This window comes from Chiloscyllium plagiosum, unplaced genomic scaffold (genome assembly GCF_037043375.1).
Source record: "Chiloscyllium plagiosum isolate Xiang-an unplaced genomic scaffold, Cpla_swu_hap1 HiC_scaffold_51, whole genome shotgun sequence".
Classification (NCBI taxonomy): domain Eukaryota; kingdom Metazoa; phylum Chordata; class Chondrichthyes; order Orectolobiformes; family Hemiscylliidae; genus Chiloscyllium; species Chiloscyllium plagiosum.
This window is the reverse complement of record NW_028270189.1, coordinates 38,612,133-38,733,666: the sequence shown is the minus strand read 5'-3', so window position 1 is coordinate 38,733,666 and position 121,534 is coordinate 38,612,133. Positions and strand designations below refer to the sequence as shown.

The 121,534-nt window shown below is 45.6% G+C and overlaps 3 long non-coding RNA genes across 5 annotated transcripts; 2 read left to right on the top strand and 1 right to left on the bottom strand.

The window, feature by feature from the left end:
• The first annotated feature begins 5,449 nt into the window (after positions 1–5,449).
• Positions 5,450–26,279, top strand: LOC148135183 (uncharacterized). Its single transcript, XR_015755553.1, has 3 exons — positions 5,450–5,569; positions 12,887–12,946; positions 25,903–26,279. It is a non-coding gene; the product is annotated as an uncharacterized LOC148135183 (long non-coding RNA).
• Positions 26,280–28,050: 1,771 nt separating this feature from the next.
• Positions 28,051–56,115, bottom strand: LOC148135182 (uncharacterized). Of its 2 annotated transcripts, XR_015755491.1 has the most exons (8): positions 56,079–56,097; positions 55,133–55,239; positions 51,973–52,055; positions 50,164–50,261; positions 46,678–46,801; positions 38,047–38,175; positions 33,831–33,949; positions 28,051–28,844 (listed from the first exon to the last, which is right to left on the bottom strand). It is a non-coding gene; the product is annotated as an uncharacterized LOC148135182 (long non-coding RNA). The 2 variants fall into 2 exon arrangements; XR_015755490.1 differs by lacking the exon at positions 51,973–52,055 and having other exon boundaries at positions 56,079–56,115.
• A 15,511-nt stretch (positions 56,116–71,626) lies between these two features.
• On the top strand, positions 71,627–108,456 carry LOC148135181 (uncharacterized). Of its 2 annotated transcripts, XR_015755459.1 has the most exons (5): positions 71,627–71,760; positions 72,752–72,867; positions 79,046–80,437; positions 100,256–100,390; positions 106,033–108,455. It is a non-coding gene; the product is annotated as an uncharacterized LOC148135181 (long non-coding RNA). The 2 variants fall into 2 exon arrangements; XR_015755458.1 differs by having other exon boundaries at positions 100,256–108,456.
• Positions 108,457–121,534: the final 13,078 nt, after the last annotated feature.

Sequence of the window (121,534 nt, the reverse complement as noted above, 5' to 3'; positions counted from 1 at the left end):
ATATCAGACAAGGGGAGATTGGTGTCAGTGTCTGAGGGGCTGGTTTATATCAGACATGGGGCGATTGGTGTCACTGACTGTTTGGCAGGTTTATATCAGACAGGGGGAGATTGGTGTCAGTGGCTGAGGGGCTGGTTTATATCAGACAAGGAGAGATTAGTGTCAGTCTCTGTGGGGCTGGTTTATATCAGACAGGGGCAGATTGGTGTCAGTGTCTCTGGGGCTGATTTATATCAGACAGGGGGAGATTGGTGTCAGTGTCTGTGGGGCTGGTTTATATCAGACAGGGGGAGATTGGTGTCAGTGTCTGTGGGGCTGATTTATATCAGACAGGGGGAGATTGGTGTCAGTGACTGTGGGGCTGGCTTATATCAAACAGGGCGAGATTGGTGTCAGTGACTGTGGGTCTGGTTTATATCATACCGGGGGAGATTGGTGTCAGTGACTGTGGGGCTGATTTATATCAGACAGGGGAAGATTGGTGTCAGTGACTGTGGGGCACATTTATGTCAGACAGGGGGTGATTGGTGTCAGTGACTGTAAAGCTGGTTTATATCAGACAGGGGGAGATTGGTGTCAGTGACTGTAGGGCAGGTTTATATCAGACAGGTGTAGCTGAGCGGCTGGTTTATATCAGACAACGGGATATTGGTGTCAGTGTTGTGTGGCTGATTTATATCAGACAGGGGGAGATTGGTGTCAGAATCTGTGGTGATGGTTTATATCAGACAGTGGGAGATTGGTGTCAGTGACTGTTGTGCTGGTTTATATCAGACAGTGGGAGATTGTTGTCAGTGTCTGAGTGGCTGGTTTATATCAGACAAGGGGAGATTGGTGTCAGAGAATGTGGAGCTGATTTATATCAGACAGGGGGAGATTGGTGTCAGTGTCTGTGGTGATGGTTTATGTTAGAAACGAAAATCGCTTCTCAATAATCGCTCTAGACAAATTCAGGAAAGCAAAGTTTTATTAACAAGTCAAGTCTGCAGAGTTGGGCACCCTTGAAGAAAAGGCGCGCTGAGGCTTACAAAGTCTCCCATTATATACAGTACAAATCCCTCCTCTCCTTGGCTCTAACAAGCCATGAGGTTCACATTCTTAAAAACATCATTATTCTTATCACAAAGTCTGCAACAAATGGCTCCAGAGTCTCTAAAGTTGTTGTTTTTCTCACCCTGTAGTCTTATCAGTCAAAGACTTATTCTTCTCTGTCTGTGCAATCTGTAACAGATGTCTCTCGAGTCGTTTCCCTGTCCTGGAGTCTTATCAGTCAAGGACTCATCCTTCCCTGCCTGTGTTAATGGTTTCATCAATGAAGGGCCTGTTTGTTTTTACTCTGCTCACAAATTGTCAGCATTCTGCACAATTTAAACTATTCTACTTTTGAGTATATAAAATGTTGTAGAAAAGAAACAAAAGTTTTGTCTTTTATTATAGATCAGTCTGTGGTCCAGGCACATCTTAAAGTTTAAACCGAAATTACCTCTCACAATTCCACCCTTTTCTTTCTTTAAGATGTGCCTGACCAAGATAAGCCCCCCGAGGAGAAAGTGAGGTCTGCAGATGCTGGAGATCAAAGTTGAAACTTTATTGCTGGAACAGCACAGCAGGTCAGGCAGCATCCAGGGAACAGGAGATTCGACGTTTCGGGCACAGGCCCTTCTTCAGGAATGAAGAAGGGCCTGTGCCCGAAACGTCGAATCTCCTGTTCCCTGGATGCTGCCTGACCTGCTGTGCTGTTCCAGCAATAAAGTTTCAACCAAGATAAGCCCCCCCTCCCTCAAGGGCCCGGGAAATCCTTGGTCTTTCGCAGCAACATCACTTTAAGTTCCCGCGTCCCATGTTGTGGAACCACCACTGCCTGGAGTCGGGAAATATTTTTCTGAATTAAAAACTGAATACAGGGAGTTAGGCAGGGTAATACGAGAAGAAGAATCATGCCGCCCCCAACCACCAGCAACGCCGTGCGCCACCAGCTACCACCTAGGAGACCATCCCACCATCCGATGCCACTAAGTGGACGCCAAGATTGTACTGGCACATGGGCCAATCTCCGAATTTCATCAGAAATTTTCAAAACCGCTTTACCATTATCGTCAATTTCTAGACAGCAGTTTGTCAGGTTAAATTTCCCGCACACACCCCCCTCCGAGGCCAACAGATAATCCAAGGCAAGTCGGTTTTGATATATAGCACCCCTCATCTGATCTTGCTGCTGAGCCAACAACTCTAGGGCCAGGGCAGTCCGGTTAGTAATGACCTCTACGACTGCTTGGAGCCTGATAATTCGAGTTAACATATAGATAGGAGTACGATATCCCCATGATCCGTCCTGTGCCCACGTAGCCGGCCCGTAGTATTCAATAATCCGGGCCGGTGGCCACTCATCCCCCCAATCACCGACTTGGATATCCCTTGGCGACCTACGCAGGGAGTCAAAGAGTTTAACTCCCAAATCATCGCCTTCCTCCCGGGGTAATAGGAAGAATTCAGGTCTTATTAGACCCAGGAAGCATACTCCAGCCCATCCCATGGGCAGTTTGGAATATGCCTGATTACCGCATATCCAAAATAGGCCATCTGGAGCAGGCCCTCCCTGCCTCACAACGTCATCCCACAACTCCTTTACCCCAGGGACGCCCTCATAAGGACCAGGACCACTGCAATTCCAGTATTCGGATTGTTCGCCCTGTGGCAGAGTCTGGACAGGATTATTCCAGCATTGATTCCCCTGACAACCACCGCTCCACACTCTTTTCATGCCATCGGAAGGGTCAGCACTTAGCTCGTAAGAGGAGGAATCAGAACGTAACCGAATGCAATTTTGATGATCTCGGTGTGCAATGTACCAAGCAATATTCTCAGGCCACCATACTCGCGTGGTTGCATCCAATATATTCTGACAGGGGCTAATCCCTACCTTCATGGTCCCCTTGCCTTCAATACAGAACTGGCCCTCAGGGCTGTTTGTCAGTCTCCACCCCTGGCTTTTTCTGTCGTTGTCATGAGTCCAAGTGGTTTGCAGCAATTCCCCTATGTCTAAGCTTTGACCAGTCCACGGCCATTGTTCCGACATATGCGGCCCCCCCACAGACCCAGCAATTGCTAACATTTAAAACAGTGGCTATTCTAGAGGTGAGATCAATAAACAGGTTTTGTGTAACATCAGGGAGTTCAATCTGTCCTTCTACCTCTTCGTATACAGATGGCACTTTAGGGAGCACGACCGTTCCCTGACGGTCTTGCTCTTTCCCCAACCCCCGATCAGGGATCTGTATCTTGGTCTCCTTGACTCTGTCAACCTGCTCCCTGAGCAACACGGAGGATAGGTCCCACCTCCCAGTTTTGCTAATACACACCCAGCGGTCATTTATAGGGCATCCATGGATTTTGCCACCGTATCCTTTATTATATACCTGATAATAGGGTCTCCCATCCTCCCAACATTCATGGCGTGCACTCACATCGTAACACCTATCGTCCACATAGGAATGGGACACAAATGATCCCGAATAGATTCGAATCCCAAGTCTTACTGTAGTTCGACATTTGTCACATCTCCCCTCACCCTCCCCCACATACAGGAGTAAACTTATCAATATCCCCACCAATACAGTTCAAGTAGAGTTCATTATTGCTGTCTTTTCAGTTTTACCGACAACGGCTTGTCCCCTTGCTCGCATGTCCAGGTGCTTTCTTCTTCAGGCGGAACAGGCCCCTTTATCCTTGATGCGTGGACCCACCCTTTTTCTTTCGTCCGAACAGCTGCTTCAGTTGTTAATAGAACCAGGAACGATCCTTCCCACCGCGGCTGGAGCTTTTCGGCCTTCCAGGTCTTAACAAGTATCCAATCTCCGGGCTCCACCTTATGCAGGAGGAAGTCGAGCGGCGGAGTCTGAGCCAGGAGACCTTTCCTCCGGAGTTCTGCAAAAGAACGGGATAAGGCCAGTAAATAGGTTCGGATAAATACATCCCCCCCTTGTAGAGTGGGACATCCATCAACCTTACTCCAATACGGTAATCCGAACAGCATTTCATAGGGGGAAACCCCGACATCTCGGCGAGGTGCCGTACGTATCCTCAATAGGGCAATGGGCAGGCACTTTGGCCAGGGTAACTTAGTTTCTAACATCAGCTTAGTCAATTGGGTCTTGAGCGTGCCATTCATTCTCTCAACTCGATCCGAACTCTAAGGATGCCAGGGTGCGTGGAATTTCCATTGGATACCCAGGGCAGTACAGATCAAATGGTGTAGCTTAGAAATAAAATGCGTCCCGCAGTCAGAGTCGATAGATTCCATTATGCCATATCTCGGGATTATGTTCTCTAACAATAGTCGGGCCACGGTTGGTGCATCGGCTTTGGCAGTTGGGAAAGCCTCTACCCAGTGAGTGAAATGGTCTACTATTACTAGCAGATATTTCCATCTCTGTACTGGGGGTAATTCTGGAAAGTCGACTTGGATCCTCTGAAATGGCCTAATCGCGAGGGGCTGACCACCGGCTGGCATAGAACGCATGGCTTTCTGATTAATACGCCGGCAAGTGGGGCATCCGACTACCTCTTGTTGGGCTAATGTGTATATCCCCCTGCATACATAGTCTCTCAGGATTGTATCACACATGGCTTGCACCCCCCAGTGGGTCTGATGGTGTAATCGGTGCAGAATACCTCGGGTGATCTGTTTGTTCAGTACTTGTCTCCCATCTGTTTGTTCAGTACTTGTCTCCACTTCCCGTTAGTTTCTAGCCGGGCACCCAATTGATCCATTTTATCAATCTCCCCCTGGGTGAAGACGGGTTGTTTAGCGAGCCCTTCCCTCAACGGTATTAACGTTAACAATTGGACGGATTTTTCGACCGCTGCCCGCTTGGCTTCCTCGTCTGCCAGCCGGTTTCCCACCGCTTCCGGTGTCGACCCCTTCTGGTGACCGGGTACATGGACTACTGCAAGTTCCGCAGGTAACGCCAGGGCTTCCAACGTTAGGCTGATCATTTGTTCGTGAGCTAATTCTTTTCCCCGGGAAGTTATCAATCCTCGCTCTTTCCAGATTTTCCCGAAAGTATGAACGACTCCGTATGCATACTTTGAGTCAGTATATATGGTCCCCACTTTCCCTTCCAACAGCTTCAGGGCCCTCTGGAGGGCGTACATCTCACAGGATTGGGCTGACCACTTCCCGGGCAGTCGTCCAGACTCAATCACCCGTTTCGTTGCACCATCTATGACAGCATAGCCACTGTATCGTACTCCACTGATGCACCGGGAGGACCCGTCGATATACAGTTCCTGTCCCTCACCCAGCGGGGCCTCTTGCAGGTCCTCTCGGCTCTTGGTCTGCAAGTCCACAAATTCCACACAATCATGCTCCTGTTCCCCATCTGCAGGACGTCCTTACAGAAACTGGGCTGGGTTGCAACTGAGATCTTTTGCAAAATTGAGATCGTTCGCGGTCATCAAAATCGTCTCATACTTCAGGATGCGAGAGTCTGTTAACCAGCGGTGAGCCTTTTGAGCCAGTATGGCACTAACCGAATGTGGGGAGTATACTGTGATCCTTCCTCCAAAGGTAAGTTTTCGGGCCTCTTCTACTAACATTGCCGTAGCTGCCACTGCCTGTATACAGGTCGGCCATCCACATGACACAGGGTCTAACATTTTTGACAAAAATGCAACCGGCTAACGTTTCCCTGCCCGCAGCTGAGTAAGCACACCCTGGGCAATTCCGCCGGCGCTATTAACATATAACTGGAACGGTTCCTTCAGGGTGGGTAAAACCAATACCGGAGATCGGATCAGTTTAGTTTTAATAATATTAAATCGCTGCTCCTCCTCATCTGACCTGTCCACCTTTTGTCCTTCTTGTCCCAGTTTGTCGTACAAAAATTTTACTAAAGTGGCGTAACTTTCAATCCATATCCGGCAATACCCTACTAGTCCCAGGAATTGTCTGACTTCCTTCTTCGTCCTGGGTATTGGCATACCCGTCATCCCCGATATTCGTTCTGGCGTGATACGGCGATGCCCCTTACTGACCTGATGGCCCAGATATCTTACTTCTTGCTCCACAAACTGGAGTTTTGTCCTGGAGACGCGTAGGCCCTGTTTCCCCAGGAAGTTCAGCAGGGCAACGGTGTCTGCTCGTACCTCCTCTTCTCCCGGTCCTGAGAGTAAGAGATCATCGACATATTGGAGCAATTGATTCTCCGCGTTACACCGAAATCCTCCTAAGATCTGCTCCAGTATTTGTCCAAACAAGTTGGGTGACTCCGTGAATCCCTGCGGCAAGACTGTCCATCTTAACTGTCGCTTTCGTCCTGAGAAGGGATTCTCCCATTCAAATGCAAAAAGGTTCCGACTTTCTTCGTCAAGGGGGCAACTCCAGAAGGCATCCTTCAGATCTATTACGCTGAACCATTCATGTTCGGGGGGAATTTTACTCATTAACGTGTAGGGAGTGGGTACCACCGGGTATCTAGCCTGGACTACTCCATTCAACCCCCGCAAGTCTTGCACCAGCCTATACGTCCCATCCGGCTTTCTCACAGGGAGTATTGGAGTATTGAAAGGGGACATACATTCCTCCAGTAGTCCATCTGTGATTAATCTTTCTATCACAGGTTGTAACCCTTCCCGTCCTTCCATAGCAATCGGATACTGTTTCCTTCTTACCGGGCCTTTTCCTGGTAACATGGTGATTTGGAGAGGTTTGATGTTTAGACCCCCTCTGTTCCCCTCCCGGTACCAAACTCCCGGGTCTATTTGTTGATCATCTTCTTCGGTGAGGGCGAACAACCGTACCACCATTTCCCCGTTACTTGGTACCGTTCCGATCCCTAGTTTGACCTGCAAGTCTCTTCCTAACAAATTAAACCCCGCCGATGGCAGTAGAAGGAGGTCTCGTTTAGTAGTTCTGTTTTCATACCCAATTTCCACGTCCTCCACTACTGGGACTTGCAATGTCTTTCCTCCAATGCCAGATACCCCCATAACTGTTCTTCCTGCTCGGGTGCCGGGGGGTATTTGGATTATACTTGATCTTTCGGCTCCCGAGTCCACCATAAATGTGATCTCCGACCCTTGGGGCCCTACTTTCAAGTTTACCAGGGGTTCCTGTCAATAGTCCTTTTGCCCCAAGGGTAGGAACCCCCGACCTCCCTAATCTTCCTCCATCAGGGCGTACGACCGCACTTCCCGCTTGTAGCGGGGGCACTCTTGCTTAAAATGTTCCTCTTCATTACAATAGTAACATCTGAGTATCCTTCTCGTTTCCCTGTCGCGGCCTCGAGTTCCTCCACCCTTCATTTGTTCCGGCCCCGGTCCTCTTTTCCTCTGCTCTTGCCACGACTCTCCCCTTTCCTGTTCCTGCCACGGCTCTCCTTTTTCCCTCCTTCCAGCTGTCACTTGTTGCACCGTCTGCATCATTATCTTTGTCGCCTTCTTTTGCTTCTCATCGTCCCTTCTCACAAACACCTTTTGCGCCTCCCGTAGTAGTTCACTCAGAGGTTTACTATCCCAATCATCCATTTTCTCTAACTTCTTTCGTATGTCCGGCCAGGCTTTTGACACAAACTCTACCCGTATGAGTTGCTGTCCCACTTCCGTCTCAGGGTCCACCCCAGCGAACTGCTGCAAGTTCTTCCTAATCCTGTCTAGGAAGTCTGTAGGGGTTTCTTCCGGGTTTTGATGATTCCCAAAGGCCTTGGTAAAATTGTGCCCCTTCGGGGCTGCCTGCCTTATTCCTTTTATCCAATATTCCCGCATATCCCTCATGTTGCGTCTTCCTTCTTCCGTTTGCTTATCCCACTCGGGGTCGGTGAGGGGAAATTTCTGCTCCCCTCCTGCTCCTCCCTCTCTATCCCAGACCAACAGCGCAGCTTGTCGTATCATCTGTCGCTCCTGGCTAGAGAACAATGTTCCCATGATGGAATACATCTCATCCCACGTATAAGTATTTGGCCCCAGGAACTGATCTAATTGTTCAGCCAGGCCCATGGGGTCCTCCAGGAGGCCCTTCATCTCCCTCTTGTAATTCCGTACTTCAGTACTCGTTAAGGGGACGTTCACATATCCCGTCCCTCCTTCCGCGCCTCCCATGGGCACTTCCCGGAGTGGATTCATTCTTGCAATCGGGACAGAGTTCCGTCTGTGACTCTTTTCAGCTTGAGATCTAGTCTGTAATCCTGAGGCACCTGGTGGTTCCTCCCCACTTTCTTCCCCTTCCCCTGAATCGTCGCCACCCGAAGGACCATTTTGCGGGGCCGACGGGGTCACGTAGGGCGGTGGTAAGTGATCTAAAGGTTCCCATTCTTTCTGCCCTTTCGAGTCTTCATTGGTTACCTTCATTTTGCAAGATAGTGTGACTGGCAGCCAACAAAGGGCGTAATCACTTTCCCCCCGAGTAACATTAGGTTTCGAATTGACATATAAAATTAGAGCTTGCCGGACCCAGTCTTCGTCAGTGCCGAATTTAGGCCACCACACTGAGTCTCCCTGAATAGGTGTTTGGGACCACGTTTGACAGTATCTCACCATCTTCTTTCTAGATTTTCCTTTTCTCCTACCTTGATCCCAATTATTTAACATTATTCCTAACGGACTATCGGCAGATACCCCGGGGTATTTTTCATTGTCTACGCTCAAGCCTACCTTTCCCTTATTCGTCTTGGATCCCTTACTTCCCATTGCCGAGGACTTTGTAAAATCGGAGATTCCAGTATTATCCCGTGATAATCTATCACTATGTAGCCAATTCCCGGACCTTCAGTCCCGTGATCGCCCAGGTCCCTTTGCAGGCACCCCCGGTCTTTGGATTCCTGTGTCCTACGTCTCTGTGAAACAGATCACAGGCACCCCGTAGGTCCACATTCCTCCGCAAACACGGTCTCTGCAAAATCCCGCACAGACGAGCCCCGGTCTCTAGATTCCTGAGTCCCACGTCTCTGTAGAAAAATCTACAGGCACTCCGCAGGTCCCCAGTCCTCCGGAAAGACGGTCCCCGCAAGTCTGTTCTTACCTGGGTTCGGTGCACCGAAATTACTCGATCGTTAACCGTCCCCACTGCCTCGGCCACACCCCTCCTTTGTTCTCCTGAGCCTTCCGGATATCACTCGCTCAAGCCGCGCGGGGCGACAAGCAAGGAATCAGGGACTGCCGAACTCGGCAGGGTGCACCTTCTCCGATGTCCTTCCTCAGCCCCCCCTCGCGGCCGGAGTGTTGATCGGACGAGCCCCCAAGTTTGTTAGAAACGAAAATCGCTTCTCAATAATCGCTCTAGACAAATTCAGGAAAACAAAGTTTTATTAGCAAGTCTGCAGAGTTGGGCACTCTTCTGAGAAAAGCGCGCCAGGCTAACAAAGTTTTCGATTAAATACAGTTCAAGCTCCTCCCTTCTATAGCTCTAAAGAGTCACGAGGTTCACATTCTGAACATTCATTATTTTTCCATTCTGGACCCTTATCACAAAGTCTGCAGTATATGTCTCCCTAGTTGTTTTTCTAGCCTGCAGTCTTATCAGTCAAGGACTTATTCTTCTCTGTCAGAGTTAGTGGTCTTATCAATCAAGGACTTGGTTTTTCTACTCTGTCTCGTCCTTTATTATAGAGAAGCATGTTTTACCCTACCCCCACGGCTCTATTCCCCTTAGACTCTGAGGTCATGCACATCTTAACTATTTGTACCGAAATCGTCTTTCACACCACCCATACCCCTACATTTACCCCTGCCCCTAACACTACGGGCAATTTAGCATGGCCAATTCACCTAATCTGCACATTTTTGGACTGTGGGGGGAAATCCACGCAGACATGGGAAGAATGTGCAAATTCCACACAGTCAGTCGCCTGAGGTGGGAATTCAAGCCGGGTCTCTGGTGCTGTGAGGCCGCAGTGCTAACCACTATGCCCATTACACTCCAACAATTGATGTTCATTTTTACATATGACAGGCAGCTATATGAGATTTCTAATCAGCTGTCGTGACAATAGAAGAATTCGTTTGTCAGAAATAGTTATTATTTTAAAGTTACTAAGAATATTAAACAAAGGTTCTAATTACAGATTCTTGACAATCATAGAGGTAATTTGTAACATAATTAGATACACGTAACCAATGCCTATCAAAAAAAACATTATAGAAAAGCATTTAGACTTAGATGTGTAGTTAGCTAGTTTGAGGAATTAACTACAAGCTATGATGTTGACTGCCCATTAATTATAAAGTCCTGACAATAAGAGTAGCTGTATAATTTTACACAACGTAACGAACATTAGAACACAAGTCATATTACTAATCTTATAGCAAGTAAGTTAAAACTAACTGTATTTTGTATTTCTTTGTACATATATAATTAGGACAGTGACCAATATGAGAAGTAATTGACTTTGATAAAATAAAATATAATGAATAGCAGAATTCAAAATGTCCCAACTGATAAGGCATCCTGAGAGGCCCGAGGGAGTGCAGGAATAACTTTGGAATCTGAATTAATAAGATGTGTGGAAAGATCCCAATGTCTGGAGATTATCGTACCTGTTAAACAACATGAGAAGAAAGGAATTTGGGAATGTCCATTAGAATGTCCATCTACGATTAAGTGTTTGAATTGGGTGAGGAGGAGAGGGCTGTAACTACAGTACATGTGGCCATTGTGATGCAGAAAGTCCATAAAAATGCTGATTTTTATTGTATATGTTACAGTGTGTCATGGATCTCCCTTCCGAGATTGGCCTCGGGGGATGATCCCTTCATTAACTGATTGCTGCATGAGTAAACATCTTCCACTTGCCTGAACTCAGCCTACTTCCAGAGTCTTCATTCCCTGTCAGGGGAAAACACTTCTACAACTATGATGACATTTCAATTCAATACATACATTTATTGTGTGTGAAATTATTACATTCAGAGTGATATAATTTTCATGATAAAATTGTTTTACATTTGCTTTTTTTGGTGTACAAGAAAACAATTTGATTATATCCATTTGTTCTTTAGTTCAACCAACAATAAGTTTTAAATTATTGTGAAGACTACAATCGAGGAAACGGGAACTAGTCTTCAGCTCAAATGTCACATTATGTGACTGTTTCTTTTTTTCAAATCTTGTGTCCTCCAAAATGATTTTTATTTTCATTTCATTATAAGAAAACAAATGCTTGGAAATGTTGGCAATTTCCCTTTCCCTTCCATGTTAGTTGGCAGTGAATAATAATCACACAATTATGAGAATTCCTTTCCGTACCAAATGTCATTGACACGACTGTTTGTTCACAATAATAGTCATTTTCATGGCCTAAAACTTTTCCTCCTAATTCTGAAATAAATATTGAAACCTTTATTGTGATAAAAATTACATTAACAAAATTAACATGACTCTTCAAGAAAGCTATTGGAAGCATATAACTCTTGCATTGCCTGCAGTTTTGAACAAAATTGTTTTTTTCCAATTGTTGCTGAATAATTTTTTTACACCATCCAGCTAAGGTTTATGCTTTAATTTTCAGTTTCTTAACCTTAATGTATCCAATCAACATCAGAACAAAGTGCTTTCAAAATATTAAGTCAATTTATCTGTCAGTATTATAAAGGCATTTATCATTTACAATAATTACACAGCAATTTAACTTAGACTTTGTAAACATGCAGTGTTTTTTAAAATTTCTTTCATTATTTCTTATTGTCAATGCTACTATATTAATACCTATTTGTTCAGGCCAATCCAAATACAAAACGAGCAATAATATCCCTTGCAAAATTCTTTGTAACTATCTGATTTTTGCTCATTTGAAAGATTACAATTATCTCAGCCTTTGAAATTCAGAGAGCTCCAATTATGTTTCCCTGCAATATTATTCTTCATTTCTATATATTACTCAGTCTAATATCAAGATGAGATTTCTCATTAATCTCAAGTTCATGAATATGATTTTTAAAATCCCTTTCTTGCTAATATATCTTATATATAATAATTGTGCAATCCAGTCAGGGGTCTCAATGTGGAATAATGCTTCCGTACAATAAATATTGCAAGAACATTGCAAAGTGCAATCTTTCAATCATTGTGAATATTGTATTTATTTTAAACTTGGAAATATTTTTGAATTGATTTGATTATAATTTACTTTGATGCTGACATTTACTGTATATTGAATCACAATATCAGGAGATAATAAGGAGGTATCATCGTTCATTCCAATAATCACAGTATCTGCTATATACTTTCTTCTGGTCACTAATAGCAAGATGTATCTAATTCTACTCAATCAATATTCCTCAGAACATATTTGAGAATGTTGCAGTCATATAGCTGAAATATACGAAGTCATGATAGTCATTAATTTTCTCTTGTTCTGTAGATCTTAGTTAAAACAACACATAGAATTTTATGTTCCAGTGCTATAAATATGAGAAAAGATCAATTAATTCTTCAGTAAAATAAACAAATGTCACATGATATTATTTATCATTTTTTAAATTACTGGTCAGTTTATGAATTGTGTGAGATTTGATTTTAGCTTTCCAGTCATCTATTTATATTGAATGTGACATTGAAATGGTGTGAAAATATTAGGGTCTGTTCATTTGAAAGTTGGATTTGCCAACTCTCACCTATCCCATTGATTGCATGATGGTTTAAGAACGTTTCACTCAGCAATCCTAGTAAATATCAAAAACTGTCAGATTTTAAATCAGATCATTCACATCCAATTATCAATCTGTTCCTAATTCATGTAAATATCTCAATTTTAGTGAAACCAATGTTCACACTAAACAGTACACATAGAGCTACACAAAGACTTCCATCACCATCTGATTATTGTTCAGTAGAATAACCTGAGTAAGTACTTACCGGTAGCGGGCAGCAGTGTTTTTTTTTCTCTCTACACAGAAAGACCGGGAGCAGCGGGGGACGTAACGACGACCAGAGGGGCAGCCGGGAAGGAAAGCAGTGAGTATATAAATCAGGAAGGCAGCTAAACCCGAGACTCTACAACCGTAGTGTCTCCTACCCGCACTCTTCCTCCTCCTCTAACCTCCTTACTAAGTACTGTTTATCTATTAATTGTTTTTTTAAAAAAGACTATAGCAGAGAGGTATCAGGAAGTATTTTAACTCAAACCTGTACAAAGTAATAAAATAATTAACTCAGCAGAGATGGCTGTACAGGTGATGTGCTGTAGCTGTATGACGTGGGAGCTGGCTGATCCCATTGTGAATGGCAGTGACCACATCTGCAGCAAGTGTTGGTTGCTGGAAGAACTCCGGATCAGAGTTGATGATCTGGAATCTGAGCTTCAAACACTGCGGCACATCTGGGAGGGGGAGAGTTACCTGGACGCTTTGTTTCAGGAGGCAGTCACACCTGGGAGATTAAGTAATTCACATTCAGTTAGTGATCAGGTACATCAGAGTGTGACTATAAGTGAAGCAGGTAGGGGGAACCTGAGTGCAGGAGCCTCAGCCCTTGACCTTGTCCAACAGGTATGAGGTTCTTGCTCCCTGTACAAATGAGGAAAAGGACTCTGGATAGGATGAGCCAGCTGACCATGGCACCATTGTGCAGAAAGCCATTCAAGAGGGGGGAGCAAAAAGACAAGTAGTTGTTATAGGGGATTCTATAATTAGGGGGACAGATCCCAATATCCTTTGCAAGCCGGATCGGGAGTCTCGGACGGTGTGTTGCCTACCCAGTGCCAGGGTTCGGGACATCTCTGACCGGCTTGAAAGGATAATGGAGCGGGAGGGGGAGAATCCAGTTGTTGTGGTCCACACTGGGACTAACAACATAGGCAAAGCTAGGGTGGAGGACCTGCTTGGGGATTATCGAGCACTAGGAAGGAAATTGAAGTACAGGTCCTCAAGGGTCATAATCTCCAGATTACTGCCCGAGCCACGTGCCAATTGGCATAAGGATAAGAAAACTAGGGAAGTAAACACGTAACTCAGGGATTGGTGTGGGAAAGAGGGATTCCACTTCATGGGGCATTGGCATCAGTTTTGGAACCGGGGGGATCTGTACCGTTGGGACGGTCTCCACCTGAACCGATCAGGTACCAATGTTCTAGCGAAGAGGATAAATAGGGTGGTCAGTAGGACTTTAAACTTCTGAGTTGGGGGGGAAGGGAAAGTGAAAGCGACCGAGAGTATGGAGTTAAATGGAAAGATAAGCGGCAGGATTGCATATGTGCAGGCAGATTTAAACTTGAGACAGACTGGGAATGCAGCAAAAAGGAAGGATAACTTAGGACATCTTATGACTTCCAATATCTCTAATGATAAGAAAGTTAGTATTAAGGCACTTTACCTGAATGCTGGTAACATTCATAACAAAGCAGATGAACTAAGGGCACAGATCATCGTGAATGATTATGATGTGGTAGGCATCACAGAGACGTGGTTACAGGGGGGTCAGGACTGGCAGTTAAACATCCAAGGGTTTTCAACTTATCGAAAAGACAGGGAGGTGGGCAGAGGGGGCGGGGATGTCTTGTTAGTTAAGAACAACATTAAATCTATGTTACTGAATGACATAGCGTCGGATGATGTGGAGTCTGTGTGAGTGGAATTGAGGAACCACAAAGGCAAAAAAACCATTGTGGGAGTTATGTACAGACCTCCTAACAGTGGTCTGGACCAGAGGCGCAACATGTACCGGGAAATAGAGAAGGCATGTCAGAAAGGTAAGGTCATGGTGATCGTGGGAGACTTCAATATCCAGGTGGACTGGGTAAATAATGTTGCCAGTGGATCCAAAGAAAGGGAATTCATGGAATGCTTACAGGATGGCTTTTTGGAACAGCTTGTCATGGAACCCATAAGGGAGCAGGCTATTCTGGACCTAGTGCTATGTAATGAACCAGACTTTATAAAAAATCTTAAAGTAAGGGAACACTTAGGAAGCAGCGATCATAATATGGGAGAGATCAGTCTGCAGTTTGAAAGAGAGAAGGCAAAATCGGATGTAATGGTGTTACAGTTAAATTTATTTATGAGGGCATGTGAGAGGAACTGACGAAAATATACTGAAAGCAGAGCCTAGCAGGGAAGACAGTAGAGCAAAAATGGCAGGAGTTTGTGGGTAAAATTGAGGACACTGTCCAGAGGTTCATCCCCAAGAAGAGAAAGATTATCCGGGGAAGGATTAGACAGCCATGGTTGACAAAAGAAGTCAGGAAATCTATCAAAGAAAAAGAGAGAGCCTATAAAGTGGCCAAGAGCACTGGGAAATCAGAAGATTGGGAAGGTTACAAAAACAAACCGAGGATAACAAAGAGAGAAATAAGGAAGGAGAGGATCAAATATGAAGGTAGGCTAGCCAGTAATATTAGAAATGATAATAAAAGTTTATTTCAATACATAAGAAACAAACGACAGGCAAGAGTAGACATTGGGCCACTTCAAACTGATGCTGGAAGCCTAGTGATGGGAGATAAGGAAATAGCAGGAGAACTTAATAAGTACTTTGCGTCAGTCTTCACAGTGGAAGACATGAGTAATATCCCAACAATTAAAGGGAGTCAGGGGATGAGTATGGTTGCCATTACAAAAGAGAAAGTGCTAGAAAAGCTAAAAGGTCTTAAAATTGATAAATCTCCTTACACCGATGGGAGCGTTCTGAGGGGGGTGGCTGAGGAAATAGCGGAGGCGTAGGTTGAGATCTTTCAAAAGTCACTGCAGTCAGGGAAAGTCCCGGATGATTGGAAGATCATTGTTGTAACCCCCTTGTTCAAGAAAGGATCAAGGCAAAAGATGGAAAATTATAGGCCAATTAGCCTAACCTCGGTTGTTGGTAAAATTCTAGAATCCATCATTAAGGATGAGGTTTCTAAATTCTTGGAAGAGCAGGGTCGGATTAGAACAAGTCAACATGGATTTAATAAGGGGAGGTCGTGCCTGACAAACCTGTTGGAGTTCTTTGGAGAGGTGACAAGTAGGTTAGACTGGGGAAACCCAGTGGATGTGGTCTACCTAGACTTCCAAAATGCGTTTGATAAGGTGCCACATGGGAGGCTGCTGAGCAAGGTGAGGGCCCATGGTGTTTGAGGTGAGCTACTGGTATGGATTGAGGATTGGCTGTCTGACAGAAGGCAGAGAGATGGGATAAAAGGTTCTTTTTCGGAATGGCAGCCGGTGACAAGTGGTGTCCCGCAGGGTTCAATGTTGGAGCCGCAGCTGGTCACGTTAAAAAAATGATCTGGATGAAGGGACTGGGGCATTCTAGCGAAGTTTGCCGATGATATAAAGGTAGGTGGACAGGCAGGTAGTACCGAGGAAGTGGGGAGGCTGAGAAGGATCTATACAGTTTGGAGGAGTGGTCCCGGAAATGGCTGATGGAATTCAATGTGAGCAAATGTGAGGTCTTGCACTTTGGAAAAAATAATAGAAGCATGGATTACTTTCTAAACGGTGAGAAAATTCGTAAAGCCAAAATACAGAAGGAAATGGGAGTGCTAGTCGAGGATTCTCTAAAGGTAAACATGCAGGTTGAGTCCATGATTAAGAAAGCGAATGCGATGTTGTCAATTATCTCAAGAGGGTTGGAATATAAAAGCACCGTTGTGCTACTGAGACTTTATAAAGCTCTGGTTAGGCCCCATTTGGAGTACTGTGTCCAGTTTTGGTCCCCACACCTCAGGAAGGACAAACTGGCACTGGAGCGTGTCCAGCGGAGATTCACACGCATGATCCCTGGAATGGTAGGTCTAACATATGAGGAACGGCTGAGGATCCTGGGATTGTATTCATTGGAGTTTAGAAGATTAAGGGGAGATCTAATAGAAACTTACAAGATAATACATCGCTTGGAGAGGGTGGACGCCAGGAAATTGATTCCGTTAGGCGAGGAGACTAGGACCTGTGGACACAGCCTTAGAATTAGAGGGGTTAAATTCAGAACAGAAATGCGGAGACATTTCTTCAGCCAGAGAGTGGTGGGCCTGTGGAATTCATTGCCGCGGAGTGCAGTGGAGGCTGGGACGCTAAATGTCTTCAAGGCAGAAATTGATAAATTCTTGATGTCACAAGGAATTAAGGGCTACGGGGAGAATGCGGGTAAGTGGAGTTGAAATGCCCATCAGCCATAATTGAATGGCGGAGTGGACTCGATGGGCCGAATGGCCTTACTTCCGCTCCTATGTCTTATGGTCTTATAAAAAATTGTTCTATAATCACTGAATGGATCATTTTTTTCTTCAATTCATAAAGATAGTTACTATATTGTATTCCACAATTTACCAATTTTAATAAATATTCAATCAACATCACAGCAAAGTGTTTTTGAAATATTGAATCATTTTAATTGCTCATATAACAACATTATCAAGTCATTGTCATGATAATAATTACACAATTATTTAAGAAAGTCTTTTGAACAAGTAAAGTGAGATTCACATTTTAATTTGACCAATTGTTTCTGAGTGCCAACACTGCAATATGAAACTTTATTTCCAGGTCAAGTTTCCCACGATGGATCCAAGGACTTCCCATCCAACATTAATTATGAATGTCTGATGTTTGCTTATTTGAATGATTTCCGTAATCACAGACTTTAAATTCACAGACCTGCAATTACTTTTCATTGCAATAATTCCTTTTTGTTTGCATATATTCCTCAGTCACATAGCAAAACGAGATTTCTCATTATTTCTAAATTCATTGATCGAATTTTATAATTCAGTTGTTGCTCACACCTAATAATCATTCAATCCAATATTTGCTGTAAATGTGAAATTACAGTTCTTTACATAAATAACTAAATAGATTGTAGTGTACAATCTCTCAATCATTGTTAATATTAATTCTTATTTTACCCGCGGAAACATAGTTGAATTCATTTAAATATATTTCACTTCGATGCGAACATTTATTGTACTTCTAATCACAATAAGATTTAAGTATTTTTCATGCAACAAAATCATGTAAAATTCCTGCGTTTTGTTAAGTCAAATGAAAAAGAATTAACAGCTCTGTATTGTCTCATTAAACAATGACAATGCATTTTGAATTTTTCGAAGTTGAGCATTTTTGCAAAGAAGGGATGTTGTCTTCAGCTGTGTAATCACATTTAATGACTAATTCACAGAATCTGCTGTTTATTCTCTTCGAGTTCCCAAGAAACCAAATTAACTAATTCTGCTGGTTCTGAATTCCTGGAAAGTAACTGAGAATGTTTGAGTCTTAAGGATGAAGAAGTCAATGTGATTGTACTGATTTTATTTAATTGGAAAGAGCTTAATTCAAACATTTCAGGCACATAAATCGCTATTCTACAGTATTGCAAAGATGAAAAGCAAGTCAATTTCTTCATCAGTAAAACAAACAAATGTCACTTCCCGTTATTCATTAGTTGGCTAATTCCCAAATTTGTAATTAAACAATGCAATTCACCTGAATATTGTTTTGTCCTTTGATCATATTAATTTTCTAATTATTGTTCATTCATAATTTGTTAGGGATTTTTACTTTTCGTTTTGCACGTCACTCATTTATTTCACTTGTTGCATGGGGGCTGGGCATTGAGAATAGAGGATCAGTGGTTAGCACTCGTGTCCTACAGTGTTATGCACTTGGATTTGATTCCATCCTCGGCCACATGTTTGTGTGGAGTTTGCATGTTCTGGTTTTCTCCTACAATCCAAAGATGTGCAGATTAGATAAATTGGCCATGCTAAACTGCACGTTCTGTTCAGGGATGTGTAGGTTAGGTGCATTAGCCAGGGGTAAATGTCCAGTAATCTGAGAGCAGAATGGTGCTGTGTGGATTATTCTTTGGAACGTCAGTGTAGACTTGTTGGGCCAAATGGCCTGTTTCCACACAGTAGGATTTCCATATAATTAGAAATGTCTTTCGCTAAATAAAACTGACATTTTTTAAAAATGTTGCCTTTAAAACTTATCTTTAACAGTTAATTGTCAATCTTGTAAAATATCTCAATGTTACTGAAATCAATGTTCAAACAAAACACTGCACATAAAGCCACACAAAGATCTCCATGACCATCTAATCACTGTTCAGTGGAATAATCACAGTAAATATCTTATTGTTCCTGAGATCAATCACCACTATCACAGTAAGGATCTGGTTATCATTCCCTCCAATAAATGCAATCGTTATCCTCTGGTATTTCAGTTCAGTCGTTACACACCACACTGGCTGTTCAAACCATGGTTATTCTTTATTATGAAGGGCCAAGGGTTCTAACGGCAAGAGATGTTCGATCTGATTTGTTGCATGTTCTCAAACAGGTTTTCTCTATAAACATTGCAAAAAAAGTGTTAATTTGGTCTTGTTCAACAGCTGATTCTAACCTTTTCAGTTCATGTTCATTAAACAAATTTGGGGAAAATGAGGAAAGCTGAAGCTGAAGATCAGAACCAAGAGTGTGGCATTGGAAAAGAGCAGGCACATCCAAAGAGCAGGAGGACCGACCTTTCGAACATTAGGCCGTCATCAGAAAAAAATCCTGATGAAGGGCTTATGCCCAAAACGTTGATTCTGCTTCTCCTCGAATGCTGCCTGACCTGCTGTGCTTTTCCAGTGTCACACTTTTGACATTAGAAATATTTGACTGAATATTCACAGATTATACTAAAAGTGGCTTCTGTCAATTTAATTTACTTTGCTTACTATTCACTAAAGTTTTCAGAAACTTTAGTGAATAGAAAGTTTCTCCTATTCACTAAATTAATTGCTTCTCCTTTTCTTCTTAAATCTGACACTAATCTCAAAATACAGAACACATTAAAATTCACATGAACTATAAATTTGTATTCTCGCCAAAAATAAACAATGGAAGGCGATGTAGAATTCTTGAACAGCCTACACATTTGAATGAAAAAGCAATTCCTTCCAAAACATGTTTGCACGTCTGTATCTTTCTTTCAATTCAATAATCCCGCAAATAGTTTATAATTGTCAGTTGATCTCTCTGAATGATGACCTAATCAATGTCAATGTAACAGCTGAAACATTAACAACAGATTGATAACTGGGTGTTAAAGATCTTATTTGAAGTGAACAAATGTTGGGAATTTATTCAAATTCCACCAGAAAACATCCTTGAATCATAATACAAGAAATGACTTATGTGAGAGATGTGCAAACCTTATTTTTAAATGAACAAACTCCAATATTTTCAAAGCATTTCAATCTTACGGTCAAAATGAACAGGTGAATGGAAAAATAAAAACAATTTTCTGACAATTCATAAACTGAACAACAATTACAAATTCACTTTGATCAAAGGACAGAGTAATATTTATATAAATCACAACATTTAGTTACAAAGTAGGTAACCAGCTGACTGGCAAGTAATAGGTGGTAGAATTTGTTAGTTTATTGAAGAAGAAATCAACTTTATTTCCAATTTATAGCACGACAGAATAATGTTTAATGTGTTTCAATTGTTTGGACTTGCCCCTTTGGAACAAAAAGAAACGATCAATCTCATTACTTAGACATTGTAATCTTTAATTCTGCAACATTTTCAAATATTCTCAAGGAACTTATAAGCAACAGAATTAGATACAGGTATCCCCACGATCCGAAAGTAGAGCGTTATGATGAAACCTTACATAAGCTGAAAAGGGGTAAATCAAAGAAGCATTAATCATTTTCCTTTTTTTTGGTACAAGTGAAAATCCTCTTCAGATTTCTTTCAGTTAGAGAAAGCAGGGACAGATGTAAATCTTTTGTAAAAGCAAAGTGGCTAAAGCAAACTTTCCAAAAGTGGGGGATACGTGTACACATATTTCTTGGTAACCTGACACAAATAAGTATCAGATTTTGTGATTATTGATATAATAGATAAAAGCAGATCTACTGTTGGATTGAAAAGCAATTCCATCTGTGCTTGGGTAGTCTCTAATCAACATTCAGAGCAGCTCCTGATATATTTCTGTTGAAGGTGTGATTTGAAACCTTCCCTCGGGTCTAGTAATAGAGACACTGCCACAGCTTCACAAGCTCCTTTCAAAATGTTCCCATTCAGGACGCCAGGACTGCAATATTATGTTTAATGTGGTTACTCAAATGAAAACTAATCAGCTGTTTATTGCAGTAATTTGAATGGGAATTAATTCGGTAGTTTCTGTGTGTAATGGACTGGAAATTAAACAATATTTTACAATAACAGTAGACTGAAGGAATGATAGTCTTAAATAAACAGGAATCTCATGACAATTCTTTGAAAGACAAATTGACAAAACTGCGTGATCATTGTACTTTGATTTAAAATGCATCAGTCATTCAATGTGAATATTCAGCTGAAGACAATTTCCCTTCCTTTCAACAGTGTACAACTTCCACAAATTCAAAATGAACAGGCATTGATAAAGGAAGGAACAAGCAGATGTTAATTCTATTTTCTTTACATAAACATGCGATTAATTTTAAGTAAGTTTTATATATGTAAAAAGGAAACTCTTATTGTGGTTCGAAATACAATAAATGTTAGCATGAAGTGAAATAGTATCAAATCAATTCAAATTTTTTCTCAGTTAAAATATAGTTCAATATTCAAAGTAATCGAGTGATTGCACACTGCAACATATCTTGACATTAATTCAATGCTGAGACATAATTCTACATTTATACCCCTGAAAGTGAAGCAAACTTGTGCCGGCAGTCAGAGGAGGTAGGGGAGATCCTTAATGAGTATTTTGCTTCAGTATTCACGAGTGAGTGGGACCTTGTTATTTGTGAGGCCAACGTGAAACAGGCTGATATGGTCGAACAGGTCAATGTTAAGACGGAGAATGTGCTGAAAATACTGAAAAATCATGGGGGTAGAGAAGTGCCCTGGGCCAGAAAGGATATAACTTAGGTTGTTATGGGAAGGGAGGCAAGGGATTACTGTGTTTTGGTGACGATCTTTGCAACCTCACTGTCCACTTGAGTCATACCAGATGATTGGATGGGTGACAAACGTTATTCCCTTATTCAAGAAAGGCAATTGAGATAATCCTGGGAATCATCGATAAGTCAGTCTTACATCAGTTGTGGGCAAATTATTGGAGAGGATTCTGAGAGCCAGGATTGATGATTATTTGGAAAAGTATAGATTGATTAGAGATGGTCAGCATGGCTTTGTGAGAGGCAGGTTATGCCTCACAAACCTTATTGAATTATTTGAGGATGTGACAAACACATTGGTGAGGACAGAGTAGTGGATGTGGTGTATCTGGACTTTAGCAAGATGTTTGATTAGGTTCCCCATGGTAGCTCAATTAGAAAGTAATGAGGTATGGGATACAGGGAAACCTGCCTGGTTAAATAATAAATTGGCTGGCCCATTAAAGACAGGGTGAGATTACATGGATAGTTTTCAGCTTGGAGCACGGTGACCAATGGTGTTCTGAAGGGATTAGTTCTGGAGCCTCTGCTCTTTGTGATTTTTTTATAAATGACTTGGATGAGGAAGTGGAAGGGTGGGTTAGGAAGTTTCCAATGACACGAGAGTTGGTGGAGTTGTGGATAGTGTGGAGAGCCTTTGTAGGCTGCTAGAGGACATTGACATAATGCAGAGCTGGGCTGAGAAGTGGCAGATGGAATTCTACCTGGGAAAATGTAAAGTTATTCATTTTGGAATTTCAAATTTGAGTGCATATTTTCAGATTAAATGCAGGATTCTTGACAATGTGGAGGAACAAAGGGATCGTGGGGTGCATGTCCATACATGCCTCATAGCTGATATCCAAGGTGATAGGGTTATTAAGACGGTGTATGGTGTGTTGGCTTTCATTAGCAGGGAGATTGAGTTTAAGAGCCACGTGTTTATGCTGCAGCTCTATGGATCAGTGGTGAGACTACACTTAGAACATTGTGTTCGGTTCTGATCATCTCATTATACATAGGATGCAGAAGCTTTAGAAAAGCTGCAGATGAGATTTATCAAGATGTTGCCTGGACTGGAAGGCATGTCTTATGAAGAAATGTTGAGGGAGCTGGGGCTTTGCTCATTGCAGTGAAAGAGGATGAGAGCTTACTTGATAGCTTTGTGTAAGATGATGAGAGGCATAGATAGAGTGGATGATAAAAGACTTTTCCCCACAAAGTGGCATAATTTTAAGGTGAATGGGGGATGTTGTGGGGAGATGTCAGAGATAGTTTCTTTATAGATAGTGGTGGGTGTGTGGAATGCACTGCCAGTGGTGGTAGTAGATTCAGATCCATCAGGGACATCTAAGCGACTCTTGGATAGGCACATGGATGATAGCAAATGAAGGGCATGTTGGTTCGTTTGATCTTAGAGTAGGATAAAAGGTCGGAACAACATCGTGGTCAAAGGGCCTGTACTGTGCTGTACTGTTCTATATTCTATGGACTGAAATGAACAATGATTATATATTAGCAACATATAGATTTTCAAAATTCTATTAGCATACTTAAGAATAATGATAAATTTCATCTTGCTATTTGACTGTGCTATCTGCAAAAACGAACAGGAATTGTTGCAGGGAAAAGTAATTAGATTTTTCTAAATTTATAAGGCTGGGATTACACAGATCATTCAAATGAGCAAAAGTCATATTTTTAACAGTGCGTGTTGCATCAGAAATAATGGATTCTTTTGTAGGTGTGTTGATTGGAAATAAAATGGATTTTTATATTACTGTATAGGTACAAGGGAAGATTGGATTAAATTCAGATATAAACTTCACTGTAGTTGTTAGCAAGACTAAACTAAAGCATACTATAATTATTGTAATGCAAATGCCTTAATAATTACTGTTAGAATCCTGAAAAAAAGATATATTGTACCATTTTTCAAATAGTCAATAAATTAAATTGTGAACCTCAGTATACTTCTTACCCAGACCAATTATTATGCAAATTATTGTAATGGTAATGACTTGATAACTAATGCTAAAACCTAAACAGATAAATTGGTTCAATACTTTGTAAGCATGTTGCTCTGAAATTGATTGGATATTTATTAAGATCGGTAAACTGAGGGACAAAATATAATAGCTCGCTTGATAGAATTGAAGGAAGAAATGAGACAGAGTTTATTGAACACGATTGTTTTTGTTTAAAATGTAGTTGATGCAAGAATAATATATTTTCCGCCATTGAATTTCTTGTAGAGACATGATTTTTTCAAAACTTTTGTTATGATTCAATGTTGAGACACTTGTGTCAGAGTCTGCAAAGGGGAGAGTGAGAGAGAAAGAAATTTTAAAAAAAGCAGAAAGGAAAGGAACTAGCGAGCAATGAGCTCCAACTGTAGTGTCTCACCCTGCTGTCATCTTATTGGGTGAGCTGGAATGCAGACTAGTCAAGCAACAACCTGACACAATCATACGCACAGAATCATAGCTTACAGTGTCCTAGACACCACCGTCACCATCTCTGTATGTCCTGTCCCACCGGCAGGACATGGATGTCACTGAAATGCTGGAACATGCAGGGTTATGGACTAAGGTCTGCACAATGTGATCAGTGTGATTTATTTGACATTTCTCCAGAATATTAAACTCCAGTCCAATTTGAAAAGTTAATAGCATCATCAGACTTGAACTACAAATGTCAGGAAAAAAAATCAGCAAGTTACAGCACAGACCGAGGCCACTTGGCCCATCCTGTATGTGTTGGCTGTAATAGAACTCCCCAGGCTTTACAGCTTTTTGTATTCACCATTGAAAGCAACAATTTCAGACTGTGAACTCTGCCCTCTATGCTTTTATAATCTGTTTTTTAAATATATTTCTTTGACAGCTGCACACCTTGTTTCCTTCTCAGCCCCAATTCTATTTCCCGTGGCCTTGAGGGACTACCATTTCTGCTGTTTAATCTCTCCTGTGACAGACAGTCTTTTTTTCCTTGTCTCACCCCCACCTTGCTCACAACCTGTTACATTTCTAATGGTTCCCAGACCTCTGGAACTTTCACTGCCCCCCCCGGGTCAACGGCACAAGTTTTGAATTCTCTTCCTCCTGAGATAATCAGAATTTTTTCCGGTTGCAGTTTCCCCCAGATTTTATTTTGAAAAGCAGAGCATTTGAGTCAGAGTCAAGTTTTTGTGAGCCTTCATCCACAATTCCCAGCATTTGGGTGTAATTTGTGACCCTCCCTCTAATGTGTAACGTTACTGGATTGGCCATGCTAACATGGCCACAGTGTGCAATTTAGGTGAGTTGGGCTAGCCATGGTTAATGTGTGGTTATGGGGGTTCGGTGGGTGAGCAGGTCATTGCAGACTCGATGGGCCGAATAGTCTCCTTCTGCACCCACTGGATTCTGTGATTCTAACTAGTTGTGATTGTTGTCACATTTTCCTAATGCCAGGTTCATTCAACTCAGATACATATGATTGTGTGGGTGCTCACTCACTCCTTCCCTTCAGTTTTACATCAATTTCACACTGTATGTGAGGGTGGGAATGGATTTGTAAATATAAATACATCAACCGAAACCCCTCACAGGTCAGGAACTGTTTCTGCTACTTTCACCACTCACAAGGAACAGGAAAATAAAGGTTCAATCACAAATCTCACAGGAACACAGCGGTAATAATCACCAGAAAAGGCTGAACAGCTCAAAACGCTTTTCTCAAGAAAAGAGGAGGCTCAGAGACAGCCTGGTACAAGTACAAAGCTTTGTGTCTGTGTTTTCAGAGATTTGTGGTTGAAATTATTGGGTTGGAAGCATGCTTCATTGCCCCAAATCATCAAAGGTGCTATCTAAATGTGCATCTTTCTTTCTGTCTGAGTTAACAATCAGATGGAAAGGTCAGTGCCTGAGTGTCTTACCAAATCCCTGATTGAATCTGCCTCCCCCACAAACACAGGTGCCTCACCACTCACTGGGTCATGGAGAAACTCTGCCGTTACAATGAGAACTGTCTTTGCTGTCGCCTCTCCTCGTGCTTCCGCCTAATCCCCACTTCTCTTCATTAAATCCCAGCTGCCTCTAGTCCACCCACATGGACATGTTGAAGAGCATGACAGGAGAATGGATTGAAACCGAGAGTTCAATAGCCAGAATGAGAGAGGAAGAATGAAATAAACGGTGATTGTGGACCCGAGTGGATACAGACTGCAGGCTGAGCCCTTTGTGGGCATTCCTGCAGTAATACGAGACAGCATTCCATGATGAGAGTTAAATCCGGGTAGCAGGAGAGGGAGCCACAGAACATGAGTAGGTTTAGTTCAAACAGAGGAGGTTTGTTCAGTCAGTAACAGTGTGTTCGACGTGGAGGCGAAGTGAGCAATGAGGTGAAATGTTACCACAAGTTGCCGATGGATAACTTTCATTGGAACAGGAGAAGGCCATCAGCCCCTCAACCCTACTCTGCCATTAATGATGATCATAGCTGATGTGTGACCTAACGTACAACTTTCAAACCCCTCTAATCTCATCAATAAACTCCTCTGCAACAGACAAGATGAGTATTGGAAAAGCAAACATCTGGAAATGCTGGGAAATCAGAAATAAAAACAGAAATTGCTGGAAACATTCAGTAGGTCTGGCAGCATCTGTGGAGAATGAACCGTTCATGTCCAGTGATCAGTCAGGTGACCAGCTGCAGCTGACCATTCTGCTGTTTCTGTAACACTGGAACGGGTTCTGGTGCGAGGGGAATGAGATTGTCAAAAACAACTGAGGAAACAAGAGGATGTACTCAGTTAGAATTAGGAATTCAGTGTGGGAGAAGGGATTCAGGGATTCATCCTGTCTCCGAGACCCCAGCGGGTTCACACTGGGTAGGAGCTGTTCACCCCTCTGTGTGACAAGGGATTTGCTGCATCTTCAACACGACAGAGCCCAGTGAGTGCTCACAGGGACGTGGTCATCCCCCTGCTCCGTGTGGACTGCAGGACTCTGATTCTGATGTTACTGTCCATCAGAGATATGAGTGGACCTTGTACGGGATGACTGTTGGAGTATTGATGTTGTTGTTAACCACATTAACTGGGCTGGAGGTGACTGAACTAACATTGCCACTTTCTAAACCTCAGGATATCTCTCAGGGCAGTAAGTCTCCACAAACAGCAATGTGACAATAAACAGGGATCATCTGCTTTGATTTAATTTGTGACTGTAGCACTGCTGCTTCACAGCATCAGGTACAAGGTTGGAGTCCAGCCTTGTCCAACGGCCGGAGTCCAGCCTTGTCCAACGGCCGGAGTCCAGCCTTGTCCAACGGCCTGTGTGGAGTTCCCACATTCTCCCCACGATAGTGTGGGGCCCCTCCAGGTGCTCTAGTTTCCTCCCATAGTCCAAAGATGTGCAGGTCAGGTGGATCAGTCGTGCTAACGTGTCCACAGTATACAGGATTGTGCAGACGAGGTGGATCAGCCATGGGAAATGCAGGGTTACAGTGATAGAGTGCTCTGGGTGTGATGTTCTTCGGATGCTCTCCTTCCACACTGTAGGGATTCTATTCCATGATTGAGGATAAAGGCTACACAGCTGGGTGTCCTTGGAGAAGGAGCATGTGGTGTGCATCAATTCTCTCAATGCCTTTAGATAGAGGTGGGCACCGCAGGGGATATAGTGCTTTATCTCCACTGCTGCCCCCTCCCCACAACTCTATTTTGATTTAGTCCCTTCTCACTCGGTCACTTGTAATGGTTTGCTTGGCGCGTAATGGGCTTTGTTTGGAAATATTCAATTGGTTACACAAATGGTTTACTGCTGCTGATTCTCTGTCTAGATCAGAGTGGTGCTGGAAAAGCACAGCAGGTCAGGCAGGATCCGAGGAGCCAGAAAATCCACGTTTTGGCATAAGCCCTTTTCCAGCACCACTCTAATCTAGGCTCTGGTTTCCAGCATCTGCAGTCCTCACTTTTGCACTGCTGGTGATAAAATGTTAACCAAAAGCAAAATGGCGGAATGATGATTTTGATGGTGGGAAGGCTGCTGTAATCACATTTCTGGGTCGGAGAAATGGGAAAAAGAACGCTTCACAGCTCACAGAACGAGAACTGAAAAGCAGTTAAATCAAACCGAAGGTTCAGACAGGGAGGAAATATTTCCCTGGAGTTTGAGTAGCTGGAAAGTGATGGTGTCCGGGAATAGACAGGGTTTTGTTTTACACAGGTTGAAAGTTTTAAAACTGTTATATTCAGACAGTTTACGTTATTTTCTTTAATTTTATTTGCTCTGCAAAAAACTTTTACAACATTTTAAAACCAAAATTTACAAACCTTGTGTTAAGGATAAATGTTAAATAAAATCCATCAAACCATCCCTCACTGAAAACTATTGTGGAAGTGCAATCTCCTGGAGAATCCCTGCCTACTCCTTCCTACCCGGGCTCCATGGGAGACCTGGGAGATAGCAGCAGGAGGAGACGATTCAGCCTTTCAATCCTGCTCCACCATTCAGTGGGAAACAGCTGACCATCCAGCTCAGTCTCCTGTCCCTGCTGTGTTCCAATCCCCTTTCATGACTTTACCTCGAAGAACTATATCTAAGTCCTCCTTTGGCTTCACTGCCTTTTGTTCCAGTGACGTTGCTGTGTTACTGTGTGGGTGTAGGCAGGGGTAATGTGATAGTTCTGCCCCCTGGAGGATGCACTCAGCGTCCCTCATCATTCTGCAGGAACAGCAACTGGGTTTCAGCAACTAGAGATAGAAACCATTTCTAGGATATGGGCATCACTGGCTCAGCCAGCATTTATTCCCCATCTCTAGTTACCCTTGAGAAGATGGTAGTGAGCTGATGTCTCGTACCATTCACAGTCCATTTGGTGCAGAAAGACCGACAATGCTGGGAGGGATAGTGTTGCAGGATGTTGGCCCAGCGAGTCTCCATCTTTGGTTCTTCAAACACTGGGTAACTTAATCACAATCTGCAATGATTTTGAGATTTCAGTCTGCAAATCTTCACCATCTAGCAACCTGTATAAAGGAATATGTACAGGTTAGAAATTCAGAACAGACAATTCTAGTTTCTCTGGAATATCTTTTTCCACTTTCTTCCCCCAATACTGTAACCCTCCAGCCCACTTACTCTCTCCCACCATTCTGACTCCACTACCCCCTAATGTACACCCTCCCCATTCTCATGGAGTTGCTGATAAACAGATCCATGCCACCACTTCCCGTCCCTGGTTAGACGCTGCACCCTTTCTGGGTTCACTTCCTTTCCCTTCAGTTGCTGCAAGTCAATAATGTAACAGCAGAATGAGACAAAAGGAAACAGACAGGGAGATGGCAGATCCTGGACAGAAGAGGAACCTTCGGGCTGGGAGAATGGGTCACATCCTTCTTAGTTCCCCATTAGTTGATTCCCACCATTACAATGAATTGGGGATGGAGAGTGGTCCTACATGGGTATAGTGACACTTTGACCCTCTCCCCCAACAGATCAATACTATGAGCAGATACATTCCTCCTCCAGCCAATCACAGTGTGAAATTCTTTACGCAAAGTATACAAACCCAAAGCACATCTCCAAAACCCTCCCACATTCTGTACATGTACAGTGCCGGGTTTCCCCACACACGTGTGGCCCCTGCCTCAGGTATTGTGGGAGTTGTAGTCCCCCTGAAGCCACTGGAGCCCTGTCTCAGGAAAGTGAAAGAAAAGTGTGGACTGGAGGGTGTTGTATATAGGATCCCCATTCTATAGAACAGAGAACACCGAACGGAGAATTCACTACAAGGGTATACAGGAAAGCCACACACACAGACCAAGTCCTAAACTATGAAAGTAACCACCCCAACACACACAAACGAAGCTGCATCAGGACACTATTCAAAAGGGCCACAACACACTGCAGTACACCAGAACTGCAAAAAGAAGAAGAGGAACACCTATACAAGGTATTCGCCAAAAACGGATACCCGCGCAACTTCATCAACAGATGCCTAAGAGAAAGACCAGGGAACGAGGACATACCACAACCAAAAGGACTAGCCACACTACCATACATCAGGAGCATCTCAGAACTGACAGCCAGACTACTGCAACCCCTAGGACTCATAACGGCACACAAACCAACAGCCACGCTCAGACAACAACTCACCAGAACGAAGGACCCGATACCCAACATGAGCAAAACTAATGTAATGTACAAAATACCATGCAAGGACTGCACAAAACACTATATAGGACAAACAGGAAGACAGCTAACAATCCGCATACATGAACATCAACTAGCCACGAAACGACTACTATCCTTAGTAGCCACACACGCAGACAACAAGCAACATGAATTCGACTGGGACAACACTACTATCATAGGGCAAGCCAGACAGAACAGCCAGGGAATTCCTTGAGGCATGGCATTCATCCACAAACTCCATCAACAAACACATCGACCTGGACCCAATATACCAACCACTACAGCGGACATCTGAAACTGACAACCGGAAGCGGCAGGGACAGACCACTATAAACACCGGAGGAAACATCAAAGAAGCGCTTCGCAGGAGGCTCCCAAGCACTGATGATGTCGCCTAGCCAGGGGACGAAACGTTTGCAACAAAAACTTCCAGCTCGGCGAACAGAACCACAACAACGAGCACCCGAGCTACAAATCTTCGCACAAACTTTGAATCCCCATTCAGATACACAGAACATATAGACTGTCACTGGGTTTTACTGAGATATCTGCTTCCACAACCTGATTTTCTGATGTAAGGAATATAGATTCAGCCAACTGGGGCGTGGGGAGGTTAATAGGAGGAGGAGATTTTAAGCAGAGGTGGCTCAATGGTTAGCATTGCTGACTCACAGCGTCAGGGACCTGGATTTGGTGCCAGCCTGAGGCGACTGTGTGGAGTTTACATGTTCTCCCCGTGTCTGTGCGGGTTTCCTCTGGGTGCTCCAATTTCATCCCACAGTCCAAATATGAATAGGTTAAGTGGATTGGCTGTGCTAAATTGCCCACAGTATCCATGCGTGTGCAGGTTAAGCCAATAACCATGGGAAATACAGGGAATGGGAGAGTCTGAATGGGATGCTCATTATAGGGTTGCTGTGGACTCCATGGATGATTACCCTCTTTCTGCACTGTAGGGACTCTATTCTATTCTCATGAAGAAGAATGTACTTATCTCAAAGTGCTGTGAATCTGTGGAATTCCCTATTCAAAATGCAGTGGATGCCAGGACAATGAGCAAATTTACTGAAGAGATAGAGATGTCGAATTTGCAATGAGTTGAAGGGTGAGAGAGAGCAGGCAGGAAAATCCAGCTGAGACCGAGGTGAGCTCAATCATCATGGTATTAAATGGTGGAGCTGGTTCGAAGGGCTGCATTGCCTCTCCTGTGCCCAGTGCTCATCTTCTTACGGTAATAACTGGAAAGCTGAACCCAACACTCACCACCTTCACCAAAGGAGATTTTCGGAAAATGCAGGATAGTCAGGTGGATTAGCGTTCCAAACTTAGATAGTGAGGAAGCGTGTAGGAGATAATGATTTTACATTTTTAAACTGAGGTGAGTTAAAAATCACACAACAACAGATTATAGTCCAACAGGTTTAATTGGATCAGGATGACGGAGCAACTCTCCGAAATCTAATGTGTTTCCAATTAAACCTGACGGACTATAACCTGGTGTTGTGTGATTTTTAAATTTATACACCCCTGTCCAACATCGGCATCTCCAAATCATGTAAACTGAGGGGAGACAGTGATGTATGGTTTTAGACTGTGTAGTACATTCACACCGTCCAGAATACTCTGTTGTGAATATCTGTCCTGTACTTTATTACAAAGCCAAGGTCTCTGACAATGAAAACCAAAACACCGAGGTAACATCGCCTCACCTCGTAATCTGATAAAAAGACTTGTGATAAGTCTGGTTAAATTTAGAATACAGTTGGAAAGCGGGAAGATTAAATCCAATCCCAAGATCCTGTACTTCAACAAAGGAGACTACAATAGGATGAGGCAGGAGTTGGCTAATGTAGACTGGAAGCAAAGACTTTATGGTGGGACAGTTGAAAGACAGTGGAGGAATATAAAAGAATTTTTCAAACTGTTCAGCAAAAGTATATATCAGTGAAAAGGAAGGACTGTAGGAAAAAAAGAGTAATCTGCCATGGGTGGCTAAGGAAATAAGGGAGTCTATCAAATTGAAATAGAAAGCATACAAATTGGCAAAGACCATGGAGAAACTAGGAGATTCGAAAATCTTTAAAGATCAACCGAAAGCAAGATGGGATTGGGAGGGAAAAGTGATGAGTAGCTATCCCCAAGGCCGGAATAACAGTTTACCCTGCTAGAGGGGAACCTATTGTGTTGGGAACATATGGCCTCTGTAATTGTTGAAGCACTTAACCGTTACCATAGAGATAATCCTGATCAAGTTAAAAATCACAGCACACTACTAAAGCCTGTACTTCCAAATAAACCTGTTGGACTATAACCTGGTGTTATGTGGTTTTTAAACTTTGCCCACCCCCCTCCAACACCGGCTCCTCCACTTCAGAATCCTGATAGACAGCCCCACTGAAACTGAAGTGCCTGTTGGATACCTGCCTGAGCCACAGGGCCGTGGGGGGAGGGGTATGTGCTTTAACCACAAAGTGTTGAGCTTAACTCTACTTTCTAACTGACCGTTGCCATGGAGATAATACTGAGAGACAGTCTCTATTCAAAGTCCCAAAGCACAAAGGTATAAGAATGGGAGCGGCACATCGGACAGGTGGGGAGTTACCTGATGCTGCCTGGAGGTGTTCTGCATGTACACTATCCAGGTAACTGCCATGTCTCATCAATAAAGACTCAAAGAAGACCTCTCAGACTTCTGTGCCCAGTTATTTCTATCCAGCAGGGTTCAGGAATATGAGGACACAGCAGTCAGTCTTCCGAGTGGAGATTACGAAGAACATGCCAGTAATTGATAAGGAAACCGAGGAAAGTGAGGACCAAGAAACAACCATCATCACAAAAGCGTTAGAGCTGGGCAAGCTAATGGAGCAAAAGGTAGACAAGTCTCTTTGCCCTGATGGAATACATCCCAGGGTGCTACCAGAGATAGCGGGAGAAATAGTAAATATACTTGGAGTCAGAGTCCTACAGCAGAGACAAGCACTTTGGCCCAAACTGGCCCATGCCGATCAGAATGTCCATCCACGCTAACCCCGTTTCCCTGCACTTGGCCCACATGCTTCTGACCCTTTGCTATCCATGTATTTGTCCAAATGTCTTTTACATGTTGTTAATGTACCCACCTCAACCACTTCCACTGGCACCTCATTCCATATACATACCACCCTCTGTGTAGAACTGTTGACCCTCAGGTTCCCTTTCATAATTTCTCCTCCGACCTTAAACTGATGCCCTCCACTCCTCGATTCCCTGGGAAAGAGACGGAGTGCATTCACCTTACCCAAGCCTCTCATGGTCTTATATATTCCAGAAAAGATCACCCTCTGTTTCCACTGCTCTAAACAAAAAAAAAAAAATCCTCACTTGTCCAACCTCTCCCTATAATTCAGACCCCTGAGCCCTGGCAAAAATTCTTGTAAATTTCTTATGCACTTTTTCCAGTTTAATAACTGAAACCTACACTGCACTCATCACATTTCCAGTGTTTCCCCACGGCACTGGAACCGACGTGACAACGCCAATGGATTACAAGCCATGATCGATAATTAACTCCTTTACAACAATCCTGTTTTCATAGCATTTTCCATGCTGCAGGTATCCTTGTGTCTTTCTGGTTGCATGGTTAATTAAAAATTTGTCCTCATACAAAACAAATCTGTAGCTTAATTGTTCCTGGGAAATGTGCCATGTTTCTTCAGACTTTTAACAACAAATGAACTCTCTCTCCACAGTCACCACGCTAACATGGATTTGGCTGTGTCTCAGTAATGTTTCCAGTCACACTGACATTTGAAATATTCGCCCACGGACAGAATACACACCTTTCCTTCCACATGAAAAAGGCCAATGATATTCAGATCGGCACGGATCAAGTAACTATCAAAACGGAACGTGAAGTTCAATTTGAATTTCTCATCCACAAATCCACCCTTTCAGAACCCTACAACAGAGAAAACAGGTCACCACCGTTAACACAGGATGGAAATTCATAAGACAGTGAGAGTATTAAATTGTAGTTTCTTTGTTCCCCCAAAGCTTTAAATCTCAGTCTCACAATTGCTCTCTTCTGTGAACTGAAATCCAAACCAATCTCCTCACCCCTTTTCCTCCACACCCAGTTCTCACACACACTCTCTTCTCTTTGAAATCAGCTTCCTCGCTCCTGCCTGCAGACTAAGAACCAAAAAAAGGTCTCCTCCCACAATCCAAATATGCGCAGGTCAGGTGAATTGGCCATGCTAAATTGCACATAGCGTTAGGTGCATTAGTCAGAGGGAAATGGGTCTGGGTGGGTTACTTTTCTGAAGGTTGGTGTGGACTGGTTGGGCCGAAGGGCCTGTTTCCACACTGTAGGAAATCTAATCTAATCAAATCAATGAGTCTGACTCGGAGCCTCCTGGATGTTGGTGAATCCTTCCCCCACCTCCCAGGTTTCCTTCCTGGTCAGAACCAATCTGATTTTTTTGCCCCAATCTGGAACATTTTATTTATTTCCCTCACATTGACCCTCTGATGAAAACCATCCTGCACACACTGGCCAAGTCATATCTGATTGAACTAAGATGAACCAAATTAGAACTTTAATTGCAGGCCCATCTGTGTTCCTTTCCATAACATTCCTGAATCTTCACACGAGTTCTGATAACTTTCTGCAAAATGCTCCCCCCACTGATAGCCGACCACTTGTCACGATATCAGGGGCAGGGGCCATTTCCCTGGGTCCTGTTCCCAGTGGGAGGAAACTGCGAATGACAGATTAATCCTACATACGCACAGCCTCCCTCCTGGCCCTGACCAGCCCTGCACATACACCAACAATTGACCAGCATTGCGCCCATGCACTGGTCTCCCCTCCTACAGCACATGCTCCAGATCACACACGAAGCTGGGTGACTTACAGCAGCTGCCGCCCAATAGGGTGGAGGGGGCGGGGCTGGAGAGTGTAAACAATGAATGAATGTGGATGACACTGGGGGATGGACAGGTCAGTGAGGGACAGGATCAGTGCAGCAGCAGGAGGGGACCCTGAATAAACTGAGCAATGGGAGAGTCTGACAGGAGAGAAACTACAGGAAGGTTCTGTTTGGAGGCTCAGGCAGGGACAGCTGGGAGACAATATGGCCTGGCGGCTTGGGCACGTTTTCCAATCAGCCTTTTCAAAGATGCTGTTACTCAACTCTGAGCCCGATCCTCCTGGTTCAGAAGTAAGGACACTACCACCAATTCCTGGTGGGCTAGTGGAAAGAAGGGAAGATTTTCTCAATCTCTCTCACATGGTAACTCCATGAGCTCCTCCCACTTACTGTCTATGGGGGGGATGGAGACAGAGCAGGTGGGAGGGGGTGAGGGATATAGGGACTGCCTTTCAAATGGAACTTACCTGTGTGGGTGATATTAACAAGACTCAATAGACAGTCACTAACAGAAACCTGATGTACTTGAAGTTTATCCAGAATATTAACACTCATAACTGGGTGATACAGATCCCAATGTACAGAGTTAAGTCCTGGATATTAATAACGGCTTTGTGTATGAGAAATCACGTCTCATGAACTTGAGTCAATTTTTTTGAAGTAACAAAGAGGATTGATGAGGGCAAAGCGGTGTAAACGATCTACATGGATTTCCGTAAGGTGTTCAACAAGGTCCCCCATGGGAGACTGGTTAGCAAGGTTGATCTCATGGAATACAGAGAGAACTAGCCATTTAGATACAAAACTGGCTCAAAGGTAGAAGACAGATGGTGGTGGTGGAAGGTTGCTTTTCAGATTGGAGACCTGTGACCAGTGGGGTGTCACAAAGGATCGGTGCTGGATCCACTCATTTTCATAATTTATTTAAATAATTTGGATGTGAATATAGGAAGCATTGTTAGTAAGATGACACCAAAATTGGAGGTGTAGTGGACAGTGAAGAGAATTACCTCAGATTACAACAGGATCTTGATCAGATGGTTGAATGTGCTGAGGACTGGCAGATGGAGTTTAATTTAGATAAATGTGAGGTGCTGCATTTTGGGAAAGCAAATATTAGCAGGATGTATTCACTTAATGGTAAGGTCCTCGGGAGTGCTGCTGAACAAAGAGACCTTGGAATGCAGTTTCATAGCTCCTTGAAAGCAGAATCGCAGGTAGATAGGATAGTGAAGAAAGTGTTTAGTATGCTTTCCTTTATTGGTCAGAGCACTGAGTATAGGAGTTGGGAGGTCATTTTGCAGCTGTACAGGGACATTGGTTAGGTCACGCTTGGAATATTGCGTGCAATTCTGATCTCCTTCCTATCAAAACAATATTGTGAAAGTGGCCAGAATAGTATTACAAGCACGTTGTCAGGGTTGGAGGATTTGAGCTACAGGGAGAGGATAAATACATTGTTTTCCCTGGTGGAGTCAGATGCTGATGGGTGACCTTATAGAGGTTTATAAAATCAGTAGGGCCATGGATAGGGTAAATATACAAGATCTTTTCCCTGCTGTGGGGAGGAGGCACGATGGGAGTGGGAGACAGAGGGGGGAGACCAAGAGGGGAGGGTGACCGTTATTTTGTAGATCTACAACACAACCCTGTTCCTGTTTTCTCCGCATCCACTTCAATCCCTCTGAAGGGCTCAGAACAAGTGCACAGTCTCTGGAAAGTAGAGCTTCAGGGTGGTCAAGTGCTGAAGGTTGCATTTGGGACGCTGACCTTTATTGGTCTGTGTACTTATCAATAAATGGACCTGGGTTCAGTTCCACTGTCCTGGGTTCATGTCTGTGGCCACAGATGCGCCTGTCACTGACCCTGACTAGTGGATCCCCTGTCACTACAGCTCTGCCATTCTCCTTCCTGCAGTTCTGTGCAGCGGAGCTATCTGTGGTGTCATGTCATCATCTGTTGCTGATTTCCCCTGAGAGTCCACCCCCCCTTATAGAATCCCAAGCGGTGCACAATATCTGTTTGAGAAGCGGAGCGATCAGTGGAAAGTCCTGCACTTTCTTCCTGAGCCTCTTACTTGATCTGATGGTCACCCATTCCCTTTCTGCCTATGTAACCCTCACCTGCAGTGTGACTAACTCACTAAACGTACTCTCCATAACATTCTCAGTATTGCTCCACAGTGAGTCCACTCTCAGCTGCAGCTCTGAAAAGCAGTTTCCCAGTAGTTGCAGATGGACACTCTTCCTGCACACATTGCCGTCACGGACACAGGAAGTGTCCCTTATTTCCCATATTGTGCAAGAGGAGCACACCACTGGTCTGAGGTCTCCGATCACAATGTCTCTCTCGTTTCAGTTAGTTACTCCCATTAGGAGAATTTAAATGAGCTAGTAACCTTCCTTCTCTTCAAACATTTCCATTATAATCAAAAGTCCCGATCTTTACTTAAGCTGATATTTTATACTTTAAAAACTGTTTTTTAAAAAAACTCAGCAGTTATCGCTTACAACTTGGCTGTTCCCATTGGGACCATGTGAATTTCTGAATGGCCTGCACTAAAACTGAAGCTGTAGTTCACATTCTCCCTGTCTCCCCTCGCTCTGTTTACAACCAACTCCAAAACACTCTCATTGAGCCAATCAGCACCCACAGTGCAGCCCAGTCATTTTCATTGTCTACTCCCACCTACACTGCCCCAACCTCCAATGCATCTCAATGGGAACTCAGGAACAGCATCTCATCTCTCAATTCAGCCCTTTGTAATCCCAGAGTCAACAAGGACTTCAGCAGTTTCTGAATGAACAGACAGTTGTCAGAACCTGGAACATTCCACCTGAAATGGTGCTGGAATTTGAGTCCATAAGGAATTTTAATGAGAAGTTTGCAGGAATTGAAAATAAAGAGTTTACAGATTAACATCATGAAGTGGGTGATTGGGTCTAAATCTGACAGTTCCTATAAAGAGACGAGGTGTAATTTGGATAAATCTGTGCTCCCTCTCAGGCCAATACCTCCTTCCACAGCTGCAGGGTCCAGAATTGAACACAAACCCCAAGGATGATCCAACCACAAATTTGAACATCTTTCTGCTTTTTGCTTGAAATAAAAACCAGATACTTGCCCACAGACAGAACAGAAACACCTTTCTCCTTCCACAGTTAAATGTCAATGGTATTCAGATCATGATGACCCTGCTGACGATAGAAAATTGCTTTTGAGATCCCTGTCTCAATTATTCTCAATTAATATCCTATAAAATGAATTGACAAAACAAAACTCACAGTCAGTGCAGGCTGAACAGTAAAGACAAATATTTCTCTTGGTATGTGTTTGATGTGTAAATGCTCCTCTTTCAATCACCCCGCCCCCACCCAGGCAGAGGACATGTCCATGTGCCTCACTGTACCTTGCCCCCAATAAAGATGGCGGCCATAACCCAGGACCTATCACTGCCTGAGGGCCACTGCCATTTTCCCATTTGCTGTAAACGTGGGACCAAGAGTTTCTAATTCAGGCCTAACTACCTGTTCAGAGTGTAATTAAACCCTCCCAGTCTAAACTGGATCCAACTCCCCTTTCCCATTTCCTCCTCCTGCACACACCCAGGGTCATTCTAGGTCCAGTGACCCTTCCTCAGAACTGACGGCAGCTGGGAAAATTAGAATCCCTACAGTGTGGTAACAGGCCATTTGGCCCAACAAGTCCACACCCACCCTCTGAAGAGTTTCTCAACCAAAACCATTCCCTGACCCTCTTATTCTACATTTCTCCTGACTAATGCACCTAACCTATACATCCCTGAACACTACAGGAAATTTAGCTGGGCCAATGCACCTAACCAGCATATCTTTGGAGATAGGGATATAAAGAGTAAATAATAGGTGGGGATGGAGCCCAAAAGTGTCAGTAACATTTGGAAAGACAAAGCAGTGGATAACAATCTGGCTGGGAGGGTGCATAGCTGTTAATGGAGGGGACAGGAAGCTGTGTCTGGCAGCATCTCAGTGGAGGTGCTGGAAATGGCAGCTGATGATCTACGTTCTGCTGCAAAACAGACCCTGAGCTTCCAGTTGCCTGTCACTGTAACACACGAGCCTGTTCCCTGGCCAACATCTCTGTCTCATGCTTACTGCAGTGTTCCAGTGAAGCTTAATGCAAGCTGGCAGAACATTCCAGAACATACCAAAACGTCCCGTATTTCAAGGACTGCAATTTCCCCTCCCATGTGGTCAACAATACTCTCTAGTGTATCTCCACCACTTGCCACACCTCTGCCATTGAACCACACCTCCCCAACTGCAACAAGGATAGAAACCCCCAGTTCTCACCTTCCACCCAGATACAATGCATCATCCTCCGCCATTTCCACCACCGACATTCAGATCCCACCAGAGATATATTTCCCTCTCCATTCCTTTCAGCATTCCACAGAGACCATTCCCTGTGAATTCCTAGTCAGATCCATGCTCCCCAACAACCCCACTCCCAGCCCCTTCACTTGTCAATGCAAGAGGTGTAAAACCTGTGCCTACGCCTCCCCCCTCACACCCAAAGGACCCTTCCACATCCAGCAGAGATTTTCCTGCACATCCAAACACCTCACCTATTACGGCCTTTGCTTTCGACGTGGTCTCCTCTCCACTGGGGAGTCAGGACACCAACTTGCGGAATGTTTCAGGGAACATTTCTGGGACACATGCACCAACCAACCCCACCATCCTGTGGCCGACCACTTCAACTTCCCCACCCACTCCACCAAGGACATGCAAGTCCTGGGCCACCTCCACCAACAAATCCCAGCCCCCCGACGCCTGGAGAAAGAAAACCTCATCATCCACATTGGGACCCTTTCACCACAGAATCAAGGTTTCCTCATCTCCCCGCCCCTGCCTTATCCCAGATCCAACCCTCCAACTCGACACCGCCCTCTTGAACTGTCCCACCTGTCCATCTTCCTTTCCAATTATCCACTCCACCCTCTCTCCATTACCGTCCACCTACATCTACCAATTGCCTTCCTAGCTCCCTTCCCACCAACCACACACATCCCTCTTATTTATCTCTCAGCCCTCTTACTACTCCCCCTCCCCCACCAATCCCGGCATTCCTGATGAAAAGAATATGCCCAAAATGTCAATTCTCTTGCTCCTGAGATGCTGCCTGACCTGCTGTGCTTTTCCAGCGCCACACGTTAACGCAAGCTGGAAGAACAACTCATCTTCTACTTGGGGACCCTGCACCCCTCTAGCCCCAGTATCAAATTCAATAATTTTAGGTCCTGAACTCTCCAATGTCCTTGCACCCTAGACTTTTACCCCACATACCAGGCCTTGTTATCACATAGCCTACCATTATACATTACCGATGGTTAGCCACTAACAGTCCCCATAAACAGCTATTCACCGTCCACCAGCCAGAACATTATCCACTCCTTTGTCCAACTGCTCCCATCTCTTTGGACTCGATCACCACCGATCATTTACTCCTTAACCCCTACCTTCTGCATATAAACTGACATTTCTTTTCAGTGACATCAGTTCTGAGGAAGGGTCAGCGGATCCAAAATATTAACTCTGATTTCTCTTCACAGATGCTGCCAGACCTGCTGAGCTTTTCCAGTACCTTTTGGTTGTTGTGTGAGATTTAAAGCATCCGCAGTTCTTTTGGTTCTAATTTACAAGGAATTTCTAATTCAGGTCTAGCAGCCTAAAACCGTGCGTTTATAAACCCTCCCAGTCCACAATAGCTCCATTTCTTCCCCAGACTTTGCAGTCTCTCTCATTCCCTTCACACTCACTCGGTCCCCCCTCACCAGGACACTGAGCCTGCACAGCTCATGGCCACATGTTGGCCTGCTGGACCCACCCCAATTCACTCCCATTGGCTGGAGGATCACGCCAATTCTCCTATTGGTCTGAAGCTGCTGTCAATCACCCAGGCCCCATTGTGACATGAGTGGGCTCCTCCCAAGAGCATCGGATGCTGAGGGGTGACCTCATAGAGCTTTATAAAATCCTGAGGAGTATGGATGGGAAAAATAGACAAGGTCTTTTCCCTGGGGTGGGGGGAGTCTAGAACGAGAGGGTGTAGGTTTAAGGTGAGAGGGAAAAAAATTAAAAGGGACCCTAAAGGCACCTTTTTTCACACCGAGATCAGTGCAAGTATGGAATCTTCTGTTCAGGGAAATGGTGGAGGCTGGTACAATTACACCATTTGGCATCTGGATGGGTATGTGAATAGGAAGGGTGTAGAGGGATACATGCCAAGTGTTGGCAAATGGGACTAGATTAGTTTGGGATATCTGGTCGGTATGGACAAGTTCGACCAAAGGGTCTAATTCCATGCTGTAGGTGTCTATGACTCTGTCCTGGGATGAGCTTCATCATTCACAGTGAATGGGGCAGTAACACAGCACAGGGGTTTGGGGCTATTCAGCCCATTGGGGCTGTACTCTCCCCCGCTGGAGATGGTGCCAGTCTATCCCAACTCACCTCCCATTTGTCTGTAGCCCTCCAAATCCTTCCTTAAAAAAGTTAAAATTTCAAATTTGTTTTGACAATAACTACTGAATCTGCATCCAGCTGTCGGTCAAACTGTTCCAGATGATCAGAACTTAGTGAGTAAAATAATCTTCACATTTTTAACCTGCATTATTTGCCAGTTAACTGAAGGTAGTTACTAAAAATTGTGACGTTAATAATTTCTCCCTCTGTCTCTCTGTAAATTAAATATCCTGGAAACAAATCTGCTCCTGGTCGAAATCACTGCCTAACCTTCTCAGCTCCAAGGAGAATTATCTGACCTTCTGCTAACTCTCCATAAAAGAGAAACCTATCTTAATTTTAGTCGTGCCATAAAGATGTACAGCAGAGAAACAGACCCTTCGATCCAACTTGTCCATGCTGACCAGATATCCTAAATTAATCTCATCCCATATGCCAGCACTTGGCCTATATCCTTCTAAACCTTTGCTAATCACATACAACATCTCAAAGGCATAATTGGGTAATTGTACCAGCCTCCACACTTCCTCTGGCAGCTCACTCCATAAACGTACCATGTTCAGCTGGAAAACATTGCCCCTTAGATCCCTTTTAAATCTTTTCCCTCACACCTGAAGCCTGTGCCCCCAAACTTTGGACTCACATATCCTGGGAATAAGACTCTGGGATTTCACCCTATCCATGCCCCTCATAATTGTATCCAATGCTCCAGGGGAAACAGCCCCAGCCTATTCAGCCTCTACCTATATAGCTCAAACCCTCAACCCTGGCAATATCTTTGCAGATCTTTTCCAAGCCCCTTCAAGTTTCACAATATCATTCCAATAGCGGGGAGACCAGGACTGAAAACAGAATTCCAGAAGTGGCTGAATCAATGTGCTGTGCAGCCGCAAAATGACGTGCCAACTCCACTACTCAATGCACTGACCATTAAAGGCAAGTACACCAAACATCTTCTTCACTACCCTGCCTATGATTCCACTTTCAAGGAACTATGAACCGGCACTCCAAGGTCTCTTTGTTCAGCAACACTCCCCAGGACCTTCCCATTAAGTGTATAATTCCTGCTCTCATTTGCTTTTCCAAAATGGAGCACCTCACATTTATCTGAAATAAACTCGATCTGACAATCCTCAGCCCATTTGATTGAAGTCCCATTGTACTCTGAGGTAACCTTCTTCGCTGTCCAGTGCGCCTCCAATTTTGATGTCTACTATAAACCCACTAACTATACCTCATATTTACACAGAAATCACTGATATAAATGATGACAAGCAGTGGACCCAGCACCGATCCTTACACCATATTGCTCATCACAGGCCTCCAGTCCGAAAAGCACTACCCTCCGTCTCCAACCTTCCAGCCAATTTGTATCCAAATGGCTGGTTCTCTCCGTATCCCATGGTGTCTAACTCGCTAACCAGTGGAATGGTTATGTGGAACCTTTTTGAATGTCTTTCTCAAGTCCAAATTAGTAATTTATGTACAAAGCCATGCTGACTATCCCTACTCACTTCTTGTCTTTCCAATGACATATAAACCTGTCCTTTAGAATTCCTTCCAACACCTTGTCTGCCACTAACTTCAGACTCACCAGTGTATTGTTCCCTGGCCTTTCCTCATCACCTTTCTCAAATAATGGTGCCTGTCTTGCAGCACCTCACCTGTGTCTATCAGTGATATAAATATCTCAGCGAGGGGTATGGCAATCACTTCCCTAACTTCCCACAAAGTTTTGGGATACACCTGATCAGGTCCCACAGATTTACTCAGCTTTATGTATAAGACATCCAGTACAACCTCCTCTGTAATATGGACAGTTGTCAAGTTATCACTATTTATTTCTCCAAAGTCTCTAGCTTCCATATCCTCTTTCACTAAAAGCTGACATGAAATCCTCAGATAGTATCTCTCCCACCTTCTGTGGTTCCACAGACAGCCTTGTTGATTTTTCAGGGTCCGTATTCTCTGACTGGTTACTCTTTTGTCCTTAGTGTTTTGTAGAATCTCTTTGGATTGTCCTTAAACTTCTTTCCCCCCAAAGCTATCTCATGTATCCTTTTTGCCCTCCTGTTTGCCCTCGAGTGTACTCCTACTGCCCCTATTCTCCGAGGGATTCACTCAAACCCAGCTGTTTGTACCTGCCATATCCCTGCTTCATCATTTTGACCAGACCCTCAATTTTTCCAGACACACAGCATTCTCTATACCTACCAGCCTTGGCCTTAACAGGAACATACTGTCTATGTACTCTTGTTGTCTCATTTTCACAGGCCTATGGAGGCAATGGCAGATGAGGACATCGAAACAGTCATTCTCAGTAAAGAGGTAATGTTGGGAAAGATAACAGCCCAAAAGTACATGGGTCTCCTGGCCATGATGGAATGCATCCCAGGGGACTAAAAGAGATGGTGAAGGGAATATTGTCCTTCATTGCTAGAGGGATAGTTATGCTGCAGCTGTATAGGGTGCTGGTGAGGTCACACCTGGAGTACTGTGTACAGGTTTGATCTCCTTACTTCAGCAAGGATGTACTGACACTGGATGGGGTGCAGAGGAGGGTCACTAGTTTGAGTCGGGAGTTGAGAGGGTTGGTATATGTGGAGAGACCGAATAGACTGGGACTGTACTTGTTGGAATTTAGAAGAATGGGTGGTTGTATTGGAAAAAATAAAATTAAGGGAATAGATAAGATAGAAGCAGGGAGGTTATTTCCATTGGGGGAGGGGCGGGTCAGCCGAGAGAGCATAGCGTCAAAATAAGGGGATATCTGATTTAGGACAGAGTTGAGGAGGAACTTCTTCAGCTAAAGGGTTATGAATCTGTGGAATACCCTGCTGAGTGCAGCAGTTGACGTTATCAACTTGAAAGACAAAAGGTAGATTTGCAAACAGGAAATGAATTAAGGGTTATAGTGAGAGAGCAGGAAAGTGGAGCGGAGGCCATGAAAAACTCAACCCTGACCTTATTGAATGGCAATGCAGGCTTGAGGGGCCAGATGGCCTATTCCTGCTCCTATTCCTTCTGTTCCCATGTTCTCACTTTCCAGCCATCCCTTTACCTGGGGGTTGCAAAGAAATATTGAAAGTTCTCGCCTTGTACCGTCAGAATTGACCTTTGTCCAACTTCGAACACCAACTTTTAGATCTGGTCTATTATTTTCTGCAACTATTTTAAAACTAGTAGAATTATCGTCAGAGAATCCCAAGTGTGGAAGCAGGCCATTCGGCCCATCACATCCACACTGACCCTTAGATCCTCCTACCTTACCCCTGTAACGCTGCATTTCCCATGGCCAGTCCACCCAACCTGCACATCCCTGAACACTGTGGGCAATTCAGCCTGGATTATCCACCCAACCTGTACATCTTTGGACTGTGGGAGGAAACCAGAGCACCCGGATGAAACCTACACAGACAACCTCAATAAGGTGATCATCCTGTTCCTATTTCCCAGTTCCACCCAAGTAAGTTCACCGGGCGAACCCCCATGAATATCCTCCCTAAGCACAACAATAATGTTATCCCTAATCAAAAACACCATTCCACCTTCTCTCTTATCCCCCTTTCTATCCTTCCTCTTACATCTATTCCCTGGAACATTAAGCTACCTGTCCTTTTCAACCTAAGATACATTTCTGTAATACCCACTATATCCCAGTCCCATGTTCAAAACCATATCTTAAGCTCATCTGCTTTCCCTGTCAAACCTCTTGCACTGAAATAAATGCAGTGTGCAGTGCTATCAAAAGGACAGACTGATGGGCAGAGGGGGTAAGATGGCCCTGTTGGTGAGGGATGACGTTCAGCCCCTTGCGAAGGGGGAGACACAGAATCAGGAGATGTACCATTAGATTGGAGGGTGGCTAATGTTGTCCCAATTTTCAAGAAAGATGGGAGAGAGAAAACAAGGAATTATAGACCGGTTAGCTTGATGTCAGTGGTGAGAAAGATGCTGGAGTCAATTATAAAAGATGAAATTATAGCTCATTTGGATAGCGGTAATAGGATTCGTCAGAGTCAGCATGGATTTCATGTCGGAATGGCAGGCAGTGACTAGTGGGGTACCACAAGGTTCGGTGCTGGGACCGCAGCTATTTACAATATACATTAATAATATAGATGAACGTATTAAAAGTAATATTAGCAAATTTGCTGATGACAAAGCTGGGTGGCAGGGTGTAATGTGAGAAGGATGTTATGAGAATACAGGTTAACTTGGACAGGCTAGGTGAGTGGACGGATGCATAGCAGATGCAGTTTAATGTGGATAAATGTATGGTTATCCACTTTGGAAGCAAGAACAGGAAGGCAGATTACTATCTAAATGGAGTCAAGTTTGGTAAAGGGGAAGTACAACGAGATCTAGGTGTTCTTGTACATCAGTCAATGAAAGCAAGCATGCAGGTACAACAGGTAGTGAAGAAAGCTCACTGCATGCTGGCCCTGATAACAAGAGGAATTGAGTATAGGAGCAAAGAGGTCCTTCTGCAGCTGTACAGGGCCCTGGTAAGACCGCACCTGGAGTATTGTGTGCAGTTTTGGTCTCCACATTTGAGAAAGAGCATTGTGGCTATTGAGGGAGTGTTGGGTAGGTTCACGAGGTCAATTCCCGGAATGGCGGAATGATCATATGTTGAAAGATTGGAGCGACTGAGCTTGTATACACTTCAGTTTAGAAGAATGAGAGGGGATCTGATTGACACCTACAAGATTATTAAAGGGTTGGACATTCTGGAGGCAGGAAGTATGTTTCCACAGATGGGTGAGTCCAGAACCAGAGGACACAGTTTAAAAATAAGGGAGAGGCCATTTAGAACAGAGTTGAGGAGAAACGTCTTCACCCAGAGTGTAGTGGGCACATGGAGTGCACTGCCCCAGAAGGCAGTGGAGGTCAAGTCTCTGGATACTTTCAAGAAAGAGATGATTAGAGCTGTTAAAGATAATGGAATCAAGTGTTACGGAGATAAGGCAGGAACAGGATACTGATTGTGGATGATCAGCCATGATCATAATGAATGGTGGTGCTGACTCAAAGGGCAGAATGGCCTATTCCTGCACCTATTGTCTATTGTACCTTGTCAGTCCGACCTCATTCTGTGCCTTGCCCTTGCCTGTCTAACTTCTCAACTGTACCAGCCTCAGACTTACCTTCTTTCTCACTATCTCTTTAGGTTTCCCCTCACTCCCTCACTGGTTTAATGCCTCCCGTGTAGCACTAGCAAATCTCCCTGCTTGGATATTAGATACCTTCCAATTCAGGTGTAATCCATCCTTCTTATGCAGAGATTCCAATGATCCAAAAATGTGAATCCTTCTCCCCTGTATCAGATCCTTGGTCACGCACTCATCTGCACCTTAACAGTCCACAGACCTAGAAAAAGGCACACAGTCTTACAGCTTTACAAAACACTACTCTAGAATAAATTAGTACCAATATTTTATATTAAAAAAACTTAATCAAAGTGTCATAAGATGTGTATTTAAAGAAATAAACCGTCGCCCTACTGAATGCTGTAGCTTTACTAAAATAAAACAGACTAAGATTTATCTTTGAAGAGACCGAAACCGACTGAGCTGTGAGTCACAGATGAACAGCACTAAACAGAACCTTCAATCAAATTTGTCCATGCCGACCAGATATCCGAACCTAATCTTATCCCTCTTGCCAGCACCTGGGCCATATCCCTCTAAATCTTTCCTATTCATGTCAAGTATCCAAATGCCTTTAAAATGCTATAATTGTCAGCCTCCACCACTTCTTCTGGCAGCTTATTCCATACACGCACCACTCTCTGCGTGAAAAAGTTGCTCCTTAGTTCCCTTTTATATCTTTCCCCTCTCACACTCAACCTATGCTCTCTATTTCTGGACTCTCCTACTCAGGGAAAAGACCTTGTCTGTTTACCCTATCCATGCTACTAATGATTTTATAAACCTCTACGGAGGTCACTCCTCAGTCTCTGATGCTCCAGGGAAAGAAAGCCCCAGCCTTTTTGCTCTCTTCCTGCAGCTCAAACCCTCCAACCCTGGCAATATCCTTGTAAATCCTTTTTGAACCCTTTCAAGTTTCACAACATATTTCCGATTGGCGGAGAACAGAACCGCACACAATATTCCAAAAGAGGCCTAACCAATGTCCTGTACATGACCTTCCAACTTCTATACTCAATGCTCTGATCAATAAAGGAATGTATTCCAAACACTTTCTTCAATATCCTATCTACCTGCAACTCTACGTTCAAGGAAATATGAACCTGCACTGCAAGATATCTTTGTTCATCAACACTATCTCGGAATTTGCTACTAAGTGTATCAGTCCTGTTAAGATTTACTTTTCCAAAATGCAGCACGTCACATTTATCTGAATTACACTCCATCTGCCACTTCTCACCCATCTGAACAACATCCTGTTGTAATCTGAGGTAACCCTCTTCGCTGTCCACTATACCTCCAATTTTGGTGTCATCTGCAAACTTACTAACTATACCTCCTATGCTCATATTGAAATCATATTATTTAAATGACAAAAAGTAGTGGACCCAGCACTGATCCTTGCGGCATTCCACTGGTCACATGCCTCCAATCTGAAAAACAACCCTCCACCACCACCCTGCCTTCTACATTTGAGCCAGTTCTGTCTCCAAATGGCTAGTTTTCCTTGTATTCCATGAGATCTAACCTTGCTAACCAGTCTTCCTTGGGGAACCCTGTAGAGCGCCTTACTGAATTCCATAGATCATGTCCACCTCTCTGCTCTCAATCCTCTTTGATACATTTTCAAATAACTCAATCAAGTTTGAGAGACATGATTTCCCACGCACATCGTCATGCTGACTATCACTAATCAGTCTTTGCTTTTCAGGATACACGGGCATCTTGTTCCTCAGGATTCCCTCCAACAACTTGCCCAGCATCAATGTCAGGCTCACCGGTCAATAGTTCCCTAGCTTGTACTTACCACCTTTCTTAAATAGCGGCACCACGTTAACCAACCTCTTGTCTTTCGACATCTCATCTGTGATAATCGATGATACAAATATATCAGCAAGACACCCATCAACCACATTCCCAGTTTCCCAGAGTTCTAGGGTTCACCTGATCTGGTGCTGGGGATTAACCAAGCTTTACAGGTTACAAGACACCCAGCACGTCCTCCTCTGTAAGATGGACATATTCACCATGTCGACATCTATTTCCACACATTCTATACTACCCATGTCCTTCTCCACAGTACAACTGATGCAAAACATTCAGTTAGTATCTCTCCCATCTCCTGCGGCTCCACGCGTAGGCTACCTTGCTGATTTTTGTGGAGCCCTATTCTCTCTCGAGTTACTCTTTTGTTCTTAATGTATTTATAAACACCCTTGGGATTATTCATAACCCTATTTGCCAAAGCTATCTCATGTTCCCTTTTTGCCCTCCTGATTTCCCTCTTAAGTATACTCCTATTGTCTTTAATGCTCAGGGTTTTTTGGGATCGTTGGATTGGAATAAATGCAAAATATTACATCTTCAAAAAACAAACGATGGCAGACTGACACTAATTAAAGACAGGGCCTCGAGTAGTGATATGGAACAAAGAGGCCGAGGGGTTCGGGTCTTTCACGTCTGTGTCACATGTGGACAGGGTGGTTAAGAAGGTGCCTAGCACACTTGCCTTCATTGCTCAGACCTTTGAGTACAAGAGTTGGGACATAATTTTGGATGTTGGGGAGGCCTTTTCTGGAATTCTGTGTCCAGTTCTGGTCATGCTGATATCGGGAGGACATTATGTAGTTGGAGCGGATTCAGAAGAGATTTACCAGGATGTTGATGGGAATGGATAGTTTGAATTATAAGCAGAGGCTGGATAGGCTGCGACTTCTTTCACTGGCACGCAGGAAGCTGAGGAGTGACCTTATTAGACGTTTCTCAAATCATGGAGGGGTGGTATCAGTAATGTGAACAGCAGGTGTCCTTTCCAGGAAGGGACGCGACTCAAGACTGGGTACATACCTTTTAAGGTGACAGCAGAACGGCTTTAAAAAGGCGTTCGGGAATTTTTTTTTTAGTTTTGTTCAGATAATGGTTTGTGTGTGGAATGAACTATCAGAGGAAGTGGTAGTTGTGAATCAAATTACAATTTTAGGGTGGCACAGTGATTAGTACTGCTGCCAGGACCCCAGGTTCAATTCCAGCTTTGGACAACTGTCTCTGTGGGACTTGCACATTCTCCCAGTGTCTGCATGGGTTTCTTCCAGGGGCTCCAGTTTCCTCCCTAATCAGAGAGCAGCCTTATGGTCTGGTAGGACAATGCTGCCTTTACCTTTTACACAGTGATGCTACTGTGTCTCTGGGATGGGGAGAGGGAATGCTGAAGGTAGTGGATGGGACACCACTCAGGCACAGTGCTTTGTCCTGGAGGATGTTCACTTTCTTTAATATTGTTGGGGACTGCACTGATGCAGGCAAGTGGAGAATGTTCCAACACAATCTGATGTGTACCTTATAGACAGCAAACAGACATTGGGGAATCAGGGGTTTGGGGAAACTGTGTTGTTCTCCTTGTAGCAGAGGAAATTGAGAGGAGCTGTGACAGAGGGGTTTGAAAAGTTACATGTTATAACAATAAACCTTACACACCCATCAGCTCATTATACAAGGATTAGAGGACACACAGTAAAGGTTTGAGGAGATTCAAAGGAGAACTTTTATGCAGCAAATGGGATTCAGATGGAATACAATACTCACACAATGCGAATATCCAGGTCCTGATGAATTGAGTAATTCAATCAGAGTTAGGTGTTACAATGACTGAGATTACCATCTGAATGTCCACCTGTAGTATCCTGTAATACAAGTTTATAAAATCCATCATTGTCAGTTCAAGTTAGAAACTCGCACCATCCCCTCCTCCTGGCCCAGGATGACTGGACACATTACCCCTTGTGGAGGTCAGCAGTCAATTCAGGGGGAAATCAATGTGGGTTTCTAGGAGTTTCCACCTTGGAATTTCATGTGACTGAACAGGACAGATCTTTGACAAATGGGACAGAATATTCCAAGAGTCAGTGAGATGTGGAGAGCAGGATTTGCTTCTTTTTCTTTCCTTCCGTGCTGCCGCTGTGCCTCATCAATAAGACATGGGGGGTGAAAGGCTCATGCAGCTCGATGGGCAAGTTGCCTCCATTCTGACCAATGGGCAGCAAGCTCCTCCCATAGAGTATCTCTAAAAACAGAGCAACTCTGCATGCTTCACACTGCCCAGGACTCCCAGTAAATGTTTAGAAGAATGAGGGTGGGGGGACTCCAAGAAAAGGCATAACTGTAAAGTTCTAAGACGATTGTGAAGAGAGAGAGATGCACAGGAGAAGGGGGCAACAAGTTGTCAGATGGAGTATAGTTTGGGAAAATGTGAAGTTGGACAATTTGGAGGAGGTCTATTTAAATGGTGGAAACTGTAGAAAGCTACGCCACAAAGGGACCAGGGGGTAATTGTGCAGGAAACATAGAAAGCAAGCAGATTCTGGGTCAGTCACGAAATCAAGGGTTCTGTTTCAGATTCATCAAGTTTAAGGCAACACAGACACGGGTAAGGGGTTTCAGTAGCAATGGAGCAGGGGTGAGGTAGAGACAAGCAACATTTTAGAGATTAGAATTCCTGGTGTTTGTGATTGTGTAGATGTCTGATCAGAAGGTCACCTTGGGGTCAGATATGAGAGCAATATTGTGAAGAGCGCAGTTCTGCCTAAGGCAGTTCCCAGTGAGGGGGAAGGGTTCAGCAGTAAGGGAAAGTAATTTGTAATAGCAACTGAAGGTAAAGGGTTTACCCATTACAATGTTTCATTGGAGGAAATTGCAGCTAATCGAGTAATGGAAGCGTGATAAGCAGTTTCATAACTTAGCACCAGTGCAGCAATGGAGAGGGATGATGGGGATGGAGAGCTGGGCATTGTCAGTGTACATGTGAATCCTAACACAGCGCTTTTGTACAATGTCACCTCCTGGCAGTATGTAGGTGAGATACAGGAGAGAGCAAGGATAGATCGTTGAGGGATACCAAATACAAGGAATTCAGAAAGGAAAGGGAGAGTGGAGATGGAGCAGGATTTACAAATGATGGTGAGGTCAAATGTTAGTGGGTTTTTTTGCAGAATGGATGAGAAGGACATAACCAGAAAAGACAGACAGACAGAACAAGGAACAATACCTGTGAATTGGCGAGGGGGAGTGATGAGGAGGAAACAGAGTTGGAATGTCTGTAGTTTAGCGAGACTAGTAAAAGATCAAGGTGAGTTCTGATAAGGCTTGACAAGAGACTGGAGAAAGATGTAAGTTTGGGACAAAAATCAGGAACACCATGTGAGGCAGTTTGTCTCGGTGGGTTAGTGGGAGGGAGGGAAGCAGCAGAGGCAGCTGATCAGATTGTCTCAGTCTTAGTGACAGAGAAACTCAATTTGCTTCTTGCTCTTGTTGTTGGAGGCAAGGATGAAGGAGACAGGATGATGGACAGTGTTTTACAAAGAAACAAAACCAGGGTTAGTGATATTTAAAACAAACCTAATGTATTTAACTTTTATTCAGAATATTAAAATGTTCAACTGAAGTCCTTGTTCGAATCCCAGATCGGCAGATGGTGGAATCTGATTTCAAGAAAAAATAACTGGAATTAGGAATCTCCTGATCTCCATGGAATCATTGTCAATGGCAGAAAAAATCCTGCCAACCTGACAGTCGCCCAACAAGCTACTCACTGTATTAATCACTGCAAAGTCTCAACATAGGAATGAAACTGGATGGACCACTTGGCATCTAACAAGGCATTAGGAGATACAATCACAGAATCAGCCTTCTCGACTCTGCAACATCCTCCTCACTAACATATGATTTTTGGTGCCAAAACGTGGCGGGCTGTCTCACAGACTAGTCAAGGAACATCCTGACATAGTCATACTCACGGAGTCATCCCTTACAGATAATGGCCAGACACCACCATCACCATATCTAGATATCGAGAGTGTGGTGATGGAAAGCACAACAGTCAGGCAGCATCCGAGGAGGAGAATCAACGTTTCGAGCCTAAGCCCTTCATCAGCCTGACCTGCTGTGCTTTTCCAGCACCAGACTCTTGACTCTGATCTCCACCATCTGCAGTCTTCACTTTCTCCTGAAATCTCTGGATAGGTCCTGTCCCACCAGCAGGACAGACCAGGCAGAGGTGGTGGCACAGTGGTGTACAGACAGGGAGGATTTGCCCTGGGAGTATACAGCATTGACTTTGGACTCCAGGAAGTCTCATGGCTCCTGCTGATTACCACGTACCATGCTCCCATGGCTGATGAATCAGTGCTCCTCCATGTTGAATAACACTTGGTGGAAGCACTGAGGCAATAAAATGGTGAGAAGCCTACTCTGGGTACAGGATTTCAATGTCCTCTACCAAGAGTAGTTCAGCAGCAGGATTACTGACTGAGCTGGTCGGGTCCTCAAGGACATAGCTGCTCAACTGGGTTTGCAGCAGGCGGTAACGGAACCAGCAAGAGGGAAAAACATACTAGATCTTATCAATATGAATCTACCAGCTGCAAATGCATCTGTCCATGATAGTATCGGTAAGAGCAACCATCCCACAGTCTTTTTGGAGACAAAGCCATACCTTAAAGTTGAGAAAAACCTCCATTGTGCTGAGTGGTACTATCACCGTGCTAAATGGGACAGATGTAGGAACTCAAACTGGGTATCTCTGAGGCACTGTGGGATAACAGCAGCAGCAGAACTGTTCTCCAGCACAATCTGTAATCTCATGGGTTTGTACATCCCGCACTCACCCATCACAATGGACAGGAAAGGACAGCATGCCATGAGCAGCACCAGGCAGACCTAAAAATGAAGTGCCAACCTGGTGAAGCTACCAAACAGGACCATCTGCACATCAAACAGCATCAGCATCTGCTAAACGATACCACACCCAATGGATCAGATCAGAGCTCTGCAGTTCTGCCACACCCAGTTGTGAATGGTAATGGATAATTAAACAACTCTTTGCAGGAAGCACTACAGATATCCCCACCCTTACGGATGGAGGGGTTTCACACATCCATGCAAAATATAAGATGACAGCATTTGCAGTAATTTTCAGCCAGATACAAAGTGAGATGATCCATCTTAGCCTTCTCCAGTGGTTCCTAACGTCACAGATGTGAGCTTTAAGCCAGTTCAATTTAGTTCAAACAATATCGAGTAATGATTAAGTAGTGTAAAGGCTACGGGCCCTGCCAATATTCTGGCAATAATACTGATGGCTTGTGCTCCAGAACTTGCCACCCACCAAGCCACGTACCGCTCCATCTCTGGCATTGACTGACAATGTGGAACATTGCCCAGGGATGTTCAACACAAAAACAGGGCAAATCCAACCCAGGCAATTTCCCTCTGTCAGTCCACACTCGATCAGCAGTAAAGTGATGGAAGTAGTCATCAACAGAGCTACCAAGCAGCAGCTGCTCAGCAACAGCCAGCTCAGCGACACATTTTAGGCTCCACCAGGGCCACTCAGCTCCCGATGGTGTTACCGTCTGATTCACAACCTGACATTCAGCTGAATCCCAGAGGTGAGGTGAGAGTGACAACCCAGTCCCACTCCAACACCACTATTTCTAGTTGATTCCACCCTCATCTCAGCTCATAGACTGAAACTCTCATCCATCGTGTGTTATCTCCAGACTTAATTATCCAGACACACTCCTGGCCAGCCTCCCAAATTCAACCTCCCTGTAATCTCAAGAAAAATTGAAAGCTCTATCGCCCATGTGCTCACTTCTCTCCAAACATGTTCATCCGTCAAAAGGGAGGAGAAAGTGAGGACTGCAAATGCTGGAGATCAGAGCTGAAAAATGTGTTGCTGGAAAAGCGCATCAGGTCAGGCAGCATCCAAGGAGCAGGAGAATCGATGTTTCGGGCATGAGCTGTCCGTGTCCTTGGATGACTGCATTCTTTGTCTTGTTATTATAAGCTTTATTGTGAAAATACCCTTACTTCTTCTTTTGTGGTCAGCTGCAACACTCCATAGTTATTTCCTAGCTTATAACTATTTTCTTTAAAACTACTTCTTTAAAAGACCCCCTATATTATCAAAGTCTTAGTCTTAAGTATACTACACGCTACAAGAATTCCATGACTGTTTGTATAATCTCTCACCCTTCCCCAATCTACAGAAATTACACTCCACTAGCACTTACAACAATTACATTTCTATAATCGCCTGCAGAAAACTACATTTCTTCTTTCCCACATAAACAACAACAATTTAAAATTCTCATTCTTGATTTGATTCCTGGCTGTGATCATCCCTAGCTCCCTGCACCACACATCCTTTGAGACCTCGACAACCCATTTTCTTCGAGACTCCCAACGATTTGTTAATTTGTTACTTCAACTGTGTGACTGATTCTACAGTTGCTAAAGCAACATGGTCGAGAATTTGCAGACAAAACCTGACAGGTTTGCTTTCCACCTTTAAGACATCCCTCAAAACCTGCTTTTTGGCAATGCTTTTGGTCACCTGACCTAATATCTCCATCTCTGGCCTTATATCTAAAGTTCTCAATAGTATTTTTGTGAAATTATAAGCATGATAATAAAACTACAATCTGTTCTTGATTTGGACATTATCTGCAAATAATCACTGTTGCTGTTATGAATAATCTGTAATGTCTCTTACCCAACCACATTGTGGGAGCACCATCACCACACAAACTGCAGCTGTACAAGAAAGTCAAACATCACCCTCTCCCCAGGCAACAGGGCTTTGGCATTAATCACTGGTATCTGTGGAAGGAGAAACACAGTTGATGTTTCAGGGAGTGCAAAATTGATTACAGGGAATGAAAATGGTGCAGAATTTAATAGTCAGAAATGGAAGGAAAACACACTTGCTTATTGGAAAAAAGAATTATTGACTGTCAAAAATATTCAAGAAAAAAGTAATCTGATAATAGAGCAGCGCATGGTCAGGGGCTGGGCCACAGTGAAAAACTCATTTACAAAGGGTCTAAAAAAGTAATAATACAGGACTAAACAGACCAGAAATACATCCATGGTTCGAGACTGAGGAAGCTCGATATTGACAAAGTGGTGATGAGGGAGCCCAGGAATGACTCTTTACTCGAGAAAGGCTGCACATGCGCCTGGCTGCACCTTGCCCCCTACAAAGATGGCGGCTCCGCACGTGTCCCGAATAAAGATGGCGGAACTCACTCAGGCCGGCAGCCGCGCTGAGGCAATTTCTGGATCATTGGTGCTGGAAGAGCACAGCAGTTCAGGCAGCATCCGAGGACAGGCAAAATCGACGTTTCGGGCAAAAGCCCTTCATCAGGAATAAAAGCTTATTATTCCTGATGAAGGGCTTTTTGCCCGAAACGTCGATTTTGCTGCTCCTCGGATGCTGCCTGAACTGCTGTGCTCTTCCAGCACCAATGATCCAGAATCTGGTTTCCAGCATCTGCAGTCATTGTTTTTACCGCGCTGAGGCAATTCCCCGTTTACTCCAAACACGGGACTGGGACGTTCAAATTTGTGTTTTCCGACGTGCACAATTTGTTTGTAAAACCTCTCCGCTCATATCAACATAGTTTTTCTCCCGTTTCCCTGTTTATTTCTTTCCTTACCGTATCCTTTCTCTCCATAACTTCCCGAGCATTCATTACAGCGACTGTGCGCCGCGCGCGAGGGGATCACATGGTTTAGTTTAGCTCCGCCCGACATTCACTTTGATTGGTTGGAGGACCAACCTCCCGCTAGTCATCCAGTTCCGCCCACCGTCCTTTCATTGGTCCGGTCTGACATCAATCACCCAGGGTCGCTTGTTGACTAGAGCATGCGCAGTGTGTCCTGCTTTAGCTGATATGTTGGGTAATGTGATGGGAGAGTTTACTGTAGGTAAGAATTCCCTTTGTGTGAGCTCTGCAGTAGATTTCCTTTATTCATGGAGGGAATTGCCTTCCTACTCATGACTGTATAGCTGTGATTGATGAATCAATGCCATCTGAATCAGTACATAAACACCCCATTTTCACATCTGAGATCTTTAGCACATTGTATCACGCTCTTCTTTGGAAACAAAAAAAACATGAAATGGAACCTCAAGGAATCGGAGCAGGAGTAGGGCATTCATCCCTTTAGCTTGTTCCCCCATTCAACAGATCATGGCTGGGCCAACCCAGACCTCAACACCTCTTTTATGCTTGATCTGCATAGCCCTCAACTGCTCAATATTTCAAAAATCTATCTGCACTCTTTTAAAATAATTTGAGATAGAATCTTAGATTCCCTACTGTGTAGAAACAGGCCCTTCAGCCCAACAAGCCAGAATAACCCTCCGAAGAGTAATCCCACATTTAACTTTCACAATTGTTTGGGTGAGAAAATTTTAGCCATTCACTGAGAGAAAAAAATCTTTACTTTTTCTAAAATGAATGTTCCCTTATGTAATGTCCCCAGGTTTGAGACTTCACTGGTGCTAGAAGATCTAGTCAACATCTACTCTGTCAACCTCCTCAGAATCTTGTTTCCATTATATCACCCCTGCTTATCTATTCTTGATAGGTCAACCCTTTCGCCCTCGAAGCACCTAAGTGAATCTTTTTTGAATGGTCTCCGATGTTGGTTTATCCTTTATTAAATATGGGAGCTAACATTGTATACAGCACTGCAACAGCTAGTGTGGTTAACCAATCCCCAATCCATGCTAATACATTAAGCCGATACCATGAGCTCCTAAATTGTGCAAATAACTTTTATGTAGCACCTTATCATTTGCATTTTTTAAATCCAAATACAGAACATCATTGGATTGCCCTTTATCAGCCCTGCTTGTTATCTCCTCAATGAACTGTCGAAAATTTGTCAAATATAGTTTCTCTTTCACAAAACCCAGTCTACCATGTTTAATGATATGTTTTTCTAAATGTCCTGCAATTTCTTACTTTAATATTCGATTCTGTAGATTTGCTAAGTATGATTCCCCTCTCTTAAATCCATGCAGACTCTGTCCAATCCTGTCACTGTTCAGGAAGAAACTTGGCTGTACTCCAATGTAGTTAGTAAATGTATCTGTATTTATTTTCTAAAATCGATTAGTTATAAATGCTGGACCCATGCAATATCAATAAATTAGTGACTCTGAATTTGGGTTATAATGTTTTTTCTGTTAATTCCTTTTCGTACTGTGTTATGCAGACAGCACCAAGTGATCACTCTTAATTGTGAGTAACTTTGAAAATGATATATTTTAAAAATGACATCCCAAAATGCTGCCTCATTATTGTGCAAGGAGAATTTTGCATTCAATAGTTTGCAGATAAAATTAAACAGACTTTTGCTGCAATTTGGCCAGACTGCAGGTTACACCAAAGTGGCAACTCTGCTCTCAAATTCTTACTTGACACTGCCCAAGGCGACACTGGTGGGACGTCACTTTGCCATTCTTGTTCACCAGCTTTATTTCCAGGTTTAATCATATAATCATTCTAGAGCTTGTAATTTTAGACAGCTTCTCTTTTAGGTATATATGGAAAGATCATACTGAAATGTTGCACTGTATGGTACCAAATCTGAAATTAGTCTCTAACCTGATAGTAACGTGCTTTGACCCTTCTACATATGTATTGGCATAAGTCTATGCCAGTTATTTTTCTGAAGCCCGTGATTCCTGATGAAGTGCTTATGCCTGAACCATCAACTCTCCTGCTTCTCGGATACTGCCTGACTTGCTGTGCTTTTCCAGCATGACACTTTTCGACTCCAATGTCCAGCTTCTTTGGTCATCACTTTCTCCTTTGAGTAGATTAATCAACAAAAATTATTCTTGGTTTAAAGTGCAATAGGAACCAATTCATGAAATTCAGATATCTCACATGTACCTTAACTATGTGAAGGCTAAGACATTACTAAATTATTGTCAGTAATTGAAACCGTGCTGACAAACTTGCGCAGTATCAGTGCCTCACCTTTAAAAAATGTTCCCAGATATCACGCAGCTGCAGTATTTTGTTTTGCACTCAGCTATATGTTGTTCTCACTTGTGTCTTTGTGAAAGATTACAAAATTAACTTAGTTGACTGAACTTATGATTTCTTTAACCAATGTTGGGAGAAAAAAAAATGTCAGTATTTCAAGTGCTGATCAAGTAAAATAAACTGATAATCAGTAGAAAGGGTTTAAGATGGATATGGAACAAATGCTGGCAAATGGGATTAGATTAATTTTGGATATCTGGTCAGCATGGGCAAGTTGGACTGAAGGGTCTGATTTTGTGTTGTATAACTGTGACTTCATTCTCTCAATTATTCAAGAAGTTGAATACTTCGAGGAGGAAAAGGAGAATTTATGCAGAGAATGCACTTGAAATGATGATCGAGGTATATCAAACTCACATTATTTCATGACCTTTTCCTCTGGGTTCTTCAATGAACAAACTTGTTTTATTATCTGAATAACGATGTATCATGTGATTTGTTTTGCACAAAATATTTCGTTTGGATCTAGTGAATTATTAAGAACTGCTCATTTTACAATTTAGGCAGCGTGATTATTAAGCAAGAAAAGGTTAGCGTTTTACTTCCTCTGAATCATTGCTCTATAAAAGGTAACAAGCTTTTTATCTGTTCTGGGCACTGAATATATGGAAGTCAATGCTGAAGGAAAAAATCCTCCTCAGTAATGTTCCCACATATGTGGAGTAATTGCTTCTGGTCACTCTTCAGGCTATAGAGGCTCGGAAAGAAACAGTTGGCCAAAGTTAGCAACATCATTTGGATGGACTATGCTCATTGGGGAAACTTGCAGGATCTGTAGAAGGAACACGTGTTTCAGAGTGTATGCAATAAACCTGAACATTGTTATTTTTTCACAGAGCTTGGGACACGACTGGAGCAGCAATGAAGCTTGCATTGTTTCTAATTTCCGACCTTGCCAAATTATTGTGGGTAAATGCAGGTGACTTTATCAAAGCACATTTCACATGCCCCAGCCAGGAATTTGGTCCCAATTCTGTCAGTCCATCCATTCCTATGGATAAGAGGTATTTTAAATGTGAGCAGTCCATTTAACTATTTGAATTGAATACTTCAGCAGTTAATTCCTCTTGGATACTTAATTTCAAATTACTCAATGTGATTTTTTGTCCCCCCTGAATTTGCCAAACACTGGGCAGTTCTGGAATATTCCAAATATTTACAATAGATGCATTTACACTATTGAAGGCAACCTGGCAGATTTGAATACCATTCAGGTAGTCAACAAAAATACATAAGTAACTTTATGAATTACTTACTGTACAACAACAACATAAGTCAAGTACTATTTAAACCACGGATTGTCTCCCAATGATTCCCAAATCTAAACAGTGCATTCCAGATATGCTCACTATCACCATTTGGGAGCAGTCTCCCAAAGTGCTCACAGAATTTAGAAAGCGCACACACTGCCCTCCAAAGCTAAATCTGATGTCACAGGCTTCACTCTTATTGTATAAAATGACATTTATTGCCCAGTTCTTTAATGTGTCAAAGGATTTTACAAACAATTTATAAAATACTTTAAATCCTGAAGAAATGTGATGTCAGCCCTTTGTAGAAGTAAATGGAAAGTGTGATGTTTGCTTGACGTTTGGCTCTATGAATCAGGCCGAACTGAACCTTGAGCAAGATGTGGGATGCTTCCCACACACTTTGTTTAAAAAAGCAAAGATTATGCTCTGAGATTTAAATGTTCAATCAGGTTTAATAAAAATTCTTCCAAAAATTGAGTTTGACTTCAGCTCCTTTAAAGAGACATGCTCTTGGCCTTCAATTTTGTGACATGTGATCATTCTTTGGTAAAGGTGGCTGTGTGCAACACTGCAGGATGTTGTGCTGAAGTGCCTCATTGGGTGGATGAGCTTTATTACTGGTGTAACTCGGCTAATTTTGTGATGGAATGTTACTTTGAGTTAAATCTTGTTTTTAAACTGAGATGTGCTTGTGTAACTCACATGTGGAAACTATGCTCATGTTTGCAATGAACCTTTCACTTTTGGAGATTATTTACAAACAGATCGGAAAATACAAAAGTTCAATTTAGAATGCACAGTGCTGGAGAACCGGAGGTTCAGCAGCATCTCTGAGGGGAATTAAACATTGTAAGTTCCAAGTCCAGTGACCTTTGTCCGTTCAGATGAAGAGTCAGTGAACTTGAAATGTAACATTTTTTTTCTCTTCACCGATGCCCTCAGAACTGCTGGGTTTCTCCAGCACTTTGTTTCTGTGGTGCAGATCTCCAGCACCTGCAGTTTATTGTTTTATATAGATCCTATGATTTGACTTGGGGAACGAGAGGCAGCAACTGTGATCAACTAGGATAAAACTCCCCAACCATGGAAAACACAGTTCTTTATACTTTGCAAAACACGACTGTAAATAAGAAATGCAATTAAGCTAAGTGCAAGGTGGCATACCACCTGCCTTGTCTCAAACTTGCTACTCACCTTTGAGGACTAATCTGTCAGAATGGTGTTTGCTCACTTCCTTTGAGATCACAGTCCACAAATGTCCCAGTTCCTGGGCCGGGCCCGGTTACCACATTGCAGTGGGGTGGGGAGCTTTGTGTCAGCCTGAAGTTTTTGTTAAGAGCAACATTGCAGGTTGAAGTTGACGGTTTTGACTAGTATTGAGTCATCAAACTTGGAGGAAATCCTTCCGAATGTATTGATTAACTGGATTGAGCCTGTTTACATGCAGCCCTGTTAGTAGTGCTGTCATATTCTAAGTTAAGAATCACACAACACCAGGTTATAGTCCATCAGGTTTAATTGGAAGCACACTAACTTTCGGAGCGCCGCTCGTTCGTCAGGTGATTGTGGAAGGCACAATTCTAAGGCACAGAATTCATAGCAAAAATTTATATTGTGATGCAACTGAAATTATGCATAAAAAAATCACAAAACCTGTTTTTAAAAGTTGCATTCCTGACAGTGGCCCACCCAATCACTCACTGTATTAATCACTGCACAGTCTCAACAAAGGAAGGAAACTAGATGGACCACATTACATCTCCCAATGCACTGGAAAGTACAACCACAAAGTCAGTCCTCTTGACACTGCAACTTCCGCCTCACTGTGGGCCAAAAACAGCAGCAGAACTGTACTCCAGCCCAATCTGAAATCTCATGGCCTGTTATATCCCCCACTCAACCAATAACATCAAGCCAGGGGATCAGCCCAGGTTCAATGGAGAATACAGGACGACATGCCAGCAGCAGTATCAGTACATAAAATTGAGGTGCCAACTGGTGCAGCTACCAAACCTGCACGCCAAACAGTGCAAGCAACACCAAATAAAACTATGTGATCCCACAACCACTGGATCAGATCTGAGCTCTGCATTTCTGCCACACCTCGTCATGCTTGGTGATGGACAATTAAACAACTCACTGCAGGAAGCATCACAGATATCCCCATCCCTACAGACAGAAGGGTCTCAATCATCCATGTAACAGATACGACAACAGCATTTGCAGCAATCTTCAGCCAGCAGTGCCAAGTGAATGAGCTTCCCCATTGGTCCCTGACACAGATGTGAATTGGATTAGTTGAAAACTCATTTCAAATCAGATCAAGAAATGGACAAATAGTGTAAAGGCTCTGGGCCCTGCCAACATTGTTACAATAAGACTGATGGCTGTGCTCCAGAACTTGCTGCCCACCAAGACAAGTCCTGCTCTAGCACTGGCATAATATTCTCCATCTTTGGCCTTTTGTCAAAAGTTCTCAACAATGTTTTTGTGAAATTAAAAACATATTGATTTTTACCGGTATCTTCTACTCTTCACTATCGCTGAGTGAATAATCTGTTCTGTCTCTTACCCAACCACGTTGTGGGAGCACCTTCACCACACAAACTGCAGCTGTACAAGAAGTCAAATATTACCCTCTCCCCAGGCACCAGGGCTTTGGCATTGATCACTGGTACCTGTGGAAGGAGAAACACACACGCTTTTTCAGGGAGTGCAATATGAATTATAGAGAACGAAAATGGTGCAGAATTTGGCTGTTAGAAATAGAAGGAAAATTTACTCACTTATTGGAAAAAAGAATTCTTCACTATCAAAGATATTGTGGGAAATAAAACCTGATAATGAGAAGCATATGGTCATGAGTTGGGCAGCAGTAGACAATTCATTTACAAAAGGGTCTGTGAACATAATAGTAAAATACTAAACAGAGCGAAAATACACACGAGAGACTGAGGAAGCAAGATAATGAACAAGTGGACATCAAGGAGACCAGAGGAGAATCAGAACAGTGTTCACTTTTATGATATCACAGTCAGAGATGACTAGCACTGAAACAGACTCTTTGGTCCAACCGTCTCTGCCAACCAGATATTCTAACCTAATCTATTCCCATTTGCCAGCATTTGGCCAACATCCCTCTGAACCCTTCCTATTCAAATGCTTTTTAAGTGTTCCAATTTTAGTTGCACTTTAGGTTCCTTTTGAATTTTCCTCTCTTAACCTAAACCTATATCCTCTAGTTCTGGACTCCACGAACCCAAGGTAAACACCTCGTCTATTTATGCTATCCATGCCCCTCATGATTTTATAAAGCTCTATAACATCACACTATGACACTCCAGGGAAAATGGACCCAGCCTATTATGCCTCTCCCTGTGACTCAAATCCTCCAACTCGCAACATCCTTGAAAATCTATTCTCAAACCTTCCATGTTTCAGTTCCTCCTTCTGATAGGAGGGAGACTAGAATTGTAAACAATATTTCAAAAGTGGCCTAACCAATGTCCTGTTCAGCTCCGTTACTCAATGCTGTGACCAATAAAGGAAAGCATACTAAACAACTTCTTCACTATTCTATCTACTTTCAAGGATCTATGAACCTGCACTCCAAGGTCTATTTGTTCAGCAGGAATCTCCAAGACCTTACAATTCAGTATGTGTCTTGCTTTTCTAAGATGCAAACCTCACATTTATCTAAATTAAACCCTATCTGCCACTCCTCAGCCCATTGACCAATCTGATCAATATCCCATTGTACTCTGAGATATCCTTCTTCACTGTCCACAATACCTCCAATTTTGGTGTCATCTGCAAACTTACTATCTGTACCGCCTCTCTTCACATCAAAATTTTTTAAATGAATGACGAGACATATCCAGAATAAAAAGCATCCATTTCCCTGGGTTTGAATGTGCTCTGTGTAAATCCTGCCCCATGACTCTCTATCAGGGAGAGCTGCACATACACCCCTCTGAACTTTGCCCCCGACAAAGCTGGCGGCTGCGCGCGTGTCCAGTGAGTCGTTGCCCCGAATAAAGATGGCGGCGCTCACTCGGGCGGGATCGCTCGATGAGGCATTTTCCCCTTTGCTGCAAAAATGGGACTGTAAGTTTCAAATTTGTGTTTTCCGATGTGCACCAAATGTATGTAAAACCTCTCAGCCCATACCAACACCATTACCCTCCCACTTCCTGCTGTTTCATTTCTTTCCTTACCGACAGCCCTCCAGCCACACGTCCTGAACACGCGCCGATGGCGAGGATAATCACGTGGTATAGTCTAGTCCCACCCCTCATTTACTCTGATTGGTTGGAGGACCAGGTCTTCCAGCTCTGCCCTGTCTTTCCATTGGTCCGCTGCTGACATCAATCACCCGGGGCCCATTGTTGTTTGGAACATGCGCACTGCTTTCTGCTGCTGTTCATAACTTACGAGAGGGACAATGTTAAAAATCACACAACCACCTGATGAAAAAGCAGCAAAGTTAGTGCTTCCAAATAAACCTGTTGGACTCTAAAGTGGTGTTCACTAAATTACAATTTTGTCCATCCTAATCCAAAACCAGCACCTGCAAGTCACGAGTGAGGGAGGAATGCATAATGTAAGAACAAAAGAACTAGGAACAGGAGAAGGCCGTCCTGCCCTTCGAGCCTGCTCTGCTATTCAACAAGATCATTTCGTGGACGCAGAACCATTTACCCGCGTTCTCACCACATCCCTTAATTGATTATTTCTTTTTTTAATAAAAATCTACCTTAGCTTTAAAAACGTTTGTTGAACTAGCATCAACTACTTTCCTGTGCAGTTAATTCCAGAATGGTTAAGAAGTTCCTTCTCAATTCAGTGCTAAATTTGCTGTCTCTAATCTTGAGATGATGCCATGTTGTCCTCGCTTCACCTGCCAGTGGAAACATCCTCACTACTTTTGTTTTATCCATTCCATACATTATTTTATGTGTTTCCATTCTTCTGAATTACAATGAATATAATCCTGTGGGATATAGGTGAAACAGTGTTTTACTGTCCTCCTGCGAACATTGAACAGCGAAATTGAGTACTAACTTCAGTGTATAATTGTGGGATATAGGTAAATAATTACTAACTTTAGTATATAATTGTGGATAATTGAGTAACTTTAGTGCATAATTATTCTTGCAAATAATTTCTTCCATCATGATAGTTTAAATAATTTACAATTTCAGCAAAAGAGCCGAGATAGCTGAAGCGCATAAACTAGGCAAGAAAAGACACATTGTTAAAATGTATTTTCAGGAATGGAATGTACCTATGAACAATAGAAGATGTTACAAGCAAACAGATAAAGTGAAAAGAACATCAAGATCGAGGTTTAGCAAAATCTCCCTTATGTCAGCACTTACAGAGGGGAGGGTCGCCAGCTTGGATAAGGGGGAAGTAATAATGGCAGAGCGAACCTGGGTAGTGGCACAACGCAATAAGGGAGATTGATAGGTATGAAGACCTATGAGGTAAATGGGGAATACCGAAAATCAAAACTGTATACATTGTAAAGCAATCCCTGAATGTGTGTGCCCACTGGTCACCCCTTTTTGCAAGAAGGTTCCAATAAAATTCGCTGGTTCAGATTTTGACTAGGACTGAAATTTGTTATACTGTGAGTTTTATTTCTCACAATCCCAATCTACTCAATCTCTGTTAAGCCAACCCTCTCAACTCCAGAATCAACCTAGTTTACCTCCTCTGCATGCCCTCTAGAGCCAGTACGTCCTCCCTCACGTAAGGAGATAAAAACTGCATGCAGTACTCCAGGTGTGACCTCATCCAACACAGCTGGAACATAATCTTTACATTTAAACACAATCCCTACAGCAATGAAGGACAAAATTCCATTTGCCTTCTGAATGGATCGTTGTACGTGGTGACCAACCCTCATGCAGAAGGATACCCTAGTGTCTCTGCATAGCAAATGGTGCAACTATTTAAAAGTCAAGTAATAATCTCCTTTGTAATGTTACTCCAAACAAACAGTATGACTTTACATTTATGAACATTGTATTCCATTTGCCAGACCATTGCCCACTCACTCAATGTATCTATGTTCCTCTACAAAGTTTCACAGTCCTCCGCACACTTTGTTCTGCTACTCATCTTAGTCTCATATGCAAAATTTGACACCCTACATGTGGTCCTCAACTCCAAATTATCTGTATCAATTGTAAATATTTGCAGTCCCAACACTGTTCCCAGAAGCACACAACTAGTCACTGATTGCCAGCCGGAATAATACTCATTTATCCCCACACTTTGCTTTCTTTTATTCAACCCATCTTCTATCCATGCTAATACTCTACCCCTAACACCATGCACCCTTATATCATGCAACAGCCTCTTGCACAGCACCTTGTTGAAGATCTTTTGGAAATCCAGGTACTCCACATCCATTGGGTCCCCGTTGTCCACCTTGCTCGTAATGTCTTCACAGAATTCTGAAATATTTGTCAAACATGACCTGCCCTTCATGAACCCATGCTGTGTCCGTCCAATGGGACAATTTCTATAGAGATTCCCTGCTATTTCTTCCTTGATAATAGACCCAAGCATCTTTCCCACTACAGAGAATAAGCTAACTGGTGTATAATTTCCCCATCTTCTGTCCACTTCCTTTTTAAAATAGTGTCATCACTTTTTGCTGCTTTCCAATCTGCTGGGACTGCCACAGAGTCCAGTGAATTTTGGAAAATTATTGCCAGTGCATTTGCTATTTCTCCTGCCATCTCCTTTCGTACCCTGGGATGCATTCCATCAGGGTCAGGAGACTTTTCTATCATTAGAACAATTACCTCCAACAGTCAACACTAGCTGTTTCATAATAATGATAATTTCCAAATCCACACCTACCGTTGTCTCTTTGTTAATTACTGGCAAGATATTAGTGTCCTCCATTGTGATATTCCATAACTAAATGCTTCTTCTCATTTTCCAAGGGACCAACATTTACTTTAGCCATTCTTTTCTCAAAATTATTTATTTATTTATTATTTATATGAAATTTTGCTCTCTGTCTTTATAGTCGGTGCTAGTTTATTTTTCTCCTGTTCTATCTTACTATTTTTTATAGCTCTGCTGTGGCTTTCTGTTGACCTTTAAAGTTTTCCCAGTTCAAGTTTCAGTCTGTTTTCGGCCACTTTGTATGCCTTCTCTTTCAATTTCATCGCTTCCCTTAGATACTCATCGCAGAGTATGCCTTTTCTCACAGTCCTTCCTTTTCACTGGAATATACCTTTACTGAGCACTTTGTAACATGTCTTTGAAAATCTGCTGCTGGTCATCAATAGTCCCACCATAAAATCATTGTTTTCAGTCGACTTTATCCAGGTTCTCCCTCATTCTATTGCAGTTCCAGTGTTCAAGCACAGGACCCAGGCCTATTAGATTTTACCTTCACACTTGCCATATCTATTCTAAATTCAACCATACAGAGATCACGTCTTCCAAGAGGTTCCCTAACTCTGAAGTCATTAATCATTCCTGTCTCATTGCACAGGGGCCAGATCTTGGATCGCCTGCTCCCTTGTCAGTTCCATTTCATACTGTTCAACGAAACTATCACGGATACAGTTAACAAACTCAAGGCTACCCTGACTGAGCTGGTTCAACCAATCGACATGTTGATTAAAATCACCCATGATAATAGCCGTACCATTTTTACAGGCATTAGTTATTTCTTTGTTTATTGCCCATCACAATGTGATGTTATTATTTGGTGGCCTACACACTGCACCTATCAGTGACTTTCTTGTTATAATTTTGAATGCATCATTCCTGTTTCTCCTAATGTACGGCAATAACAAAAACTACTTGCTTTGCATGGAATCTTTCACAATGGCAAATCTCCTAAGGTGCTTCATAGATGATCAAAACATTGATTAAAGAGAATGATTTTAAAATACATCTTAAAAGGAGGATAGAGAAGGTTAGGGAGGGTTTTCCACAGACTTCTGGCCTTGACAGCTCCAATTGTGGAGTGATGCAGGTGGGGTGGATTGGAAAGGGAATGTGCAAAAGGAAAATGGAGGAGCGCAGGCAGTGCAGATGGTCTTAAGGACAGAGGAGGTGCCAGACTGAGACTGTCTGTCAGAGAGTATGGCTGCCTCATGGAGTTTGAAGCTCTGCAATGGGTCCATGCATGTCATGTTAGTCAAAGATAGTATAACAGCGGCTGAGAGAACTTTTGATGAGGACTCATCTACTGAGGTAGTGTGGGCTGAGGTTAAAAACAGGAGAGGAGAGGTCACACTGCTTGGAGTTTTTTATAGGCCTCCGCAGAGTTCCAGAGAGGATTAGCAAAATTATTCTGGGTAGGAGTGAAAGTAACAGGGTGGTCATTATGGGGGATATAACTTTCCCAACATTAACTAGAAATGCTATAACTTTAGTATGTCTGATGGATCAGTTTTTGTCCAATGTGTACAGGAGGGTTTCCTGACACAGTATGTCGAAGGGCCGACAAGAGATGAGGCCACATTGGATCTGGTCCTTGGTAATGAACCAGACTAGGAGTTTGATTTAGTTGTAGGTAAGCATTTTGGAGAGAGTGATCATAATTCAATTACATTTAGTTTAGCATTGGAAAGGGATAGGTACATGCCACAGGTAAAGATTTATCAATGGGACTGGGGCTGGGGCAATTATAATGCGATTCAACAAGAATTAGGATGCAAAATGCAGGGGATGCAGACTATTGAAATGTGGAGCTGGTTTAAGGAACAGATATTGCATGTCCTTGATAGGTATGTCTCTATAAGGCAGGGAGGAAGTGATCAGGTAAGGAAACTGTGGCTTACTGCAGAAATTGCATCTCTTGTTAAGAAGATGTAGGAGCTTATGTGTTGATGAGGCAAGATGGTACAGATGAGGTGATGGAGAAGTACATATCAGCTAGGAAGGATTTAAAGAGAGAGTTAAGAAGAGCAAAGAGAGGACACGAGCAGTCTTCAGCAAATAGAATAAAGGAGAACCCTAACGCATTCTATAGGTATGTGAGGATTAAAGGGATAGGGTAGGAATAGGACCAATCAAACACAGAAGTGGGAAGTTGAGTGTGGACCCTGTGGAGATCGGAGAGGTGCTAAACGAACATTTCTCATCGGTTTTCACTCAGGAAAAAGGAGAATATTGTAGAGGAGAAGAACGAGGTAAGAGATGTTAGACTAGAAAGGATCGAGGTTAGTTATGAACAGATGTTATCAATTCTAGAAGGAGTGAAAGTAGACAAGGCCCCTGGGCTGGATGGGATTTATCCAAGGATTCTCTGGGAAGTTAGGGAGGAGACAGGTGAGCCTTTGGCTTTGATATTTAAGTCGTCATTGTCTACAGGTTTGGTACCAGAGGACTGGAGGATTGCAAATGTTGTGCTCTTGTTCAAGAAGGGTAGTAGAGATGACCCAGGTAATTATAGACCAATGAGCATTACTTCTGTTGTCAGAAAGATATTGGAAATGATTATAATGGATAAGATTTATAATCATCTAGCAAACAACAATTTGATTTCAGATAGTCAACATGGTTTCATCAAGGGCAGGTCGTGTCTCACAATCCTCTGAGTTTTTTGAGAAGGTGAACAAGCATGTAGATGATGGTCAGGCAGTTGACATGGTATACATGGACTTCAGTAAAGTCTTTGATAAGATTCCACATGGTAGGCTGTTGGAGAAAATGCAGAGACATGGAATTGAGGGTGATTTAGCAGTTTGGATTAGAAACTGGCTTTCTGAGAGAAGGCACCGAATGGTGGTTAATGGAAAATATTCAGCCTAGAGTCCGGTTATTAGTGGTGTGCCACAAGGATCTGTTTTGGGACTACTGTTGTTTGTCATTTTTATAAATGACTTAGATGCAGGCATAGGTGGATGGATTAGTACATTTGCAGACGACACTAAAATCGGTGGAATAGTGGTCAGTGTGGAAGAATGTTACAGGTTGCAGGGTGACATGGATAAACTGCAAAATTGGGCAGAGAGGTGGCAAATGGAGTTCATTGCAGCTAAATGTGAGGTGATGCACTTTGGGAATAATAATAGGAAGGCAGGGTACTGGGTCAATGGAAAGATTCTTGGTTGTGTGGATGTGCAGAGGGATGTTGGGGTCCATGTACATAGATGCCTGAAAGTTGCCATCCAGTTGGATAGTGCTGTTAAGACGGCATATGGTGTGTGAGGTTTCGTTCGTAGAGGGATTGAATTCCTGAGCTACAATATCATGCTGCACTTATACAAACTCTGATGCGACCATACTTGGAATATTGTGTGCAGTTCTGGTGCCCATATTTCGGGAAGAATGTGGAAGCATTGGAAAAGGTACAGAGGAGATTTACGAGGTTGTTCCCTTGTCTGGAGGGAAGGTGTTATGAGGAAAAGTTGAGACTTGAACCTGTTCTCATTGGCAAGAAGGCCAAGAGGGATTTGATAGAGACATACAAGATGATCAGAGGCTGAGATATGATAGACAGTGCAGGTCTTTTTCAAGGATGATGACATCATTGCGTATTAGGGTGCAGAACTACAAATTGAGGAGTGATAGATTTAAGACTAATATCAGAGGCAGGTTATTTATTCAGAGTGGTTAGGGCGTGGAATGCACTACCTGCTAATGTAGTTAACTCAGCCACATTATGGAGATTTAAACAATCCTTTAGATAAGCACATGTGTGATTTTGGGATAGTGTAGGGGGTTGGCCTGAAAATAGTTCACAGGTTGGCGCAACATCAAGGAGCAAAGGGCCTATTCTGCGCTGTATTGTTCTATGACTATAGTGCTACAAGAGATTTCTGATGTCTTAAACAGAGTGACAAATCTTGTATTGTGGGCTTACGAAATGTCACTGATATCTACCAAACATGTACGAGGTAGAATCAGGGCAATAATAAGATGCTGCAACAGGAGGGGAACAGGTAACTCCATACACAACCCTACTCCTTCTCAATTCTTATCACCTCCAAAACCGAACGCCTTTCAGAAAAGCACCTCTATCTCCCACCACAACACTTTGCCACACAATTGTGGTATTTGGCTGTGCACTAGAGGGAGTGCAACAGTCTGAACTGGGACCCACTGGGGCCCTGAAACACTTGGTAAAGACTAAAATCATCTGAGCATTGAGAGTCCCACCATATTGCATGGGTTTTGTTATTGTTTTAGTGCTGTTCCGGACTTCCCTTGTTTTTCCTAATGAACCTGTTCAAAGATGTTATTACAAACCTGCACAAGTTGTTAATTAATCTCTGGCCTCTCGGTCCAAGATTAGGATATTTTCACCGCATCAGAAGGCATCGACTCTAACTTCCCTTGTCCCTTAATGTTTCTTTTGCTTGGCCAGTTGAATCAACTCTGCAATTGGGAGGAAGGGGCGGAACTAGAGGACCGAGCAGCGGCCGGTCTTCCAACCAGAGTGAGTGAGGAGCGGGGCCAAAGCATTCTCGGGAGTGAACGCTTCAGGATTGGTCAGAAAGCAAAGTGTTTTGCACGATTGATCGTTCTCACTACATGGTACAGCGTTAAACCTCTCTCATAAATCTATGTGACATTTTAAGAAATAGTTGAGATGTAAATCTGATAACATACATATTTCCAATCGATTTACACAACTCGAGTAAGAAACTTATTTTCAAATTCCCAGAACGATTGGTAATTTATATACCTGGCCGGTATGGTTGAATTGGGACAAACAATTTATTGGCAAGCTAGACATGTCTATGACTGTAAGTCGACAGAGCAATTGTTAATGACTAATATTTCACCCATGATTCTGTGCAGATAGGAATATTATATATCAACTCACCGATAACCTCAGACGCACGCGCAGTTTGGTTTCTATGCAGAGCATGCGCAGTGTCACATCGATCAGGCCACAGAGAGAGACACATGGAGCTGCTTTCTCCGACAGCGGCTGCCATCGGTTTCAGAGAGCGGCGCTCAGAGCCGGTGTGTGGGAGCCTCGCTGGGAGAAAAGAGCGGAGAGATTTCACAAATCCCGAAAACAGGTAAAAAGAGCGAAAATAATACTCCAGGCCCGTGTAAAGGGGCGGCGATCTCTGATCAGGAAAGTGGCCCAGTGTCACGGCCGCCATTTGTTTGAGGGAAGAGGGAGCGCGGGCCTCAGGGCCGCCATCTTGAGAAGGTCAAGGTGCAGGAGGGCGGGGCTCTCGGGGTCTGTAGAACAATCAGAGGAAAGGGAAGACCCATTGTTACTGATTAATCCCACGGACACAGCGTCACTGGGCGGTCCCGCAGGAATATCCTCTCTCAGTCCTGCTGGGATGGTTCACCCAGTCAGAACCAGCAGCTCTCCTCCTCTCTCAGCTCCCCTTCTGTCCTTCCTGCAGCATCTGTCCCCTGGGACATTGAGCTGCCTGTCCTGTCCCTTCCTCAGTTGTGTTTCTGTAATACCTGTGATATCCCAGTCCCATCTTAGATTACTTCACTAAAAACAGGAATGCACCCGATGGATTTTTCTTAACATCAGCAATTGTTTAATACTCATTTACAGGTTTTTAATTACATCGTTTTTGAAGCATTTACTTCACATTCAATCATTTGCAATGTTGGGATTTGAACCTGTGTCCAGAGAGCACTTGCTGAGTTTCTGGATACATTTTCACACAATAATGCCACTAGGCCATCACTTCGCCTGCTCACAGTTTGTGTATCCCAGTGGCAACATGAATCAAGACCCTTTCTTCCTGCACAATTGTTTGACCCGGCACTTTGGTGGTGTGACTCAGTACCTCTCCATGTGGTATCCCTCACGGTGTGGGTCTAATTGCTGCCGCTGTCAGCGTCTCTCACCTTTGAAGCTACTCCAGATCATGAGCCAACAGAATTCTCCACTCCAGAGAGATGAGGCAGCACAGGTCAGGAATGGAGACTGGGATTTTCCAGATCTCTGTGGGCTCAGTGCCATTCTATATATGTAACCCTCAAAGCATTAGTCTAATTTCCCATTCTGCCTATTTCTGTGTCTTATTTCTACAGGTACTCATGGAGTTCCTCACTCAATAGACTTGCCAACTGCTGGTTGGGACGATGGTTGGTCAGCCAGAAAGACAAAGTCAGGGAGGTCGGGAGTCTTCAATAAATCCTGCTGCCAGGTAAGATCATTCCAGTGCACAGAGCAGAAAGTAATAAGGGGGATCCAAACATCAGCTAACAAGACATGACATAGAGAAAGTGCTGGAGGGGGAGCACAGTACAGACACACCCCAGGCTCAATCACCACGCCTGCTGCAAGTTTTGTTGTAATGAGACAGAATCAGGAGTTCCCAGTTATCAGTCCAGACCTGTGCTTTCTGAGGGAGCAACAGAACAACTGAGGGGAAAGCAGGCCTCCCACGAGAGGGTGGTAATGCTGCCTGGGATCTTTCTGTTCCCTATTCCCTCTCCAACATTGTATCTATGACTTGTATTGAGGACCAGTGTCTTCAATCATTCTAACTCCTGTAACAGTTCCTATCTCTGTCATCTCCTCCCCTCTCACCAATTATTTCACAGATTTGAAACCTCCAGTCCAGATGACCATCCGTATCGCTGTAACTTGCTTCAGTCTCTACAGCATGCCTTGTCTCGATAGTCTCCTCCTCCAATAACTGGAGACATCGGGTCTGTTTCTGTGAAGCATGACTCTTCGGCTGAGGTTTCCTAAATGGAATCAGTCGCGTTTGCCTGTGTTTGGCTCATATCCCTTCAAACCTTCTCCTCTCCACGTACCTGCCCGAGGGTCTTTTCCATGTTGTAATTGTTCTTGTTTTTACCATTTCCTCTGGCGGCCCGTTCCATCTATGCGGATAATGTTGTCCGTCAGCTCCCTCTTCAAATCCTTGCTCTCTCACCTCACGTTTATGCTTCTAGCTTTGGAATCACCTACCCTTGGCAATTCCCCTTACGTAGACCCTACATGGTTTCATAAACCTTTATAAGGTCACCCCGTGGCCTCCTCTCCCCAGGAGAAATATTGACGACAGTGTTACCAATATCTCCAATTCATGTACTCAATGCTCTGACCAATGAAGACAAGTGTGCCAATTGCTGCTTTCAACACCCTGTCGCCCTGTGATGCCAGTCCAAGGAACAATGTAACTGCACCCCTTGGTCTCTCTCTTTTCTACAACACTGTCCAGGGCCCAACCATTACCCGTGTTAGTCCTCCCTGGTTTGTCTTAACTAAATCCAACACCTGAATTAAACTCCATCTTTCATTCCTTGGCCCAGTTGATTAACATCCCCTTCGATAACTATATTCCCTGCCCACTCTTCCACTAATCTTGGTATCTATAAACATATTAACAGGGACTCCTATATTTTCACTCAAATTGTTTATGTAAGTGGTGCACAACAGTGCTCCCAGCACCAATCCTTACAGCACACTGCTGGTCAGAGGCCTCCAGTCTGAACAACAACCCTCTCCCACCACCCTCTGTCTCCCACTGTCATCCCATTTTGTATCCAGTTGGCTAGCTCTCCCTGATCCATTGTGATCTACCCTTACTAACCAATGTATCATGCTACATCCTGAACAAGGGTTTGCGGAAGCCAGAAACAACGTCTGTTGCTCTGCCTTCGTCTATCTTTTTGGTCACATCTTGAGCAAACTCCAGTCAAGTTTGTGGGACATGTTTGCCCATGCACAAAGCCATGCTGGCTGTCCGTAATCAGGCCTTATCTTTCCAAATGCATGGACGGCCTATCTCTCAGAATGACCTCCAACAACTGACCCACCATGATGTCTCGCTTATCAGTCTGTAATTCCCTGGCTTTCTCTTGCAGCCTTTCTTAATTGATGACACAAAATTATAATCATAGTCAGAGTCATACCGCACTGTTCGGTTAACGCTAACCATACTCTAAAATGGATCTCATCCCACCTGCCTGTTCCTGGATCATATCCCTTCAAACCTTTCCTACTACTGTACAAATCCAAATGTCTTTTAAACATTGTAACTGTCCCCATGTTCACCCCTTCCTTGGGAAGTTCATATCACACACAACCCACCCTCTGTGTAACAATGTGCCTCTCATGTCTTTTTTTTAAATGTCTCTCCTCTAAACTTAAAAATGTAGTGCCTTGTCTTGAACCTCCCCTGTCCATGGGAAAAGACAACTCCCATTAACTCTATCTAGCCCCCTCATGATTTTATAAACTTCTATGAGGTCATCTGTCAATATTCAGGTTTCAGTGAAAAATACCAACCTATTCAGCCTTTCTTTATACTGAAGCCTTTCATACCCAGCCACATCCCAGTAAATCTCCCAACCCTTTCCAGCTTAATAATATCCTTCCTATAACTGGGCGACCAGAACTGGACACAGTATTCCAGAAGAGGACTCACCAATGGCCTGTATAGTCTCAATGCGACTTCCCAACTCCTATATCCAAAGGACTGAGCGATGAAAGCAAGTGAGGCAAGCAACCTTTTTTAAACTATCCTGTCTCTCCATGTTGCAAACTTCAAAGAATTATGTAGCTGAGGTTCCTCTGTTCTACAACACCAGCGAAGGTCTTGCATTAATTGGATAAGTCCTGCACATGTTTGTTGTACCAAATGCATTACCTCGCATTTATTCAGATTGAACTCCATCTACAGTTTTTCAGCCATTCACACATTTCATCAGGATCCCTTTGTAATCTCAGAAAACCTTCTTCACTGTCCAAATGGCACCCTCCAGTCTAACAGCCTATCACACATAGCACTCTATGGTACAAATATCTCTGTTGGAGGCCCTACAATTTCTTCACCAGCTTCCCACAATGTCCTGAGATCCATTTGATCAGGTCCTGGGGATTTATCTACCTTTGTGTTTTAAAACCTCCAGCACCTCCTTTTCTATAATGTGGATTCATTTCAAGACTTTGAGTCATAGAGATGTACAGCACGGAAACAGGCCCTTCGGACCAACTCCTGCATGACATTTCTAGTCACATTTGCCACAATTTTGCCAATATCCCTCTAAACCTTTGCTATTCATACACCCATCCACATGCCTTTTAAATGTATTTCTATCAGCCTCCACTATTTGCTCTGGCAGCTTATTCCATCCACTCTGCGGGAGCCAGTTGTCCTTTCGATCCCTTTGAAAAGTTTCCCTCGCCTGGGGAAATGACCTTGTCTCTTGACACTGTCGATGACCATCATGATTTTAAACACCTTTTATCGGTTAACTCCTCAGCTTCCCATGTTCAACTGAAAACAGCCCCAGCCTATTCAGGCTTCTCCCTGAAGCGCAAGCCCTCCAACCCTGGCATCATCTTTGGTCATTTCCTCTGAACCCTTTCATGTTCCACACACCCTTCCGATGGCATTGAGACCAGAATTGCACACAGTATTCCAATAGTAGTCAGGCCAAACACTGTTTAGTTCCCTGAGCGCCCAGTCTCTATCCACAGTCAGTTCCAAAGTGAAATATTTGTTTCGGATCTTGTACTTTCACACATCATTGGCTTCATTGATCATTAAGGATACCGGGTTTGCCCCTAGCTCTTCTTTTGCTCTTAATACACTTGTAGAGTCTCTTTGGATTCTCCTTAACTTTCTCTGCCAAAGCTATCTCATGTCCCCTTTTTACATTCCTGATTTCCATCCTAAGTGTATTTCTACAGCCCCGATGCTCCTGAAGGGATTCCCTTGAGTCAGCCAGTTATATCTGACATGTGACCCGTTTTTTCTTGACCACAGCCTCGAAACTCAGCCAGTGTTTCCTAATTCAGTCAGCATTGAGCTGCACACTAACAGGAACACGCTGGCGCTGAACGCTCCTTTTATCTCGGTTTTAAAATATGCCTACTTGCCAGACTTCCCTTTACCTGCAAATAGCCTCCCCAGATCTACTTTAAAAATTCATGTCTAATACTATCTTGCTCCATTGAATAACTTTAACTTGTGGACCAGGCCTGTCCTTTTCCATCGCTATTTTCAAACTAATACAATTGTGGTAACTTTCCAAAGTGCTCCCCTACTAATACCTCAGACCCGTTCCCTACCTTGTTTCCCAAGGGGAGGTCAGGTTTAGCCCCATTCTCCAGTTGGGCCACTTACATAATGACTGGGAGTTTTCAGAACACACTTAACAAATTCCTTCCATCCAAATGCTTAACTTAGTAGCAATCCCAGTCCAGGTTTGGCACGGTTAAGATCCCCTATCATTAAAACCCTATTATTCTAAGAGATATCTGAAATCTCCTGACATATTTGCTCCTTCATCTCCCATTGCCTATCGCTGTAGTCCGACCGTAGAAAACTAATGGCCAATTTTTATTTCTCAGTTCCACTAATATCGCTTAACTGGGCGATCCTGTATGAATACTCCCTCTAGGTACTGCTGGGATGTTTCCCCCAATCAAAACCACCAGCTCTCCTCCTGTTTTGCCTCCTGTTCTATCCTTCCTGTAGCATCTGTCTCCGGAACATTGAGCTGCTGGTCCTGTTGCTCCCTCAGCTGTGTTTCTGTAATATCTATGGTATCCCAATCCCATGTTCCCATCCATGCTCTGGGTTCATCTGCCTTATCTGTCTGGCGCTTTGCATTGAAATAACTGCAGTTTAATCCACCAGTTTTCCCTCATTGTCTGCTATGTTCTTGCCTGCCTTGTCTACTTATATTCCTGTCTTGAACATTTGTACCAGCCTCAACTTTCTTTCTGGCCTTACGACTCTTTGGGGTCACACAGCCCTGCCAGACAAGTTTCAATCCTCTCGAGCAGCTCCAGCAACGCTCCCCACCAGGATGTGGGTCCCCCTCCTGCTCCCAGTTCAGGTGTATTCCCCACCCTGTCTATCTGTGCTGACACCTCCAGAGATCTCAGGACTTGCCCACCAAGATCCCTGTGTTCCTCAGTACTCCAAGAGGACCTACCATTCATGATGTATATCATTTGTTTATTAGACTTCCCACAGTGCATTACCTCACAGTGATCAGAAGTAAACTCTGTCTGCCATTACTCTGCTCAGTTTATCATCTGATCGATATCAGACTGCAGCCTGAGTCCATCCCGCTCACTGTAGACAACACCCTCCATCTTTTATGTCATCTGCAAACCTACTAGTGATTCCTTCTGCTTTCCCATCCGAGCGATTAATGTACGTAACATCCAGCCATGGTTCCTGCACAGATCCCTGTGGTACACCCGCTGGATAATGGCTTTCTATCACAAAAACAACCCTCCACCTATTGAGGACCCAATTTACCAACTTGCCTTGGATCCCATGGGCTCTTCCCTTTTGGACCAGCCTTCCATCTGGGACCTCGTCAAAGACCTTAATGAACTCCATATAAACCACATCATCTGCACTGCCCTCATCAATATCAGAGGACAGCCGTCTACCAACTCCATACAGACAATCCCAAATGAAATTGCGCGGGTATCCGTTTTTGGCAAATACATTGTAGAGGTGTTCTTCTTCCTCTTTTTGCAGTTCTGGTGTACTGCAGTGTGTTGTGGCCCTTTTGAACAGTGTCGTGATGCAACCTCTTTTGTGTGTGTTGGGGTGGTTGCTTTCGTAGTTTAGGACTTGGTCTGTGTGTGTGGCTTTCCTGTTTACCTTTGTGGTGAATTCTCCGTTCGGTGTTCTCTGTACCATCACGTCTCGGAATGGGAGTTGGGTGTCCTTTTCTTCCTCTCTAGTGAATCGGATTCCTGTGAGTGTGGCGTTGATGATCCTGTGTGTGTTCTCTACTTCTCTGCTTTTAATGATTACAAAGGTATCATCTACATATCTGACCCAGAGTTTGGGTTGAATTTGCGTTAAGACTGTTTGTTCTAATCTTTGCATTACCGCTTCTGCTATGAGTCCAGAGATGGGTGAGCCCATGGGTGTGCTGTTGATTTGTTCATATATTTGGTTGTCGAATGTGAAGTGTGTTGTGAGGCACAGATCCAGTCGTTTGAGTATGCAGTCTTTTTTGATAGGTTCACCGTCCTGTTGTCTGTTCTGCATGTCCAGCAGATTGGCTATTGTTTCTCTGGCTAGGGTTTTGTTGATAGAGGTGAACAGTGCCGTGACATCAAATGAGACCATAGATTCTTCCTTGTCTATGTGTCCAAGAATTCCTGTGTTGACTGTACAAAGTGTCTGGATCCGCTGATCAGGTGTTTCAGTTTCTGCTGTAGTTCTTTAGCCTGTTTGTGTGATGGTGTCCCTGGTCGTGATACTATGGGTCTGAGTGGGATGTCTGGTTTGTGCACTTTAGGTAGTCCATAGAATCTGAGGGTGTTGTTGCTTTCAGGTTTCATTCTCTGTAGGTCAAACCTGATTATCTGTCCGTTTTTTTTTGCAGGTTTCTCAGTGTGTTGTTTATCCTATTGGTGAGCTGCGGGGTGGGGTCAAACTCCACGCAATTTCATCCACAGATGCCTCAGGGAAAGACAACGGAACGAGGACATGCCGCAACCCAAAGGACGAGCCACACTACCATATATCAAGAACATTTCTGAACTGACAGCCAGACTACTGCGACCACTAGGACTCATAACAGCACACAAACCAACAGCCACCCTCAGACAACAACTCACCAGGACGAAGGACCCGATACCCAGCATGAGCAAAACCAATGTAGTGTACAAAATCCCATGCAAGGACTGCACAAAACACTACATAGGACAAACAGGAAGACAGCTAACAATCTGCATCCATGAACACCAACTAGCCACGAAACGACACGACCAGCTATCCTTAGTAGCCACACACGCAGATGACCAGCAACGTGAGTTCGACTGGGACAACACTACTATATTAGGACAAGCCAAACAGAGAACAGCCAGGGAATTCCTAGAGGCATGGCACTCATCCACAGTTTCAATCAATAAGCACATCGACCTGGACCCAATATACCGGCCACTACAGCGGACAGCTGGAACTGACAACTGGAAGCGGCAGGGACAGACCACTATAAATGCCGGAGGAAACATCACAGAAGCGCTTCACAGGAGGCTCCCTGAGGATGTCACCTAGACAGGGGACGAAACGTCTGCAACACAAATTCCCAACTTGGCGAACAGAACCACAACAAGGAGCACCCGAGCTACAAATCTTCTCCCAAACTTTGAACCCTTTAGACTCTACAAAGCTCCGTCATGAACAAGCCACCATCTCTCTATTTCCTTTGCCTTCTTCAGTGTCTGCAACTCTCGCTCCATTAACGTTCTTTAGTCACTGCAGGTCTGCCTAGCTCCCCAGACAACCTGTTCCATCCCCTACAACTCCCTCAATCACTGTAACACCCTCTGCTCTGTCTAATCCTCTTCTTTCCCATTGTCTTCCGGGCACAACGGCGATCCTGTAAGAGAGCAGTGCGGAATGGGATGTTATAAATCTCAGCTGAGGCTTGATGCCCACCATTACTTGGGAGTCACAAGGGGAGAGACCCGAGCGAGTGCAGCACAGAGCGGGAGAATATACATCAGCAGCGAGGGTCAAGGCCGACTGGGACCTGGATTTGGATAAAAAGCAGAGCAGGAGGCTCGAAATCCGCACCGAGTCACAGAGGGAGTGACCGTGTGAGGGAGCAACTTGAAGCAGGAGCTTGAGGCTGACTCACACCTGGGAGAATATAAATCAGCACTGAGGATCGAGGCCTAGTTGTACCTGGGAGTCACAGACGGTGACCCTGTGAGGGAGCAGACTGGAGTGAGAGCTGGACGATTACACGTCCGAAGAGACACATCACTGTGTGAGCACGTGTCCCTCCATTGTTCTGTGTTTGTGTGTGTGTGTGTGTGTGTGTGTGTGTGTCCCCTTCCCTCGCTGTGTGTGAGCATGTCCCTCCCTCACTGTGTGTGCGAGCATGTCCCTCCCTCACTGTGTGTGTGTGTGTGCGTATGTCTGCGTGTCTCCCTCCCTCACTGTGTGTGTCTGTCCCCTCGGGGTGTGTGTGTGTGTGTGTAAGTGTGTGTGTGTGTGTCCTCTAGCTTTCTGAGCACATGTCCCACCCTTGCTGTGTCTGCGTGTCTCAACCTCGCTGTGTGTGTGCGTGTCCCTCCCTCTCTGTGTGTGTCTGTCTTGCTGTGAGTGTGTGTGCCCCTCTTGCAGTGTGAGGGTGCCTTCCCCTCGCTCTTTATGTGTGTGTATGCGTATCACTCACTCACTGTGGGTCTGTTTGTCCCTCCCTCGCTGTGAGAGTGTGTGTGTATGTGTGTGTCCCTCTTGCTGTGAGTGTGTGTGCCCCTCTTGCAGTGTGTGAGAGTGTCCTCCCCTCTCTCTGTATGCGTATCACTCACTCACTGTGTGTCTGTTTGTCCCTCCCTCGCTGTGAGAGTGTGTGTGTGTGCGTGTCCCTCTCTCACTGTGTGCGCGTCGCTCTTGCTGTGTGTGTCCCTCATGCTGTGTGTGTGTGTGTGTGTCCCTCCCTCTGTGTGTGTGTGTGTGTGTGTGTGTGTGTGTCCCTCCCTCTCTGTGTGTGTGCGTGTGTCTGTCTCGCTGTGAGTGTGTGTGCCCCTCTTGCAGTGTGAGGGTGCCTTCCCCTCGCTCTTTATGTGTGTGTATGCGTATCACTCACTCACTGTGGGTCTGTTTGTCCCTCCCTCGCTGTGAGAGTGTGTGTGTGTGTGTGTCCTTCCCTCGCTGTGTGTGTGTGTCTTTCCCTCGCTGTGTGTGTGTGTGTGTGTGTGTGTGTCTTTCCCTCGCTGTGTGTGTGTGTGTGTGTGTGTCCTTCCCTCGCTGTGTGTGTGTGTGTGTGTGTGTGTGTGTGTCCTTCCCTCGCTGTGTGTGTGTCCTTCCCTCGCTGTGTGTGTGTGTGTGTGTGTGTCCTTCCCTCGCTGTGTGTGTGTGTGTGTGTGTGTGTGTGTGTGTCCTTCCCTCGCTGTGTGTGTGTCCTTCCCTCGCTGTGTGTGTGTGTGTGTGTGTCCTTCCCTCGCTGTGTGTGTGTGTGTGTGTGTGTCCTTCCCTCGCTGTGTGTGTGTGTGTGTGTGTGTCCCTCCCTCGCTGTGTGTGTGTGTGTCCCTCCCTCGCTGTGTGTGTGTGTGTCCCTCCCTCGCTGTGTGTGTGTGTGTCCCTCCCTCGCTGTGTGTGTGTGTGTCCCTCCCTCGCTGTGTGTGTGTGTGTCCTTCCCTCGCTGTGTGTGTGTGTGTGTGTGTCCTTCCCTCGCTTTGTGTGTGTGTGTGTGTGTGTGTCCTTCCCTCGCTGCGTGTGTGTGTGTCCTTCCCTGGCTGTGTGTGTGTGTGTCCTTCCCTCGCTGCGTGTGTGTGTGTCCTTCCCTCGCTGCGTGTGTGTGTGTCCCTCCCTCGCTGTGTGTGTGTGTGTCCCTCCCTCGCTGTGTGTGTGTGTCCCCCTCCCTCGCTGTGTGTGTGTCCCCCTCCCTCGCTGTGTGTGTGTGTCCCCCTCCCTCGCTGTGTGTGTGTGTCCCCCTCCCTCGCTGTGTGTGTGTGTCCCTCCCTCGCTGTGTGTGTGTGTGTCCCTCCCTCGCTGTGTGTGTCCCCCCCTCCCTCGCTGTGTGTGTGTGTCCCCCTCCCTCGCTGTGTGTGTGTCCCCCTCCCTCGCTGTGTGTGTGCGTGGCCTTCCCTCGCTGTGTGTGTGTGTGTGTCCCCCTCCCTCGCTGTGTGTGTGTGTGTCCCCCTCCCTCGCTGTGTGTGTGCGTGGCCTTCCCTCGCTGTGTGTGCATGTGTCTACCCCTCGTTGGGTGTGCGAATGTCCCTCTCTTGCTCTTTGTGTGTTTTTGTGTTTGTGTGTGTCCCTCCCTCACTGTGTGTGCATGTCCCTTCCTAGCTCTGTGTTCGTGTCCCTCTCTCGCTGTGTGTGTCTGTAATTTTGCGCATGCGTGTGTCCCTCCCTCGCTGTGTGTGCGTGTCCCCCTCTAGCTGAGTATGTGTGTCCCTGTTGCAGTGTGTGTGAGTGTCCTTCCCTTGCTGTGTGTGTGAGTATGTGTGTCCCTCCCTCGCTGTGTGCCTGCATGTATCCCCTTAACTGTGTGTATGTGTGCGTGTCCCTCCCTCGCGTTGTGTGTGTGTGTGTGTGTGTGTCCCTCCCTTGCTCTTTGTGTATATCCCCCTCAGTGTGTGTGCTAATCTCCCCTTGCTGTGTGACTGCATGACCCCCTTGCTGTGTGTGCATGTGTCCCTCCCTCGCCGTGTCTGTGCGTGTCACCTCTCGCTGTGTGTGTTTATGTATGTCGCTCCCTCGCTGTGTGTGTGCATGTCCCTCCCACGGTGTGTGTGTGCATGTCCTTCCCTCGCTGTGCGTGTGCGTGTCCCTACCTCGCTGTGTGTCTCAGCAAGCCTCTCGCTCACTGTCTGTGTCCCTCGCTCGCTGAGTGTGTGTGTGTGTGTATACGTGTCACACCGTCACAGTATATGTTTGTGTGTTGCCCCTTCGCAGCGTGTCCCTCACTCGCTGTTTGTGTGTCACTCCCTCGCGTTGTGTGCGCGTGTCCCTCCCTCACTCTGTGCGTTTCCCTCCTCGCTGTGTGTGTGCGTGTCCCTCCTCGCTGTGTCTGTGTGTGTGTCCTTCCCTCACTGTGTATGTGTGTGTCTCTCCCTCGCTGTGTGTGTGTGTGTCCCTCCCTCACTGTGTGTGTGTGTGTCCCTCCCTCACTGTGTGTGTGTGTGTCCCTCCCTCACTGTGTGTGTGTGTGTCCCTCCCTCACTGTGTGTGTGTGTGTCCCTCCTTCGCTGTGTGTGTGTGTGTCCCTCCCTCGCTGTGTGTGTGTGTGTGTGTCCCTCCCTCGCTGTGTATGTGTGTGTCCCTCCCTCGCTGTGTGTGTGTGTGTCCCTCCCTCGCTGTGTGTGTGTGAGTTTCCCCCCTTGCTGTGTGTGTGTGTTTCCCTCTTGGTGTGCGTGTGTATGGCCCTCCCTCGTTGTGTGAGCATGTGCCTCCCCCGTCGCTGTGTGTGCGCGTGTCCTTTTCTTGCTCTGTGTGTGTGTTTGTGTGTTTCCCTCCCTCGCTGTGCATGCATGTCCCTCCCTGGCTGTATGTGTGTGTGTCCCCCCCTCTCGCTGTGTGTGTCTGTGTTTGTGTGCTTCCTCATGCGCGTGTCACTCCCCCGCTGCATGTACATGTCCCTCCCTCACTGTGTGTGTGTGTGTGTGTGTGTGTGTGTCCCTCCCTCCCTCGCTGTGTGTGTCCCTCCCTCCCTCCCTCGCTGTGTGTGTCCCTCCCTCCCTCGCTGTGTGTGTGTGTCCCTCCCTCGCTGTGTGTGTGTGTCCCTCCCTCGCTGTGTGTGTGTGTCCCTCCCTCGCTGTGTGTGTGTGTCCCTCCCTCGCTGTGTGTGTGTGTCCCTCCCTCGCTGTGTGTGTGTGTCCCTCCCTCGCTGTGTGTGTGTGTCCCTCCCTCGCTGTGTGTGTGTGTCCCTCCCTCGCTGTGTGTGTGTGTCCCTCCCTCGCTGTGTGTGTGTGTCCCTCCCTCGCTGTGTGTGTGTGTCCCTCCCTCGCTGTGTGTGTGTGTCCCTCCCTCGCTGTGTGTGTGTGTCCCTCCCTCGCTGTGTGTGTGTGTGTGTGTGAGTGCGTGTCCCTCCCTCGCTGTGAGTGCGTGTCCCTCCCTCGCTGTGAGTGCGTGTCCCTCCCTCGCTGTGAGTGCGTGTCCCTCCCTCGCTGTGAGTGCGTGTCCCTCCCTCGCTGTGAGTGCGTGTCCCTCCCTCGCTGTGAGTGCGTGTCCCTCCCTCGCTGTGAGTGCGTGTCCCTCCCTCGCTGTGAGTGCGTGTCCCTCCCTCGCTGTGAGTGCGTGTCCCTCCCTCGCTGTGAGTGCGTGTCCCTCCCTCGCTGTGAGTGCGTGTCCCTCCCTCGCTGTGAGTGCGTGTCCCTCCCTCGCTGTGAGTGCGTGTCCCTCCCTCGCTGTGAGTGCGTGTCCCTCCCTCGCTGTGAGTGCGTGTCCCTCCCTCGCTGTGAGTGCGTGTCCCTCCCTCGCTGTGAGTGCGTGTCCCTCCCTCGCTGTGAGTGCGTGTCCCTCCCTCGCTGTGAGTGCGTGTCCCTCCCTCGCTGTGAGTGCGTGTCCCTCCCTCGCTGTGAGTGCGTGTCCCTCCCTCGCTGTGAGTGCGTGTCCCTCCCTCGCTGTGAGTGCGTGTCCCTCCCTCGCTGTGAGTGCGTGTCCCTCCCTCGCTGTGAGTGCGTGTCCCTCCCTCGCTGTGAGTGCGTGTCCCTCCCTCGCTGTGAGTGCGTGTCCCTCCCTCGCTGTGAGTGCGTGTCCCTCCCTCGCTGTGTGTGCGTGTCCCTCCCTCGCTGTGTGTGCGTGTGTGTGTCCCTCCCTCGCTGTGTGTGCGTGTGTGTGTCCCTCCCTCGCTGTGTGTGCGTGTGTGTGTCCCTCCCTCGCTGTGTGTGTGTATGGCCCTCCCTCGTTGTGTGAGCATGTGCCTCCCCCGTCGCTGTGTGTGCGCGTGTCCTTTTCTTGCTCTGTGTGTGTGTTTGTGTGTTTCCCTCCCTCGCTGTGCATGCATGTCCCTCCCTGGCTGTATGTGTGTGTGTGTCCCCCTCTCGCTGTGTGTGTCTGTGTTTGTGTGCTTCCTCATGCACGTGTCACTCCCTCACTATGTGTGCGTGTCCCTCCCTCGCTGTCGGTGTGTGTGTATCCCTCCCTCGCTCTGTGTGTGCATGTGTGTCCCTCCCTTGCAGTGTATGTGTGTGTTCCTCCCTCACTTGCTCTGTGTGTGTATGTGTGTGCGTGTCCCTCCATTGCACTTTGTGTATATCCTCCTCACTGTGTGTGCGCTTCTCCCCTCGCTGTGTGTGTGTGTCCCTCCCTCGTTGCGTGTGTGTCCCTCCCTCGTTGCGTGTGTGTCCCTCCCTCGTTGCGTGTGTGTCCCTCCCTCGTTGCGTGTGTGTCCCTCCCTCGTTGCGTGTGTGTCCCTCCCTCGTTGCGTGTGTGTCCCTCCCTCGTTGCGTGTGTGTCCCTCCCTCGTTGCGTGTGTGTCCCTCCCTCGTTGCGTGTGTGTCCCTCCCTCGCTCGCTGTGTGTGTGTGTGTCCCTCCCTCGCTGTGTGTGTGTGTGTGTCCCTCCCTCGCTGTGTGTGTGTGTGTGTGTGTGTGTGTCCCTCCCTCGCTGTGTGTGTGTGTCCCTCCCTCGCTGTGTGTGTGTGTCCCTCCCTCGCTGTGTGTGTGTGTCCCTCCCTCGCTGTGTGTGTGTATCCCTCCCTCGCTGTGTGTGTGTGTCCGTCCCTCCCTCGCTGTGTGTGCGTGTGTCCCTCCCTCGCTGTGTGTGTGTGTGTCCCTCCCTCGCTGTGTGTGTGTGTGTCCCTCCCTCGCTGTGTATGTGTGTGTCCCTCCCTCGCTGTGTGTGTGTGTCCCTCCCTCGCTGTGTGTGTGTGTGTCCCTCCCTCGCTGTGTATGTGTGTGTCCCTCCCTCGTTGCGTGTGTGTCCCTCCCTCGCTCGCTGTGTGTGTGTGTGTCCCTCCCTCGCTGTGTGTGTGTGTGTCCCTCCCTCGCTGTGTGTGTGTGTGTGTCCCTCCCTCGCTGTGTGTGTGTGTGTCCCTCCCTCGCTGTGTGTGTGTGTGTGTCCCTCCCTCGCTGTGTGTGTGTGTGTGTCCCTCCCTCGCTGTGTGTGTGTGTCCCTCCCTCGCTGTGTGTGTGTGTGTCCCTCCCTCCCTCGCTGTGTGTGTGTCCCTCCCTCCCTCGCTGTGTGTGTGTCCCTCCCTCCCTCGCTGTGTGTGTGTGTGTCCCTCCCTCGCTGTGTGTGTGTGTCCCTCCCTCGCTGTGTGTGTGTGTGTCCCTCCCTCGCTGTGTGTGTGTGTGTGTGTGTGTCCCTCCCTCGCTGTGTGTGTGTGTCCCTCCCTCGCTGTGTGTGTGTGTGTGTCCCTCCCTCGCTGTGTGTGTGTGTGTCCCTCCCTCGCTGTGTGTGTGTGTGTCCCTCCCTCGCTGTGTATGTGTGTGTCCCTCCCTCGCTGTGTGTGTGTGTGTGTCCCTCCCTCGCTGTGTGTGTGTGTGTCCCTCCCTCGCTGTGTATGTGTGTGTCCCTCCCTCGCTGTGTGTGTGTGTGTCCCTCCCTCGCTGTGTATGTGTGTGTCCCTCCCTCGCTGTGTGTGTGTGAGTTCCCCCCCTTGCTGTGTGTGTGTGTTTCCCTCTTGGTGTGCGTGTGTATGGCCCTCCCTCGTTGTGTGTGTGGTCCTCGCTCTCTGTGTATGTGCGCGTGCATGTCCTTCCCTCGCTGTGTCTGTGTGTGTCCCTCCCTCGTTGCGTGTGTGTCCCTCCCTCGTTGCGTGTGTGTCCCTCCCTCGTTGCGTGTGTGTCCCTCCCTCGTTGCGTGTGTGTCCCTCCCTCGTTGCGTGTGTGTCCCTCCCTCGCTCGCTGTGTGTGTGTGTGTCCCTCCCTCGCTGTGTGTGTGTGTGTGTCCCTCCCTCGCTGTGTGTGTGTGTGTGTCCCTCCCTCGCTGTGTGTGTGTGTGTGTCCCTCCCTCGCTGTGTGTGTGTCCCTCCCTCGCTGTGTGTGTGTGTGTGTGTGTGTGTCCCTCCCTCGCTGTGTGTGTGTGTGTCCCTCCCTCGCTGTGTGTGTGTGTGTGTCCCTCCCTCGCTGTGTGTGTGTGTGTGTCCCTCCCTCGCTGTGTGTGTGTGTGTCCCTCCCTCGCTGTGTGTGTGTGTGTGTGTGTGTGTGTCCCTCCCTCGCTGTGTGTGTGTGTCCCTCCCTCGCTGTGTGTGTGTGTGTCCCTCCCTCGCTGTGTGTGTGTGTCCCTCCCTCGCTGTGTGTGTGTGTCCCTCCCTCGCTGTGTGTGTGTATCCCTCCCTCGCTGTGTGTGTGTGTCCGTCCCTCCCTCGCTGTGTGTGTGTGTGTCCCTCCCTCGCTGTGTGTGTGTGTGTCCCTCCCTCGCTGTGTGTGTGTGTGTCCCTCCCTCGCTGTGTATGTGTGTGTCCCTCCCTCGCTGTGTGTGTGTCCCTCCCTCGCTGTGTGTGTGTGTGTCCCTCCCTCGCTGTGTGTGTGTGTGTCCCTCCCTCGCTGTGTGTGTGTGTGTCCCTCCCTCGTTGCGTGTGTGTCCCTCCCTCGTTGCGTGTGTGTCCCTCCCTCGCTCGCTGTGTGTGTGTGTGTCCCTCCCTCGCTGTGTGTGTGTGTGTCCCTCCCTCGCTGTGTGTGTGTGTCCCTCCCTCGCTGTGTGTGCGTGTCCCTCCCTCGCTGTGTGTGCGTGTGTGTGTCCCTCCCTCGCTGTGTGTGCGTGTGTGTGTCCCTCCCTCGCTGTGTGTGTGTGTGTGTGTCCCTCCCTCGCTGTGTGTGTGTATGGCCCTCCCTCGTTGTGTGAGCATGTGCCTCCCCCGTCGCTGTGTGTGCGCGTGTCCTTTTCTTGCTCTGTGTGTGTGTTTGTGTGTTTCCCTCCCTCGCTGTGCATGCATGTCCCTCCCTGGCTGTATGTGTGTGTGTGTCCCCCTCTCGCTGTGTGTGTCTGTGTTTGTGTGCTTCCTCATGCACGTGTCACTCCCTCACTATGTGTGCGTGTCCCTCCCTCGCTGTCGGTGTGTGTGTATCCCTCCCTCGCTCTGTGTGTGCATGTGTGTCCCTCCCTTGCAGTGTATGTGTGTGTTCCTCCCTCACTTGCTCTGTGTGTGTATGTGTGTGCGTGTCCCTCCATTGCACTTTGTGTATATCCTCCTCACTGTGTGTGCGCTTCTCCCCTCGCTGTGTGTGTGTGTCCCTCCCTCGCTGTGTGTGTGTCCCTCCCTCGTTGCGTGTGTGTCCCTCCCTCGTTGCGTGTGTGTCCCTCCCTCGTTGCGTGTGTGTCCCTCCCTCGTTGCGTGTGTGTCCCTCCCTCGTTGCGTGTGTGTCCCTCCCTCGTTGCGTGTGTGTCCCTCCCTCGTTGCGTGTGTGTCCCTCCCTCGTTGCGTGTGTGTCCCTCCCTCGCTCGCTGTGTGTGTGTGTGTCCCTCCCTCGCTGTGTGTGTGTGTGTGTCCCTCCCTCGCTGTGTGTGTCCCTCCCTCGCTGTGTGTGTGTGTGTGTCCCTCCCTCGCTGTGTGTGTGTGTGTGTGTGTGTGTCCCTCCCTCGCTGTGTGTGTGTGTGTGTCCCTCCCTCGCTGTGTGTGTGTGTGTGTCCCTCCCTCGCTGTGTGTGTGTGTGTGTGTGTGTGTGTCCCTCCCTCGCTGTGTGTGTGTGTCCCTCCCTCGCTGTGTGTGTGTGTCCCTCCCTCGCTGTGTGTGTGTGTCCCTCCCTCGCTGTGTGTGTGTATCCCTCCCTCGCTGTGTGTGTGTGTCCGTCCCTCCCTCGCTGTGTGTGCGTGTGTCCCTCCCTCGCTGTGTGTGTGTGTGTCCCTCCCTCGCTGTGTATGTGTGTGTCCCTCCCTCGCTGTGTGTGTGTGTCCCTCCCTCGCTGTGTGTGTGTGTGTCCCTCCCTCGCTGTGTATGTGTGTGTCCCTCCCTCGTTGCGTGTGTGTCCCTCCCTCGCTCGCTGTGTGTGTGTGTGTCCCTCCCTCGCTGTGTGTGTGTGTGTCCCTCCCTCGCTGTGTGTGTGTGTGTGTCCCTCCCTCGCTGTGTGTGTGTGTGTCCCTCCCTCGCTGTGTGTGTGTGTGTGTCCCTCCCTCGCTGTGTGTGTGTGTGTGTCCCTCCCTCGCTGTGTGTGTGTGTCCCTCCCTCGCTGTGTGTGTGTGTGTCCCTCCCTCCCTCGCTGTGTGTGTGTCCCTCCCTCCCTCGCTGTGTGTGTGTCCCTCCCTCCCTCGCTGTGTGTGTGTGTGTCCCTCCCTCGCTGTGTGTGTGTGTCCCTCCCTCGCTGTGTGTGTGTGTGTCCCTCCCTCGCTGTGTGTGTGTGTGTGTGTGTGTCCCTCCCTCGCTGTGTGTGTGTGTCCCTCCCTCGCTGTGTGTGTGTGTGTGTCCCTCCCTCGCTGTGTGTGTGTGTGTCCCTCCCTCGCTGTGTGTGTGTGTGTCCCTCCCTCGCTGTGTGTGTGTGTGTCCCTCCCTCGCTGTGTATGTGTGTGTCCCTCCCTCGCTGTGTGTGTGTGTGTGTCCCTCCCTCGCTGTGTGTGTGTGTGTCCCTCCCTCGCTGTGTATGTGTGTGTCCCTCCCTCGCTGTGTGTGTGTGTGTCCCTCCCTCGCTGTGTATGTGTGTGTCCCTCCCTCGCTGTGTGTGTGTGAGTTCCCCCCCTTGCTGTGTGTGTGTGTTTCCCTCTTGGTGTGCGTGTGTATGGCCCTCCCTCGTTGTGTGTGTGGTCCTCGCTCTCTGTGTATGTGCGCGTGCATGTCCTTCCCTCGCTGTGTCTGTGTGTGTCCCTCCCTCGTTGCGTGTGTGTCCCTCCCTCGTTGCGTGTGTGTCCCTCCCTCGTTGCGTGTGTGTCCCTCCCTCGTTGCGTGTGTGTCCCTCCCTCGTTGCGTGTGTGTCCCTCCCTCGCTCGCTGTGTGTGTGTGTGTCCCTCCCTCGCTGTGTGTGTGTGTGTGTCCCTCCCTCGCTGTGTGTGTGTGTGTGTCCCTCCCTCGCTGTGTGTGTGTGTGTGTCCCTCCCTCGCTGTGTGTGTGTGTGTCCCTCCCTCGCTGTGTGTGTGTGTGTGTGTGTGTGTCCCTCCCTCGCTGTGTGTGTGTGTGTCCCTCCCTCGCTGTGTGTGTGTGTGTGTCCCTCCCTCGCTGTGTGTGTGTGTGTGTCCCTCCCTCGCTGTGTGTGTGTGTGTCCCTCCCTCGCTGTGTGTGTGTGTGTGTGTGTGTGTGTCCCTCCCTCGCTGTGTGTGTGTGTCCCTCCCTCGCTGTGTGTGTGTGTGTCCCTCCCTCGCTGTGTGTGTGTGTCCCTCCCTCGCTGTGTGTGTGTGTGTCCCTCCCTCGCTGTGTGTGTGTGTCCCTCCCTCGCTGTGTGTGTGTGTCCCTCCCTCGCTGTGTGTGTGTGTCCCTCCCTCGCTGTGTGTGTGTATCCCTCCCTCGCTGTGTGTGTGTGTCCGTCCCTCCCTCGCTGTGTGTGTGTGTGTGTGTGTCCCTCCCTCGCTGTGTGTGTGTGTGTGTCCCTCCCTCGCTGTGTGTGTGTGTGTCCCTCCCTCGCTGTGTGTGTGTGTGTCCCTCCCTCGCTGTGTATGTGTGTGTCCCTCCCTCGCTGTGTGTGTGTCCCTCCCTCGCTGTGTGTGTGTGTGTCCCTCCCTCGCTGTGTGTGTGTGTGTCCCTCCCTCGCTGTGTGTGTGTGTGTCCCTCCCTCGTTGCGTGTGTGTCCCTCCCTCGTTGCGTGTGTGTCCCTCCCTCGCTCGCTGTGTGTGTGTGTGTCCCTCCCTCGCTGTGTGTGTGTGTGTCCCTCCCTCGCTGTGTGTGTGTGTCCCTCCCTCGCTGTGTGTGTGTGTGTCCCTCCCTCGCTGTGTGTGTGTGTGTGTGTGTCCCTCCCTCGCTGTGTGTGTGTGTGTGTGTGTGTCCCTCCCTCGCTGTGTGTGTGTGTGTCCCTCCCTCGCTGTGTGTGTGTGTCCCTCCCTCGCTGTGTGTGTGTGTCCCTCCCTCGCTGTGTGTGTGTGTCCCTCCCTCGCTGTGTGTGTGTGTCCCTCCCTCGCTGTGTGTGTGTGTCCCTCCCTCGCTGTGTGTGTGTGTCCGTCCCTCCCTCGCTGTGTGTGTGTGTGTCCCTCCCTCGCTGTGTGTGTGTGTGTCCCTCCCTCGCTGTGTGTGTGTGTGTCCCTCCCTCGCTGTGTATGTGTGTGTCCCTCCCTCGCTGTGTGTGTGTGTGTCCCTCCCTCGCTGTGTGCGTGTGTGTGTCCCTCCCTCGCTGTGTGTGTGTGTGTGTGTCCCTCCCTCGCTGTGTATGTGTGTGTCCCTCCCTCGCTGTGTGTGTGTGAGTTCCCCCCCTTGCTGTGTGTGTGTGTTTCCCTCTTGGTGTGCGTGTGTATGGCCCTCCCTCGTTGTGTGAGCATGTGCCTCCCCCGTCGCTGTGTGTGCGCGTGTCCTTTTCTTGCTCTGTGTGTGTGTTTGTGTGTTTCCCTCCCTCGCTGTGCATGCATGTCCCTCCCTGGCTGTATGTGTGTGTGTGTCCCTCTCTCGCTGTGTGTGTCTGTGTTTGTGTGCTTCCTCATGCACGTGTCACTCCCTCACTGTGTGCGTGTCCCTCCCTCGCTGTCGGTGTGTGTGTATCCCTCCCTCGCTCTGTGTGTGCATGTGTGTCCCTCCCTTGCTGTGTATGTGTGTGTGTTCCCTCCCTCGCTGTCTGTGTGTGCGTGCGTGTTCTTCCCTCGCTGTGTATGTGTGAATTACCCCCTTGCTGTGTGTGTGTGTGTGTGTGTGTGTGTGTCTTACTGTGCATGTGTGTGTGTGTGGCCCTCCCTCACTGTGTGTGCGCGTGTCCCTCTCTTGCTGTGTGTGTGTCTGTGTTTGTGTGTGTCCATGTCCCTCACTGGCTGTGTGTGTGCGTGCCCTTTTCTCACTGTGTGTCTGTAATTTTGTGCTTGCGCATGTACGTGTTCTTCCCTCGCTGTGTGTACGTGTCCCTCTTGCAGTGTATGTGAGTGTCCTTCCCTTGCTGTGTGTGTGTGTGTGTGTGTTTGCGTGTGTCCGCGTGTGTCCATGTCCCTCCCTGGCTTTGTGTCTGTGCTTGAGCATGCGCGTGTCCATCTCTCGCTGTGTGTGCATGTCCCCTCTTGCTGTGAGTATGTTTGACCCTTTTACAGTGTATGTTAGTGTCCTTCCATCGCTGTGTGTGTGTCTGTATGCGTGTCACTCCCACAGTGTGTGCGTGTCCCTCCCTCGCTGTGTGAGTGCGTGTTCTCCTCGCTGTGTGTGCGTGTGTCCCTTCCTCGCTGTGTAAGTCCCTCCCTTGATTTGTGTGTGTGTCCCTCCCTCGCTGTGTGTCTGCGTGTATCCCCCTCACTGTGTGTGTGTGTGCATGTCCCTCCCTCGCTGTGTGTCTGCGTGTATCCCCCTTACTGTGTGTGTGCATGTCCCTCCCTCGCTGTGTGTCTGTGGGTATCCCCCTCACTGTGTGTGTGTGCATGTCCCTCCCTCGCTGTGTGTCTGCGGGTATCCCCCTCACTGTGTGTGTGTTCATGTCCTTCCCTTGCTGTGTGTCTGCGTGTATCCCCCTTACTGTGTGTGTGCGTGTCCTTCCCTCGCTGTGTGTCTGCGTGTATCCCCCTCACTGTGTGTGTGTGTGCATGTCCTTCCCTCGCTGTGTGTCTGCGGGTATCTCCCGCACTGTGTGTGTGTGTGTTGGTGCATGTCCTTTCCTCGCTGTGTGTCTGCGTGTATCCCCCTCACTGTGTGTGTTGGTGCATGTCCTTTCCTCGCTGTGTGTCTGCGTGTATCCCCCTCACTGTGTGTGTTGGTGCATGTCCTTTCCTCGCTGTGTGTCTGCGTGTATCTCCCTCACTGTGTGTGTTTGCGTGTCGCTGCCTTGCTGTGTGTGTGTGTGTGTGTGTGTGTGTGTGTGTGTGTGTGTGTGTGTGTGTGCATGTCCTTCCCTCGCTGTGTGTCTGCGTATATCCCCCTTACTGTGTGTGTGTTCATGTCCTTCCCTCACTGTGTGTCTGCGTGTATCCCCCTCACTGTGTGTGTGTGCATGTGCATGTCCCTCCCTCGCTGTGTGTCTGCGTGTATCCCCCTTACTGTGTGTGTGTGTTCATGTCCTTCCCTCGCTGTGTGTCTGTGTGTATCCCCCTCACTGTGTGTGTGTGCGCATGTCCTACCCTCGCTGTGTATCTGCGTGTATCCCCCTCACTCTGTGTGTGTGTGTGTGTGTGTGTGTGCGTGTGCATGTCCCTCCCTCGCTGTGTGTCTGCGTGTATCCCACTTACTGTGTGTGTTCATGTCCTTCCCTCACTGTGTATCTGCGTGTATCCCCCTCACTGTGTGTGTGTGTGCGCATGTCCTTCCCTTGCTGTGTGTCTGCGTGTATCTCCCTTACTGTGTGTGTGTGCGCATGTCCTTCCCTTGCTGTGTGTCTGCGTGTATCCCCCTCACTGTGTGTGTGTGTGCATGTCCCTCCCTCGCTGTGTGTCTGCGTGTATCTCCCTCACCGTGTGTGTTTGTGTGTCGCTGCCTTGCTGTGTGTGTGTGTGTGTGTGTGTGTCCAATATTTGCACCATCAGAGGATTGGCGATCATAAATTGACTGTAGTATTCAGGAATGTGTGGTTGAAGTAAGTTCACCACGAGAAATGCAGGGTTTAATGTATAGGTAGAGGGGTGGGTCTGGGTAGGATGCTCTTCAGAGTTTTGCAATGTACTGGTTGGGCCGAATGGCCTGGTTCCACACGATGGCGATTCTATTCAGGTTATTGTCCAGCCCTGTCAACCATCCCCGTCTCCTACACCTTGCCTTATCCCCAATATTCTCCTTAACAATGTAATCTCCTCCAGACTCTAAAACACTCCTTGGCGATGTAACCTTCTCCAGTCCTTGCAAAGATCGATATGTCTGTCACCTCTTCCTGCGTTTGGAACCCTCCCTATAACTATTACCATTTGGTACAGCACTCCCAATCATTTTTCCTCTTGAAACTCCCATAAATATTTGTATCTCTGAAAACCCAACTGGACTGTCTCAACTTCCCTTTGACAGTTACGTGCTGAGACCTGCTCTATATCAGTGAAGTAATTAACTCTTGGCAACACTCACTGTTATAACCTCCCTCCAGCTTTACAGCACTGAGGATCTGTAGAAGCTCTTTTCAACCCGACAGCCATCTCTGTGTCTGTAATCTCCTCCACTCCCCATAATACATTCTCTCTGAGCTCCTCTGTAGTCCACTAAACACTCCCTAACACTGTCTGTATCAGTGTAACCTTCTCCAAAAACACAACCTTCTCTATCTGTGTAAATCCCTACACCAGTCCCTGTCCCTCTCAGCTCGGTCTAACAATACAACCCTCCATGTCTGTGTATTCACCTTCAGTCCCAACTCACCTCCCTCTCTGTGTAACCTTCTCCATGCATTTTTGCTACAGTCTCTTCAACGGTCCCTGTCAGTGTAACCTCTTCCAGACCCGAAAACCCCCCTCTCTTTAACTTCCTCAGGCCACATACCCCTCACTATCTGTAAGCTACTCCTGTCGGAGAACCCTCCCTCTGTGAACTGCTCCTACTCTTTAACTCTCCATAAGCTCCTGCAGCTCTTACAGCCCTCCCTATCTACCAAACCTCTTCCAGTCCCTAAACACCAACAGTCTGTGGAGACCCGACTACCATCCCTATCAGTGTAATCCTCTCAGGTCCCTGCAGTACTCCTGATCTGTCGAACTCACTCCATGCCTGTGCCTCTCCCAATCCAGTCCCTACAAAACCCACTATCTATTTAACAGCCACCTGTCGCTATCACCCCCATGTCAATGTAAGTTCCTCCTGTGTCTCCACCATCTACCCATCTCCATAACCTTGTCCAGCTCTTACCCAACTATCTGTTTAAACGTTACCCTCCCCTACAACTTCCTCCTGTTTGTGCTATGCTCCCTTACCTGTGAAACTGTCTCTGACCAAAATTGCTATCCCAATCTCTGAAACAAAATCCAGATTCTACAACCTGCATAACCCCTAGAACCTAAGCCTTCCCTACATCTATTAACATCTCCAGTCACGACTACCCAGCATATCTCTGTTTGTTCTTCCAGTCGATACAAACATCTTTATCTCTGTAATCTGCTCAGCTCCCTAAAACACTCCCTGCGGTGATCCAGCCCTGTCCTACAATCATCCTTATCCCTGTAAGCTTCTCCATCCCTCCCAACATTCCCAACTCCATGAACTTCTGCAGGCCCTATAGCTGTCCACATTTCTGTAACCTCCTGTGGGTCTATGGTCCTTCTTCTCTGTGTAACCTTGTTCAGACCCCATACTCTCCAGTTTCCTGAATCCTCTTCCTGCATTGCAACCAAAACAACATGTTTATGTAATATCCACCAGTGCTTAAACCCTCCGCAACTTAGTAACAACTCGCAGTCCTAACAAAACAACTAAACTGTGAAACCTTTCATTTCACTACAATCCTCCCTCCCTCCCTCCTCAAATGCCTTCGTCACCATGAAACCTCACAATTACTGAAGCCACCTTTTGGCTCTGCAACCCTCCTAATGTCTACAAAATCCTCCTGTCCTGATATCCCTCTCTATCTCTGTAATCCCCACCACCCTCCAGTGCCCTTCTGGGGAACATGGCAGAGGAGGGAAGATTTGCAGAGTCCGGGCCATGTTACGGAGGTAGAATTCTGTGAATTACAGATTTGGTCGAATGTCTGTGGTGTGCAGAGTATTGGCGAGGGTTCTAAAGACAGGGTGTATGACTATTTGGGAAACCATAGTTACATTAGAGACAGTCAGCACGGGTTTGTGAGGGGTCAGGTCATGCCTCACAAACCTTATTGCATTCTTTGAGGATATGACAGAATACGTTGATGGCTCATTCAGAAATGAAGGATGATTTTGGTTACAGGGGAATCTGTCTGTCTGGATACAGGATTGGATACCCCAGAATAGACAGGGTATGGCAGCAGATGGAGAGTATTGAGCCTGGAGCTCAGTGACCAGTGGTTTTCTGTAACAGTCGGCTCTGGGACTCTGCTCTTTGTGATTTATTTTAAAAATAATGTGCATGTGGATGTTGGAGAGTGGGTTTGTAAGTTTGCCAATCACATGAAGGTTGGTGGCGTGGTGGGGAATGTGGAGGGCTGTTGTAGGTTGCAATGGAACATTGACAGGACGCAGAGCTGGCAGGACGTGACAGATGGAGTTCAATCTGGAAAAGAGTGAAGTGATTCATTCTGGAAGGTCGAATTTGAATACAGAATACAGGGTGAAAGGCAGAATACTTGGCAGTGTAGAGAAACAGAGATCATGGGGTCCGTGTCCATAGATCCCTCAAAATCACCACACACGTTGATAGGGTTGTTAAAAAGGCATATGTTGTGTTGGCTTTCCTTAGCAAGGGGATCGATTTTAAGAGCCGTGAGGTTTAACTGCATCTTTATAGCGTCCTGGTGAGACCACACTTGGAATATCGTGTTCAGTTCTCGTCCCATCTTTACAGGAAGGATGTGCACGTTTTAGAGAGTGTACACAGGAAATTTACCAGGATGCTGCCTGGAATGGAGAGCATTTCTTATGAAGAAAGGTTGAGGGAGCAAAGGCTTTTCTCATTGGAGTGACGAAGGGGGCGGGGCAACTTGGTAGAGGTGAACAAGATGATAAGAGGCACAGAGTGAGTGAATAGTCAGAGACTTTTCCTCCTATGGCATAAATGGCTATTACAAGGGGGTGTAATTTTAAGGTGAATGGAGGATGGATCCGAGGGTAGAGAATGGTAGGTGGTTGGAATGCACTGCCAATGGTGGTAGTAAAATTAGACACATCCGGGACATTTACTAGACTCTTGGACAGACACATGGATAATAGTAAAATGAAGGGAATGTAGGTTAGTTTGATCTTACAGTTGGAATAAAGGTTTGCATGAAATGTCCGAAGGGTTTTGGGCGGAACTGTTCTGTGTGGTAAACTGGGTAATAAGCTCAGATCAGTGCAAAAAAGAATATGGCATTCAGGAGGAGCTCGTGAACTGGATACAAAAGTTGCTTGATGGTAGGAGCTAGAGGGTGGTGCAAGACATGTTTTTCTGACTGCAGGCATGTGACCAGCGGTGTAGTGGGCCCACTGTTGTTTGCCATTTGGATAAATGGTTTGGATGGGAATATTGGTTTCCTGGTAAGTAAGGTTTTTGGGTGACACTGACATTGGTGGTAAAGTGGTTAGTGGAGAAAATTACATATGATACAACAGGATGAACAGTACTGCTGGGATAGTGGGCTGAAGAATAGCAGATGGAGTTTAATTAGATAAATGTGAAGTGTGCCATTTTGGTGAAACAAACCAGGGTGTTACTTGTACAGTTAATGTTCGGGCCCTGGGTAGTGTTGTCAGTCAGTGACCCAGTGACCCACGTACACAGTTCTTTGAAAGTGGTGTCACAGGTAGACAGGCTGGTGAAGCAGGTGTTTGGGATGGTTACCTTCATTGGGGAGAGCATTGAGAGTAAGAGTTGGGATGTCATGTTGTGGCTGTAAAAGACATTGGTGGGGCCACCATTAAAACATTGTTGATCAGTAGGAAGAACTCATCTAGTTCACTAACCTCCTTTCGGGAAGGACACCAAATATTCTAACCTGGTCTGGCTGACATGTGACTCCAGACCCACAGCAATATGGCTGACTCCGAGCTACCCTCTGGGTAATTACCAGTGTGGTCAAAAAATGTTAGTTCAGGCAGTAACACCCACATCCCATGAATAAATAAGTAAAACGAAATATGTTCTTCCCTACCTCTGCAACCCCTCCAGCTGCAGCAATCCGTACTGGCTTTGTAACACCATTCAGACCCTGACCACTCTCTGTAACACTCTCACCACCTCCAGCACCTTCACCTCTCCCAGTTCCTAACGTGTCTATAAACCCTGACAATGATTCCCCTTCCCTCTGCCCTCCTCCTGGGAGCAGACCCATTCCAATACATTAACATTTACTCCTAAAGCACACTTTCAGGATTTTAAGTACTTTTTGGTGATCTTCTCAGCCTTATAATCTAGCCTTTTGTCCTGAGTGAGGGATAAGTGGGAATTTCTTGCTGAGGTGTTTACTGTTTCAATGGAGTGTTCTTTTGTTGAGTGTTTTACACTGTTCCTTCAAATGGTTCCCACTTTTCATTTACAGACATATGTTTCAGTCTGTTTAGCCTGTTTACCTTGGTCAGTTCTCCTCTCAAACCCATGTAATTTGCATTTTTGTTTCTAGTTGTAGCTTGTCCTTTCTGTGATTCACTTTAAAACTTTATATTTCTTCAAAAACTGCACTTTATCACAATTTCCCAGAGGATCTCTCCAGGTGACATTACTCATTCACTAAGTTTCATCACACAACGGTCGCTCTGCGATAGTTATGTCCCTTGCCAGTTGCACAATGTGTTTTTCAAAGAAACACTGAAAAAAACATTCTCCGAACTCCTCTTCCAATATCACTGTTGACCGTGTGATTGTCCCAGATTATACAAATATTGAAGTTTTCCAAAATTGTCACCATGTGTTTGTCAAAACATTCCAATGAGTTCCTGTTTAATGCAGTGATGAGCAATGGAATGCTGTTCAGTGGTTAAAACTGTTCTGTTGCTTGTGTCCTTGGCAAGTAGTAGCCAGAATTTACATTCAGACTGACTCTACTTCATGATCTGATGCCAAATGCTTTCTCTGTAATGCCTTTGTTACCCATCATTGTTAGCGTTGCCCATTTTGCCTGAGTTTCTGCAAGGTTGTGAACCATTGAATATTTATGTCCATCTTTTGTTCACCCTGTAACCACATCTCTCTGGTGTCTAAATTTCTTCTATCTCTGTGTCAGAAATCCATCTGTCTTATTGATCAGACTTCGTCCATTCAAAGAAAACCCATAATTTACTCTTTCCCACAATTTCCTGTCACAAACCTATTCCCTGATGTACAGTTTTAGTTAATCGCTGTCCCATTCTGTTCCTTCTTGCTTGTCTTCAGTCACATTCCCATGCTGTTCCGATGCTCCACCTTTTCTCTTTGGATTTGGAAAGCTCCTTTCACCTGGACCCTGTCCCTGCATCCTCTCTGTCAGTTTAAAGCCCTGTCCTTAAACCAACTGACATGATTGGCCAGGACACTGGTCCCAGCACAGTTCCAGTGGGACCATCCTAATGGATTATTTTTTTAAAAAACAGGTAGGGGATGTGGGTGTCTCTGGCTGACCAGCCTTTCTTGCCCATCCCTAGCTGCCCACGAGCTGAGTAGCTTGCTCGGCCATTTCAGAGGGCAATTGAAATGCAAACACTTTGCTGTGGGTATGTCATGAAGACCACGTGAGCATGATCAGATCTCGTTGTCGAAACGGCAAGTGGGCTCAGTGATTAGCACTCCTGCCTCACAGCACCAGGGTTCCAGGTTCGATTCCAGCCGCGGGTGACTGTGTGGAGTTTGCATATTCTCCCCGTGTTTGCGTGAATTGCTTCCGGATGCTCCGGTTTCCTCCCACAGTCCAAAGACGCGCAGGTCAGGCGAATTGGCCATGCTAATTTGCTCATCATGTTAGGTGTATTAGGCTGAGGGAGATGGGTCTGAGTGGGTTACTCTTCGGAGTGTTGGCATGGACTGATTGGGCCGAAAGGCCTGTTTCCACACTGTATGGAATCTAATCTAAGGGATTGGGATTTTTGTACATCAGCAATGGTTTCATATTTGTTTATGGATTGTTAATTGCTATTTTTAAAATTATTGGTTTTAAATTCCACCATATCTTATGATGGGATTCAAACCTGCCTCCCCTGAACATTAGCTGAGGTTTTGGATAAATGCCCTAACAATAATGTTACAAGGCCATCACTTCACCTGCTCACTGGTTGCTCATCCCTGACCACTGATACGTGAAGCTAAACCCATTCTTCTAACATGACTGTGTGATCCTGAAGTCTTCCAGAACTCTGGTGATATCACTCAGTCTCCTTCTGTGTGGTATCCCTCACTGTGTGGGTCTAATTGCTGCCTCCCGCTCTTGCAGTTACTCCAGTTCCTGAGCCAACAGAATTCTCCACTCTCAAGATACACAACAGCTAGGCCAGGGATGGAGTTTGGAATTTTCCAGATCTCTGTGGGGCTTATTTCCATTCTCCATGTGTAACTCTCGCTGCATCAGTCTAATTTCCAATTCTGTCTATCTCTCTGTCTCCTCTAGGTACTCAGGAAGTTCTTGACCGAATAGATTTCCCAACTGCCGGACGTCTCATCCAACACCCCATTGAAGATGGTTGGTCAGCCAGAGAGACAAAGGGAAGGGGGTTCTTGAGCCTTCAATAAATCCTGCAGTGTGGTAAGATCACTCACAGTGCACAGAGCAGGGAGCAATGAGTGGGCTCCAAGAATCGGCTAACAAGACATGATATAGATACAGTGCTGGAGGGGAGCACAGTATAGGCACACCCCAGACTCAATCACCACATCTACTTTAACCTATGTTGCACTGCGACAGCATCGAGAGTTCAGAGTTATCAATCCAGGCCTGCGCTGTCTTCGTGACCATCAGGACAACAGAGGTTAAAGCAGGCCTCCGACGAGAGCTTGGGAATGCTGCCTGGGATCTTTCTGTTCTGTGTTCTCTCTCCAACACTGTACTAAGACTCACTACTCTGCAACACTGTACCTATGGCATGGCTTGTGCACCAGTGTCTTCAGTCATCTTTAACTCCTATAACAGTAGTTGTCCCTGTAACCTACTCCATTCCCGATTAGTCCCTCCACATATTTGAGATGTACTGCACTCCAGATTACCATCCCTATCGCTGTAAATTGCTTCAGTGTCTACACCATGCCTTATTTCGGTACTGTAATCCTCTTTAACTGGATACAGAGTGATACAGCATGGAAACAGAACCTGTGGTCCAACTCCTCAATGCTGCCCATGTTACCTAAACTGAACGAGTCTCATTTGCCTGCGTTTGGCCCTTAGCTCTTCAAACCTTCTCCCCTCCATGTACCTGCCCAAATGTCTTTTCCATGTTGTAATTGTTCTTGTTTCTCCCATGTGCCTGAGGCAGTCTGTTCCATCTATGCACCATCCTGTGGAGATAATGTTCCCCCTCAGCTCCCTCTTTAAATCCTTGGTCTCTCACCTCCCGTTTATACCCTCTAGTTTTGGAATCACCTACCCTTGGATATTCACCATTCTTAGGCCCCGCATGGTTTTGTAAAACTTTATAAGGTCACCCCGTGGCCTCCTCTGCCCAAGGGAAATATTTAGGACAATGTTACAAATATACCTAATGTATGTAACAAAGTGCTGGCCAATGTTGGCAAATGTGCCAAATGTCGCTTTCCCCACCCTGTCCACCTGGTATGCCACTTCCAAGGAACAATGTAACTGCACCTCTTGCTCTCTCTCTGTTGGACAATACTGCCCAGAGCCCTTCCATTAACTGTATTAGTCGTCCATGGTTTGTCTTAACAAAATCCAACGGCTGAATTAAACTCCATCTTTCATTCCTTGGTCCACTGGCCCAGTTGGTCACGATCCCCTTTGATAACCGTATTTACTGCCCACTACACCATTCATTTGATCATCAACAAACGTTCGCACAATCACTCCTATATTTTGAACCAAATCGTTTATGTAGATGATGCACATCAGCGGACCCAGCCCTGATCCTTTCTTCAATAATGGAATAAAACCATATTCTTGTCATAGAGCCATACAGCATGGAAACTGACCCTTCAGTTGATACCCACTATAATCTAAAACTAAACTCTTCCCAGCTATCTGAAGATGGTCCATATCACTCCAACCCTTCCCTATTCACCTGTTTATCCAAATATCTTTTAAATGTTGTAATTGTACCCACATCAACCCCTTTCTCAGGAAGTTCATTCCACACTCAAACCACCCTCTGTGTAATAAATTGCCCCATATCTTTTTTTGAACATCTCTCTCCTCTAACCTTAAAAATGTGACCCCGCCTCTTGAGACTCCCCCATCCTGGGGAAAAGGCAACTACCATGAAATCGACCTATATATCTCATTTTTTTTCATAAATCTTTATAGCATCATGTCTCAACCTCCAGGCTCCAGTGAAAAAAGACTCAGCCGACCCAGCCATTTTTCAGAACTCAAGCTTTCCATACCCAGCAATATCCTGGTAAATCTCTTCTGAATGCCCTGCAGCTTAATAATATCCTCCCTGTTAACTGGGTGACCAGAACTGGACAGAGTATTGCAGAACAGGCCTCCCAAATGTCTCTTTCCTCATTCCTGAAGAAGGGCTTATGCCCGAAACGTCGATTCTCCTGTTCCCTGGATGCTGCCTGACCTGCTGCGCTGTTCCAGCAACACATTTTCAGCTCTGATCTCCAGCATCTGCAGACCTCACTTTCTCCTCACAAATGTCTGCGCAATCTCAACATGACGTCCCAAATCCTCCACTCAATGGACTGAGCAATAGTCAGGCATGCCAAGCACTGTCTTATCCATCCTGTGATTGCAAGCTTCAAGATTTATGTAGCTGAACCCAGAGGTCCCTCTGCTCTAAAACACTAACTGAAGCCTTAACATTAATTGTATAAGCTCTACCCTCGTTTGTTGTACAAAATGCATTATCTCGTATTTATTCAGATTGAATTCCATCTCCACTTTTTCAGCCCATTCACTCACTTCATCAAGATCCCTTTGTAATCTCAGAAAACCTCCTTCACTGTCCATGATGCCACCCTCCAGCCTGCCAGCCCATCACACATGGCTGTCAGTAGTACACATACCTTTGCTAGGGGCTCCACAATTTCTTCCCTAACATCCCACAGTGTCCTGTGGTACACTTAATCAGGTTCTGGGACTTGCCATAGCTTCGAGTTTTAAAACCTCCATCACCACCTCTTCTATAACATGCACTCTTTTCAAGTCATAGAGATATACAGCATAGAAACAGACCCTTCGGTCCTCAACTCGTCCAGGCTTACCAGAAGATCTAAATAAATCCCATTCCCTTTTCCAGCATTTGGCCCATATACGTCTACACCATAACTATTCAGATGCCCATCCAGACACCTTTTTAATGTTGTAATTGTATCAGTCTCCATTACTTTCTCTCTCAGCTCATTCCATACACACATCACCATGTGTGTAAAGAAGCTGTCCCTTCAGTCCCTCTGTAAACCATTCACCTCTAACCTTAAACCTATGCCCTCTAGTTTTGGACTCCCCAACTTCTGGGAAAAGACCTTGAATGCTTACCCAATCCATACCGCTCATGTTCATATAAACCTCTGTAAGGACATCCCTCAGTCTCCGATTCTCCAGTGACAGTAACCCCAGCTTATTCAGCAACAACCAGACAATATCCTGTTAATCTTTTCTGAGCCCTTTCAAGTTTCACAACATCCTTCCTGTAGCAGAGAGACTGGAATTGCAGAGAACTCCAATTGTGGTCTAATGTATTACTCTTGTTCCCTGAGTTCCCCAGTCTTTCTCCACAGTAAGTTCTGGAGTGAAAAAATTGTTTTGGATCTTAGCAAATATCCTGCAGTTCCACAGATCGATGGCCTCATTGATCTTTAATGGACACTATGTGTCCTGAGTTACTTGTGCACTCTTAATATACTGATACAATCACTTTTGGATTCCCCTTTCCTTCTCTGCTGAGGCTATTTCATTTAGCCTTTCTCCATTCCTGTTTTCTACTCAAAGTGTATTCCTACAGCCCCTGTATACCCTCAGGGATTCCCTTGATGCAGCTGACTATACCTGACATGTGCCCCCTTTTCCTTGACCAGACCCTCAATAGACAGCCAGTGTTTCCGAATGTTGTCAGCGCTGACCTGCACACAAACAGGAACATGCTGGTGGTGATCGATCAGTTTATCTCACTTTTAAAATATTCTCACTTGCCAAACTACCCTTTTCCTGTAAATAATTCCCTTCCCCAATCACATTTTGAAAGTTCCTGGCTAATACGATCAAGATTGGTCAGGCCCCATTTTATAACTTGAACCTGTGGACCAGGCCTGTCCTTTTCCAAAGCTATTTTCAAACTACTACAACTGTGGTCACTTTGGCAAAATGCTTTCCCACTAACACCTCAGTCCCTTTCCCTACCTTAATTCCCAAGTGGAGGTCAGGTTTTGCCCCTTTCTCTTTTCAGGCCATTTACATATTGATTGGGAGTTTTCTGGAATAAAATTACCAATTTTCTCCCTTACAAACCCTGAACACTGGCTGTCCCAGTCGAGGTTTGGAAAGTTCAAAATCCGTACCATAACAGCCTTATTATTATGGTTGATATTTAAGATGTCCTGACATATTTGTTCCTCAGTCTGCCACAGATTATTCGGGGTCAGCAGTTGATCGTATCAAGATGATGACCCATTCTTATTTCTCAGTTCCACTAACATAGCTTCAGTGGACGATCCCACAGGAATATCCTCTCTAAGTACTGCTGTGATGATTCATGCAATCAAAACCCACCACCACACGTCCTCTCTTGCCTCCCCTTCCTGTAGCATCTCTACCTTGAAACAATGAACTGCCAGTCCTGCCCCTCCCTCAGCTGTGTTTCTGTAATAGCTATAATATCCCAGTCCCATGTTCCAATCCATGCCTTTAGTTCATCTTCCTTAGCTGTCAGGCCCCTTGCATTGAAATAAATGCAGTTTAATCATCAGTTTTCCTCCATTCCCTGCTATGTTCTTGCCTGCCTTGTCTGCTGAAATTGCTGTCTTTAACTCATGTACCAGCCTCAATCTTCTTTCTGGCCTATGTTTATTTAAGGTCCAACACCCTGCCAGACTCGGTTATATCCTCTCAAGCATCTCTCGCAATTCACCCCACCAGGATATGGGTCCCTCTCCCGGTCTCAGTTGAGGTGCCTTTCCCTGTCTCCCTGTGCTGACACCTTCAGGGATCTATGGACTTGTCCACCAAGGTTCCTGTATTCCTCAGTACTCCGCAAGGTCCTACCATTCATTATGTCTGTCTTTCGCTTATCGTACCTCCCACAGAGTGTTACCTCACTTCGATCAGACCTAAACTTTGCTTAGATTATCATCCAATCGACATCAGACTGTAGCCTGAGACCATCCCCCTCACTGTGGACTACACCCTCACCTTTCATGTCATCCGCAAACCGACTAACGATACCTTCTGCTTTCACATCCGAGTTATTAATGTTCTCTGGTTCCTGCACAGATCCCTGTGGTACACCCGCTGGTGAAAGTATTCTATCCACCAATTTTGCATCCAATTTGCCAACTTGCCTTGTCATCCAGTCCTTTTGGACCAGCCTTCCATGTTGGATCTTGTTTAAGGACTTAGTCAAGCCCATGTAAACCACATGATCTGCACTGCCCTCATCAATATACTTAAGCACCATTTCAAAAAAAACTGAACTGAATTCCTCAGACAGTATCTTCCTCTGCCAAATCCGTGATGACTAAACCGAGTTGATCCTTACCTTTAAGTGTCGGTTTATCCTCACAATTGTTTCCAATAATTTCCCTCCCCCTGCTGTCAGACTATCTGCTCTGTAATTACCTGGCCTACCCCTGCTGCCCTTCTTGAACAAAGGAACCACATTAGCGATCCTCCAGTCATTCAGCATTTCACCTGTGGCCAGCAAAGTATTAAATATATCCACCAGGGCCCCAGCAGTCTCTGGGTAATTAGCATGGGGTCAAAGAATGCTGGTCTAGGCAGTGACACCCACATCCCATGAATGAATCAATAAAAATACATATGTCTCTCCCTACCTCTGCAAACCCCTCCAACTGCAGCAATTCATACTGGCTTTGTAACACCATTCAGGCCCTGGCCCCTCTCTGTAACACTCTCACCACCTCCAGCACCTTCACGTCTCCATGTTCGTATTGTGTCAATAAACCTTGACAACGATTTCCCTTCCCATTGCCCTCCTCCTGCTAGCAGACCCATTGCAATCCCTTTAAAACTTACTCTAAAACTCTCTCTTACTTCAGGATTTTAAGTACTTTGTGGTGATCTTCTCAGGTGATGGAAATGTGTTGCTGGAAAAGCGCAGCAGGTCAGGCAGCATCTAGGGAACAGGAGAATCGACGTTTCGGGCATTAGCCCTACTTCAGGAAGCCCGGTGATCTTCTCAGCCTAATAATCTAATATGATCCATTTTGTCCTGAGTGAGGGACCGGTGGGGATTTCTTGCTGAGTTTTTGTCTGTTTCAGTGGAATGTCCTTTTGTTGAGTATTTTACACAGCTCCTTCAAATGTTTTCCACTGTTCATTTACAGGCACATATTTCAGTCTGTTCAGCCTGTTTATCTTGGTCAGTTCTCCATCAAGCTCATGTAATTGGCTATTTTTGTTTCTAGTTGTAGCTTGTCCTTTCTGTGTTTCACTTTAAAACTTTATAGTTCTTTAAACTGAACTTTATCACAATTTCCCAGAGGATCTCTCCAGGTGACATTACTCATTCACTAAGTTTTATCACACAACAGTCGCTCTGAGACAGTTACGTCCCTCGCCAGTTGCACAATGTGTTATTCTAAGAAACACTGAAAAAAATTTTCTGAACTCCTCTTCCAATATCACAGTTGTCAGTGTGATTGTCCCAGACTTTGTGAATATTGACCTTTCACTAAATGTTCACCATGCCTTTATTAAAAATTCCAATGAATTCCTATTTATTGCAGTGATGAGCCATGAAATGCTGTTCGGTGCATAAAACTGTTCTGCTGCTTGTGTCTTTGGCAAGTAGTAGCCAGAATTTACATTCAGACTGACTCTACTCCATGATCTGATGCCAAATGGTTTCTCTGTAATGCCTTTCTTACACATCATTGTTAGCGTTGCCCATTTTGCCTGAGTTTGCACAAGGTTGTGAACCATTGAATATTTATGTTCCACCTTTTGTTCTCCCTGGTGTCTAAATCCCTTTTATCTCTGTGTCACAAATCCATCTACCTTGTTGCAGAGACATTGTCCATTAATAAAAAACATAATTTACTCGTTCCCACAATTTCCTGTCACAAATGGATTTGCTGATCTACAGTTTTAGTTAAACTTTGTCCCATCCTGTTCCTTTCTGTTGTCTTCGGTCACATTCCCCGTGCTGCTCTGATGGTTCACGTTTTCTCTTTGGATTTGGAAAGCTCCTTTCACCTGAAGCCTGTCCCTGCATCCTCTCTGTCAGTTTAAAGCCCTGTCCATAAATCTACCAACGTGATTGGCCAGACATTGTTCCACTGGAACTGTGCTGGGACCAATCTGAATGGATTTTTTAAAAAATCAGGTGTGGGATGCGGGTGTCTCTGGCTGACCAGCCTTTATTGCCCTTCCCTTGCTGCCCTTGAGCTAAGCAGCTGGCTCGCCCATTTCACAGGGTAATTGAGAGACAAACACTTTGCTGTGGGTATGTCGTGCAGACCACGTGAGAGTGAACTGTTGTCTTTCTCTGAAGGTCAAGTGTTTGGATTTTTATCAATACTTATTTATGGATTGTTAATTCCAATTTTTAAAACATATATTCATTTAAAATTCCACATGGTTAGAAGTTAGAAAGAAGAAGGGGGTGGTCACTTTGTTGGGACTGTATTGTAGACTGTTGTAGACCCAACAGATACCAGAGGAGCAGATGTGTAGAGAGATTGCAGATAACTATAGGAATAATAGAGGAGTGCAGGCTGGAGATTTTAATGTTCCCTGTACTGACTGGGCCACCTAGAGTATAAGAAGACCTGGATGGAGGGCAATTTTTCAAATGTGTCCAAGGAATGTTCCTAAATAAATATGCAGAGGGCCCTACTCTACTCAGGCAGGTGCAACACTGGACCTCCCCTCAGAAAACGAGGTCGGGCAAGTGAGTGAAGTGTCATTCAGAGAGCACTTTGGGTCCAGTGCCCATAACTGTCTTCGTTTTAATATACTTATGGAAAAAGATCAGCAGGTCCACAAATTGAAGAGGAAAACTGAAACAGGGCCAGGTTTGGGGCCATTCTGCAGGATCTGGCTAGCGTCAATGCCGTGAATTTAAAATTGCACAACGCCCAGTTATAATCCAACTCGCTTTGGAAGCGCTGGTCATCACTGTAAAGATGAAAGGCTTAAACTAAATTTGTTTGATATTATATTCCATGACACTGCCATCCTGTACCTTAGCATTGTGCTCCACAACCACCTGATGAAGAAGCAGTGCTCTGACAGCTAGTGCTTTCAAATAAACCGGTTGGACTGGAACCGAGTGTTGGGTGATTTTTAACTTTGTCCACCCCCAGTCCGACACCGGCACCTCCACATTATGATTCTAATCGATCGGGTGGGTCTGTTTGAAGGAAAAGGAACAACTGGCAAATGGGAGACTTTTCAAAGTGTGATCTCAAGAATCCAGGACCCGAATGCCCCATTGGGATAAAGGGAAACGCTGGCAGGGTTAGGGATCGTTGGCTAATGTGGGATAATAAGGCTCTGGTCTTGAAATGAAGACTGCATGCATTGGGTTTAAGCTATCCGTATCTACATAAACTCTTCTATTCTTAAAGACGTGCTCAATCTGTGGAGACCCCACAATCCTCTCAGTCCCTGTAATACTCCCAATCTGCAGAAGTCATTCCTTTGCCTGTGACTCTTCCAATTCAGTTCCTACAAGACCCTCTATCTGTAATATCTTTTCATTGCCAGCACCCACCCTGTCAATGTAAGCTCCTCCAGTGTCTCCATCCATCTACTCATTCCCATAATCTTCTCCAGCTCTTACATGTGTAAACATCACCCTTCCCTACAACCCTTCCCACTTTGACCAAACTGGAGGAGGTTACTAATGCTCCCTAATCTGTGAAACTGTCTCCAACCAAAATTGCTGTCTTTATCACATGGAAAATCTGTATGATTCCACACCCTCCATATCTAAATAACCTGCAGAACCTCAGCCTTCCTGTATCTATAAACATCTTCAGTCACGACTACCCTCCATATGTCTGTTTGTTTTTCCAATCAGTACAACCCACTTTATCTCTGTACTCAGCTCCATTCACCTGAAACATTCCTGTCTGTGTAAAACACCCCAATCTACCAACATCCTTACCAAACTGATCCATCCCTCCCAACGTCCCTAGCTCCATGAAACCCCTGTAGGCCCTACAGCTTTCCACATTTCTGTAACCTCTTGTGACTCGATGCTCCTCCCTCCCTGTGAAACCACCTCCAGTCCCCACAACCCTCTGTCTCTGTTACCTCTTACAACCTTAGCAACGCCTCCTCTTTGTATCTCTTCATTCAGACCCCATCCTCTTCAGCTTTCCGAAACCTCTTCCTGCCTTCATAACCCTCCCTATTTAGAACATAGAATCGGACAGCCCAGTACAAGCCCTTCAGCCCTCGATATCGTGCTGACCTTTTATCCTACTCTTAAGACTAAACTAACCTACATACCCTATATTTTGCTATAATCGCTGTGCCTATGGAAGAGTTGCTGAGATGTCTATAATGTGTCTGAATCAACTACCACGGCTGGCAGTCCATTCCACGCACCCACCACACTCTGTGTAAATAACGGACCTCTGATATCTAAGCTAAATCTTCCGCCAATTACCTTAAAAATAATCCCCTTGTGCTAGCCATTTTGCCATGGGAAGTTGTCTCTGGTTATCCACGTGATCGATGCCTCTCATTACCGTGCACACATCTATCATGTCACCATTCTTCCTTCTTCACTACGATCAGAAAAACCCTAGCTTCCACAACCTAACTTCAATTGGCATGCCCTCCAGTGCAGACAGCATCTTGCTAAGTATCCTCTGCACTGTCTTTAAAGCTTCTACATCCTTCCTATAATGAGGTGAACAGAACTGTTCACAGTATTCCAAGTGTGGTGTAATTGGGGCTCTATAGATCTGCAGCAAAATCCTGGATCTCTTAAACTCAATCCCCCGCTAATGAAAGCCAACACACCATATGCCTTCTTAATACCCTCTCAACTTGGGGTGGTAACTTCAGGGACACAAGAACCCTCTGTTCGTGCACACTGCTAAGTATCCTGCCTTTAACCATGTAAACTTTTTTTTCTCCTTCAGAATCCTCCAATGTGAAACCATCCCTATCTTTGTAACTTCCTCCAGTCCCTGCAACACTCATAAACTGTGAAACCTCCTCAAGTCCCTATATTCCTAATACCTGCAAAATCCTCCAGTCCCAATATCCCTCCCTAACTCTGTAAATGCCCTTCTGGGGAACACTGCAGAGGAAGGAAGAGTTGTCGAGTCCGGGCCATCTTACAGAGGTAGGAAGGGCTGCAGAACCTGGAGGATGGTGCAAACATGGGAAGGGACGTGGGTCCTGTAGGAGGGTAGAGGGAGCGGGATTCATAGAGCCTGCAAGATGGAACCAAGAATGGATTACAGAAACTGAAGGATGTTATGATTTGAACCACAGATAATTTTTGATTGGACCATTCAGCCCCTCTTCGAATCATAGAGATGTACAGCATGGAAACAGACCCTTCGGTCCAACCCGTCCATGCTGACCAGATATGCCAACCCAATCTCGTCCCACCTACCAGCACCTGGCCCATATTCTTGCAAACCCTTCCTATTCATATACCCATCAGATGCCTTTGTTTCAGCCTCCACCACTCCTCTGACAGCTCATTCCATACACGTAGCACCCTCTGCGGGGGAAAAATGCTCCTTATGTCTTTTTTATATCTTTCCCCTCTAAACATAAACCTATGCCCTCCAGTTCTGGACTACCACACCAAAGGATAAAGACTTTGTCTCTTTACCCTCTCCATGCCCCTCATGATTGTATAAACCACAATAAGGTCACCCCTCAGCCTCTGACACTCCAGGGAAAAACAGCCCCAGCGTATTCAGCCTCTCCCTCTAGCTCAACCCCTCCAATCCTGGCAACATCCTTGTAAATATATTCTGAACCTTTTCAAGTTTCACAACATCCTTCCGATAGGAAGGTCACCAAAATTGCACACAATATTCCAAAAGTGACCTAACCAATGTCCTGTACAGCCACAACATGACCTCCCAACTCCTGTACTCAATACTCTGACCAATAAAAGAAAGCATACCAAATGCATTCTTCACTATCCTACCTACCTGTGACTCTGCTTTCAAGGAGCTACGAACCTGCACTCCAATTTTTACTATATTCAGCAACAGTTTGTCAGACCTTACCATTACGTGTATAAGTCCTGCAAAGATTTGCTTTTGCAAAATACAGCACCTCGCATTTATCTGAATTAATCTCCATCTGCTACTTCTCAGGCCATTGGCTCATCTGGTCCAGATCCTGTTGTAATCGGAAGTCACCTCTTTCGCTGATGACTACACCTCCAATTTTATTGCCAACTGGACACTTACAAACTATACCTCTCATGCTCACATCCAAATCATTCATGTAAACAATACAAAGTATTGGACCCAGCACTGATCCTTGTGGCATCCACTGTTCACAGGCCTCCAGTTTGAAAACCAACCCTCCCCCACCACCCTCTGTCTTCTACCTTTGAGCCAGTTTTGTACTAATTGGCTAGTTCTCCCTATATTCCATGAGATCTAACCTTGCTAACCAGTCTCCCATGGCGAGCCTTGTTGAACGCCTGACTGAAGTCCATATAGATCACATCCACCGCTCTGCCCTCCTCAATCCTCTATGTTACTTCTTCAAAAATCTCAATCAAGTTTGTGAGACATGATTTCCCACGCACAAAGCAATGTTGACTGTCCCTAATCAGTCCTTGCCTTTCCAAATACATGTACATCCTGTCCCTTACAATTCCCTCCAGCAACTTGCCCACCGATGTCAGGCTCAACAGCATTTAGTTTCCCGGCTTTTCTTTACTGCCTTTTCTAAAATAGTAGCAACACGATAGCCAACCTCCAGTCTCCTGGCTCTGATGTCCTTTTTCTAGAGATCTTTACCGGAACGGGTGAGCACAGCTTCAGATTGCCAGGATGGGAGATGTGAATTCAGATGTGAATCTATTTGCTCATTCTGTCTGTGTGCCTGACACTGACCTGATAGAAAGCACTGTCTGTACATGTGGTAACCTCCAGATCTACATGACTGACCACAGCTCACTTAATTAAAGCCTTCATTTAGAATGTTCTTTATTTTAATATTTTTAAATGGCAGTTATGTGAAATGCAGGAATTGAGGAGTTGTGATTTTTAAAAGAATGAAACTTTTGTCATTGACCCTGACCCATGCAATGGGGATTCGTGGATTCTGTAAATCTCTGCAGACAATCACTCAGAGGGTTGTATCACCAGGGAACCTGAGTGCAGATAATCTTTGCTTAGTTGAGTGTCAATTTACCATTTATGTCGGCTAGGACACAGTGTTTCTGGAGAATGTATAACTGTGTAAATACCTCACTGACAGGTTCAGGGGTGAGTGCACTGGGCCCTGAGCACCAGCAGCTGGGAAATCTCATGCTGTTTGTATGTTGCAAAAGTGAGAATTGCAAATGCTGGAGATCATAGTCTCGATTAAGTGGTGCTGGAAAAGCACAGCAGGTCAGGCAGCATCTGAGGAGCGTGAAAATCGACGTTTTGCCCAATGTCAATTTTTACGCTCCTCAGATGCTGCCTGACCTGCTGTGCTTTTCCAGCACCACTCTAATCTTGACTCTGTGGGGCTTGGCACAGACTGGGTGAGAGCAACTCCATAAATAAATGACAGGTATGGAGCTTGGGATCCTCCTGCTGTGTTTGACCTTGTGCCATATCGTCATCTCCCTCTCATGAGTGAGCCTGTCATGTTTCCCAGTCCTGACAGTGTCCACTCCCTGGAAACCCTTCCAGCTGTTGAACATCTCCCTTCTCTCTCACTGCCTCCAGTCCCTCCAACCTGGCCTTGGTCTTGTATCTCCTGCAGTTCCAAAAAGACCTTGCTCTTTGTTATCGCACTGCATTCCTTTGAGCTGTGTGGGAACAAACCTGAAGGAGATTTGGGCCATTGGAAGAAAAAGACAACTCCCCCTTCTCCACCTTTGTCAAACAGAGTCTGCTTGTTTGTCTCTCTCCCATAAGGGGAAGTGGGCATCCTTTCAGCATCCACCCTGTCCATTCCCCTGAGGATCTGTACATTTTAATGAGGACAACTGTCCTCCTGATGACCTGCAGTGGCACAGCACCGAAGTGACAGGTATATGTTCCTATAATGTTTACGACCACTTCCTTTTGCTCGACCCCTTCATCATTCTGAAACCTCCCCCAGTCTGGACAGTGCTCCAAACCTATCATTACTGAGAATGCTCCACCCTCCCTACCTCTTTAGACTCCTCACTCTGCTACAATCCTCCTTGTCTGCGTGAACCCTTCCAATTTTCCACAGTCCATCCAACTTATTCCATCTCCTACAGCCCTCACCATCTCCGTATGCTCCAGTCACTACATTTCTCCATGCCTCTGTAAATCTCCCCAGCCCCTCCAAATCTACCTATATCTTCAAGGTCCAACAGTTCCAAAAACCATCCCTCTACCTGGAACTTCCACCAGAGACCACTAGCCTCCATATCTCTCTAATCCCCTGCACTTCTCTCTATCTCTGTTTCCAGCTTCAGTCCCTGTAACCCTACTTCCATGTACAACATCAAGCCCCTGCAATCCTCCCGAACTGTGGAACCTCCAAAAGACCTTACAATTCTATCTCGGTGTCTGACTGCCTGCAGTGATTTGAAACTTCGGCAATTAGCGTCAGAGAATCATAGAGATGTACAGCATAGAAACAAACCCTTCGGTTCAACACGTCCATGCCAGTCCAGTCGCACCAACCAGCACCCAGCCCATATCCCTCCAAATACTTTCTATTCATGTACCCTTCCAGATGCCTTTTAAATGTTGCAATTGTGCTAGTCTCCACCACTTCCTCTGGTAGCTCATTCCAAACATGTACCACCCTCTGTGTGAAAACGTTGCCCCTAAGGTCTCTTTTATATCTTTCCCCTCTCACCCTAAACCTATGCCTTCTAGTTCTGGACTCCCCAAATCCAGTGAAAAGACTTTGCTTATTTATCCTATCCATGCCCCTCATAATTTTGTAAACCTCTATAAGGTCACCCCTCAACCTCTGATGCTCCAGGGAAAACAGCCCCAGCCTGTTCAGCCTCTCCCTATAGCTCAGATCCTCCAACCCTGTCAACATCCTTGTAAATCTTTTCTGAACCCTTTCAAGTTTCATAACATCCTTCCGATAGGAAGAAGAACAGAATTACACACGGTATTCCAAAGTTGGCCTAACCAATGTCCTGTACAGCCGCAACATGACCTCCCAACTCCTGTACTCAATACTCTGAATAATAAAGGAATGCATACCAAGTGCCGCCTTTGCTATCCTATCTACCTGTGACTCTACTTTCAAGGAGCTCTGTACTTCATTTGAAAAATTGGAGAGACAGATGGAGTGGCCTGAGGTCTTGTGGGTAAAGCTAGTTCAGTCTAAACTGTTAGGCAGAGCCAGTAAGGTATTTGCAGTGCTGTTTCATGAGTGGTCAGGAGGTTATGAGCATGTCAAACAGGCTATTTTAAGTGCTTGTGGATTAGTACCAGAAGTACTATTAGTGCCATTAAAAAAGAGAAAGTGCTAGAAAAGCTAAAAGGTCTAAAATTGATAAATCTCCTGGCCCCGATGGGCTACATCCTAGAGTTCTGAGGGAGGTGGCTGAGGAAATAGTGGAGGCGCTGGTTGAGATCTTTCAAAAGTCACTGGAGTCAGGGAAAGTCCCAGGTGATTGGAAGATCGCTGCTGTAATCCCCTTGTTCAAGAAAGGATTCAAGACAAAAGATGGAAAATTATAGGCCAATTAGCCTAACCTCGGTTGTTGGTAAAATTCTAGAATCCATCATTAAGAATGAGGTTTTTAAATTCTTGGAAGAGCAAGGTCTGATTATAACAAGTCAACATGGATTTAGTAAGGGGAGGTCATGCCTGACAAACCCGTTGAAGTTCTTTGAAGAGGTGACAAGTAGGTTAGACCAGGGAAACCCAGTGGATGTGGTCTATCTAGACTTCCAAAAGGCTTTTGAGTACGTGCCACACGGGAGGCTGCTGAGTAAGGTGAGGGCCTATGGTGTTCGAGGTGAGCTACTGGTATGGATTTAGGATTGGCTGTCTGACAGAAGGCAGAGAGTTGGGATAAAAAGTTCTTTTTTCTGAATGGCAGCCAGTGTTGTGGCCGCTGCTGTTCACATTATATATTAATGATCTGGATGAAGGGACTATGGACATTCTAGCAAAGTTTGCCGATGATACAAAGTTAGGTGGACAGGCAGGTAGTACTGAGGAAGTGGGGAGGCTGCAGAAGGATCTGAACGGTTTGGAAGGGTGGTCCAGGAAATGGAGCGAATGCGAGGTCTTGCACTTTGGAAAAAAGAATACAAGCATAGACTACTTTCTTAACGGTGAGAAAATTCATGAAGCCAAAGTACAAAGGGATCTGGGAGTGCTAGTCGAGGATTCTCTAAATGTAAACATGTAGGTTGAGTCTGTGATTAAGAAAGCGAATGCAATGTTGTCATTTATCTCAAGAGGGTTGGAATATAAAAGCTCTGGTTAGGCCCCATTTGGAGTACTGTGTCCAGTTTTCGGCGCCACACCTCGGGAAGGACATACTGGCACTGGAGCGTGTCCAGAGGAGATACACACGGATGATCCCTGGAATGGTAGGTCTAACATATGAGGAACGGCTGAGGATCCTGGGATTGTATTCATTGGAGTTTAGAAGATGAAGGGGAGATCTAATAGAAACTTACAAGATAATACATGGCTTGGAAAGGCTGGACGTTAGGAAATTGTTTCCGTTCGTCGAGGAGACTAGGACCCGTGGACACAGCCTTAGAATTAGAGGGGGTAAATTCAAAACAAAAACGCGGAGATATTTCTTCAGCCAGAGAGTGGTGGGCCTGTGGAATTCATTGCCACAGAGTGCAGTGGAGGCCGGGACGCTAAATGTCTTCAAGGCAGAGATTGATAAATTCTTGATGTCACAAGGAATTAAGGGCTATGGGGAGAATGCGGGTAAGTGGAGTTGAAATGCCCATCAGCCATGATTGAATTTGGAGTGGACTCGATGGGCCGAATGCCCTTACTTCCACTCCTGGGTCTTATGGTCTAAGCGTATCGACAGCGGTTCAAAAACATAAAGAAGGAACCAGGACAGACTTATGTAGAGTTCTAAAGCATTAAACATAGTAATCTTTCTGCAACATCTCCAGTCTCCATGCCCCTCCCTATCATGTTGAACTGCTCCAACCCCCACAAGATTTCTGCCTGTGTATGCGATCAAGTTGATACAACGCTTCAGATTTCTGTCGTGTCCTGCAGGCCCGTTTTTTGTGAATTCTGCCGATCACTAATACTCTCCCCATCTGTGTAAATGTTTCCAGCCATTACAATTCACTTTACTGTGCAGCCCCCATCAGACCTGACAGCCATCACTATCTGTCAAAGCTACTTCTGGTCGATATCCTCCGAATTGTTGAAACCTGCTCTCACCATTGCACCCCACATTATTTCCTAACTTTGTTGTCTCTAAAACTGTCCCTATCAGGTTAATCTCCTCCACTGCAAACAACACTCCCAGTCTGTGTCATCTCTTCAATTCCTTCAGTTCCTATATATCTATGTATACGTGAGACTGCTTTGTGGCCATTGTATCCTTGTTTATATCTGCAAAAGGCTCTGCTCACTGTCATACATCCTATGTTCATAAGTGAACCTGGTCTCTCACAAGCCTCTCCATGACTCTCTCCTCCAATCTCTACAAGCTTCCCTATCCCTGTCGTATCTTGCAGCATGCACACCACTCACTCTGTCTGACACTCCTTCCAGAAGATAAAATCATCTCTCCTTCAACCTTTATCCATTCCACAACTTCCTCCCTCTCCCTGCAACATTCCCCTGTGTGTATCATCGTCCATGTGGTTGCAACATTCTCCAGTCCATGCCAGCCTCCCTTTCCCTGTAACATTCTCCAGTCCATACCATCCTCCCTGTCACTGTGATATTCTCCAGATCCCACAACTGTTGTTAAATGTACAACATCCTGGAATCATGTGAATGTATCTACACCCTGATCAACATCGACCATGTTACGATCCACAACCCTACACACGTCCCTCTCTCTGAAGTCTAATCAAAGACGCTTTATCTCTGTAAAAGTTTTCTCCTGTGAACATTCTGTACCAACTGTAACTATGTTTAACCCTGCAACATTGTCGCGTCCCCAAACATCTCTCCAACTCTGTGACCTCTATCCATCCCTCAAAGACCCTCTCTCGGTGACACGCGCCATGCATTTGCAACAAGGCAGATGGAATGACAGGATTGCCTGAAGGGAACAGATATGATCGAACTGTTATTGTGGAGGTGTGGCTGCAGAATGACCATGGCTGGGATGTGATTATTGAGGGGTTGTAGGGATTTAGGCAGGGTCAACAACAAACCACACAAGGTCCCGTTTTGTTGAGAAGAAAGGATGCAGTCAGTGCATTAGTGAGACAGCCAATTTAATCTGGGAATCAAAATACAGAGTCATTTTGAATGGACAGCTTCCAAATAGCAAGGGGGATCTGGAAGATCAAATCACAGTCCATGCTTGTTGGTAAGTTGGATAAAATATTTTCTTGGTCATAGTTGACAGAGACATGTGCAGTGGTCACTTTCTGATTGGACGCCTGTGGCCAATGCTGTTTCACAAGGACCAGTGCTGCGATGTCTGTGTGTAATTTATATCGGTGATTCAGATGAAAAGGTCAGCAGTTTGATTAGTATGTTGCAGACGACATTTGGAAAGGCATGTAATGATCAGGGATAGTTCAGGGAATTGTGGATAATGAGGAAGAGTGTTAAAGGTTGCAGCACTATGTAGATCAGCTGGAACGCTGTGCAGAGAAATCGCAAATTGAATTTCATCGGGACAACTGTGAAGTGATGCATCTATGAAGTCAAATGGAAGAGAGAAGTGCACTAATTGACTAATTGGAAACATTGATAAACAGATGACCTTGGATGCAAATCCGTAGCTCCCTCAAAATAATGGCACAATAGGATGTGGTGGTAAAGGAGGAGTATGGTAGGCTTAGCTTCATTGGTCACAGTATTGAGTACAGACGTTTCCATGTCATGTTGTGACTGAATGAAACTTCATTCGGCCATGTTTGGAATGTTGTGTGTTGTTCCCATTGCCACACTACAGGAAGGATGTGGAGGCTTTGGAGAGGTTGCAACAGAGGGTTGGCAGAATGTTGCCTGGATGAGAATGTGTTTACTGTAAGGAGGTTGGACGCAGTTGGATTGTTTTGCGAGAATATCGGAGACTGAGGGGTGACCTGGTAGACGTATATAGCATTGGGAGAGGCTATATAGTTGGATAAATGGAATCCTTCTTCCAATGTAGAAATATCAAATACTAGTGCGCCTCGATTTAAGGTGAGAGTGAGAAGTTTTAACTGAGATGAATGAGGCCAGTTTTCTTTACCAAGAGGGTGGAACTGCTCAGGAGATGGAGACTAGGACCCGTGGAAACAGCCTTAGAATTAGAGGGGGTAAATTTCTTCAGCCAGAGAGTGGTGGGCCTGTGGAATTCATTGCCGCAGAGTGCAGTGGAGATTGGGACGCTAAATGTCTTCAAGGCAGAGATTGATAAATTCTTGATGTCACAAGGAATTAAGGTCTACGGGGAGAATGCGGGCAAGTGGAGTTGAAATGCCCATCAGCCATGATTGAATTCGGAGTGGACTCGATGGGCCGAATGCCCTTACTTCCACTCCTGGGTCTTATGGTCTTATGATTAGATTAGATTAGATTAGATTAGATTACAGTGTGGAAACAGGCCCTTCGGCCCAACAAGTCCACACCGACCCGCCGAAGCGAAACCCACCCATACCCCTACATTTACCCCTTACCTAACACTATGGGCAATTCAGTATGGCCAATTCACCTGACCCTGCACATCTTTTGGACTGTGGGAGGAAACCGGAGCATCCGGAGGAAACCCACGCAGACACGGGGAGAACGTGCAAACTCCACACAGTCAGTCGCCTGAGGCGGGAATTGAACCCGGGTCTCAGGCGCTGTGAGGCAGCAGTGCTAACCACTGTGCCACCGTGCCGCCCACGGTCTAAGCGTATCGGCAGCGGTTCAAAAACATAAAGAAGGAACCAGGACAGACTTATGTAGAGTTCTAAAGCATTAAACATAGTAATCTTTCTGCAACATCTCCAGTCTCCATGCCCCTCCCTATCATGTTGAGCTGCTCCAACCCCCACAAGATTTCGTGCCTGTGTACACGATCAAGTTGATACAACTCTTCAGATTTCTGTCGAGTCCAGGTTTTTGTGAATGCTGCTAAATCATCTCTCCTTCTACCTATATCCATTCTACAACTTCCTCCCTCTCCCTGCAACATTCCCCTGTGTGTATCATCGTCCATGTGGTTGCAACATTCTCCAGTCCATACCAGCCTCCCTTTCCCTGTAACATTCTCCAATCCAAACCATCCTTCCTGTCACTGTGATATTCTCCAGATCCCACAACTGTTGTTAAATGTATGACATCCTGGACTCATGCGAATGTTTCTACACCCTGATCAACATAGTCCATGTAACGATCCACAACCCTACACACGTCCCTCTCTCTGAAGTCTAATCAAAGACGCTTTATCTCTCTAAAGCCTTTCTCCTGTGAACATTCTGTAGCAACTGTAACTATGTTTAACCCTGCAACATTGTCGCGCCCCCAAACATCTCTCCAACTCTGTGACCTCTACCCATCCCTCAAAGGCCCTCTCTCGGTGACACGCGCCATGCATTTGCAACATGGCAGATGGAATGACAGGATTAACTGAAGGGAACAGATATGATCGAACTGTATTTATGGAGGTGTGGCTACAGCATGGTCATGACAGCAATGTGATTATTGAGGGATTGTAGGGAGTTAGGCAGGATCAGCAAACACCCAAACAAGGTCCCGTTTTGTTGAGAAGAAAGGATGCAGTCAGTGCATTAGTGAGACAGCCAAGTTAATCTGGGAATCAAAATATAGAGTCATTTTGAATGGACAGCTTCCAAATAGCAAGGGGGATCTGGAAGATCAAATCACAATCCATGCTCGTTGGTAAGTTAGATACAATATTTTCTTGGTGATAGTAGACAGAGGCATGTGGAGTGGTGAATTTCTGATTGGACGCCTGTGGCCAATGCTGTTTCACAAGGATCAGTGCTGCGATGTCTGTGTGTAATTTATATCGGTGATTCAGATGAAAAGGTCAGCAGTTTGATTAGTATGTTGCAGACGACATTTGGAAAGGCATGAAATGATCAGGGATACTTAGGGGAATTGTGGACAGCGAGGAAGAGTGTTCAAGGTTGCAGCACTATGAAGATCAGCTGGAACGTTGGGCAGAGATGTGGCAAATTGAATTTCATCTGGACGGGTGTGAAGTGATGCATTTAAGAAGTCAAATGGAAGAGAGAAGTACACTAATTGACTAGTTGGAAACATTGATAAACAGAGAGACATTGGAAGCAAATCCATAGCACCCTAAAAATAACAACCCAACAGGATGTGGTGGGAGAGGGGGTGGATGGTATGCTTACCTTTATTGGGCACAGTATTGAGTACAGACGTTTGCATGTCATGTTGTGACTGAATGAGACTTCATTCGGCCATGTTTGGAAGGTTGCGTGTCGTTCTCATCGACACACCACAGGAAAAATGTGGAGGTTTTGGGGAGGTTGCAACAGAGGGTTGGCAGAATATGGCCTGGATGTGAATGTGTTTACTGTAAGGAGGTTGGATGCAGTTGGATTGTTTTGCGAGAATATCGGGACTGAGGGGTGACCAGATACTGTTATACAGCATTAGGAGAGGCGTGAATAGTGTGGATAGTTGGAATCCTCCTTCCAATGTAGAAGTGTCAAATACTAGGGCGCATCTGTTTAAGGTGAGAGTGAGAAGTTTTAAGTGAGATGAATGAGGCCAGTTGTCTTTACCGAGAGGGTAGAAGCTGCTCAGGAGGCGGGAGAGGTAGCAACGAGAGCAAACATTTGAAGGGCATTTAGACAGAAACATCAACAGGCAGAGAATAGAGGGATATCGCCCAAGTGCAGGCAGATGGGATAAGTTTAGAATTGCATCATGGTCAGCACAGTCTTGGTGGGCCGAAGGGTCTATTACTCTGCTATACTGATCGATTTTCTAACTTAACGACATCTAACCTGTCAAAGATCTTCCGAATCCTGGATGTTTCATTCAATTTCTCTCCCATTCTTCAAAACCCAATAGGTTCAAGGGCAATCTACTCCACCTCTTCTCATTGGAAAATCTCGCCATCTCCAGGATCAGCCGAGTGAACCTTCCCTGGCCTGCCTCCAATACAAGAATGTCTTTCCTTAGGGCACACAAACTGTTATTATCATCTAGGTGTGGTCTGACTTGTACCTTGCATCGTTTTAGCAAGAACTCCCCATCACTTCATTTTGCTCACTGTTTGCT